Here is a 117,222-nt window from a genome sequence, read left to right on the forward strand (position 1 = left end):
TTCGCGAAAAGTTCGCGAAAAAATTGTTGTAGCACGTTTCGGTTTTATTTGGCAACTATTGTCTAACCATGAAGTAATTAGTCTCAAAAGATTCGTCTCGTCATTTACAACCAAACTGTGCAATTAGTTATATTTTTTAACTACATTTAATACTCTATGCATGTATCGTAAGATTCGATGTGATGTGCGTCAGTGAAAAATTTTGGGAACTTTTCGCGGAACTAAACACAGCCATGAGCCATGGTAGATACTACCGTACTCTATCCATTTATATTTTCATTGGAATTTTAAATACATATAGAGATGTTATCCTGATCGGTAAAGTTGATCAGAAAATTATGAGAGTTTGTATTTCTTACACACATATTCCTCAAATAAATCTCAAAACACACTTCACCTCTACAACAAATGCAAGATGTGTTTTCGAACTAAAATGCAGGTTGCAGCACAATTTGGTCCGAAATAAAATCACAGATTCAGACTCAAATGAACCAATAGAGGCCCAAAGACCTAAGCAAATCAGCTTAAAACAGGGCTTAGCACACGAGGTTAAGAAAAGAAAGCCCAAGACAGCCGAACCACCGAAGTTGGGGGCGGTTGGCACCCTGGGCAGGCCGGCCGGTGGTCGGCCAACCAGCCCATTGGCTCCCTCCTATAAATATGAGAGGGGTTAAGAATCAAGACACCCCGCAAGTTGAAGCTCAAGCTCACTCTCTTGTTTAGCTCTATATGTTAGTGGAGTTTAGATGAAATTTAGTAGTCATCGAGTCCTCAGAGTTGCTCGGGAGTTCTGGTATGAGTTTTTCTCTAGTTCTCTTGCGTAATTCTCGGTCATTTGTAATAGAATTAAACTATGGTTACCGATATCTACATGATTTATATTCAAAGTTATGAAACGTATGTTTCATGATCTAGTTGCGTTATAACCTTATGCTTGCGATGGTTAACATATTAGGTTTAGAACTCTGGCAATTGCTCGAGTATTCATATGTTTGCTCTAGTACGATGTCTGTCCATCCGAAAGGTTGGGGCTCTACGCGGGATACTAGAGTATCGCTTACTGATATAGACGTGGTGTCTAGATTAGTCAAGTGTTGTTGTATGTCTCCCTTTCCCACGGTTTGTAGAGGTAGCCGGCAGATGGTGATAGCCTTGTCGGTGCCCAGTAATCCTAAATGTTCGGATTGGGGGGATAGGAGGTCCATAAAGAGCCGTATGATTTGGTCGGGCTCCTCCCGTCATGCTAGTAGCGGTCTCCTTGTTGTACCAGTTTAATCTTCTGTTGATCTAACCATGAGATAACATAGATATAGCTAGCCTAGTACATATGACTCGAGCTGCTAACTTCTTTCTTGCTTCCTGCCTATAGAATATATAGAGTTGAGTGTAAACTTGTGTGTCACACTACCTCCTATTCTGCTATTTACTTACCTCTGTTTATGCAATGAAATATCCAATCTAGATCAGTTTATTAACTAACCTTAGCACTTTCAACCGCCGCTTTTCCTGCAAAAATATAAATGACACCCCAGTATACTCCTGTGTAAAATGCTACAGTGGTATTCTGTGCGCTTGCGGATTTATTTATGGTTCATGAAATACCTCCCACCCCCATTGGCGTCTGCGAGTGTCATCACTAGCGATCAGCGGTGGTATTGGTAGGAGCCAACAGTAATATGATAACACCTAGCCCACTGGTAACACTAGAGATGTTCTCTCTAGGGATGTTGATAAGGACACGCCTACGCTGTCCGTAATATGCCCCAATCTTTCATGGTACTATATTTATATCGGTGATTCAACATTCAGAATATCTGCTACCTCAAAACACTAGAATAATCCCAGCTTAAATTAATTAGTGTAATCGACGGCCAGCCACAATTACAAAAGCAGACAACTCTCACGGCCAACGATAATCAGCACCCTTGTGACCCAGCAATCACGAGAGGAGAACTAAATAGATTGATTTACCCAGCAGACCAGTGAAGACAAAAGCAGTAATCCTCACAGCAGCAATAAAAAACTCAAGTGAATGGGTTCAATCCGAACAAGATAATAACAGATTAGATAGGGAATCGCCTTACAGAAATTTGAGGCCAAACCCTCCGCACAAATCTTCACCCGTGTACCAGAGAAGGTCACGGTCAAAGATAGGGACTTCAACTGAAATCAGATGCGCACCCAGGAGAAATTAATCCCTGATCACACACCAGCACAAATTCTCACAGGGATCCGATGATAATTCTCTTCACGAGATGGAGGGGATCGCCCCCTAGGGTTCTGTCTTGAGACGAGAAAACTCACCCAAAATAAAATCTAAAACTCCCCCCTGACACATGGCCTACCCTGGCCTTTTTATGTGCTCGCAGGCACAACAACCTCACAACTCACGCTAGGACTCAAATAGGAAATAATATAAAATGCGGCAGCTTGCCTAATGCAGCACTTAGGCACCCGTTTATTAACTTGGTGTCTCCTCAATAATTTCAACCTGCATGGATTGAACCCATTCACTTGAGTTTTTTTATTGCTGCTGTGAGGATTACTGCTTTTGTCTTCACTGGTCTGCTGGGTAAATCAATCTATTTAGTTCTCCTCTCGTGATTGCTGGGTCACAAGCGTGCTGATTATCGTTGGCCGTGAGAGTTGTCTGCTTTTGTAATTGTGGCTGCCGTCGATTACACTAATTAATTTAAGCTGGGATTATTCTAGTTTTTTGGGCTAGCAGATATTCTGAATGTTGAATCACCGATATAAATATAGTACCGTGAAAGATTGGGGCATATTACGGACGGTGTAGGCGTGTCCTTATCATTTGGTAATCAGAGCTTCAGGTATACCGTCAGGTTTACATCTATCCATTAGTTTGAGTGTTTTCGGCTTCGTCCCATAGTCCACCGCCATATTTGTTTCCTACCTGAAACCATCCGCGCCATATCCTTTGCATAATTCAGTTTCAAAGTTCGTAGTGTTGAGTTTTTGTCCTAGGTCAAGGTCTTGTTGCTGGTTTAGATCGTGTTTCAATCTAATTTGTGTGTTCTCCCTTTGTTTTCCATCAACCCTTGCCATCACCATCCACTAGATCCAGATCTTTTGTCCATATAACATCCTGATTCGAATGCCTTCCATAAAACAGTCATAACTTTTGCGTCCGAACTCGAAAAAGTGCAAATTTTATATCTACGGAGATCTACAGAAAATTTTAGATCTATTTCATCCTAGCTCTGCTAGGTTCGCAAAAATTAGAATTGCGAAATCCAATCAGAAAAACTGAGTTTCAGTGCCCACAAGTTTGGCATGCATTTGAGAACACAATCCTGATTTTGCATAGACCACATCTTTTATCCAATTGAGCTCATATTTTCTGTGGTTAGTTCTTGTGTGATCCTTGCTGAAAAAAAAATATATCAAAAGTATAAGAGAAAAAAGGTTGAGAAAAAAAAGAAAAATAGTGAATGAAAAAAACAAAAAAAGGAGCACATAAGCAATAGCCAATAGCTCTATTTGTGGTGCCTTTTGCCTTGTCCTTGTTTCGTTGCTACCTTTCATACTTGTTTCCTCTCTTGTTTATCACAAATTGGTGCTAGGAACACGTATAGGACCAGCAACTAGGACAAATACTTTGGACATTTATTCAATATTGCTATCTGTGACTGACTTGTATGCCACATACATATATTTATTAATTTGTGTGCCTCCCAAGATCCACATATTACTTCAGATCAGCACACCCAGAGGATCTTGCAATCTTGGTTTCACACCCTCTTGGTAAGTATCATGAACCAGCCACCGGTTGTACCATCCACTGCTTTGCATTGGTAAGAACACTTGAAAGAGCTTGGTAAGACCTGGGAGATTGTGTTTCCACCATCCATATCCACATATAGTAGTTGATAGGGATAACCTTTTATGTTTTCTCTTGTCTACTTACTAACAATGTCAGGAAACACTGAGATTGCTCGACGAGTGCTAAGTTCTCAAATGGAGAAAGTGGAGCAAAATTAATTCAATAATTTGTTCCAGACTTTCTTTGTTGTGATGGAGCGACGTTGCCGAGTCATCATTGATGGTGAGACTTGCAACAACCTTGCAAGTTTAGAGCTGGTTGAGACGCTTGGTCTGACCACAAAGCCACATCCACATCCATACTACATGCAATGGGTAAATTCTTACGATAAGATTAAAGTAACTGAATTTGCACATATTGAATTTAGCATTGGTTTTTACAAGAGTAGTGCTGGTTTTGATATAGTACTCATGCAAGCATGTCATTTATTGCTAGGAATGCCATGGACTAATATAAATAATGTGGCACATAAAAAGGTTGGAAATAGATATTCTTTCAACTACAACGGTAGAAAAATTACACTTAAATCTATGACCGCTGCTGAAATTTTAAGAGAAGATTTTTTGAGACTGGAGAGAAGAAAGAATGAACCTTTTAGAAAAGAATGAGTTGTTTTAGATGGTACAACAAATTCATATAAATCTAAATTTTTACAAAATGATGATATTGTTTTGCCTATTGTTGGAACTAATATTTTGCAGCATGAATCTGAAAACGAGGACAAGGTGACTGAGAAAGAACAGGTAAATATATCATGTAAGAGCTCTCTTTATGTGCTGAATTGTCCCTCCAATGATGCAAATAATGCTATACTAGTACCTTCTCTTGAATTAACTTTGTCACAAGTAGAGAAGGAGCATGATAATTTTGATTTGGAGCAATGTACATGTGCTGAAAAAAAGATTATTATGCCTCTTACTTGTGCACATGATGAGCTGAAATTATTGTCTTTTTTAAATACTTTGGGATATGTTGAGTTTGATACTCTATGTGCTCTTAGTAGTTTGGAAGAAAAATTTTTATGTGCTGATTTGTCATGGTTATCTAGATGTATATATCATTTTATTGGCAAATATAATTGTAAAGGAGAGTATATGGTGCATCGTATTTACATTTGTTCAAATCTGAAATCTCCTTTAGTTGCGCAACAACATGATCAACTAGAGGGTTACAATCACAATAATCATGTCATGTCCAAATCTCCAATTTCTATTTTAAAGCAACAGGTTAAATTTCTAAAAGAGGAGCACCATTGGCTACTACCTACAACCTGTCCTCCAACTAAGCTCAAACCGAGGACGGTTTGCTGTTAAGAAGGGGAGGATGATGAGGACACGACACCTATAGATACGCCCATGAAAGTTAAAGATAAGATGGGCTCATTTACACATTTGCTTAGTGACTTTTGGTACAACTCACTTGGTTCCATATGTACATGTCCTTATTTGTTTGTAGGTACAAATGTGTTTCAAAGTGCAATCTCATCAAAGTCCAACATTCGGTTCGTCGGCAGCCCAATAGTGCTTCAATGGGAAGGTCGTAACACATCTATCCGATGTGTGATTGAGGTCAATGAGCACTTGATGGAAAGCTTATTTGATAGGCTTTCAAATGGATCTTGTTTGAACTCAATATCATATCGGCAAGACTTCCAATTCATCAAGACATTATGTTGTTGTTTCTACCGGGATCTACATCATCATCTTGGACTTGTTATTCACACATGGGACCCTGGACCAAGTTGGAGCACACCCCAAACATGTGAAGAGGAGTTAAAAGATGCAACCATGGAATTCAGACCCTTGCTTGAGCTCTCGCATGCAATAATTTCAGAACTTAATGCCACATTAGATGTGCTCATGGTGTGTCATCTAGATCACTAAACTTATTCTGATGTGTCGCCTAGGTCTCTAAATTTATTCCGACGTGTCACTAGGTCCCTAAACTCTTAAAATGCATTTTCAGATCCCCAAACTTATTTAAAGGTGCTAGTCAGGTCCCTAAACTCTCATGATGCATTTTAGATCCATAAACTTGTCCCACAATGTTGTTGGTATTTCTTAACTCTTACAAAGAAATCCGCAAGCACACGGAAATATCGTTGTACACTTCACCCGGAGTATTCAGGGTATTGTATTTTCCACGGGGAATGGAGGTGTCTCGGGCTTCTAACTAGTTTACCCAGAGGAAGAGAGAGAAGGGTGGCCTTTGGGTAGTGTGGTCGTCTAATAGAAGAGATACTTTAGAGAGATTAACTAGCTCCCACTTGCTTACTTCGGGCACTAGCTTACTCCTGGTCTGCCAAAAGTATCCGGCTATTACCTCTACATGCAAACCTCATGTGGGGAACTACAAGGGACGGACAGGGCTATCACCACCTGCCGCCTACCCCGACAGACCGTTGAGAAGATTTGCAAACAACGGTAACCTCTAGCCTAGACACCACGTCTACGCTATTGATTACTACTTTAGCCCCGACTCCATCCACGACTCGAGCCATCAGACTAGAGCACCCATCACGAGGACGAACGATGTTCCCACAAGCAAATGATAACAAAAGTTTAACTTAGATAAGAACTCAACAAGTAGACAAAGACTCGGATACTTACTCAAAAGAGGCTCATATCTGCTGAGGTACAAGCAGAGGGAAGCCGACAACTCCCGCCCTCCTCCCGAACTTTTCCTCGCACACTCCCTAGCCTAATCTTACAACTTTAGCCCCTCTACATCTCTCCTCTAGTGGTGTGTGGGCATGGATGAATGAGAGAATCGATGAGTGGTGGAATCAATGTGAATGTATGGTTTGCGGGAGTGAGGGAGGCTCCTTTTATAGCCTAAGGAGGTCGGTTCCCACCCAAACAAATATGGAAGCATATCCCCCCCTGCTTGAGGTTGAGTAGGCGCTACTCCTCGCAAAAATGCACCTGGACTAGAGCCCGTCTGGGTTCGGGCGACCCAGAGGGTCGGCCGGCCCCAGCTGGCACACCCCTAGGCCCTCCTTCCTCTGGCTGGCTGACAGGTGGATCCTGGCCTTATCCCTTTGGTGCATGTGCCTTGACACGCCCATTTCCAGTGGTTTGTGGGCCCTTATTGTAAGTAAACGTAAGACCGGATCATCTGTGCATTTTCTTCTGCGTTCACTTGTATTTTCCTTTGTATTTCTGCTGTGGGTGCCTGCAAAGCATGTTTCCACTAAAACTCGTGGAATTGATTAGCCATATGCGGCCCTATAACTAAGTTTGGTGATTTTTTATCATGGAAAGCTGCAGGTGTTGGTGGTTGATTTAATGACTTAAGGACCGTCAACAGGTGTCATACAGGTCCCTAAACTCTCACGATACTTTTTTAAAATTAATGTAAATATTGATTTGCTTATTTAAGTTAATAAAAATTTCTTTTGCTACTCTAAACTTAATAAAATTTCTGTTTTGATTTTCATTGAGAATGGAAACAAATTGTCTTAATAAATTTATACAAATCACATGCAAAATATAAATATTTAGTAGGAAATATTCAAGATTTGCATTGATATTTCCATGTGTTGATGCGAAAATTCCACTGGATGGATCTTCACGCTCCACGTACGCTAGGGCCAGGAAGATCTGCTTTGCTCCGTCGTACCGAACCCAATCGGTGCACGTACGATGCATTCGATGTGCCAGTCAATTTGCCCTGTAATTGACAAGGAAGGTAAACATTAAATTCCAGAAGCTATCAGCTAGCCAGCCGATATCAGCAGCACGCGCGGATCAACTATCGTCCAGCCGATTCGCGGGGGTAGGACACGCCATGCTTGTGATGACGTAACCTGCAGATAACACCTAGATTCGGGTCCGATCGGCTATGGTCTTGACGACAGGAAACAAGCAGATAGCGAGCAGATCTTGACTGGATAACTTGTGACAAAAACTTAAAGCAAACTAGATTAAATGACCCAACCTAGCAAGATCTAAGCATATGTCGATAACTCATGGTAAAAGCAACAACAAGCTAGGTTAACAAATCAATTAACCTAACAAATTGGAAGCCTCTACCGGTAACTTGGTGAGCAAACTAAACCCACCGGACATATCTAGAGAGCTCGATAACTGGTGAACAGTTAGACCCCGCCGGTTGGATCTAATGTGCTCGATAACTGGTGAACAGCTAAATCACACTGGACAGATCTAGCATGCTCGATAACTTTGAGCTGCCGGCGTTCTTCTTTCTCTTGCCGACGCTGATACTTGTTGATTAGCATCTGGGACGACAAATGTCGGTGAGGCTTCTTGGATCCTTCTCCATGTTAATATGGGCCCTGCCCCCGAGTTAACTGGCCGATACTCACGCCTTGGGGTCCACGGCTCCCAAACGCTTGGCTCGTTCAGAAGTCAGTAGCTTGGGCCCTGTCTTGGCATCATGGTCTATCACCTCTACCATGTTGGTAGGGAAGGGATGACCATCGATCTTCATCGGCTTCTCTGGTGCGTCGAACTTGATTCTTCCTGCTTCGATCACCGATTGGATCTCCTTGTAGAACACTCTGCACTCGTTAGTACTATGCGAAATGAAGTTGTTCCACTTGTAGTACTTGCGATTCTTTAACTCAGCGGCCCACAGAATAGTATAGTTTGCAGATAATTTGATCTGCCCTTCCTGAAGTAACAGATCAAAGATCCGGTCGGCCTTTGTGATGTCAAACCCATACTTCTCTTTTCCCTTTTTTGCAAACAGGTAGGAAACTGGCTCTCTTTTTTTGGTCCACTCAGTCAAGCCAATCTCCGCCTTGTTTTTGGAGTTAGAAGAATCTCTAGCAAAGTTTACCCTTTTTTGGAATCGTGGTACACGCTTGGACTGGGCTTGAACATGAACACATGCCAGCCTTTGAGTGAGATGGCTCAAACTCTCAAATTCATGAGATGAGAACCTCTCTCTGATACGAGACAGTAATCCCAGAAAAGCCAATTCAGCTAATTGGCTATCACTGAGAGACAAATTGAAGCATCTACTCCAGATGTCTCTGAACCTCTAGATGTAACTGATGGCAGGTTCATCATTCCTTTTCTTGATCGCCGTCATGTCGATAATCTTCATCACATGTACTCCTGCGAAGAAGTACTTGTGGAAAGATTTCTTTCAGATCGACCCATGTTTTTTATTACTATTCACTTATCATGAACCCATTGCTATTGATCTGCTTATATTATTCTGAGCATACGTCCATTTACCTATAATATTGTTATGCTACTCTGAGCATGTCTATTTGCCTATTGTTGGCCCCTACGAACGTCACCACTCAGTGAGCAGCAATGATGCTCGCAGATGCCAAGGGGGTGGCAGGTATTTCATAAACCATGAATAAATCCGCAAGCACACGGAATACCGCTATAACATTTTACTTGAGAGTATACCGGGGTGTCATTTATATTTCTGCAGTGAAGGCGGCGAATGGAAGTACATAGGCTAATTAATGAACTAATCTAGATTGGATATTCAATTGCATAAACAGGGGTAAGATATATAACATGGTAGGAGGTAGTGTGACACACACACAAACTACCCTCAGAGATAAATAAACAAAAGATGCTATAGGCAGGAAGAAAGGCAGAAGTTAGAGCTCAAGTCAGATGTGCTAGGCTAGCTATATCCAGGGTTCACCTTACCGGTGGAAACCGGTCCGGTCCGGTTCCGGTTTGGGCCGGTACCAAATCGGCCCAAATTCAAAATTCAAATTTGAATTCAAAAAAATGAAAAATTCTCAAAAAATTCATAAAAATACTTCAAGGTGCGACGAATCTAATGGTGTCAAATTTTCTCAAAAATTCGTTCATTTAACATACTTTTCGGGCATTTAAAGTTAAAACAAAAAAGAAAAGGAAAAAATGAGACGGCCCATTAAGGCCCACTTGGTAAACCGGTCAAACCGGCCGGTAAACCGGTCCAAACCGGTTACGCATGCGATTTTAAATTTGGATTTGAATTCAAACCGGTCAAACCGGCCGGTAAACCGGTCAAACCGACCGGTAAACCGGTCTAACCGGTCGGTATACCGGTACGAACCGGTTGAACTGAGTTTTTTGAATTCAAATTTGAATTTGATCGGTTTCTACCGGTAACCGGTCAAACCGGTCCGGTAAACCAGAACCGGTGGCCGGCGGTTTGGGTCAACCGGTCGGGAAAAAAACCCTGGCTATATCTATGCTATCTTATGGTTAGATTGTCAAATCTTAAACTAGTACAACAGAGAGACCACCCTATGGCTGACAGGAGGAGCCCAAACAACCATGCGGCTTTATGTACCTCCTACCCTCCCAATCGAATATGGAGGATTAGTAGGGCTCGGACAAGGCTGTCACCATCTGCTGGCTACCTCTCAATCCGTGGGAAAGGATGACATCCAGCAACACTTATCTAGTCTAGACACCAAGTCTATATTAGTAAGCGATACTCTAGCATCCCGCGCATAGCCCCCACCCTCCGGATGGACAAACATTACACTAGAGCAAACATACGAATACTGGAACAGTTGATAGAGTTCTAAGGCCAATATGTTAACCATCGCAAGCACAGAGCGATCATACAATGCAAGCATCGTATGATAACACAACCAGATCACGAAGCATATATCCGACAACTCAGAACATACTTCAAGCAGATATCGGTAACCATAGTCTAATTCTATTACAAACGACCGAATATTAAAAGAGAGAACTAGAAATGAATCCATACCAGAACTCTCGAGCAACTCTGGAGACTCGATGACTCCTAGACTTCTCCTAAACTCCACTAAGCCTATTGACTAAGCAAGAATGGCTTGAGGTTAGTGAGAGGTGAGGTGTGTGTGTGTGTGTGTGCATGCGCGCGTGTGTGTGCGTGTGTGTTTGTGTGTGTTCATTCCTTACCCCCTCCCCTTGTATTTATAGGAGGGAGCCACGACCGAGCAGCACTCCTTCCTCGGTGAACCGATATTGTGAGCAAATGCCAAGCCTCCACGTGCCCAGTTCAAGGCGGTGGGGCCCATTGGGCCGTCGGCCGACCAGGGTGGTCGGCCGGCCACCCTGGTCAAGTCGGCCGACGGTCCAGTGGCCCCAACCGCAACAACTGCTGGCTGATGGGGGTTGGGCTGTCCTGGGCCTCTCTTTGTCTTAACACCAGGGATTGGCTTGCCTTGACTGGTTTTGATTTGGTTCGTGGGCTACACTTGGTCCATTTGAGTCTAAATCTGTGCTCTAATATTTTCTGCAATTTTATGTCGGGCCAAAGTGTCCTTGCAATCTGCATATTAGCTCAAAAACACATTTTGCGTATTTCTAAAGGTAAAGTGTGGTTTAGGTATTTATTTGGATAAAGATGCGTGTAAGAAATACAAACTCTTATGATTTTTTAATCAAGTTGACGCCTGAAAATGGTCGTTAGTGAGCGTCAACACCTATGATTTTGTTATGCCATTCTGAGCATGTCCATTTGTCTATGATTTTGTCATACTATGATGAGCATATGGCATCTGCCAGTGATTTCTATCATGTAAAGTTGATATGATTGTAACCTGTTTAAATTTGATTCTACTTTAAATTCTAGTAGTAACTTAGAGCTATTACTTGCTGTTATGATTTGATGATAGTAGTCCATTGGATTCTCAATTCTTTTTATTGTAAATATTGCCGACTGAAAGTATTTGACATTTTGATAACGTGCTCTTTTTAGATTGAGGATCATATGCAAGGAACAAAGATAATCTTTTATTATTGTAAGATTTTTGGCAAGATTAAAACTTAAGTTAGACTATCGTTTCACGCTGAGTTTTACTTGTGCTATTGTATGTATATGCTGAGATGGATAAAATTTATTTCATGTAATGTAATGTTTAATATCTTGTGTTTGCATGGGCTGTTTTATATTTATGAGCTGAATGTGTATGGGATGAAATTTTGGGCCAAAAAGTGACTCACTTCTAAATTGGCCCAATTAATAAATGTGCCATGAATGAAAAGTCAACATCCAAGTGAGCAGACACGTCATCACGAGCGCCATGTCATCATCCACGTTGGCATCCACATCACCATCCATGTCAACTGACTATATTCAATCCATGTAAATTTTGTGACGTTTATTTTCGTCACAAACACTGGGTCTGAGCTGGGTTGCGCGGGCTCAATGCCAATCTATGACATTTTTCGGGCTTGGTAACGACGAAAAGCAGGTGTCACAAATTAGTGACACTATAATGATTGTCACAAAATTTGTGACAAAAAATATATTTCATAGTATACATTTTATGACCCACATTAGACCGTCCTCAATCCATGGTGTCTGTAGATGGTGTCTAAAGAAAAAAGAATAAGAAACTATCCATAGACACTACCTTCCCAATGCATAGTTTTTATGATAAATTAAGAAAATAAATCTCATCCAATCCTCTCTTTTCTCTCTCCTTGCCTTACCTATCACACTTTTCCATTTCTAGATTTTTGGGTAGACATGGTGTCTTGCATGAGAAATCATATTTATCTTTTCCCTCATTAACTAGCTTGTCATGTTACCAAATTACTTATGTGGCAGCCTCATTAATGTTATGGACATCATCCTAGTAGGAGAGTTGGGGATGGTTTTAGGCGACGAACGTATTTTCATCACCTGAACGTCACAAAATGCAAAACACAATGAAAACAACCATTTCTGTGACATAAATAGAACATCACCTAAAGTCAAATCTCTTGTTTTTTTTTGAGGGGTAAGTCAAATCTCTTGTGGTCACTGGATCAGGGAGGAGAAAGGCGAGCGGGCGGTGCTGGGCCGCAAGCTGGGCTGGGCCGGCTCGAGCGCCTAGCGGGCTGGTTGTGGGTGTGCAGTGCGGGATGGGCTGCAGTGGCTGGGTAACAGGCCAGCGAGGGGAAGCAGGCCTGTCGGCCAGCTAGGTTGATCTGGGTGCACTAGGCTGAGTTGGAGTTAGGGTAGGATTTGGGCCTATTTCAGATATGGTTTAGGGCTAGGCAATGGGTAGCGGTTTGACGGATTGGGTCGACTGTTGGGTTAGAGTTTAGGTGGGTCTCGTGGAATTGTTAGCATTTGAATTTAAGCAGAAGAGCACACTTCAATTTAAATTCCACACAATTCCAAACAAAAAAAAATCCTAATCGAATTCAAATAAACAAGTAGATCCAAATAAAACCGAATATCTCAAAATATAATCGCACTAACAATAATAGCCTTAATTCAATTCATAATTTTTAATTACTACTAGGAATTTAAAAGGGTAGAATTCACACTTAAGTGGGTCTAACTGCAACATTGCCAGAATTTTTTGTGAAATTCACATTTTTCAACTTACTGAGATTCTGAAAAAAAATCTGCAATGTTACAAAATTCCTCCTCATTAGACATTCTAGTTCATTCTTAAACCTGGTATCTCATTCGCTGTGTTTTTGAATGCCATAATTTCCCATGGATTTTCATGTATCATTTGGGCTCAAAATCAACCAGAGCACATATTGTTCTTCTCCCGCAAATGGCATTTCCAGTCATTACTGAGATCACATATCAGCTCGAGCAGATTCCATTAGAATGCGATATGAGCCCCCACAAACCCAATGATTGAATGCAATGGGCAGAGAAAGATCAAGAAAATGCATTGAGAAGAAAACACTATGAGGAAACAGAAATACAAATGCAAACAACGAGCGGATTCTGTAGGGAATAATATTTGAGGCGGCCCCAGATTACAAACCAAAATGAACGCAGATGAACTGGCGGCGCAATCAAGAGAAACAGCCCAAAGGGGTGACCTGAGAACACAAACCCCGCTGCGCTCTATCACGAGGCGGTAATATGTTTTGCGCGACGGTGCTGCACCTGTGTTCTCAGGGCACCCCTCCGGGTTCAGCTTCTCTTCACTCAAGTTGCATGAACATTGAACACACCGCAGCGGGGGTCTCCTAGGCTGCTACTGCTAGATGGCGCTGTTGGCCACATATGGAAGCAAACTAGGTGGTGGAGAAAAAAATGAGTATCAAGGTCACCTGGAGGATGAGGACGGAAGAAGAAGAAACAAGGGAAAGTAAGAAAGAGTGGAAGGAGTGGAAACAAAGAAGGAATGAAGCGAGACTGCGAGAGGAAGCAGGCTGCTTCATTTCCTGGAATTTATGATATGGGCATTTGAAGAGGACATGCATGCGTTTGCTCGAGGTAAGGGGCATTGCGTTGGCAGCGTTGCGTAACATCACATGGCGAACTGCCATCATGTGCCATCCTACTGTTAGATATCTAGTCAATTTTCGGTATATTTTAATTCCAAATATTAATATCAATTTCATAATATAGATGAGTGATAATATGCGTACAAGATATGTGTATGTGTTCATGTTATTCTCACTAATAAGCATGAACAAAGAATTAAACCAGAGTAGGTTTAGTAAGTACCCTAAGGCGGGACCAGTGCCGGAGGCACTGGTTGCGCCGTTACCAGCTGGAATAGACATGCTATTCGACTGGTCTTGCTCGAAGTAGCCGAACTATGTCGATGCAGGAAGATGTTCGCAGTGCAGTCCCACGAACGGTTACGCCGGGAAGTAGACGAAGTAGTCGTTCGCACGAGCGGTTACGCCGGGAAGTAGACGAAGGAGTCGTTCAAGGAGCGAGCAGTCGCGTCAAGACGCTTCCCAAAAACCTAATTGCCCGCGTCCCGTGCAGGACCTTCAGCGAGCAGAGGTTCCGGAGGCCCTGCTCTCGCTAGACCTGTGCGCGCAGTGCTAGCGGTGGGGAAGGCAGAAAGCAGCTGAGGGAGAAGGGAGAGGTCTCCTGAAGAGGAGTACCTGGATGAGTGCTTGAGATGAGTGAGGATGAGAGGAGAGGGTGCTGGTTTATATAGGCACGATATGCCTCAGGTTCAACGAACCTGGACATCATGAATGACTTTGATGAGCAGCAGTTAATGTGCCTCAGGTTCAACGAACCTGGACATCGTAAAGAGCCTTCAATGTCCGGTCATTAGTGACGACATTAACCCTCTGTTTTAATACTCTTTACGGCAAAACATCCTTCTCATCTCAGCACATCACGTCGCACCGCACCGCACCGGCACCTGCACGTCACGTCCGGCCGCGCACGCGCACCGCACCGCCCGTCCGGCCGGCCCGCCGCGCCGCGCCGCGCCTCGGCCTCGTCCACGGCCACGGCCCGGCCCGGCGAGGCGAGCGAGCGCGCGCGCGTGTGGTTCACCGTCCTCCTCTTACCAGCTTCACAAGTGGTGTACACGAAGTCCACCTTTTAAGTCGGTTGAGATCCTCCTCAATTCCCGGTACGGAATTAAGCATTGATTCCCTAGCATTAATAGTGGGCTTTAAATTCTTTTAATGCTTTAGAAGTAATGGGCCAAGCCCATTACTCCAACAATCCCCACCAAGAAATTCAAGCCACACTAGAAATACCCTCATTCCCTCATTGATATACCAGTATTCGACAGAGACTGTTAAGTTGAACTTCCATCTAGGACAAAGGCTACACTTATTCACAACTGTGCAATGGACTATGCCTTGAATTGCCAGTTTTGTGCAAACAAGTTTGACCAGAGCCCTACACTGGTACTAGGCTGCAAAAGCATCCCCGCGGTTTGGAGCTTATAAGTCATACTCCAGGCCCTTCATGAGTTTCTAGAGAATACCCAATTCTCATAGACCATGACCAGTGGTCAAACTCATATAGGTGTGTTCCTTTCAAATGTTCTGTAGGACAACATCTTTGTTTCAAGAAAACAACTCATTTGTTTAAAAGAAACCACCTGGCACACATTAAAGTATAGACCAACCTGGCATACAGATTAGAAGAGAAATGCACCTTATACACGGAATGAGCCCTTTTCACAAAGGTTCTCTTCTCACAGTTAGACTTTAGTTGGTTTCACCATCCTAATTCACGGGATCTCCGATCACATAGGACAGGTTTCCACTATAGAATGACTCACGTGGGTCTCAAGCCCAATTCCATAGATGCATTGTCTATCACATTTCGTGAAAGACCCTTTGTAAACTGATCTGCCAGATTTTTAGCCGTCTGAACATAGTCCAGGGCTATAACTCCGGAGTTTCTCAATTTTCTGACAGATTTCAACCGCCTTTTCACATGTCTAGATGACTTCATGTTATCCTTTGAACTATTCACCTTGATAATTACCGTTTGATTGTCACAGTTCATTAGGATTGCCGGTAACGGTTTTTCAACTATCGGCAAGTCCATAAGGAGCTCACAAAGCCACTCAGCCTCAACAGTGGCGGTATCTAATGCTGTGAGTTCTGCTTCCATAGTTAACCTCGTTAAGATGGTCTGCTTGCAAGACTTCCAGAAAACAACTCCACCACCAAGTGTAAACACATATCCACTTGTGGCCTTTATCTCATCAGCATCAGAAATCCAATTTGAATCACTATACCCTTCTAGTACCCTTGGGTACCCGGTGTAGTGAATTCCATAGTTCATTGTCCCCTTCAGATAGCGCATTACTCTTTCAAGAGCCTTCCAATGATCATCTCCCGGGTTTGAAACAAACCGGCTCAGTTTGCTTACAGCAAACGAGATGTCAGGTCTTGTAGCGCTCGCTAAATACATTAATGAACCAATGATCTGAGAATATCTCAGCTGATCTCGCATTATCCTTTTGTTCTTTCTAAGAATTAAACTGGCATCATATGGTGTTGAGACAGGTTTATAGTCGCTATAACCAAAGCGACTTAACACCTTCTCCACATAGTGAGACTGTGTAAGAATCACCCCACCATTGATCTCTTTTACCAGTTTTATATTAAGGATAACATCAGCTTCTCCCAGATCCTTCATCTCAAAATTTTGAGATAAAAACTCTTTGACTTTCTTAATCACATTAAGGCTAGTGCCAAAGATCAGTATGTCATCCACATACAAGCACAAAATCACTCCTTCAGCCCCACCATAGCGATAGTACACACATCTGTCAGCTTCGTTCACAACAAAGCCGACAGAGGTCAAAGTTCTATCAAACTTTTCATGCCACTGCTTAGGCGCTTGCTTGAGACCATATAAAGATTTTAACAACTTACAAACCATTCCTTCTTGACCCTTTGATACAAACCCATCCGGCTGATCCATATAGATCTCCTCTTCTAACTCTCCATTGAGGAAAGCCGTCTTAACGTCCATCTGATGAACGAGAAGACCATAAGAGGCTGCCAGGGAAAGTAACACTCGAATTGTGGTCAATCGGGCAACTGGTGAATAAGTGTCAAAGAAATCTTCTCCTTCTTTTTGGGTATAACCCTTGGCCACAAGCCTAGCCTTGTACTTTTCAATAGTATCATCTGGCCTAAGCTTTTTCTTGAACACCCACTTGCATCCAACCGGTTTACATCCATAAGGACGTTCAACGACCTCCCAGGTTCCATTAGACATAATAGAATCCATCTCACTCCTTACTGCTTCCTTCCAATAGTCAGCATCAGGAGATGAATATGCCTCTTTAATGGTTCTGGGTGTATCATCTATGAGGTATACAATGAAATCATCACCAAAAGACTTTACAGTCCATTGTCTCTTGCTCTTTCTCGGAGCATCATTGTTATCCTCCTCAGGATTTTCTACAAGTGTATGTTCATTGTGTTCTATCGGCTCAGCAGAGCCATCATCCTCGATGAACTCTTGCCTAGATGAACTTGTTTCATCTCTCATGGGAAAAATGTTTTCAAAAAATGTAGCATCTCTGGACTCCATTATAGTACCAACATGCATGTCAGGTACTCCAGATTTCACTATTAAAAATCTATATCCAACGCTGTGAATAGCATAACCTAGAAAGATACAATCCACAGTTTTAGGTCCAAGCTTACGTTTCTTGGTTATTGGCACACTCACTTTTGCCAAACAACCCCATGTACGTAAGTATGACAGTGTTGGCCTTTTCTTCTCCCATTCCTCGAATGGAGTTATCTCTTTATTCTTTGTAGGAACACGGTTTAGGACATGACATGCAGTCAATATAGCCTCACCCCACCATTCCTTGGAAAGTCCCGCTGTATCTAATATGGCGTTAACCAAATCCGTTAGAGTGCGGTTCTTTCTTTCGGCAACCCCATTTGACTGAGGTGAATAGGGAGGCGTCCTTTCATGAATAATACCATGTTCCTCGCAGAATAAAGTAAATAAATTTGAGAAATACTCGCCACCACGATCTGACCTAACTCTTTTGATCTTTCTCTCAAGTTGGTTTTCTACTTCAGCTTTATAGATTTTAAAGTAGTGTAAAGCTTCATTTTTTGACTTCAACAAATAGATGTAACAAAATCTAGTACTATCATCAATCAAAGTCATGAAATATTTTTTACCACCTTTTGTCAACACTCCATTCATTTCGCACAAATCGGAATGAATTAATTCTAAGTGTGCCAAGCTCCTTGCCTCCGCGGTCTTATGAGGCTTACGAGTTTGTTTTGATTCAACACATACATGACACTTAGAATTTTTGACAAAAGTGAACTTTGGAATTAAGCTCAAATTAGCTAAGCGCATCATACAACCAAAATTAACGTGACAAAGCCTCGAATGCCAAACATTTGTTTCATCAACGTTAATAACATTGTATGCAATTTTATTACAAACATCTGACAAAGAAAGACGGAACAAGCCTCCGCTTTCACAACCTTTCCAACAAAAGTACCAAACTTAGACAAGATACATTTATTGGACTCAAAGACTAATTTGAAACCATCTCTACACAGTAGAGAGCCGTTGACTAAATTCTTCTTGATGGTGGGGACATGCTGCACGTTCTTTAGCTGCACGGTCTTCCCCGAAGTAAACTTCAGATTTACCGTACCAACACCAAGAACACGCGCATGTGATCCATTCCCCATCAGCAAGGAGGAAGTCCCGCCGGTCTGGTAAGAAGAGAACAAAGAAGCATCAGCACAAACATGAATATTAGCACCAGTGTCAACCCACCACTCGGGTGAACCAAAGACTGAAAGAACAGTAGGTAATAAATTACCGTACCCCGAAGTTCCTCCAGGCTCGCTAATAACCATGTTGGCGGAGTCGTTGCCTTTGCGGTTCGGACACTGCAGCAAAGTGATCCGTACTAGCACACACATAGCAAGCTCCCGTCTTCTTCTTCTTCTTAAAAGTGGTTGTCTTCTTAGTCTTTGGTTGGTTTTGCGGTGGCTTTTTCTTGTTCTTGTGGGAGTTGTTCTTCTAAACAAGATTGGCACTTGAAGCACCAACAACTCCTTTCCCACGTATGTCCTTTGCTCTCGCCTTCTCCTCAACATCAAGAGTCCCTATGAGTCCATCTATTGTGAACTCCTGTCTCTTGTGTTTTAGAGAAGTAGCAAAGTCCCTCCAAGAAGGTGGCAGCTTAGAGATTATACCTCCGACCACAAACTTATTGGGTAACACACATGGGGACTCTTTGCTGCAATTTTTGAGATCTTTTGCCAGAGTATGTATTTCATGAGCCTGTTCCACTATAGAACGGTCTTCGACCATCCTGTACTCAAGGAACTGCTCCATGATATACAACTCACTCCCGGCGTCAGATACTCCATATTGAGCCTCAAGAGCATCCCACAATGCTTTGCCAGTTGGCAGCCGGATATAAGAATCCACCAGGTTTTCACCGAGAACACTAATGATCAAGTCTCGAAAGAGAATATCAGCCTCATCGAACGCACTCCCTTCCTCTGGAGAGAATTGTTCAGGCTTACCCTCTTTCACATGGATCACTCTCGATAGTGTTAACCACAGCATAAGCCGCTCTTGCCAACGTTTGTAATTTGAACCATCAAAAGGTGGTGGTTTGATTGATGCAGCAAAGCTAGATACCGAAAGCCTATTAACACAATTAGGTTTTTGGATTGTTAGATATCTAGGCAATTTTCAGTATATTTTAATTCCAAATATTAATATCAATTTCATGATATAGATGAGTGATAATGTGTGTACAAGATATGTGCATGTGTTCATGTTATTCTCACTAATAAGAATGAACAAAGAATTAAACCAGAGTAGGTTTAGTAAGTACCCCAAGGCGGGACCAGTGCCGGAGGCACCGATTGTGCCGTTACCAGCTGGAATAGACATGCTATTCGACTGGTCTTGCTCGAAGTAGCCGAACTATGTCGATGCAGGAAGATGTTCGCAGTGCAGTCCCACGAACGGTTACGCCGGGAAGTAGACGAAGTAGTCGTTCGCACGAGTGGTTATGCCGGGAAGTAGACGAAGGAGTCGTTCAGGGAGCGAGCAGTCGCGTCAAGACGATTCCCAAAAACCTAATTGCCCGCGTCCCGTGCAGGACCTTCAGCGAGCAGAGGTTCCGGAGGCCCTGCTCTCGCTAGACCTGTGCGCGCAGTGCTAGCGGTGGGGAAGGCAGAAAGCAGCTGAGGGAGAAGGGAGATGTCTCCTGAAGAGGAGTACCTGGATGAGTGCTTGAGATGAGTGAGGATGAGAAGAGAGGGTGCTGGTTTATATAGGCACGATATGCCTCAGGTTCAACGAACCTGAACATCATGAATGGCTTTGATGAGCGGCAGTTAATGTGCCTCAGGTTCAACAAACCTGGACGTCGTAAAGAGCCTTCAATGTCCGGTAATTAGTGACTACATTAACCCTCTGTTTTAATACTCTCAGCACATCACGTCGCACCGCACCGGCAGCTGCACGTCACGTCCGGCCGCGCACGCGCACGCGCATGCGCACGCGCACCGGCCGGCCGGCCACGCCTCGGCCCGGCCCGGCGAGGCGAGCGAGCGCGCGCGCGTGTGGTTCACCGTCCTCCTCTTACCGGCTTCACAAGTGGTGTACACGAAGTCCACCTTTTAAGTCGGTTGAGATCCTCCTCAATTCCCGGTACGGAATTAAGCATTGATTCCCTAGCATTAATAGTGGGCTTTAAATTCTTTTAATGCTTTAGAAGTAATGGGCCAAGCCCATTACTCCAACAGCTACCGTGGATTGTTTTTTTTTTTAAAAGTCTACCGTGGATTGCCATAGTGTTGACATCTTTGCAACATTGTTTGTCCGTTTGCCTGTTTGGTCGGTCCTACCACTACCAGAAAAATGGGCATTCATCCCGGTACTAACGTGTGAAATTAGTATCGGGTAGAAATTTTTGATCCTCAGAGACCATTTAGTACCGATTGGTGTTACCGACCGGTGCTAAAATGGCACGTCCATTTAGTACCGGTCGGTGTCTTGGCCCGGAACTAAATGGTCCCCCACGGATTGGTTCAAAAGGAAAGCATCTCCCACCCAGTCACATGTGATGCATAGGTGAGATGGTAAGAAAGCAACGTGCAAGGCCGGAGGTCATGGGTTCGAATCCTCGCTACCGGTAGGGCCCTCTCACTTTTTCACATTAAAGCTTGTGACCTAAATACACTCTGTGTTGTACTTGTGACCGTAGATGCACATTTTTGATAAGTTTATGCATCTATTCGTGCATTTTACAAATTGTTGGACTAAAGTGATACAACGGCACCACTTGATGTATGATGGGTGTAATTTACTCAAATAAAAATATAAAAACAAAAGTGGTTAGAGTGTTTTCCTGGTCATTCCTAATCATTTTCATCCCTAGTAATTTGAGGGGGGTTTCTGAAATACTATTTGTTCGACATGAAAAATATACTTCCACTTTAATTTCTAGTATAGGCTAGTTTTTATTTTCATTTTAGTTTTTAAGCTAAATGTTAGTACATATGTACTAGGGGCATTTATATTCTTGCCCCAACTTTGCACTGCAATTGTGATTTTATTCTTATTTTTTTAACTTCATATTTCACCCTTATTATTTAGAAGTCAACACGATAATTATAATTGTGTTGCAAAATAGGGGCAAGAACACTAATTACTCTATACACTATAGAATGAAGTGTGCTTTTATGAGACTGTGAAGTGTTAACAATCTAGTCTCGCCAACTTTTATCCATTTTATCCAGCCTGGGGCGTATGAATGTGAGTTGGAATGGGAAATGAAATGATATATGGGCTACATCAATTCCCAGGGATATATGTGTAATTTCTGAACTTTCTGAGCATACATGCGTAATAGGCTGAAGAGATAATTACGCACCAATCAGCATTTCACAGGCTTTCCTCGTGTAAAAAAGAAAAATCCGCTCGTGCGCTCGCCCTCGCCCCCTCCTTCGGTTGATCCTACCCAACTCTGGCGGCGGCCATGTCTTCCGGCGGCCATGTCTTCCGGCGGCCGCTACATGGCCTACTCGCCGTCGCCTTCCACAGGCCCACACTCCCCTCGCCTCCCGCTCGCCGACTATGAGAAGTACGCGAGACACCTGAGCCCCCACCTTTGGCCCCCCTGGTTCTATCCTTCTTTTGCTCGTTGCGACGATGACTTTGTTCTTGTACCGCGATGGAGGTTTAATTGGTGGTTCTGTGGTCGGATATCTTGAAAAGATTGGATCTTCGAGTCGATTGGTGGTGATCCATGCTGATTTAGGACTGGATTGGGTTGACTGTTCACTGTGTTGAAATTTCTGATGGTTCCGATTTGAGTGGTTTTAGATGATCAAGATGCAAGTGAATCTTTCTCTTTCTACTTAAGATGGAGCTATATGCGAGACGGTGGCTGAACTGTGGCCGTTGGGTTGAGTCTAGATGCAGGGGCGAATCTAGGAATAAAGTATAGGGGGGCTGAAGTTTTTTATAATAGGAACCATAGAACAATGTATCAATGTATTGGTCTAAAGATTCAAGCATTTTTCATAGAAACATAGAGAAGTACATCAAGAAAAGTTAAAAATACAACTCTGAATTTTTGTACATACCAAACCATGAAGCCAAAAGATAAAACGACGCTCCCACATAATCATGCATGTTCTTCCTGAGGAGAAATCTACACAAGGCAAAATAAATTAGTGACAAGGCAAATAATAGCTTAAAAACTGAAATTTGAAGCATCCTTTCACAGTCACGAATAATTGACAAACATTGAAGATGGTATACTCAGATCAATAACAATTGATGGACAAAAATCACAAAATAGGAGGATTTTCTCAATTTCTTATCTTTCTTCAAACAAATCAGAAGCTTGCTGGCTCGGCGCTTCGGCCCTTCGGTGCCTCAGCCTCCTCTGCTCCCACGTGGGCGCCTGGGCGGGGCGTGGGCGGCCTCACGGCCTGCAGCTGCAGCCCCTCCGACCCTCCGCCACTCGCCTGCTCGGTGCTCGCCGCTGGGTCCGGCCAGTCGGCTAGGCGGCTGCGAGCTGGACGGTGGTGCTGGCTGCTGGCGCCTGGCGCCGTGGCGCGGACGTGCCCACCCCGGGACCGCGGGACGCTGATGAGTGAGCGGCGAGCGGACCCCCGTCCCCCGGTGCCTTGCCCCCGCGGCCTTGACCCCGCTTGTCCGTGACCCCGCCGCCGGAGGCAGTACTCACTAGAAGCTAGGGATTCAAGGGCACATGCCATTTGGGGATTGGATGGATTGGGCTAATCAGCTAATGGGCTTTGTAAGTCATGGGCTACTGTAGGCTGCCGGCCCAACTCACACAGACAGCCGGACAGGTCGTCTTCTTCGTTGTGCTTTCTTCTTCCTCGAGCTCCTGAAGTCCTGAGCACCCCCTTCCTCCATTGATGGCGCAAAAAAAATCTTTGGGGGGGGGGGCTCCTGGGTGTCCCAGGCGGTAGGGGGGGCTAGAGCCCCCCTATCCCCCCCTTAGATCCGCCACTGTCTAGATGTGTTTATATACTGGGGAGTGAGGAACTTTCCTTGAATCTTGATTTTTTTATGAAAGATTATGCATTTCATTGCGAATTGTGGCTTTTGATGGCTTCAGATGAGTTTTGGATTGGAAGTTAAAACATGTACGTTATGTTTCTTTTGGCAAAATCGGTAAGCTGAGTTACTGAGTAAGTAGTGAACTGATCGTTATTTTTAGCTGATTTCTGGATGGGCTTAATCGATTCTAGTTGAGATCAACTATTGATATTTGATTGGTATCACAGTCGCGCAGTCCTGTTAAACTGAACAATTGAACGTGGGAGGCTGACCATCTAGACTCTACCTCACCACTTCGGTTCAGTTGGATATTGATTCATAAGTGCCCGGTTGCCAATCTACCAATCTACTTGTGGATTGAACAAATCTACTGAATTCCACTTAAACTGACTCTAATGGATCTAGTCTCATGATTCGACATAACAGATCAGTTGATGAGCATTCACTTTCTATTATTACATATATGTGTGCGCTCAATGTTGGGTGTTGTGTTTCCAGGTACATGGCGGAGTTGCTTGCGGAGAAGCAAAAGGTTACCCCTTTCATGCAAGTTCTTCCATGCACATCTCGGTTGTTGAATCAAGGTGAATAATTATTAACACATCCACTAAATTTAGTTTCTTGTCTTCCAACAAAAAGGCATGCTCCTCGGAAGGGGCGTATCCCGTGTCGGATACGTATCCGACATGGATACGCCTGGGATATGGCCGGGATACGTATCCACGGCGTGTCCGCGTATCCCTAAACAGTGATGCTAGAAACTCACGAACGGATACGTATCCAACGGCGACGAGCCGGCCGCGCGCGCCGCTTGGTCCGCCCGCGCTGCTCCGCTCGCCCGCGGCCGCGTGCTGCTCCGCTCCTCCCATGGCCGTCCGCGCTGAGCGGAGAGGAGGAGGAGGGTAGGCAGCCGGGGAGGGGGAGATCCGGCGGCGGCGGAGGCCGCGCCGAGTAGAGAGGAGGAGGGTAGGCAGCGGAGAGGAGGAGGATCGGCCATCCCCGCCCCCCTGCGCCTGGCCGCGCGCGGCGGCGCCGGCTCGCTGGGCCGCACCCGTGCCCATCCCTGCCAGCGCCCGGCAGCCGCTTGCCGGAGAGGCCGAATCGAGGCCGGCCGGCTGCGCCTGATCCGCCCTTGTGCCACCGCCCCACCGTGGTCCGCTGGTCCGCCCATGCACCACCGCCCCGCCTGTGCTGCTGCTGCTTGGCCTACCGCAGTGGAGAAGAAGGGGAGGCGGAGGAGCAGAGGAGAGAGGAGGTAGTGGAGGGAGAGAGAGAGAGACGAGGAGGGAGGGAGGGTGCTGGGACCGTGAGAGAGAGAGTGAGGAGGGAAGAGGAACAGATAAGGGTGAGAGAGATAAGGGTGAGTTATTTGTTGGGCTGTAGCTGCAGCTACTGCCGTCCAACAGCTCAGCTGGCTGCTTTTCAGTCCAGCCGAACGTGCTGTTTGATATGTATTATTCTTCATTATTTATTTAAAAAAATAGTAAAACGTATCCACGTATCGGGTTTTTTAGAAAATTGCCGTATCCGCGTATCCGTATCCTTCCGATACCGATACACGTATCCGTATCCGTGCTGCATAGATGCTCCTATCTTAGATTAACCAAATTGTGGGTAATTAAAAATAATTATGCAAAGACATTCCGTTCTTGTGCTGTACTCATATTTTTTAGCACCTCTGTGGACATATAAATATGTCCCTCGAATTCTCAAGTCAGACTTGTGGTAGAAGGAAAAGCTTTTGGAATTCCCAACAGTATGCACTGCAGGCAACTTTGCAAAAGAATAGCTACTTACTTTGGTACGCCATCTAGAAAGGCTCTTAATATCTTTCTATGCTTGCTATTTTTATTTAACTAGTTCCTCCTTTTTCTATTCCTTGCTTTTCTTTTGTCAAGGAATAGCATAGCTTTTAATTTCAGTTTAGATAAATTTTGAATTGTTGATTCGTGGACCCTTCAGTAAGTACTGGCAACTAACCCTGCTTTAGATTCCTGAGCCAATAGTGCTGTCATTTGATTGCTTCTGTGTAGCTAACGGTAATCCCGGCACTTACAGACAATGCTGCTTAGGAAATTTATGTGTGCTCATGATTACATTAGTTTAACTGAACTTAAAGTGTTGGATTTAAGTCGATGTGTTTGTCCGTCGACTTCTGACTTGTGTGTTTCAATGTGTCATGCTTGGTGTCCAAACTGTGAACAGAAATATTGCACGTATCTGCACTCTTGGGGATTCCTGTTTTAGATCAGCCTGGGTATCAGCACGGTAGCCCCCTTGTAAATGTAGGAGCAATACCAAATGGAAGGCCTGTTGAAATGAATGATTGGGCGCCAGCAATTCCATCTGAAGTATGATTACTGACTACTGACGGAACTATTGTTATTTGTTCTTATGGGCTGTGGTGAATGTGAAAGATCTAAATGAACTGATGGTTGGTCTCTTGTTTTTGACATTTGTCGGTAGTGAATACCCTGCATTTTTTTTTGGTTCAGGAGGCAATTAACAACAGTATGCAGTAGCCTTTAGGGATAAACTCTCATCCACCTCTGAAGTTGATGAATGGTTACGCATTAACTTTTCAAATAGCCACACAATTGTTTCAGACTTGTTGATTGCAAGAAAATGATTAATTTCGAGGACGAGTAGTATCTTATTGTCTGTTAACATCTTTTAGGCTTTTTAGAATGGCATGACTTAGGAGGCCACAGGTGAAATCTAGCAAGTTAAAATTGACCAGATGGAAATTACCATGGTCAATTATTTGAAATTATAATTTGCACTTTAGAATGGATTGGCTTTGTTCTTATTACAATATATATGCTTTGGTTCCTTAAATATTTGCCAAAAGCTGGATTTGGGCAGTTAAGTGCCAAGTTGCAGTATTGATATTTTGAGATCATTTTCTCTTAGGTTTGGCTGAATTTGCAATGAATTCAACATGAATTACTGTACCTTGTGAAATTACAGTGTGCACGTATTTCTGGCCAGTTCTCGAGTGGGGGATTCTGCATCAAGTTTAGTTAGAATGTTCTTGTTTCAGTTAGTTTAATTTTTGGGCCATATCTTGTTTCACGTTTCAGGGGGCAGGCATGTTCCATCCTCCATCTAGAAATTGGCTCAGTCCTCCATCCTCAGGTTTTATTGTGAAGAAAACAATGAGAATGGACATTCCTGTGGATAAATACCCTAATGTAAGATGTCGCTTCTCTCTCTTATAGTCTTATTTCCCTTATTTCACTTCAGATGAAATTTTCATGAAGGTGGCATTATTCTTTGCAGTTCAACTTTGTGGGTCGTCTACTTGGTCCGAGAGGAAATTCTCTTAAGCGAGTTGAGGCAAACACGGACTGCCGTGTCCTGATTAGAGGCCGTGGCAGCATAAAGGATGCTGCTAAGGTATATTTGATCTTGGTTATAAAACTTTCCTTGTGACAATTTGAATTTGTGTCACCATTAATATTCTCATTGTGAATTCATAGGTTACCATACATCTGTCTTGTTTCCTTGTCGCATATTCAAAATTTTATTCTCTTTGGAGCAAGATTTACCCTAATAAACCCTAATTAGCATAGGAACGTATGCTAGCTAGAGTGTTTCATCTATGTGTTGGTTTGCCTATACATGACTAAAAATCGATGGATTCAACCAAATTTGCATCGTTCTGTGAACTTCAACTATCACACTAATTGATGAGTTTCTATTTTTTGTGTATGGTCAGATTCAAAGTTTACCAACTGCAGCAAGCTATACTGCATTTGGCAGAAAACTTGAATTATATTCTATAGGAATTGTCTATATGGCTAGTCCAGTCCTTATATGTTATTTTGCATTTTTACATTATAATTTCTTGTTCAGCTTATTCTTCCGAAATGTCTACTATTTGGTATCTCGTCCAGCCACTGCTATACTTCCTTTTTTTTTGAAAGCTATACAGCGGGGCTTCCCTCACTGCTGTTATACTTTCTTTTATTTGATTGTTGAGGTCACCTGTTGCTATTGCCTTCAAAATTTGCAGGAAGAGCTGATGAGGGGAAAACCAGGATATGAACACCTTAATGAGGCTCTCCACCTTGTGATAGAAGCTGAGCTGCCAGCTGAAATCATTGATATCCGTCTTATGCAAGCTCGAGAAATTCTCGATGACATGTTGAAACCTGTGGTAGGATAGCTTTGCCTATTGGCTCAATGAATTTCTCATTAAGTTCCATATTCAGTTCACCATGTTGTAAACATTTTCTAGTCTTCGAATACCTTTTCCAAATGCTTATATGTTTAAACATTGCTAGGATGAATCAATGGACTTCTTCAAGAAGCAGCAGCTTGGCGAGCTTGCCATGCTAAATGGTACCCTTATAGAGATGACAGCTCGCAGAAGTCTGGGTCAGTCACCCCATTTCACAACAGCATGGGCATGAAGAGGGCCAAGACTCGTGGTTAAACCGCAAAGGTTTCCTTTTGACTCTCTCCAAGTTGAAGACATCTCTTATTATGTGAGATTAATTTGCTGCCTGATGTCTGAAGTATATGTTGCAGTTGTGGCGAGAGAAACATATCCCTGGTTGTGGTTGTGGTTGTGGCTGTGTAGTATGCTAGTGTTTACTCTAGGCTTCTAATCTAGTGGGGAGAATGTGCTATGCGATTTTGGTAGGCTTGTATAGCTCAACTTGTTGGTCACCTATAGAAACAACTGATTGTATGTAACCTAACTGGGTAGTGCTTTTGTGCCATCTTAGTGCATATGACCATTGTTGATCTGGAAAAGCTCGATGTCTCATTTCTGTAATTAGTGTATGGTGTAAGAATTAGCTTTATTGGATTGTTGTAGGACAGGTACTGTAACAGCCCTATGTTGATTAGCTAGTTAAACATGGCATCATGTGCATCATTAAGCTTTAAACATAATTAGCTCACCTCTTAAGGAGAGAGTTAAACCTTAGGTTAATACACTGTTTTTGGCAGTGGCGGACAGTCCGCCACTATACGGCGGACCGTCCGTGGTTCTGCCACGTGGCCGACCATGGTCAACCTCGAACGCATCGACTTTCCTGCCACGTCACCCACTCGTGGACAGTCCGCGCCACACTCGCGGACGGTCCGTTAGTGCATCTCCGTTGCGTGTCATGCGCGCAGAGTCTGGGCGCCACGTCTCACCCCGACCCCACGCGTCAGCCACGCCCCCTCTTCCACCAGAGCACCCCGTGCTCTCTCCCTCATCTCATTCACTCCCCTCACCTCTCTCAAGTTCCAAGCCATGGAGGAGCTCCCCCATCTTCCCCACCATTGAAGCCCCTCCACCTCGCCGGAGCACCACCGGAGGACGCTGGAGAACGACGCCGACCAGCTGCACCACCCCGATCTTCATCTTCTTCCTTGGGGAGGAGCATTCCCTAACGAGTTCTTCTTCCACTTCATCTTCTCATTCAAGCCTCAAGCAAGGAGGACGACCCCGAGCTACTCCAAGCCTTCCCCGACGACTTGAATCCCTTGCCGGTATCCTACTCGACGCCGGTGAGTGTTCCCCTCCCCGATCCATTCCCCATTGTCCTAGGATTGAAGCCAAGAAACTCACCTAGAGCCCAATCACCATTGATGACCTAGAGCTTCGAAACCCTATTGCATGTGCGATTCAGTTACCAAAGTGAACTCCCTTGACTCCCAGGCACCTCTAGGAACAAACCCCACCCCAAACCGTGGCCGGAATCGCCGGCGGCGAACTCGCCGGTGAGCCTCGGCCGTGTCGCGGACGGTCCGCCAGCTCCTGACCAAATCAACAGAGCCTCTGCACGATTCTTAGCCTTTCACAAATTGAGAGGCGGACGGTCCGCTTAACCCAACCGGACAGTCCGCGATTTAGTCAGAGAGCATGTTTTCCACCCAGCACGATCCGCGACTGACTGTGGACGATCCGCCACTCAGTCCGCCGTTTAGACCGGACAGTCCGCTTAACCTAACCCGGACAGTCCGCGATTTAGTCAGAGAGCATGTTTTCACCCAACACGGTCCGCACCTGACCTGCGGACGGTCCACCAAATGGTCCGCCGTTTATAGCCGGATGGTCCGCTTCTCCCAAGCCGGACGGTCCGCATTTAGTTGTTCTTTACCCTTACACTTAGCTATGATTATTCCACACATGTACTATATGTCTAGCCCCTTTTATCATAGTTTTGCAATGTTAAATCATACCTTCTCATACCAATTGCATACCATGTCAATCATTCATGGCATATTATTTATCATGCATCATTGCACTCGTGTAGAGACCGTGACGCCGGAGCAAGAGGAGCTCGAACCGGAGATCGTTGGAGACTCTACTCCCGTCGAGACTCAAGGCAGCCCCCTAAGCATTTTTTACACCCTATTTTGAATCAATGAAGTATATGTGTCTTGTTTGCGCATGAGTTACTATATATATCATTGATTGCATAGAACCTATTTGATGCATTATCAAACTTGATTAGAATATCATCTTTAGATGAGTATGCTTGAATAGGTGTCACGAACTATATGCTTAGCCATGCTTAGCTACGGTACAAGATGAGAGGTGGCAAGGTCACCACCACTCGCGAGCTATAGGATGTTTGATTAATTTACATGATTAATCAAGAATGGATAAAAGTTGAGCAAATATAAAAGATGATTCGGACTTGGACAAGTATGTTAGGGCCATGTTGGGATGGAGCTCACATGGTTAGTCTTGCTTGAGTTGATTAAGGACCGATGCGTAATCGCTTTGATATTTGAGCACCTTTCCGTACAAACCACATACTTCATAATGGGACGGTAAGCCAATTAGCATGAGTCACACCTTGCCTTGATCGGATTCGGTGCGAGTTGTGATGGAGTGTGATTGGTGTGTTCGGTGCACTTGTCCTTCTCGACCGTTCGCTCATAGTCGGTTGTGTTTGTGTGAAAGGTTGAGGCATGGATCAACACTTATCCTTGGCCGTGGGTATGGTCGTTGGTCTTGTTCTCGTGTGGGAAAAGTTGTACACCCCTGCATGGTTTTCGATCTATTGCAATAGCCGCGCTCTCGGACATTGAGCACACTCTTGTACTTTGACTTTAACGTAGAGTTACCGAGGAAGTTCATGGAAGATTGAGCTTATGATTTATGAACACTTTATTTATGTAATTGTTTGATGCATGCTCTAGAGATCATAGATGCTCGGTCTTTTGCTTATTACAACTTGATCAAAGTTAGATGCTTTTATGCAAAAGTTAAATACCATACCCTATCCTTGCTACTAACCAAATGCATTCTCCTTCTGGTCGGGATTTTATATACCCATATTGGGTAAGCCCTGCGAGTACCTTTTGTACTCACGGTGCTGCCGTTAAGTTGATGCAGGTGAGGCGCAGCCGGAGGCCATGTTCGGCTACTTCTACCCCGCGGACGGAGGTGCGGGTAAGGAGTAGATGGCCGGTGGCTATGTGAAGGGCACTATCGGCATATAGTGTTACATTCTTATTTTGCTTTATGTATGGAGTGCCAGTAGTAGAACTTCCCGCTGCAAAAACTCTGAAGACTTGTTGTATTAAATTTTGAACCGCTTTGTAATATGATCTCGTGTGTTGGACGTGCCTATATAATGGTGTTACTGTTGTGCTCGTGGAGTGTGTTTAAATCATGGGCGGTGCTCATGACACATTCCAAGGACTACCTGTTATCGCCATAAATTAACAGGGTTAATTTATAGGCCGAAAGCAAGTTGGGCTTTAAGCAGAAGATTAAGAAGGCTTGTAAATCGGCTCTTGCGTGAGCATTTGGGCCACATGGGCCATGTATCTTTAGATTTAGTTCAAGATTAGAGATAGAGTCCGATCGGGACAAGATAGGATTAGATTGTTTCCCAAGTCTCCGGACTATAAATATGTACCCTATGTTATTCATGAAGGGGAGAATGTCATCACGTCTCGTAAACAACAACTCTCGGCGCACCGCCACCCCTAATCTTAGGGTTTCATCCAAGTAAGCGCCATGCTGCCCTGATCGCTTCTTGCGATCAGGGCAGTGTTGTTCTTGCTTTTACCTTGGTATTACTCGTACTGAAGCGTTTTTGACGGCGAGTAATGCTAGTTATCCTGATGTTCGTAGCATGGCTTTTGGTAGATTTATCGTGCTTTCATTGCCTATCATCTACGGATATCATGTTGTTTCTGTGCAGTCACGTTTCAATCTTATGCTAATTCTTGTTGCGTAGAATTAGTTGCGCAGAGACAACACCCTGATTCTTTTCCATCTAGTAGATCTAATCTGTTATGGTTTGCTCTTGTATACAAGAGTTGGCGTAATATCTGCTAGGTTAGGCCTTGCAAACGGGTTGGATGATCCGGTGACGTATTAGATGCTTTGCCTTAGTCTTGATAGGGAATTGATCCGGGAATCGGCTTTAGCTTGTTCTTAGGCCTCTGTTCTGGTTAAGGTTTAGTTATTTATTGCGTTCATTAGGCCCAATCACGTGTAGGATGTTCCGATCTAGCAGTGAAGCTTTTACCGTCGTAGATTAGATTAGTTAGATTTAATTGAAGCAGCTTTGCAGTTATTTGCTTTATTTATCAATATTCAGATAGATGCAGATCCAATCTGACACAGGGCTCTTCGTGTTGCCTGTCGCTGCTCGCCGGTGGGTTTCGACCGACAACACATTCTGGCACGCCCGGTGGGACCTTCATCAACAACAACGCCCACTGCAGAGATGATAGGAGCTCAGGACCAAGCACCGGTTCCGCCGGTCATCAAACATGTCACGTATGAAGAGCTGACTCTGGAGCACAAGCAAAAATACGATGAGGTCAAAGCTCAGTTCGAAGCCGATCTCATCGGCTCTTTTGAGAGGACCCGCAAACACGGCATCAGATGGAAGGGGTTCTCACTAGAAGGCGCTCTTGACAATGTTGATCTGTCCGTGCCTTCAGAGGAGCGCACCAGGGCCCTACGCCTGGAGATGAACTATATGGTGGCTCGTGCGCTTCATCGGCACTCAGAAAGCCTTGTGAACGAGCTTGAGCGCGTAGCACATCGCGTTGTCCATGAGGTGATCAAGAACCAGTACTCCCCGTCAGGACCAATCTTGGGGAGTCACAGGGGAGAGGCTTCGCTCTAGTCTAGGCCGCCATTGCCATATTCACTCGCAGCAGCAGGACAGCAAGGCTCGCCGATCTACGTCGTATACAAGATCGGCGGTGACCCTGGAGAAGGACACTTCCTGAGCGAGCCGCCCAGAGAGATCCCGCACGGCTACACATGTGTGTACATACCTGACAACATCAGAGCAACACGCACGGGGCAGCTGGCGGGTACAGGAGCCTCAGGGGCAGACGCAGAGAAGCAGGCATGGCTGGCAAAGTACGCTACCGGGCCGAGTGCTGAGCCCTCGGCCCCAGGAGTTCTTAGTGTGGAGCAGGTCAGTGCAATATTAAGGGACCAATTTGGCATCCTGCCCAAGAGAAAGGCGAACGGCTATTCCAAGCCGTATCCAAGTGACTATGATTTGATCCCGTTGCCACCCAAGTATCGGCTTCCAGAGTTCACCAAGTTCAGCGGATCAGAAGGAGCCAGCTCCATCGAGCACGTGAGCCGATACCTGACGCAGCTGGGGATGATCTCAGTATCGGATCCTCTGAGGGTCCGTTTCTTCTCCCAGTCTCTCACGGGTTCAGCCTTCGGATGGTATACATCACTGCCCCCAGATTCGATCCGGACTTGGAGGCAGCTGGAAGATCAGTTTCACACCCAATATCATTCAGAGGCTGCTGAAGCTGGGATTGCCGACCTCGCCCAAGTCAGGCAGAAGAGAGGTGAAAGTGTCTCAGAGTACGTGCAGCGCTTCCGAGAAGTCAAGAACCGATGCTACTCATCACGCATCACAGAAAAGGAAGCGGTTGATCTGGCTGTTCTGGGACTTGCTAAGACGATCAAGGATCTGGCTTTTCAGTTAGAGTTTTCCTCTCTGGCAAACATGGTGCAGAAGCTTACGGCATATGAGCACTATCATCCGGACATGTACCAGGAGAAATTCAAGCGCCATGTAAACATGGCCCAAGCAGATGGTTCCGATGATTCTGGCGAGGAACAAGAAGTGGCTGTGGCAGAGTGGACCCGGGGGGCAAACCCCGTCCCGTGCAAGTGGGTCAAACAGAAGGGGCTTGTGAAGGGTTTTGACTTTGATGTGGCCAAGGCAGAGCAGATATTCGATCTACTGCTCAAGGAAAAGCAGTTGAGCCTCCCAGAAAATCACAAGCTGCCAACGGCACAAGAGCTGCAGGGGAGGCTGTATTGCAAGTGGCACCACTCGTTCACCCATGCCACAAATGACTGTAAAGAGCTACGTCGGCAAATCCAATCGGCTATCGAGCAAGGCCGATTAATCTTGGCCCAACACACGATGAAAGTGGACAGTCAACCGTTCCCACAAGCGAACGTGGTAGAACTGTCGGATCTTGGATCTGAGGGCCAGAATTTGGCATTCCAGATCAATATGGCGGGACCCATGCGCCGCCGTGTCGAGCGGAGGAAAGAGGCCATTTCTGGCAAACGGCCCCAGGACGAAGACAAGCCAGAGCAGCAACATGTCACCAAAAAACAAGTGCGTCACATCCGCAATCAGCTTCCAGCTTCCAATCGGCTTCTGGAAAAATACCAGTACCAGTACAAGTTGCGCCGCCGATATGAATCGGAAGAAGATGAGTATGAGCACCGCACAGGGAGAATGCTGGGGAGACGCCAGGCTATACGAGATCACTGGCATTGCCCGTTCTTCAGGTACTGTTGGAACTCCGGCATGAGCCGATTGCCTACTATAGATGATTGCTTGGAGTGCAGGCCTCAGGGACGCCAACAAGGCGAGACATCAGTGTTCCGGCGCTTAGGGCCCAGGACACGTCACGATGACCGTGTGAGGTGGCCATCCAGGGATGATCTCGAGCCAGAAGAGGAAGACAAGTATCATCGTCCACGATGGTGTCCTGACTGGCTCAGCCGATCACAGAAGCGCAGAGTGCAGCGCCTGCGCAATCTAGAAGATGCAGAAGCAAAGTACCTCGACGTGCTGAGGAAAGCGCGTCCGGATCTCGCGGAGCAAGTCAGGTGACCACGAAGGGAGGAGAGGCGTCCTCCAAGGAGGGAGTGGCGCCCCAAGCAGCCAAGATCCGATGAGAAGCCATCGGCTGATGTGAACATGGTGTTCGTGCTCCCGTCGGAGTTTCGGGCACCCCAACCGGAGGAATTGGCCAACGCGCAGCTGGATCTCGGCCCACAGCCGATCATCTTCGAAAAGCCCAAGGAGAAAAGCTACAAGCACCTGAAGGGATTGTATCTCAAGGGCTTCATAGATGGCAAACCTGTGAACAGAATGTTGGTCGACACTGGCGCCGCAGTCAACCTGATGCCGTATTCAGTGCTACGCCGGCTGGGTCGTTCCACTGCTGATCTTATCAAGACCAATGTGATGCTAAATGATTTCAACGGCCAGCCGTCGGAGGCACATGGTGTCCTAAATGTAGAGTTGACAGTTGGCCGTAAGACTGTTCCAACATCGTTCTTCATCGTCAACAGTAAGAGTACATACACAGTGCTGCTTGGGAGGGATTGTATTCACGCGAATTGTTGTGTTCCTTCCACGATGCAACAGTGTTTGTTCCAGTGGGATGGCGATGAAGTGGAGGTGGTCCGTGCAGATGACTCCAGTGAGGTTTCGCTTGCGGACATGAACGCCTGGGATGCGGAAGGGCAAGAGTCGATCTCAGGGATCGCGCTGGAAGATTGTGATCGGATCGAAGCGACAAAAAACGGACTGAGGTTGGTCTTATCCACTGGCCTCACAGAGTAGACACATCCTGGCAAGCTACAGAATCCAGCAAGGTTAAAGAGGCCGGTCTCAGCGACCGGCCCCAAAAAATGAGTAATATGTACTTGGGATTACAATTGTTACATTGTGTACAAACAATGGCCTTTGCTGAACATTCAGTTCTGGATAATAATAGAAATATGGGAACGGCCAGCCCGTGCGATTGGCCGGAAAATTTTCTTGTCATATCCCTGTGTTTGCTGTCGATGTCGATCTTTCAGACGGCGGCAAGTTAGGGTACGGGTTTACAACCGCTGATGATTTGGAGGAAGTCGATATCGGTCCCGGGGATAAGCCGCGACCGACATTTATCAGCAAAAAGTTAGATCCGATCTTGCGTGAACAAATGATAGCACTGTTGAAGGAGTACCGGGACTATTTTACATGGGATTATACCGAGATGCTGTTGGCGCTCCTTAAGTACCCCTTTTATCCCTTGTTTATCCTTGATAATGGCATGAATTTAATATCAAAATCACTAACCATCCTAACCCCGGCCTAATTATTGGACATTTTCACACTTGCACATATATTTTGGAGGAACTTCGTTTTTGCAGGTTTTTAGCCTATTTTGGAGCATGAAATGACGAGGCCCGTGATCGAGCGCTAACACGGAAAAGACAAAGGCCAAAGCCCAAAGAAAGGACCAAAGCCCATGTTGATTGGAAGCCCATTCATGCACATCCATCCTCCAAGAGAACCCAAAGGACCAAGCCTACGAAGATGAGATCAAGATACTTCGGGATTAAGCAAAGCAAATGAAGATTTAAGGAAGGATTCCCTATCCTATCCTTTCCTCGAAGATATCTCCAAGATAACGACGTCAAAAGGGGTGCAATCGTGAAGGACATAAACTCTAGAAGATGCGAGGGGTCTGCACGCGAAAGAAGGACACGAGACGGCGAAGGAATGAGCCAGGCCGGCCGGCCTAGGCCCATTGGGCCGGCCGGCCCACCCCTTTTTTAGGTCGGTTCGACCTCCCCTTCGACCGGTGGCTTCCTCGGCTTATAAATAGCTCGCACCTTATTCAACTCGAAGCATCCATCCACCCAGAACTCGACGAAAACCTAGGGTCAAGACCGGAGGGATACGATGGCCGCCGCAAGTCTTCGAAGTTGTCTAGGACATGGCTTAGGCCGACCCTAGCCACCGTGGCCTCCCTACGTGGTTGTGCCATGGCGGAGTTCAAGAGCTAGTTGGATTCATCGATGGTGTGCACATGGCGGTTATGATCCAAACGAATCTATTATGTGAGTAATGATAATCATGTCTTCCGAATCTATTAGCGATCATGTTCTCTCTTTCAATTTCGTTCTTCTCTTTGGGTTTGCTTCATCCTAGATCTATTATCGAGATAGATCGCTTAGCATGATCTTGTAGTCATGGTGGCTAGAGGTTCATGGCGGAACTACCAAAGGGGGTTCGACTTGCTTCAGGGTACTTTTGTCGAAAGGGGTGGCGTCGTGACAGGCCGTTGCCACTAAGTAGGTGGAGTATCGAGGGATCGGATTGGAAATTTTGGGTTTAAAGATGCTTTTGATTGAGATGCATGATTTATCCGCTCGTTAGCTTGAACTACAACTAGATGACGATAGGCCTAGTCATATCTTTGGTTTTGCTATGATTAAGCCTATGTTCATGGATGAGATCAACCTTTACATATCACTCATATCTATTAAAGGTTTACCCTTTATATGCAATCAATGCTTCATATTAGGATAGATCCATTAGATTAGATGGAAAACCTTAGGTAGTTCTTTGTCGATCCACGGATTGATAAACCTTGGGGGAATACTCTAAGGGAAAAGCTACACGAACCGTGCGCTTGCGGTATACAAATCGGGGCGCTAAGGAGCGTCAATAGATGCCCGGTCTGGATAGAAACATTGTCGAGCATCGGCTCCCGCTTAAGAAAGGATTTCGGCCGTTTCAGCAACCAGCACGGCAGATGAAGGCCGAAGTCCTAGAGGAGGTTAAGAAGGAGGTGGAAAAGATGCTGGATGCAGGATTCATCAGGCCATGTCGGTATGCGGAGTGGATCTCTAGCGTGGTCCCTGTACAAAAGAAGGATGGCCGATGGCGAGTCTGCGTGGATTTCAGGGACCTCAACAGAGCAACACCAAAAGATGAGTATCCGATGCTTGTTGCAGAAACATTGATCAACGCAGCTGCCGGCCACAAGATGATGAGTTTTATGGATGGTAATGCCGGCTACAATCAGATTTTTATGGCCCCAGAGGATGTACACAAGACCGCGTTCAGGGTACTAGGTGCAGTCGGGTTGTTCGAATACTTGATCATGACCTTTGGATTGAAAAATGCCGGTGCAACGTACCAACGTGCCATGAATTACATTTTTCATGATCTCATCAGCAAATTGGTAGAAATCTACATTGATGATGTCGTGGTCAAGTCCACATCGGCTGGTGGACACCTGGAAGATTTGCGTCAAGTCTTGGAGAGAACTCGGAAATTTGGGCTCAAAATGAATCCAAAGAAGTGCGCTTTTGGCGTATCGGCCGGTCAATTTTTGGGATTCCTGGTGCATGAACGGGGAATCGAGATCGGCTTGAAGAGTCAAGAAGCTGTGAAGACAATGAAGCCACCTACTACGAAGAAGGAACTGCAGAAACTCATCAGCAAAATCAACTTTGTCAGACGATTTATATCCAATCTGTCTGGGCGTATCGAGCCGTTCATGGGTCTGGTGAAGATCAAGTCCGATGATGAGTTTCGCTGGGGGGCAAAACAGTAGCAAGCTTTCGACGAAATCAAAGAATATTTATCAAAGCCTCCAGTGTTGGTTCCTCCTCAGCAAGATAGGCCGTTCTATGTGTACCTATCCGTGGGTGACACGTCCATTGCTTCGGTGTTAATCCAGAAGCACGACGGCCAGGAGAGGGGGGTTTTCTACCTCAGCAGGCGCATGTTAGACGCCGAGACCAGGTATCCTGAAATCGAGAAGCTTTGCCTTTGCTTATTCTTTACATGTACAAAGCTTCGTCATATTTTGCTCTTGGCGGAAACAATTGTCATATGCAAATCGGATGTCATAAAGCACATGCTGTCGGCTCCTGTTCTGAAAGGCCGGCTTGGAAAATAGATGTTTGCATTGTCAGAGTTCGATATTTGATATCAGCCTGCAAAAGCAGTCAAAGGACAGGCACTGGCGGATCTTGTTGCAGACAGGATCAGTACTGATATTGCTGCACTATTTATTCGTGCTTGGGCTATGTTTTTTGACGGATCGGCTTGTGATGATGGGTGCGGTGTCGGAATTCTGTTGGTGTCGCCTCGAGGGGCGACTTACTCTTTTTCCATCAGGATGATTGCCCCATACACCAATAATTTGGTGGAATATGAAGCCGTTCGTAAAGCGATGGAATTTCTCCTCGAAGCTGGTGCAGAAGCGGTGGAAATATTTGGAGATTCGAAGCTGGTGATTTCTCAGCTCACGGAAAAATATAGATGTGAGAGCGAGGCTCTTTTTCCGATATGGATGCAGTGCCGTGAGTTGATGTCACAATTCAGGTACATCAATTTCCATTGGATACGCAGGACTCTGAACAATGAAGCCAATGATTTGGCACAGATGGCTTCTGGGTACAAGGAAATGGCCGACGGGGTCGACGTAGAGGTTCAGTTTCTAGAACCTGGAGACTGGAGAGCCGATATCTTCAATTATTTGAAGGATTCGGCTCGGGGGGCACCCAGAAGGATAAGGCTTAAAGCTATGAAGTATGTTCTGATAGGAGACGACATGTTCTACAGAACTTTGGAAGGATTGCTGCTTAAATGTTTGGGGCCTTCGGAGTCGAATCGGCTCTTACATGAGGTTAATGAAGGAGCCTGTGGTACTCATCAATCGGCTCATAAGATGAAATGGCTGATTAGGTGATCAGGATATTACTGGCCTACCATGCTTGAGGATTGTTTTAAATATTACAAGGGATGTCAGGCATGTCAGAGATTCGGCAAGATTCAGATGGTGCCGGCTTCAGTAATGAATCCTATTATTAATCCATGGCCGTTCAGGGGTTGGGCCATGGATATGATTGGCCAGATTAACCCACCATCTAGCAAAGGTCACCAATGGGTGCTAGCTGTTACGGATTATTTCACAAAATGGGTGGAGGCAGTACCTATGAGGTCGGTGGCATCAAAAGATGTGATCAATTTCGTTAAAGAGCACATCATTCATAGGTTTGGGATCCCTCAGACCATTACGACCGATGGAGGATTGGTCTTTATACCGGAGGAATTCAGGAAGTTCGCCGATGACATGGGGTTCAAGCTGATCAGATCATCCCCATATTATGCCCAGGCTAATGGACAAGCTGAAGCATCCAACCAGAGCCTGATCAAGCTGATCAAGGGGAAGATCGATGAATATCCTAGGCGCTGGCACGAGGTGTTGTCAGAGGCTTTGTGGGCATATCGTATTTCGTGTCACGGATCCATCAAGACGTCACCATATCATTTGGTCTACGGCCAAGATGCTGTGTTACCATGGGAGATTACGGCCGGATCGAGACGTGTTGAGTTTCAGAATGATCTATCGGCTGAACAGTATGCAGCCTTGATGACCGATAATGTGGAGGATCTTACAGAGCTAAGACTTTGGTCGCTGGAGAAGATTAAGGAAAATAAGGCTAAAGTTGCTCGTGCATATAACAAAAAGGTCAGGCCGAAAGAATTCTAGGTTGGAGACCTAGTTTGGGAGGCAGTGTTACCATTGGGAACCAAAGATAGAAAATATGGCAAGTGGTCTCCAACTTGGCACGGGCCGTACAAGGTTGATCAGGTTTTGCCTGGAAATGCCTACATGCTTGAAGAGTTGGATGGTGTCAAGTTTCTCGTGGCGGTTAATGGCCAACATCTCAAGAAATATTTTCCAAGCATGTGGGAAGGCGATTGATAAGAGCCGATGAGATCTATCTGGCTGCAGTGTAATAGGCCAACACGTTGAGTTGGCCAGCAAAAGAAAAACCATCATGAGAGGCCAACACGTTGAGTTGGCCAGTAAAACAAAAGAAAAATCATGAGAGGCCAACACGTTGAGTTGGCCAGTAAAAAAAGATAATATATGAGAAGTGTGACAGCCGATGTACGACCATCGACTTAAGATGTTTTAAAACAGTTACAAGTTTCAGGTTAACAGGCAATACTAAAAGTTTCGTGAGCTTATCTATTGATTCAGGAATTCTTCTATGGCATGGATGGCTTCTGTGCGGACAGCGTCTGCTTGTGCTATGATTGCTTCGTCATCCTTGTCATCGCCTGTTACTATCTGCCGACTCAAGGTGCTTATCTCTGCAAACTCTGCTTGTATCTACTCGGCTATTTTTTGGGTTTCTTGCTTGGAGTTTGCAATAGAAGCTTCCTCGGGCTGGATGAGTTTCTTGGTGGCACGAACCTTTTCGTCGAGTTCTGTCATTTCTTTCTTCAGGAGGTCGAGTCGGTTCATGTTGGCAGACACGTCAGCTTTGATATCTAGAGTTGCCTTCTTCTGGTTGAGAGCCTTGCACTTTTGAGCAATGTCAACTTTCAGAGAAACTTGAGAGCGACGTGCTTCTATTCTTTGTTGTGCTCTATTCACTTCTACCCGGAAGAATGGAAGATTGCTGGCTGGCCAGAGCTTGATTTGCAATGGCTCCGGGAGTTAGGATTCTATTTGCTCGAAGATGTTTTTTATCTCACTGGAATCGCCAACTAGAGCAGTAATTGGAGCAGAGAGCAGGTCCTTGATTTTCTGAAGCTGATTTGTAATTGTAATCGGCTGCTGTTGTGACTGCACTTCTGCATTCGGTGAATTCAGACCCATTGATGCTGGATCAAAGGAGAGCAGGTCTGAAATATTGAAGCCCTGCCAATACGATGAAGATTAATTGGGAATGAAGTGCAGTAATGGGGAGAACAGCTGATTTAAATTGGCTCATAAAGTTACCTGTGCTGAACAAGAAGTGATGATCGGTTCAAGTGTAGCCGATCCAGTTGGATTGGAGGTGACAACAGGGGCATCGACTATGTCAGCATGTTCGTCATGCACATCCGTCAGAGTGTTGGAAGTTTCAGTTGCTCCAGTGTCAGCTTCATGAACGATAACTTCGTGTTGTACTGCGCTACTAGTTTCAGGGATGTCTTCAGTTGCGTCCTGGAAATAAAATTACAGTCAACCAGAGTACATGTGTACGCAATAAAGAAGAGGTTTCGGAAAAATAAGTTACCTGGTTGGTGTTAGACTCTGATGGACTCGTGGAAGCTTGTGCTGATTTCTTGATGACTCGCCTTGTGATCATCTTCCTTTTCTTAGTTGGCACTCGGGGGGCAGCACTTTCATAAGTTTGTCTTCGTTTGGAAGCCGACTGGAGTAAGTCTGGCTGAACAGCCATTATTACTTTCTTCATTGATGGTGATCCCTTGCAAAAAGGACATCAGGAGCAGTTGGAAGAAAGTGGAATGGTTCCCCGTTACTGGTCACAGGTGTTGGACCATCTTGTTGCTATAAGAGAGGTGAGCAAGGATTAGACAAGTAAAAGGATAGACGACTTAGAAGGGATAAAGTGCACAGATTCAGTACCTCTTCCTCGGGGATTGCATATTCAAGATCAATTTGCTGCAGTAGAGGGCCTAAAGCTTTTCTGAAAATGTGAGTTTTCCACATTTCCCACCAAGTGTTAAAGCCGATTGAAGAGGAAGTGAAGAAAAGATCGGCTGGTATTGGGATGTGGAGGTTGTCAAACATGCTGTAGCATCTTGAGCTGGTGAGACCATCAGGCAGATCGGCTCTGCTCTCCACCAAGTGGTTAATATGGAAGTGGGGAGGGACTTGTCCTAAACCAAATTGCCGAGCTGCTATGACTGGTTGATGGGTTTCATAGCCTAGTTTGATAATTCTATTGGAAGTGCTCATGCCAACAGAGAGGAAACCAGGTCGAATCATTAGGGAATATAGATGCCGAGTGCTGTCGTAATGGGCAAAACTATCTAGTCTAAAGGCAGTTGGGTTCTCAAAGGATTTAGATTCAGTGAATGGGAAATAAAGGGGATTCTCTAGACCTTTGTAGAAAACTCTAAACCAGTTTGCTGCATCTGTTGGGTTCAGTTTACTGCCAGGAAGACTAATTGGTTTGCCACTCTCATCAGGAAAGGAACTCTTGGTCAGGCCTTGGAAGTTTGGGATCTGGTGCTGAAAGTATAGTTGTGCCCACAACTGAATAAACCACCAAGGGCCTCCAATTCTCAGTTTCTTTTGGTTAAGCAAGTTAGATGTCATCAAATGGAGATATCTGTAGGTTTCTCCAAGAAAAAGTTTACCTAGACCAGATGATAGGCCAAGGGAAGATAAATCTTAGTTGGAGCTAGAGAAGGACCACAGAAGGTGAAATGTTCTAACCAAAGATTTAAGAAGGTTGTGTGTTCCTTTTCAGTCACTGGACCTTTTGTTTTCATATGTTGGTTCATGTAAGTGCCCCAGTTTGTGCAATTTGCTTTGGATGAAAGTTTAAAGGGGACTTCTGCCATTTTGTGGGCAGCTGGATTAGGAGATCCAATGTTTAGGCCAGTGATCATGGTGACATCTAGCAGATTAGGGGTCATGAGACTGTGGCCAAAGAAGAAACAGTTCAGGGCATCAGACCAAAAATAGCCGATGGTTTTCAGAAGATTTTCATCTTTGTCAAGAGGAGATAATGATAAGCTAAGTGCATCGGCTATGTTCAATTCCTGCCACAAGGGCATATAAGTTTTTGCTACTCTGCTATACCATGTAGTCCAGTTCTTAGGGGGGTTAGGCCAGGCTCTTAAGCAGTCGGCCCAGAGGTTTAAATCAATGTTTTGACTCACGAAAGGAATCCTATTTACTTCACAAGAGATTAAATCTGTGGGATTTTCGTAAGCTCGTGGGCCAAGACAGAAAGATTTTGAATTGGTAGGATGCGGCAGAAGGATGTCTGACACCTGAAGTTCAGAGATTCAAAAGTTTATATATGGTGTCATGTTTCAGAGTTTAATTTGTTCAGAGGCTTAATAAGCTGAAGAAAGGATTGGGCTGGATGTTACCTTCAGGCCGCAGATTGCCGCATCATCGATCGTAGAGTTTGTTGACTGAGCTGCAGAGTCTGCCATGGTTCAGATATGTTGAATTAGGGTTTGGTTGCTGTGGGCTCTGATTCGAATTCCGATGCTTGGAGAAGTTCTTGCTCGAATTTGTAGAGCTGGGTTTTTGAATTACGCTCGGATTTGAGAGTCTGTTTCGAGTTCAGTTCAAGGTGGGAGTCATACTCTACTCTTGTGCGGGTTGCTTCTAGTTTGAATTTCGTCGGCTCTTGGATATTTATAGAAGCCTGATGCGTTGCCATCGGTTTTTTGGAAAACAAATCAAACACGTAGAATTGAAGGAAATTGACTTCATTAAAAGGAAAGGTTTTTACAGAGGAAAGCCGATTTGACAAAGGAATTAATCCTTCGGCTTTACAATCCTACTCCTACAGTACTACGTCTACTGCTCGTAGGTACCTAGTACCTACGGCGTTTGGGGCTCCGGGCCGGTGCATCTCCGCCGCCGTCGCTGTCGTCGTCGTCGTCGTCATCGTCGCTGTCGAAGGCGCTGCTGCCGCCTTCAGACCCGAAGTCGCTGCTCTGACCGCCGCCGCCGCCGCTCCCTTCCTCGCTGTCCTCCTCGGAGGACCCGAGTAACCGAAAAGGCTTTCCGCCCATCGGTTCGTCGCTGGAGGAGGAGCCGATTTCCTCTTCCGAGGAAGAATCGGCTCCCTCCGAGGAGTTTTCTTCGTCGCTCCCCAACTCCTCCTGGAACAGAAGTTGGAGGTCTTCTCCCTCGGTCTTGGGCTCGTCCTCTTCGGAGATGGTCCCGAAGTCGAACTCCTCTGCATCCCAGTGCAGAGGAGCCAGCGCCTCGTACGCTGCTGTCGGGTCCGACTCCGGCGTCGGCTCCCGACTCTCTGGGATAGAGTAGATGGAAGAAGCGGAGAGGGAAGAAGAAGAAGGAGAAGAGGAGGAAGAAGAATCTCCGAAGGAGTTGGAGCCGGAGGAGGAAGAGATCGCCATGGCTACTGGTTACTGAAGGTGGGGTTTTCTGTGCTATTGGCTTTGGGAGGAAGAAGAGTTTGCCGTGAAGAGAGCCGATTCGGGGTGTGGTTAAATAGTAAAAGATGGAAGATGGATCGGCAGTTTCACATTCTACGAGGAGCCAATTGCAGAGACGTTGCGTCTTCCTTGGTGGTTGCAACAGTTTTTAATGAGCATTAACGGGAAGATGAATCAACGGAGTGGTTTTGGAATTTTCATTGACAAAACCAGGGGGCATGTGTTATCGCCATAAATTAACAGGGTTAATTTATAGGCCGAAAGCAAGTTGGGCTTTAAGCAGAAGATTAAGAAGGCTTGTAAATCGGCTCCTGCGTGAGCATTTGGGCCACATGGGCCATGTATCTTTAGATTTAGTTCAAGATTAGAGATAGAGTCCGATCGGGACAAGATAGGATTAGATTGTTTCCCAAGTCTCCGGACTATAAATATGTACCCTATGTTATTCATGAAGGGGAGAATGTCATCACGTCTCGCAAACAACAACTCTCGGCGCACCGCCACCCCTAATCTTAGGGTTTCATCCAAGTAAGCGTCATGCTGCCCTGATCGCTTCTTGCGATCAGGGCAGTGTTGTTCTTGCTTTTACCTTGGTATTACTCGTACTGAAGCATTTTTGATGGCGAGTAATGCTAGTTATCCTGATGTTCGTAGCATGGCTTTTGGTAGATTTATCGTGCTTTCATTGGCTATCATCTACGAATATCATGTTGTTTCTGTGCAGTCACGCTTCAATCTTATGCTAATTCTTGTTGCGTAGAATTAGTTGCACAGAGACAACACCCTGCTTCTTTTCCATCTAGTAGATCTAATCTGTTACGGTTTCCTCTTGTATACAAGAGTTGGCGTAATATCTGCTAGGTTAGGCCTTGCAAACGGGTTGGATGATCCGGTGATGTATTAGATGCTTTGCCTTAATCTTGATAGGGAATTGATCCGGGAATCGGCTTTAGCTTGTTCTTAGGCCTCTGTTCTGGTTAAGGTTTAGTTATTTATTGCGTTCATTAGGCCCAATCATGTGTAGGATGTTCCGATCTAGCAGTGAAGTTTTTACCGTCGTAGATTAGATTAGTTAGATTTAATTGAATCAGCTTTACAGTTATTTGCTTTATTTATCAATATTCGGATAGATGCAGATCCAATCTGACACCGGGACCCGATCGGCTCTTTGAAGCCGATGCAAGAGTCGTCCCGGGGAGCCGACTACGGCTCGGACTTACGTTTCCACGTGTTTGTGTATGCAGGCAAATCGTTGCAAGCACGTTCGCACCTTCCTGATCGGGTATAGGTCAGGTGGCACGCCCTGCGTCTTCACAAGCCGCGGCGTGTGCTGGAATTGCGGGCCGTTGACGAGGGAGCAGTGCCTGCCAGCGCCCCGGCGACCTCCCGGCTCTTCGTGTTGCCTGTCGCTGCTCGCCGGTGGGTTTCGACCGATAACACTACCGACGATGACTCAATTAGGCGGGATCAATTTGGGCTGGTTCCTCACAGGTACGGTTCAGAATAGCTGAGATTAGACTTCCCAAGTGTCTATTATCTGAGGTTAAGCTAACCAGCTACACTATGCTTAGCTTGCGAGTACCTTTGATATCAAATAGTAATAAAGTCGAGTAAGTACAACAAAAGAAATTAGATTCCACATTTAAATAACGCAGCCTGGTTAAAATCACGGATGCAGGTAAAATTCCTTGAAATTGTTTCATTGCCGAATTTTAGGATTCAACGAAGCTTTAAGGCAAACGACGATGATTTGGAACATTTGGGTACCACCATAGGATCGACGAAAGCAATCATTGTAGTAGCGGGCATATTCTGGAACAAGCGAAGGAACAGGCGGCAGCTTCTGGTTTCTCGGCGGCTCTCCACCGTCCAATTCCCTCAGCCCGTGTGCGTCGCTCACGACAAGGACGCCACCAAAATCTACGGCTCCGCAGGTGGTGGCGTGCCGCGTCTGTACCCACCTTTTGACATTTGTCGGTAGTGAATACCCTGCAAATTTTTTGGTTCAGGAGGCAATTAACAACAGTGTGCAGTAGCCTTTAGGGATAAACTATCATCCACCTCTGAAGTTGATGAATGGTTACGCATTAACTTTTCAAATAGCCACACAATTGTTTCTGACTTGTTGACTGCAAGAAAATGATTAATTTCGAGGAAGAGTAGTATCTTATTGTCTGTTAACATCTTTTAGGCTTTTTAGAATGGCATGACTTAGGAGGCCACAGGTGAAATCTAGCAAGTTAAAATTGACCAGATGGAAATTACCATGGTCAATTATTTGAAATTATAATTTGCACTTTAGAATGGATTGGCTTTGTTCTTATTACAATATATATGCTTTAGTTCCTTAAATATTTGCCAAAAGCTGGATTTGGGCAGTTAAGTGCCAAGTTGCAGTATTGATATTTTGAGATCATTTTCTCTTAGGTTTGGCTGAATTTGCAATGAATTCAACATGAATTACTGTACCTTGTGAAATTACAGTGTGCACGTATTTCTGGCCAGTTCTCGAGTGGGGGATTCTGCATCAAGTTTAGTTAGAATGTTCTTGTTTCAGTTAGTTTAATTTTTGGGCCATATCTTGTTTCACGTTTCAGGGGGCAGGCATGTTCCATCCTCCATCTAGAAATTGGCTCAGTCCTCCATCCTCAGGTTTTATTGTGAAGAAAACAATGAGAATGGACATTCCTGTGGATAAATACCCTAATGTAAGATGTCGCTTCTCTCTCTTATAGTCTTATTTCCCTTATTTCACTTCAGATGAAATTTTCATAAAGGTGGCATTATTCTTTGCAGTTCAACTTTGTGGGTCGTCTACTTGGTCCGAGAGGAAATTCTCTTAAGCGAGTTGAGGCAAACACGGACTGCCGTGTCCTGATTAGAGGCCGTGGCAGCATAAAGGATGCTGCTAAGGTATATTTGATCTTGGTTATAAAACTTTCCTTGTGACAATTTGAATTTGTGTCACCATTAATATTCTCATTGTGAATTCATAGGTTACCATACATCTGTCTTGTTTCCTTGTCGCATATTCAAAATTTTATTCTCTTTGGAGCAAGATTTACCCTAATAAACCCTAATTAGCATAGGAACGTATGCTAGCTAGAGTGTTTCATCTATGTGTTGGTTTGCCTATACATGACTAAAAATCGATGGATTCAACCAAATTTGCATCGCTCCGTGAACTTCAACTATCACACTAATTGATGAGTTTCTATTTTTTGTGTATGGTCAGATTCAAAGTTTACCAACTGCAGCAAGCTATACTGCATTTGGCAGAAAACTTGAATTATATTCTATAGGAATTGTCTATATGGCTAGTCCAGTCCTTATATGTTATTTTGCTTTTTTACATTATAATTTCTTGTTCAGCTTATTCTTCCGAAATGTCTACTATTTGGTATCTCGTCCAGCCACTGCTATACTTCCTTTTTTTTAAAGCTATACAGCGGGGCTTCCCTCACTGCTGTTATACTTCCTTTTATTTGATTGTTGAGGTCACCTGTTGCTATTGCCTTCAAAATTTGCAGGAAGAGCTGATGAGGGGAAAACCAGGATATGAACACCTTAATGAGGCTCTCCACCTTGTGATAGAAGCTGAGCTGCCAGCTGAAATCATTGATATCCGTCTTATGCAAGCTCGAGAAATTCTCGATGACATGTTGAAACCTGTGGTAGGATAGCTTTGCCTATTGGCTCAATGAATTTCTCATTAAGTTCCATATTCAGTTCACCATGTTGTAAACATTTTCTAGTCTTCGAATACCTTTTCCAAATGCTTATATGTTTAAACATTGCTAGGATGAATCAATGGACTTCTTCAAGAAGCAGCAGCTTGGCCAGCTTGCCATGCTAAATGGTACCCTTATAGAGATGACAGCTCGCAGAAGTCTGGGTCAGTCACCCCATTTCGCAACAGCATGGGCATGAAGAGGGCCAAGACTCGTGGTTAAACCGCAAAGGTTTCCTTTTGACTCTCTCCAAGTTGAAGACATCTCTTATTATGTGAGATTAATTTGCTGCCTGATGTCTGAAGTATATGTTGCAGTTGTGGCGAGAGAAACATATCCCTGGTTGTGGTTGTGGTTGTGGTTGTGGCTGTGTAGTATGCTAGTGTTTACTCTAGGCTTCTAATCTAGTGGGGAGAATGTGCTATGCGATTTTGGTAGGCTTGTATAGCTCAACTTGTTGGTCACCTATAGAAACAACTGATTGTATGTAACCTAACTGGGAAGTGCTTTTGTGCATCTTAGTGCATATGACCATTGTTGATCTGGAAAAGCTCGATGTTTCGTTTCTGTAATTAGTGTATGGTGTAAGAATTAGCTTTATTGGATTGTTGTAGGACAGGTACGGTTCAGAATAGCTGAGATTAGACTTCCCAAGTGTCTATTATCTGAGGCTAAGCTAACCAGCTACACTATGCTTAGCTTGCGAGTACCTTTGATATCAAATAATAATAAAGTCGAGTAAGTACAACAAAAGAAATTAGATGCCACATTTAAATAACGCAGCCTGGTTAAAATCACGGATGCAGGTAAAAGTCCTTGAAATTGTTTCATTGCCGAATTTTAGGATTCAACAAAGCTTTAAGGCAAACGACGATGATTTGGAACATTTGGGTGCCACCATAGGATCGACGAAAGCAATCATTGTAGTAGCGGGCATTTGTAGTAGCGGGCATATTCTGGAACAAGCGAAGGAACAGGCGGCAGCTTCTGGTTTCTCGGCGGCTCTCCACCGTCCAATTCCCTCAGCCCGTGTGCGTCGCTCACGACAAGGACGCCACCAAAATCTACGGCTCCGCAGGTGGTAGCGTGCCACGTCTGTACCCCCCTTTTGACACGTAAGCCGGGCAAATACAAGAGCCCCACATGCTCGCTTTCTGCTTGTTCGTTAGCTCCCATCGAATCCACCAAAAAGTATAAAAAAAATCCACTAAACAGCGAAAATGGTAGGCGCCCCCCGGTCTCGCACACAGTCTATCAAAAGGTGGAGGCTGATGATGGGAAGTTGGCGTGTACACATTGTATGAGTATGACTCTCTAAATTAAGACGTAGTTGAATATGTGTTGATAAAAAGCTTGATTTGATCTACTACTGTTGTCTGAATAAAGATTAATTCCTAGGAAGGGACATGGAGACCCTACAAACCTGTTTAAAAATTTGTTTTTAAAATCATGCTCTAAGATGACAAGATGATTTGTACATCATTCTTATACGAGGAGTTAAGTAAGTATTACATAATATATTAGATCCTAATATATATCTTAGACAGGTAACTTTGAGCATAGTATGTTCAGTGAAAAGCCACCAACCCTTTTGCTTGCATTTACCTTTCATCAAGTTTGCTAAGAGCACTACACATGGAGAAAAACGCAACAAGGTTTACAATTAAGAGATACAAAAGAAATTATTTTCTACAACTTCAATTGCATCACACGATCAGCTTGATATGTCATGATTTTAATACTCTATCTTTTTTCATTTTCGTAGTTCAATACCGCCCAAGGGTTTGTTATGACCTCACGTGGAAATCCAAAGCTACTTTAGATTGCATAGAAGAATGGAGAAAGTGTCAAGCCTACCAAAAAAAGCATTTTTAGAGCATATTTTCTTAACAGCAATCATGCATTGATTATCTTAATATTGGACATACCTTCTACACATCACAACATACTTACAACCTATACTTACTTTTATCGTGGAGTGCACTACTAAGACCTCATGCTTTGGGGCAGCAATACGACATTTCCCAATGTCGTATTCTATGCTAGAACAAACTCTACAACTATAACTTGTACGCATGCTAAACTTTTCAAAGCAAACTTGTTTCTTCACGTTAAGAAAAATGACAGTGTTAAATAAAAACCACAAAGGTTTCACGCTTCGCAACCCATAGTATGTGTCTTTCTCCAAAACTTGATAGTGTATAAGAACAAATCATACAGCTGTTACACTTTCTATCAACAAACTTCTTTCGTCAAGTAAAGAAATGGCATCTTTTATGTATGGACCCATAAGTTATTATGGCCTATAAATTAGAGAATACGGCTCAATGAATACACAAAGACACACCTACAAATTCCATTATCATATTTCCTCTATCTTTCTGCTTAAGTTGCACCGATGGATGTGGCATTGGCATCTAAAGCCTTCCCTTCACCCTCAAATGCTACAACTGAGCAACCAATTTCCAAGCGTGACAAAGCTGTTGCAAATGATTCCACATCCAAGCATACAAACCTCAATCCTAACGCAAATGATGTAAGTTATCTTCTATTTATCTTTATATTACAAAAAATACTGGTAAACTAGTGCCCCTCCACAATAAATTATTTTATCGAATGTTGAGATATGTTATATGCAAATACGTTATCACAATACGGTAAACTAGTGCCCCTCCAGCTTTTTTTTGTGGCACTTTTGGAAGATCTTAATATATATACTCAGTTTGTGCACAATTATTTCTTATATTTCTAAGTTTCAGCAGCAGCGAGTACATGTTTTTCAACTTTTTCTTACGCATGCCAAATTAAACCCTTTGTCATCCAGTGTCAACCAAGATCATTTGCCACAATTAGGCATAAAGATTCAAGGCCGTTCCAGAAGTTGTCATATGCACAGTCTCTCTCTTTCTCTGAAAAATAAAAAGAGATTTAAAAAGATCCAGTAGTACTGAGCTAAAATCGCACAGCCACACGAGCAGTCTGACACTCTCACCACCACTCCCTATCAGACCATCTGTCAGTGTGTGGCCTCACTCCCCGATCCTTCGCCAGGCCACAGGCTCCCCGTGAGCTCCGCCGCTCGGCGCCTGCCTCCCCAGTCCTTCCTCACTGCAGGAGCAATGGCGATGGCCGCCATGGCCTCCCCGTCGTCCATGACCATGATCCCCGCGCGCCACCACGGCGCCGCGCCATCCCTGGCCACCTCCGGCGACTCCTCGGTCCGCCGCCTCCGCGCGCAGCCGCGCCACGGCCGGCGCGGCCGCGGGACGTCCGTCTCGACGGTCGCGTCGCGGCGGCGGCCGTTCGTCTTCACCCCGCGCGCCGTGTCCGACTCCAAGAGCTCGCAGACCTGCCTCGACCCCGACGCCAGCACGGTACGCCCCACTTCTTGCACGGGGAATGCGGCGTCTCTGTTGGCGCGCCTTGCCGTCCCTCTCGCCTCTCTCTGATCCGTCAGTCGCAGGTTGGAGGCGCATTTGCGTTCCTGATGGGAAATTGGGACGCGTGCGCAAAAGATTGCTTTTTTATTGCTTATAACACGTTGCTCATTTAGATGCGCAAATCAGCGGCTGGGATTGTCGTCTTCTGTTCTCATATCATGTGCACGTTTTCACAGTTGCCGATTTTTTATTTTGTATGTTCTAGGTACAGATGAATGAGGCAATTTTAGGATGCTAGTTAGTTGTTGCGAGGTTCGTGCGGTTGATTACGGATTCCTTGTAGCCAATAAGAAAGGTATCAAGATGTTGTCATGGCCGGTGGTTGTGGCTATTGGATCATTCTCTTTACTATAAAATCGTATTATTTTTGTTCTCACATGGTATTAGTTTTGGGTCTGATGGAGAGATTTTAATGGTCCATTTGTCATGATCCGCAAGTGGTCTCTGTTTTTTTAAACATGAAATGTTCTCTTATGTTATTAGTTTCTGAAGAGTGATAACAAAATAGAGTTTCAGTGCTCTATCGCCTTCTGTTAGTACTCATAAATTTAATGCACTTTTTGTTCAATTGATTTGTCTGGATGCAAATAACACATAATTGTTGGCTCAGAGTGTTCTTGGAATCATTCTTGGAGGTGGTGCGGGGACTAGATTGTACCCCCTGACAAAGAAGCGTGCCAAGCCTGCAGTGCCATTGGGTGCCAACTACAGGCTCATTGATATCCCTGTCAGCAATTGTCTCAACAGCAACATCTCAAAGATCTATGTGCTGACACAGTTCAACTCCGCTTCCCTCAATCGTCACCTCTCAAGAGCCTACGGAAGCAACATTGGAGGTTACAAGAATGAAGGTTTTGTTGAAGTGTTGGCTGCCCAGCAGAGTCCAGATAATCCAAACTGGTTCCAGGTACACCTACTAATATTGTGCGTTATCTGATTTTCTCTAATGTGAAATGTGCCATTTCAGTAGCACGCACGTCAAGATGTTCTGCTTTATTCTGAGACTGAACGTAGACAGAAACAAAAGGATACTGCTCTGTTCAGTCTGCATGAATTTCATAGGGTATATGAAATAAAGGGTTATATTTGATATGATTATCCACTGCATGAAAATATATTGTTTCAACTTTATATGCCTCACTTTGCTGGACAATTGTGTCACATAGTTAGGGCCAACATTCTATCTTTACAGTATCTATTGTACAGGTGTACAACGATCGATCTTCACTAAAATAAGTAGCACATTTAACACCATATTCTCTTTTTTCTACATTTCATATTCTCCCTATGCATTACATTAAATTTGTAACCAGCAGAAAACAAAGATCATTCCAATGCTGTTACTGAACATGGGTTTGAAGTGTGTGATCATGTCTCAAGCAAATGCATGCTTATTTACAGGATATTCTTTTTTTTTTTGAACCTGTGTTTACAGGATATTCTGTTAAGAGTCCTTCACTAGCTTACCTCGAGTACTGATTTTCTTTAATATATTTGTCTCAGGGTACCGCAGATGCTGTAAGGCAGTACTTGTGGCTATTTGAGGAGCATAATGTGATGGAATTTCTAATTCTTGCTGGTGATCACCTGTACCGGATGGACTATGAAAAGTTCATTCAAGCACACAGAGAAACAGATGCTGATATTACTGTTGCTGCCCTACCGATGGATGAGAAACGTGCAACTGCATTTGGTCTTATGAAAATCGACGAAGAAGGGAGGATCATTGAATTCGCCGAAAAGCCCAAAGGAGATCAGTTGAAAGCCATGATGGTACACATAATCTGCCTTTCCTTTCTAGCTAACCTAAGATATACATTTTTGGACAATCATTTAGTGCACTGAAAATGTTCTTCTTTGAAATGCCTTCACATCCTATTGATGCCTAATTGATGTAGGTTGATACCACTATACTTGGCCTTGATGATGTGAGGGCAAAGGAAATGCCTTATATTGCTAGCATGGGTATCTATGTTTTTAGCAAAGATGTAATGCTCCAGCTCCTCCGTGAACAATTCCCTGGAGCCAATGACTTTGGAAGTGAGGTTATTCCAGGTGCAACAAGTATTGGAAAGAGGGTATGGAAAGATCGTTGCATCTTTAGCTGTTTGTTTGCTACTGATATTTTTTAAATTACCACAATAGCATTTGATGGCCTTGTTCACAGAAATGCCATCATACCCTGATATTTCGTTTTATAGAGCAGCATGCTATTATTAGCTACTTACATTGGAATACATATTTGTAGTTCATGTGCATTAAGTTCAGCTAAGAGCATTGTGCTAGATGCTAGTCAGGTGGGGTTGGTGCCTGACACTCGGTCATCAACTATGGGAGCTATGAAGCAATTATTTTCTAGGCAATAGGGTCTAAGGTGGTATCTCCACCTTTCAGAATAATGCTTTAAGATATGCTATTGTTGTCTGCAGGTGCAAGCTTATCTGTATGATGGTTACTGGGAAGACATTGGTACCATTGAGGCATTTTATAATGCAAATTTGGGAATTACCAAGAAGCCAGTACCAGATTTCAGGTATGCTTTGTCTTCTCACTGTGCTGCAGTCTAAGATACAAAGCTGAATACATGTCAAGTCTTAGAATTTCAGTTAGCCTTTATGATGTTTTGTTTGCCTTCAATCTGAATGCAGCTTCTATGACCGTTCTGCTCCAATTTATACACAACCTCGACATCTGCCACCTTCGAAGGTTCTTGATGCTGATGTTACAGACAGTGTTATTGGTGAAGGATGTGTTATTAAAGTAAGTAGTGTCTTGTTTTACTTCAGCATATTTCAATACCTTTAAATATTGTGCTCATTATATTTCCTCCAAATTAATTTCTCATACTTCTTTTGCTAAATCCTTTGTCTGCATGTAGAACTGCAAGATACACCATTCTGTAGTTGGACTCCGATCTTGCATATCTGAGGGTGCTATCATAGAGGACACTTTACTAATGGGTGCTGACTATTATGAGGTAAAATACATACAGGTGTATATGCTTCTGTCAGAGCAATTATAGACCTCAAACCTTGGTGTTCTTTTTCTCCAGACTGAAGCTGACAAGAAACTCCTTGCTGAAAAAGGTGGCATTCCCATTGGTATTGGGAAGAATTCACACATCAGAAGAGCTATTATTGACAAGAATGCTCGAATTGGAGACAATGTGAAGGTATTCCAAACTGACAGTCTTACATTGAATAATCTATTGGTCTCTATTTTCTTTTTTCCTTGGCATACATAATATGTACTTGATATGTTGTTTTCTCCTGACAATATCTGCATTTACTTTTAAAAAAATGTTAATTTAAAATATGAACACATGTCCTTTCGTCATTTTGCATGGAAGATAGCTTATATAATATCAATGTGTACACTTATCTTTGCCTGCATAATTGTTCATTTAATCCTTCAGCTGTATTTAATTGAGGTAATCAAGCTGAAGTTTTGTGTTCCAAAAGATAAAGCCGTCAACAAGTCATATATCAGCTTCTTGTTGTAAAAAAGTTACAAAATAAAAAATCTAAAATGCAGAAATATAATTCAACTTTGCAGTACTATTCATGCATATCCATTCAGTTCCATCCAGAAACACCTGGCATATCCTGACCCAGTTGTTTCATTGCTCTGTTATCTATGTTTTTAAAGCGGTAAGGCGAGGCGAGGCGATCCACCACTGCCTTGTCGCCTAGGTGACGCCTAGGCGGGCTAAGGCAGTGAGGGACCGAAGCCGGCGACCAGAGGGGAGGGTGAATGGGAGCCGATCAAAATTTCTTCCGAAATCGATCCGTCGGCCTATATCTCAAAAATCACCCAAGCCCTCAAGCGTTCTGACCAAAGTTTGGAGTAGCTATGGAAAAGCTAAAACAACACAAAAGGCCTCGAACGTGCGAGCGAAACCACGAAGCAAATCGGAAGTGAATCGAGAGAAACCGCAGAACTGATCTGCCAGGACTGGTCTGACCGGTGCACTGGACCGGTCGCGGCTGTTCAAAACTAGCAGACCGGTCTTGCCTACCAGTCTGACCGGTGGCACCCAGAAAACCCCCGAAAACTTGGATTTAAACGATGAATCTCAACCAAACGACCACGAAAATCGATGAAAATTGGGGGATAGCTTCGCCCCTACCCCGTGAACATATCCCTAAGAGATCTCGTCCTAAAGATCAACAAAACTTGAGAATTCGAGGAGAGATCAAGAAGAATTGGGGTTTTCTCAAAAACTCAAGAACTCCAATTCTGAAGAGCTAGCGATTCCAGAAGGTTTGGCACGAGGCTAAAAGCAGAGGAACCACTACAAAGAGCTCATGGAACCGTCGCAATCATGTGCACCAAAAACGAAACCAAAATCCATCACAAAAACGACGAGATTGGATCGATTCAAAAGCCCAGAGGGCACAAGGAGGATGGGGCCTCCTTTCCCATTCAAATCCAATACAAAGTCTCACAAAACCATAATCAAATCCTACTCTAAAGAGAAGAACAGAGGGAGGGAGACACAGGGGCGGCGGCCTGGAGAACAGAAGAGTTCACGAACTGATTACAAAAGCCGCTATAACCAAATACAAGTGAAAGTGTATTTATACCCGCGGGACCGGTCAGACCGGTACGCTGGACCGGTTAGACCGGTGCCAGGGACTGGTCAGACCGGTTGGCCTGCAACACCCCCTGTACACGATCTCATCCGACGACCGAGGTTCTTTCTTCGAAACGAAGTCTTCTCCGCGATGCCGCCATCTTGATGAAGATCAGGTCCGCGGTTTTGGAGGGTCCGCGAAACCCGGGTAGGTGGCCGGTTTTGAGAAAACCGCCAAAACCTCACGCGCGGGAAGATTCCCGCCTCCACGCCGTGGCCCTAGACGCCGTTCCCGCCTCGGCCTTCTGACGGCCCTAGACGCCGCCCGACGCCCGTCACCTCCTCGCCCGCAGCGAGGCCCTAGACGCCGTCGACACCCGTCGCCTCCGTCAGTCCCGAGACCGACGCCGGTGCCTCCACGACTTGGCGTCTTCAACCGCCGTCCGCCTCCTTGGTTTTGTGGCGTAAACCAAGAAATCCGCCTTCCGTCGCCGCTTGTGCCCTCGATCCAGGAGTGGACACCACAGCTGCCGCCAGGTCCGAGCTCCGGTCCCGGCTGCCCTTCACCGCCGTCCACCGCACGGTCCATCGGCCACAGCACCTCCACGGCAGCTCCCCGTCGACACTCGACGCCCGTGTATCTGCAATCCAAAGACCAAGCGCACGATCACACCGCACGGTTGACAATTCACTCATCACAGCCAGGATAGAGTACTCACATTCCTCAGGCGGGCTAAGGCGAAACCTTAAGCAAGGCGAGCCGCCACCGCCTTGTCGCCTAGACGACGCCTTGAAAACAGAGTCTGTTATCACCATCGTTTGACAGACCTTTGTTGCATTTGATTGTTCTTAACTTGTGAGCAAAGTGTCTGATCATCTGAATAGTTCTGAACTTGTGATTCACATTGCATTACTACACTTTTTCTTTGGCAGAGATTGTTCTCACATGACTTGTTGATTTTGTAGATAATCAATGTTGACAATGTTCAAGAAGCTGCAAGGGAGACAGATGGGTACTTCATCAAAGGTGGAATCGTTACTGTGATCAAGGATGCTTTGCTCCCAACCGGAACAGTTATATGAAGTAAGTTACCCTTCCCAACCACAGTGCTCTCAGTAAAGCCTCCCCTGCAAAAACATGGAACCTTAGTAAACCAAATAGGCAAATGCAACATCTTTGCTTGTATGTGCAAGCCTGCCTGTTCATAAAACTAGTGTCTGCACTGTGCTGCAGGTAGATGTGCAACATCCACCGAGGGTCATCGACAATCATCAGCACCCAGTTGCTTGATCTGCTGACCATGTCTTGGAGACCATGGAAACAATAAACGAACTGCCATTCAAGGCACTGTTTCTTTGTTTTTTTTCTCATTGTTCTTTTGTCATCTTTAATATTCTAGGATATAATGTTGTAGCGGCACATGTTCTGCATATGTTGTTGGAATCGAAATTGCATGCCTGGATTTGGGATACCTCTTTGATGTTGTGTAATTATTAGTTTAATTATCATGCTTTGCTGCCATTGATCTGAGCTGAGCTATTCACCATGCATGATGATCCGTCTGGACATGTTTTGAATACCCACTTCCCCTGTCCTTTTTTGAGCGTTACCCACTTCCCATGTCACCTTGTCAATTACTCAATTTCCCATATGCACTCCGTAGCCTCGACAATTTCCCTTGTTACCTTGTCAATTACTCAATTACCTCCTGTTCGGATGCCGTGTTTCGGCTGGGCGGGAAGCTGGGCTGGTCGGATCTACTGGTCCCACCGGCGAGCCGCTCAAGCCGCAGCCAGCGCTGGTTGGAGCCAGCCAGCCAAGCAATTACTCTGTTCTGCTGGCAACCAGCAGCAGTATTTTTCTTTCACACCAAATCAGCACTAGTTATCAGTCAGTAATATTCTTCTCTCACAGCAAATCAGCACCGGCGAACAGAACAAGGGCAAAGGCTCGACGCAATCGATCAAAAGCCAAAACATGACTCCTCAAAGACAGAGGTAACGCTCGACGCAGTCATGCAAGAACCAGAGGAAAAACGAGGAAAACCAGGAGCCAAAAACAAAACAGAAACTCCCCAAGCAAAGCTTTTCCCTCTCACAAGTGCGACTCTCCCAAAATGATGCACTCTCAAAGCCTTGTGCACAACAAGTTTTTCAAAAATCAAACATGTCTCCCCCTTTTCGATCACTTCTCCCAAAATTCTTCCCTTTGTTGGCACATGCACACATCAAGCCTAAAAAGACCTAAAACTCCCCATGAAGCTGAGACTCTCCCTGAACATATGCTATGCAATGAATGCAATGCAGGAGGTGTAAGTGAAAACATTCAGGGATACAAGGATATGAGCAACATCTAGTCACAAGCACGTGTGCATCCATAAACAGGACTTGCATCTAGAGCTAGGCAAGTTCAGTTTTAGAAGAAATAAAAGCATCACCCATGATCTAGCACCAACAAGTAGGGAATGGAAAGCAGTGCTAATCAAACTCATACGGGTGAGCCAAACCAGCCAAAATAAGTTGCCAATATTCTTTTTCAATCAAATTTATAGCAATCAATTCTTAATGCCAGGGGTTGAAAGGTTGCCATGCTTTACTTAGCAAAAAGGCCAAGGCTATACCAAAAGACAATCAGAAGCTTAAAGCACTCATCTCAGTCATGCACAGTCTTGCCCGGGTTCTCACAAGTGCAAAGTGAGCCGTCCCGAAAGCTCGATCAGTGCGACAAGCAATCCCACCTGGATCTTTTCAATCCATTTCTAGAACAGTTCAAGCAATTTTATCAGATTTAGATCATTTCAAGTATGAATTGCTGAACGAAAGGCTATACTAGCATGAATAAGATAGCAAATCATATCATCACGCCCTAACATGCTAGTAGCCAAGACAGGGTGATTATGTTTTCAGATTTTCAAATCAAAATAGCTTAACTCAGATGATGTCATATACCCAGTGGAGCAAGCTATACATGATCAAATTTATCAACTCACACTAGCCGGCACTAGAAGATCATAGCAATATATACAAGAATGCTAGTGCAAGTGAGACAATGCAAAATGCAAACATGTACAATGCATATGCACAATGCAACTAACCAAGCTAAAACTTAAGAGAAAGACAAAGAAAGACCAAAAGCTAAGCAACTGAAGAATTCAGCAAATACAACGGCTCAAAGACACACAAGACTAGACCAAATGGATCCAACTGAGTACCATGGAAAGGGCAACAATCAGAAAACCACAAGTCCATCCTGAGAGGAAAACGTACAAGCCGAACGCTCACATACCTCGATGAAGATCCCGCTGGACCTAGAGCATAGCAAGCTCGAGGTCACCTCCCCTGCGTCCTCAGCGGGTCCACCTTCTACTCGAACAAGTTCTTGTAGAGGTGAACGATCGAAGTGGAAGTAGTGGTACTGGATCGTCCTCCTGAGCTGAGGTAGTCGAAGCAGAAGGGGCCAGAGCCTGCAGCCGGCGCAGTAACTCCGGATCACGGTCATCAACTTGGGGTAGAGCTCCCCCTCAACAGGTGATACCTAGCACAAGAGAAGCTAGGACACAAGGAAATAGCAAACACCAAAGATCCAGAGCAAGACTCAAGCAAACGGTTAGGTGTTAGTCAAGCTACATGCAAAAGTATACCAAAAGACATTATAGAACATATCAAGACAGAAGATATTCCTAGAAAAGTCTAAAGGCACTCAATAGCAAGAACCAATGTAGCTAGACGATACGAAGGAGATACTTGAGCTAGCAACCAGAACTAAGAAGCAAAAGCTACACAAGCATAGGAAACTGGACAAAGCACACACCCTGAGCTAGCAAGAATCATGACAATATGAAAATCACAAAAACTAACATACAGAGTGGCTAGTCCTCCATAGCACAAGCACAGACCTAGCAAGCAAAACAAGTAGAGATGTAGAATCTACAACATGTCACACGCAGACAATGTACAAAGAACTCAAAAGACAAACTCAAATGTACAGAGAATACAACAGCCATCATGGGCTATCCATCAGCCTTGGAGAACCATCAAGTCTTGATCAAACCTGCATAAGACCAAGATCCATGGAGCACTTGTTCTCCAGGCCTCCAACCTGCATCACCATCGAAACAAAGGAGGAGCAAACGTCTCGACACTGGGGTTAGCAAAGTGAGAAGCAAACCAGTGACGAGCCATTTGCTCTACAGAAGGGTAACTAAAGTCAGGTAAAGCGTATCCCCTGTCCCGTCTACTGCGAGGCTGATGATCACCACCGCGAGGAAAGCGTGGAGCATCAAAACCTCCTCCTAAGCCTTGGTCCCGTGGTCCATAGCCGTACTGAAAACGACCAGGAGCACGACCGGCAAAGCGACCACCCGCTGGAGCACGGTAACCACCACCGTCTCCCTGACCTCCACCTACACGGCGCGCCCTAGCATCTTGCCTACCACCACGCCGAGAAGGACAATGCACCCGAGCAGAATACATGTTAGCGTTTCGTCTCTCCTGCTCTCGCCTCACAGCCCGCTTCCTCCTGAAGCAAAACTCCTCCAGGTGACCTTCCCTGTCGCAGAACTCGCAGTGGTACCTCACCTCGCACTTGGGAGGTGGAGGCCTAGCCTGCGGACGGGGAGGAGCAGCCCCCTTCTTCTGGGCAACCTGGGCTGCGGCAGTAGGGAGCGCATCGAGGGGATTCCTCAGCTCATTGGGCTTTGGAACCCAAACCTGCTTTTGCGGAGGTGCTTTCGGTGGTTCTTTAAGCACACCATCCGCGGGGTCAATAAGCGAAGGCTGCGTGCTCGTGCTAGCAGTGTTTCCAGCAGCCTTGCCAATCTTACCATACAACCTGTCAAAGTCTGACTTCGTGTATGTATAACCGACCCCAAACCCATCACTACGCTTGAACTGCTTAATCATCATGCCCAACTGCAGCTCACTGCTAGAAACCCAACTCAGAATAGCCCTAAGATAGGTATTGTCATTCTCCAAGTTGGCTTTCTCTACCGTAAGAATATCCAGATCAGCAATCAAACCAGGGCAAACAGAGCAGTCACTAGGTGGGCTAGACTCTACGAACTTAGTCTTCCCAAAAGACTTGATCAAAGCGTTCTTCTCATCTAGCTCCGACCTAAGCGTGGGACAAAGCTTACAAGCACCAAGCAAAACTGGCCTAGACTTCATCTCCTCTAGCTCGCACACAACAATAGCAAACTTGGACTGCAACGAAGCTAGATCAGACTTAAAGATAGGACACTCATCGCATTCAAGCACATCGCTAACAATTGGAGCGTCCTTAACCAGTTCTAGTTCATGCTTGGCCTTAGCGAGCTCATGAGACACGTCAGCAAGCGAAGTCTTAGCAACATCTAAGTTCGCGACGTTCTCATCATGCTTGGCACAGAGAGCAACAAGATCATTCATGTGAGATATGCAGCCAGCGCACTCATCCTCACTACATTTCTCCCTAGCACAAGCCAGCTCAGCCCTAAGCTTTCTACGCTCTCTAGCTGCTTCCTTTAGTAGCCTCTTCTGGTTGTCGAGAGCGGCGTACAACTCCCTAACCTCAGCGTCAAGCAGGTCGATCGTGGAGTTTACCTCTGAATCACTCTCGGATCTAGGAGAAGGGCTGGAGTGCGTCGGTGTAGTATGTCCACCTGAAGACGCACGAGCACTATCGGCTTCGCCCGCCATGGTGCAGAATCTCTTTCGCCGTCCGGCCGCCAAGCAAAGGCCGATGAAGCCGGTGGCTTCCTTGTCCCGCTTCTTCTTCTTCTTCTTCTTGTCGTCGTCGTCGGAGGTCGATGAAGAAGAGCAGTCGGTGTCGGAGCTCTTGTCGAGGTCGCTGAGCTGCGCCAGGAAGGCCTTCTCCCGCTTCTTGGCCTTGTACTGGAAGCGCTTCTTGAGCGACTCCTTGTCGAAGCGTCCTCCCCGGTCACGACTGCGGTGGTTGTGGCGCCGACGCTCCTTGTTGGAGCCTCCCTCGTCGCGGTTGCGGTGGCGGTAGTAGTCGAAGGAGTTATTCTGGCCACCACCGGACTTCTTGGGGCAATCGGCGATGAAGTGGTTCAGATCGCCGCAGTTGTAGCACCCAGGGTTCTTCTTCCTCTGCCTGTTGTGGTAGACGCGCTGGAACTTGCTGATGAGGAGGCACAAGTCGTCGTCGTCCAGCGTCTCCAGCTGCTCATCTGAAACAGAAGGCAAAGAGGCAAGAGAAAAGCCAAGAGCAGAGTTAGCGTTAGAGCTCGTTCCACCTGGGCCAGTCACAAGAGCGATGCTCTTGGAAGGAGGGGGCACCATTGAGCTTGGCTCGTGTCTGGTTATCCACCTCCGTGGCCTTGAGCTTGCTGAAAAGCTCGTTCACGGTCAGAGTCTCATAGCCTGCAGACTCAATGATCGTGTTCACCTTGAGATCCCACACAGAGTGGTCAAGTGCGTAGAGCAACTTGAGAGCCTTCTCGTGCTCTGTGTACTCAAGGGCACCAGCAGATCTGTTCGCATTGACTTTGTTCATAATCGATTGAAAACGACTGAACATTAAGTCAATGCTCTCACCCAGCTCCTGTGCGAAGTTCTTGTATTCACGCCGGTGAGTTTCGAACAGTCTGGCTTTCACCTGAGGTGTACCCTCGTGGTAGTTCTCAAGGCACGTCCAAATTTTGTGGGCTTCCTGAAAACCCTGGACACGTGAGAACTCCGCACGAGAAACGCCAGAGAACAAGGCATTGACGGCCTTGGCGTTAGCCTCGTGCTGGGTCACCTGGAGAGGTGTGGTCCGAACAGCAAGCACCTCGTAAAGCTGGTTCGTGGTAATTACCCAGACATCGGCTCCCATGCTTTGCAAGAAGGCTCTCATGCGAACCTTCCAGTAGGCATAATCCTCGCCGAAAAACACCGGGATCTTACCAAGACTCGCCATAGTCGCCGAGTGGTTTTCGAACCGGTTAAGGTACTGAAATCCTCAACCGAGCTCAATTACCAATTGAGGGACCGAAGCCGGCGACCAAAGGGGGGTGAATGGGAGCCGATCAAAATTTCTTCCGAAATCGATCCGTCGGCCTATATCCCAAAAATCACCCAAGCCCTCAAACGTTCTGACCAAAGTTTGGAGTAGCTATGGAAAAGCTAAACCAACACAAAAGGCCTCGAACGTGCGAGCGAAGCCACGAAGCAAATCGGAAGCGAATCGAGAGAAACCGCAGAACTGATCTGCCAGGACCGGTCTGACCGGTGCATTGGACCGGTCTGACCGGTCGCGGTTGTTCAAAAACTAGCAGACCGGTCTGACCGGTCTTGCCTACCGGTCTGACCGGTGGCACCCAGAAAACCCCCGAAAACTTGGATTCAAACGATGAATCTCAAGCAAACGACCACGAAAATCGATGAAAATTGGTGGATAGCTTCGCCCTACCCCGTGAACATATCCCTAAGAGATCTCGTCCTAAAGATCAACAAAACTTGAGAATTCGAGGAGAGATCAAGAAGGATTGGGGTTTTCTCAAAAACTCAAGAACTCCAATTCTGAAGAGCTAGCGATTCCAGAAGGTTTGGCATGAGGCTAGAAGCAGAGGAACCACTACAAAGAGCTCATGGAACCGTCGCAATTGTGTGCACCAAAAATGAAACCAAAATCCATCACAAACGAGCACAAAAACGACGAGATTGGATCGATTCAAAAGCCCAGAGGGCACAAGGAGGATGGGGCCTCCTTTCCCAATCAAATCCAATACAAAGTCTCACAAAACCATAATCAAATTCTACTCTAAAGAGAATAACAGAGGGAGGGAGACACAGGGGCGGCGGCCTGGAGAACAGAAGAGTTCACGAACTGATTACAAAAGCCGCTATAACCTAATACAAGTGAAAGCGTATTTATACCCGCGGGACCGGTCAGACCGGTTGGTTAGACCGGTCAGACCGGTGCCAGGGACCGGTCAGACCGGTGCCAGGGACCGGTCAGACCGGTTGGCCTGCAGCACCCCCTGTACACGATCTCATCCGACGGCCGAGGTTCTTTCTTCGAAACGAAGTCTTCTCCGCGATGCCGCCATCTTGATGAAGATCAGGTCCGCGGTTTTGGAGGGTCCGCGAAACCCGGGTAGGTGGCCGGTTTTGAGAAAACCGCCAAAACCTCACGCGCGGGAAGATTCCCGCCTCCACGCCGTGGCCCTAGACGCCGTTCCTGTCTCGGCCTTCTGACGGCCCTAGACGCCGCCCTACGCCCGTCACCTCCTCGCCCGCAGCGAGGCCCTAGACGCCGTCGACGCCCGTCGCCTCCGTCAGTCCCGAGACCGACGCCCGTGCCTCCATGACTTGGCGTCTTCAACCGCCGTCCGCCTCCTTGGTTTTGTGGCCCAAACCAAGAAACCCGCCTTCCGTCGCCGCTTGTGCCAACGATCCAGGAGTGGACGCCACAACTGCCGCCCGGTCCGAGCTCCGGTCCCGGCTGCCCTTCACCGCCGTCCACCGCACGATCCATCGGCCACAGCACCTCCACGGCAGCTCCCCGTCGACACTCGACGCCCGTGTACCTGCAATCCAAAGACCAAGCGCACGATCACTCCGCACGGTTGACAATTCACTCATCACAGCCAGAATAGAGTACTCACATTCCTCAGGCGGGCTAAGGCGAGACCTTAAGCAAGGCGAGCCGCCACCGCCTTGTCGCCTAGACGACGCCTTGAAAACAGAGTCTGTTATCACCATCGTTTGACAGACCTTTGTTGCATTTGATTGTTCTTAACTTGTGAGCAAAGTGTCTGATCATCTGAATAGTTCTGAACTTGTGATTCACATTGCATTACTTCATTTTGTAGATAATCAATGTTGACAATGTTCAAGAAGCTGCAAGGGAGACAGATGGGTACTTCATCAAAGGTGGAATCGTTACTGTGATCAAGGATGCTTTGCTCCCAAGCGGAACAGTTATATGAAGTAAGTTACCCTTCCCAACCACAGTGCTCTCAGTAAAGCCTCCCCTGCAAAAACATGGAACCTTAGTAAACCAAATAGGCAAATGCAACATCTTTGCTTGTATGTGCAAGCCTGCCTGTTCATAAAACTAGTGTCTGCACTGTGCTGCAGGTAGATGTGCAACATCCACCCGAGGGTCATCGACAATCATCAGCACCCAGTTGCTTGATCTGCTGACCATGTCTTGGAGACCATGGAAACAATAAACGAACTGCCATTCAAGGCACTGTTTCTTTGTTTTTTTTCTCATTGTTCTTTTGTCATCTTTAATATTCTAGGATATAATGTTGTAGCCGCACATGTTCTGCATATGTTGGGATCGAAATTGCATGCCTGGATTTGGGATACCTCTTTGATGTTGTGTAATTATTAGTTTAATTATCATGCTTTGCTGCCATTGATCTGAGCTGAGCTATTCACCATGCATGATGATCCGTCTGGACATGTTCTGAATACCCACTTCCCCTGTCCTTTTTTGAGCGTTACCCACTTCCCTTGTCGCCTTGTCAATTACTCAATTTCCCATATGGCACTCCGTAGCCTCGACAATTTCCCTTGTTACCTTGTCAATTACTCAATTACCTCCTGTTCGGATGCCGTGTTTCGGCTGGGCTGGAAGCTGGGCTGGTCGGATCTACTGGTCCGGCGAGCCGCTCAAGCCGCAACCAGCGCTGGTTGGAGCCAGCCAGCCAAACAATTACTCTGTTCTGCTGGCAACCAACAACAGTATTTTTCTTTCACACCAAATCAGCACTAGTTATCAGTCAGTAATATTCTTCTCTCACAGCAAATCAGCATCTGTCACCGGCGAACAGAGCGATATAGAAAGAAGCCACCGTCCGAACTCATGAGATTTTCTCGAGTAAGGGCAATATAAGAACATGTTGAGAATGTAATTTAGCGCTATAGCCTGCTATTTCGGACCTTGGAATGTAATTAATTCCATTGAAATTTTACGGGGAATGGTTTACCTTTCTTTGTGAAAAAAAAGAATAAATTTAGTTCATTCGTACTGGAAACGAGATAAATTCCCGCGTCTCAAAGGAAAAGAGTCTGTTTTTCCTTCGAATGTTATTAGGTTTGTTTTGTTCTCTAACTCTGCTTGGACTTCACTGAAACATGTACAAATTGGACAGTATAAAATCAACTTATAGCAAAAGTTCTATATGAGGAGACTAACAGTTCTAGAATCTCTAATCGCCTTTCAACTCGATATATTCAACGACCATGGGGCTCTTACTATTTTTTTTCCTTTTCCTGAGATAGCTACTGGCTATCTCTAGAAGTCACTCGAACCGATAAATCTGAAAGCTGCATCTTTCCAATCCAGCAGTAACTACAGTGTCGTATCAAGTGCTGTTCCAGTGTTTATTGGGCTATTGGCATGAACCCCAGTGCTTCTCACTCAGAAAAGGAAAACAGAACAAAAAACCTACCGAATACCGGCAGCTCAAGAACCAGAATTTGCTGCTGTTACAAACTGGAATCACTCTACAACAACCCAGACGCAGGCAGGCTGACACCCACGCTCACTTGAAATGGTAGAGAGGCAGCTCAGCGTTGAGGGGGTGGGACATCACTGTCAGCACGTCCGTCAACGACAACATGGAACTAATTGCCGCCTTGAGGATCTCCCGGGAGCACCCCGGCTTCACCATGGCCCTCACCTGGGAACACATCAGTGGACATATCAATGTTAGAAACCTGCTCGTTAACTAGAAAGGTTTTTATCTGAAACTCAAGGCAGACGAAAGGGTTTTGAGGTCTCAACCTTGCTGAGACACTCTTTCAGTATCTCAATATCACCCATGTAATCCTGGTTCTCAATGGTAAGTGTGATGGGTTTTGCATCTGAACCAGGCCCTTCGAACTGAATGCCTCCAGGGGTCCGGTAGAAGTCATCCAGGAGGAAGCTTGAAGCCTTCTCTCGCAGCAACCTGAATTATGCAAGAAATATAATAGTAAATCAGTTCACCATAGTTTTTTTTTCTTGAACATGCAGGAGAGCTGCGTATCTTTACATCAAGAGAGGAAAAATAGTCCAATTACAAGAACTATCACCTCAACTTGGACTAGAGTGGGGGATGTGAGTGTTATGAGAACAATGACATGCAAAAAAACAAAACCAGGGACCTGAACACAACAAGACCACTTCTAACCAGGCACTACAGTTCACCATAGTAACCGCAAGAGCAGGAATGGGTATTCAGTTCTGAGTTCTGACCAGTGCGGACTTACTCATAAGCCTTCCCTTTCAGGTCAATTGGAGAAGGATGGATGGAAGGCCTTCCTATAGGGATTGCTCCAGGGCCACGTAAATGCCTCTTGACGCTCATCATCGCCTGGTAGTTACACAAATTGTGTTACTAGGTCAGTAACGACTAACGAGCATGAAGTTAATCTTTCAGCATAGGATGTAAATGCATCATCAGTGCCAATCTTACAGTTAAAGGAGCAGCAGCACATCTCCATTTGTCTACAGGGTCCTTTAGATTAGCCACAGTTGCCATGTACCCAGTCAGTCCAGCTGCAATCATATGCAGGGAGATACGTCCAAGAGCCTAAATTGTTCAATGTTATAAGGATATTACCATAAGGATCAGCCGATCAGGACATTCAATTTTCTAAAATACAGAGATATAGTACTCACATAAGCATAGTCGCAGTCAAAATTTGATGGTATAGATCCTCGAGCCTGATATCCGAAGAAATGACAGACCGAACTGAACTTCCGTCCCTTGTATCTTCCTTCTTTCTGAAAAATCAAACGTCCCCAATCAGTATGGACAGATTCAGAGATGAAAAACATAGAACAGTGGTAGCAATGGAACTTACTGTTCTCTTTATCATCTCTGTTTCCACTAAGTGAGCTAATAGTTGCTCTGTGTCAATCTGAAAACAAAAGGACATTATGACACTAATAATTTGATTGAATAAGTTTCAATGAATAGTTAATGGAGTATTCAGTATCACAAACCTGGGACAACTGTGCGGAGTTATCTGATTCTTGGTGAAGGAGCAGCTGAGTGAAATGTTACAAATAGTTAGTCCTTAGTTTATCTTAATGTCATTAAACAAAATCTAACTTTGCTAGCAATGCAAGACCTCTCTTCTGATGAAGGGTGGCAGGAACTGGAACAGGGCAGCTGCCCATGGAGACAATTGCGATGACATCTCAGCCACAGGAACATTATTGTTGTGAAGGATATTGATTTCCTGGAATATTTGAACAAAAAACAATAAGATGGAGCCGAAGCAATGTTATATATTATCGCTTATTTTCCTGAAGGTAGACCCCATATACCTGAATAAGAGCATACATTTCTGGAATGCTTTCTATTAGTCCTTCTGGAATAACTAGAACACCATGGTATTTCCCTGAAGAAGGATAACCACTATTTCAATTTATGATTTATCACAGTATCATAATACCTTGGTTGACTAAAATATCTACACAACTGATCAACTAAAGAAGATGTACAAACCTAATTCTGCTCTTGCCTGCACTCCATCACATATCTTGTTTATAATCTCCATCAGAGTGAGTTTTGACAATGCCACCTCCTCTCCTAAGATGAGCTGCCATGAGTAATTGAACAAAAGGATGCTGATGCTCTTTCTTCACTTCTTACAGTAAAGTAATAGAGATGAATTTGACCGAATCATACCATGTTTGGGTGTGACTGAAGTGCACATTCGAAGGCAACATGGGATGCTTTTCGTCCCATCAGACGAACGAAATAATAGTACTGATAGGAAGAAAACACATCAGCCAGTAGTTCTTATTGGTAATAACGATTGCAGGCTGCTCAGTCACTAAAGAAAATGGATGACAGAATAATAACCTTTCCAGCTGAGATTGCATCGAGGCAAACATTGCTTACAAGCTGTGAATTTACCTGAAAAGCAATCATACAAAATGATATTGGCTACATACTGACACTCTCAGGGTTGACATATTATGCAAAATCTCAACTAGGATATGTCTTTTTCTATACCTTGCAAACTGTATCAAATCCAACGGTTGTTTCAACAAACTGGTTCTTGAGATCACCATTCAATGAAACCGGCACACCAACAACCTGTTTAATGGAGGCTTTGCCTTCTTAAATTTCTGATTTACTTAAGAATTTGAGCATTTAAAATTGCAATTTAGACTAGTACATGACTGTACCTTGGTCTTACAGTTATTTTGGATAAGGATCTCTGAAAGCTGTGCAGCATCTGAATTGGAGGTCACACCTAGAGACCAAGGAAGCGCAATGTAGAAAGAATTAAATGTTTACTTGTACTATGAGAAAATATATGTTTTTTTGACTTTTGACAACAAGTTACAGCATAACAGAGCTACAATACGCAGAATGGATTGCGCACACTAGACTGATGACCAGTAACAGTGTCGGTACCCCAGGACTGGGGTACCCCCTCTTGCTGTGTCTAGGCAAGTCACGTAGTTATCCTTAACTACGCCCTGACGGCCGAGCAACCGGACCCCTATAGTCCGGATCCCTACTCTCCCGGCAAACGGCCCCGGACCCGCTCCCCGCTTGGGGAGGGTCCGGTGACGCCACGTGTCCCGGAGGAGGTAGCCCTCAGCCAAAACAGCTGGGGGCCCCGGACCTCCCAGGGAGTACCGTACCCCCGCCCGGTCCCGGACCCCCGTATACTATCCGGACCCCTCGGCAGGGAGGAACCGATACCCTGCCGAGGGCTGGTCCGGAGCCGCCACGTATCCATAGGTACGGACACACGCGCGGGTCGCGTGGCTTCCACTGGAAGACTCGACTACCTACCGCATTCAATGCAGTAGGCGGAAGAGCGCTCTGCCACAGCAGAGCCCGAGGCGGCTTTTGCCAGGTTGCACTATTGGTCGCGTGTTACCAAGGCGCGCAGAGCAGTCGTTGGCGCCGCCCACGCCACGCGCGTTAGTCTGTTACGCCAGTTAGACACGACAGCTCGGCAACGGAGTATCATAACGCCTACGCAGTAGACCCAACAGTCTACGCCGCAACCTACACTGCCTCAACGGACGCCTCGCCGATGGGACAAGAGAAGACTCCCTTTGGTCAGAGTCTACAGTGCAATGAAGCGTATCCGGGAAGAGATTCTCGACCACTGTAACACCATTAGTGTCTTTTTGATAGTAATATATGCATCCTTGTTGGGCCCATCTGTCGGGGTCCAACACCTGTGTACGCGTCCTCCTTGCACTATAAAAGGGGGACGCCCGTTAGAGAATGACTCAAGCCGGGCTGGGCAGAGGATAGACTCATTCATACTAAGTACACCACACAGTGGATGTAGGGTATTACGCCCCGGCGGCCCGAACCACTCTAAATCTATGTGTTCTTGCGTTCTTGCCCCTGAGCTAGATCAGCCTAATAGCTTAGCACTTTCCCGAGCACTCCCCCTCGGGGAATAGGCGGGTGCGTTCCGCCACCCGGCTGAGGGTACCCCAAAAGCCCACGACAAACAACATGCTCAAATGTCCGTAGGTTTCGGAAATGAACAATCACCACTCTTGGTGAGGAATTTAATGAGCTTCTTTTAATTCGTACCTCCAATGATGACCAGCCCATCCAAGTTCAGACTGCGGCATGTTGCCATTGCAGAGTTCACTTGCTTAGTTGTGCGGATCTGATCGATACTCCTGCCGAGCAAATCGAAACCACCTTCACAGAAGGAAACAGACCATGTGTCAGAATTGATAATGACAGACACATACACAGAATCAGGGGACAGCAAGTGTACCAACCCTGGTTCTTGTAGGAAGTAAGAACATCGTCAGTGATCTCCAATGCCTTGTTTGCAAACAACCCCTCAGTGCCACCTTTAAGAAGCACAAAAATCTCAGAAAGGGCTCTGAAGGAAAAAGTAGTTACTTGTACAAGTAGCAAAAAAGTGTAGCCTGAATATGGCCAATTCAGCCTGAATCGAGCATTTTAAGGAACTGGGTGTTTTTGGTTACCAACAAATCCGTAGAGCACGCTCTGAGGATTGTAGGCTTTGAGAGCGTCATGCAGGCCCCACACGACGTTGTGCCCACCCGGCGACTGCCTCCCGGAGAACACCACGCCCACCCTGCACACGAAGTAAATTCAGGCAAAGCCTCGAGCGATCTCGTCACACACTCACATGCACGATCAAATCGGGCGCCCTGAGGCCTACCTGATCGAGGGCCGCTCCTCCGCCGCGGCGGCGGCGGCGTCGGCCGGCGCGACGAAGCTGACGAGCGGCTGACCGAAGGTGTTCGGGAAGGCCTGCGCGACGACGTTGGCGCAGCTGGGGTCGATGGTGGTGGTCGCGTCGCCGTACTCCGCCCGCACCGTCGGGCCCTGGGGGGAGAAGGGATTGATACAGTCCGGTCCGGTCAGAACCGATTCTCAGTCTCCGGCCATGGATGCAGAAACCAAGAAAACCCCCCCATAAACCCCAAACTTTTTTTCCAGGATAAATTCAGGACCGGCCGCGGCCGATCGGATGGCGATCAGATCACGGCAGCTGCCGAATGCGGCCGGTCGTAATCAACCCTCGCTCTATTCAATCCGTGGACAGGGGAGAAGCAGAGACGGGGCGAGATGGGCATCAGCATCAGGGTTCGACGGAAATCACCTGGAGGCACGGCGGGAGGCGGGGCTGGTAGAGGGCCCTGCGCTGCTGCAGGCCCCCCGCGAGCTCCTTGGGCGCGCCGAAGTCGACGTTCATCTCCTCCTCCTCCTCCTCCTGCTTGAACTCTGCTCAGGGATCGAAGCTTCCCGTCGGCACTCAATCACTCGCCAGTTGACTCTTGGTGGTGGTGCAGCGCGGTGGTGGTCGCTTTCTTGTAGAGCGAGCGAGGCGGGTGGGTGGGGATAAGAGCGAGAGGAACAGGGGGGGGGGGGGGGGGGGGGGGGGGGGCAGCAAAGGCCGCGGCGCCGGCGGTTTGGCGAGACACTCGCTGTTGGTTTCCCCTGTCGGCAGCGAGAGTGACCCGCTACTGTGAGCCCACTTCCACAGTTCCACTCTCGACTGCGCCGCGGTCACGGTGCCCGCCCACCGCCGCCGCCCGCCGGTGCGGCGCGCGCTTCTTGTTTTCGCCGTGCTTCCTTTCCTGTGGGTTGGTTGGTTGGTTGGTTGGTGTGCCCGCCTCTTTCTTAACATGTGGACTGTCTCCTTTCATTTTCTCAGTTTATTTGATGTTCATCATGCCACTTTTCTATTTTTTCCCCATTTTATTCGATGCTAGGCACGAATTTTGCACCTATCGTTTCAGATAGCAGGACGGCTTGATAGCGAAGGAATCTGTTGCATTATTTTTTCCCCTTGTCGTTTATAGAAAATATCCTAAACCTTTTAAAAGAGTATCATTGGCTACAAAATTCTTATTATTTTTTGCAAATATTGAAATAAATGTAACCTAACATATATATGAATCCTGGAAAATTCATAGCGATTTTATTTGAGGATCTTTTACACTACTTTCACACACAAAATAAAATTTTTGGTTGCCTGTGCTTAATAAACCAAAAGTAGGTGCTCAATTTGCATATATAGAAGAGGACTTAAACTTGGAACCTTTGGCTTAAATTGACGCCATAACTCCAGTTTTTTTTTATCTAACTACACTAGAAGATTTATTAAGAAAAATTTGCTCTCACCGGTCGTCATGGTGCTTTATTAGGCTCCGGACAATGCATCTTTTTACAAACACATGACTAGGGGTTGGGAGAACGTGATGGTGACATCAGTTGATTTTTCACTTGTTTTGGGTAACATTTTCGTTATTATCCAAACAAGATTACATTAAATGCACTTTGTGTGCAAACATTGGAAAACCATAGAACTTTTTAAGGATTACGTCGGTGTTTCGATCACCGGTAATTAGCACTGCACTTCTCGGTGCCTTAAATGTCAGTGCGAGGCGTGAGGTTCCCGTGCACGTGCAGTGACTGCCATTGACACGTGGGCCCCGCGGTACATGGGCCCACACGTCAGCGGCAGTCACTGCACGTGCAGTGATTGCACGGGAACTTCGTCCCAGTGCGAGATTGTTAATGTCAGTGCAGTCAATGCCGCTCCGCGCCTTCCCCAGGTCCCCTTGGTGTTGATTCTACCTTCCGGAATCAGCTCGGGCCTCCCGTCGCCCCGAGCCCGGACGACTGCTAGGCCTCCGGGGCTTCTTTTGTTGGTGTACATGCTGTGGCTGCGCGTTTTCTTAACATACGTAGATATTTTTATCAACTTATTAGTACTATTGTTTATGTAGAGAGAAAGGTGTTGCATATCCCCGCTCCTCCTTATGTGCATAATACCGTAACAGTGTGAATTAATTCAAGGTGTTACAGTTTGGCTCTTTTTGTTTTTTAGGAGACAGGTGGGGCGGGGCGCTCCCCTAATGGTTATGTAATAAATAATAGGAAAGGCTCACATATGCAGAAAAGTCTCACAAAACAAAGAAAATAACAAAGATCAAAATAATTATAAAAGGTTGTCTATCCATTCTTCCATCAAATCTACAGGAGAACTCTTTGCTCATAGCTGAGACAAGGCAATTTTTTTTCTGGAGGTAAACTAAAAAGCTGATAGAGAGGGCTGCAGATTCTTGATGATTAGATCACTATGCGCCATCCAGATACCCAACATCCTAAAATTACGATTTCCTTGAAGAAAGGCGCATTCAGTTGCCTTCGGAAAGATGTGACCACCTCCAGGGGGTTAGAACTATGTGGAATGAAAAGGCTAATCGACTGCCAGAATGCTACTATGGAGGGCAGCCCAAAAACAGATGATGAAGGGATTCTTCAGTGTTGTGATTGCATAAGACACATCTGTAGGATTGGAGCACCATGCCTTTTCTATGCAGTAGCTCTCTAGTGCTGAGTTGATCTTTCAATGGCAGATAAAAGAAGACTTTATGTTTGTGTTGACAGGAATTTTTCCAGAGCCAATTGAAGGATGGGAGTACAGTAGCATATCCGTCCAATGCATTGTCTATAAGCTTTTGAGGACCAAAAAAAATGGTGAGGCCCAGATATAAGTCCAGCATGATCATGCCAAGATTGAGATCACCCAGCTTATCACATAAAACCAGCAGTTGTAAGTAAGCTTCTGACGACAGGGGCAAGTGAAGAAGCTTCTCAATGGAAGGGGTGGACAAGGTTTTGTGAACTGACAAACTATTGTTCTTAGCAAAGGAGAATATCTTAAAGGCTTAAGCACACGCATGTCCTCCCTAGAGATCCCATCAGAGGCAGGTCTTACCATATCCCTTAGAGCAACTCCAAGAGACTCTATCTTTGGTATTCAAAATAGCACGAAGTCGCCAATTGCTCGCTGTGATGTGCGGTGTAATAAGCGCGTCAATTATCAAGAATTGTACAATAAGGTACTTATCCTTTACTCTAACCACCTCGAGTACTAGATATGCCATTTATTCTATCTTAATTTTGATCAAACTTAGGCATTTGAATAGTTCAACAAAGCAAAGAAAAGGGATATTCTTCAAAGTCCAACACAAGTGCCCCTAACAGGTCGTTGCAAGAATCATTTGGCCTCATGGAATGAGATTCTGTTCATTTGAGCATACTAGAGTGCATGACCGCTAATGGCATTCCGTTCAATATATTCCGCAGTCCTTTCTTTACAAAAATGGTTACAGCTATCAACAATGCACCAAAAGGATATAAGGCCCCTTCAAGGGAGAAGGTAAGAACAAGGTAAGAACAACTCTGCTGGATGTAGGGCTGGAAAAAAAGCTCGAGGCTCGCGAGCCGGCTCGGGCTCGAGGTGGCTCGGCTCGGCTCGAGCCAGCTCGCGAGCCTCATGCGAGCCGAGCCGAGCCTATTTCTCTGGCTCGTAAAAACTCTGAGCCGAGCCGAGCCAGCTCGGTCAGGCTCGCGAGCCGGCTCGCGAGCTCGGCCCAACATGGCTCAAGCCGGCCCAGAAGGCAAATCCTACCTTATTCCTTACCTCCTACAATCGGCACGGAGTCATGGTCTCGCGAGCCTCATACGAGCCGAGCCGAGCCTCATCGGCCAGCTCGTTCGAAGGCCGAGCCGAGCCTGGCTCGGCTCGCTCATGTGCCGAGCCGCACCGAGCTGAGCCGAGCCGGGCTCGGCTCGGCTCGTTTCCAGCCCTAGCTGGATGCATGCAAGAGAAAAGTTGAGAACGGTCTATCAGGAGTGAGAGATACTTGGTACGTTTTGTTAATTATTTCTTGGCTTTTCTTTTCTATTGCATTGCAAATTTGCAGTACCAATAACTCCATTATTTTTTATTAACTAGGTTGACCCAAGGTGTCTCCAACGTTTCTGATGGGTGGACTAATAATAAAAAATAGACACTTCTCAATGTGATTGCGTCAAATACCAGACTAGGAGTGGCTCATGCTTGTACACAGAAGATTATTCGGAGGGTGGAGAAAACTGGTGAAATTGTTCAGTTTTTGCTGAAAGCGATTGATGATATAGGACCTACGAATGTCCTTCAAATAGTGACCAACAATGCATCTAATTGCAAAGCGGCTGGCAAGGAAATTGAAAACGTAAGTTAGGGCTTTACTTGCTAGTGATTATACCTTGATTTGTTCATCCTACATCACTAAGATACTCACCTATCAGAGAATGGATAATTTGAGTATCTTACTATGGTAGGTTAAGCAAATCATGGTAAAGTAATCAGTAGCCATTAAAGCTTGAACTTACTTTTTCAATTTCCTTGCCAGCGCTTTACAATTAGACGCATTGCCTGTCACTATCTGAAGAACATTCGCAGTTCCTATATCATCAATTGCTTTCAGTAAAAAGTGAGCAATTGCATCACTAGTTTTCTCGACCCCAGAATAATCTTCTACGTACAGGAAGCATGAGCCATAGCTAGTATGCTATTTGACGCAATCACATTGAGAAATGTTGGAGATGCCTTGCGTCCACTTAGTTAAAATATAATGGAGTTATTGATATTGCAAAATTGCAATGCAATGCAAAAAAAGCCAAAAAATAATTAACAAATTAAAACGTATCAAATATCTCTTACTCCTGATATATTGTTCTGAACTTCTCTTTTGCATGCATCCAAAAGAGTTGTTCTTGCCTTCTCACTTGAAGGGGCTTTATATCCTTTTGGTGCATTGTTGATAGCTTTAACCATTTTTGTAAAGAAAAGACTGCAGAATATATTGAACGGAATGCCATTAGCGGCCATGCACTCTAGTATGCTCAAATCAACATCTCGTTCCATAAGGCCAAATGCTTCTTATTACAACGGCCTATTAGGGGCACTTGTGTTGGACTTAGAAGAATCTCCGTTTTCTTTTGCTTTGTTGATTGTTGAACTATTAAAATGTGCAAGTTTGATCAAAATTCAGATATAATAAATAAAATATCTAGTACTCAAGGTGGTTAGAGTAAAGGATATGTACCTTATCGTACAATTATTGATACTTGATGCGATTATTACTCAGCACATCACAGCGAGTAATTGGCGGCTTTGTGCCATTTTTTAGTACCAATGAAATAGTTGAGCTACTTTTATGTGAATGCTTGCAATGGTTGCATTGCCAATGTCTTGATCCACTATCATTCTTTCCTTACGGTTTGTTAAGGAAGTTAATCGACCTCAGCAAAGATAGACTTTTAGTACCGTTTTGGGCATCATCTTCCTTGCGGCCATCATATCGCCGCCGGCAGCGCCATCAGCGTCTTTTGCGACCTCCCTGACTACTTCAACGGCATCGTCATCAACGGGGCGCTTGCGTTTTGTTGATCCAAACGCCATTGCAGACCTGCAGTCCTTCAGTGTTAAGCGGGTTGAAATCATAGAGACTATATTAGTTAAAACTGAACTAGAAAGATGACGAAAAGTATATACCAGATGATCTGACAACTTAACCGAGCGCTGACTGAATCTGATCTGAAGTTCTGTGCTTTTTATACTGAAGTCTGAAAGCTTCACGGGACGCGTCAAATATCCCCATTTATTCTGAGGGCGAGAATCGAGAGCTAACGTTTTGTTTCCACCATCAATATGGTGACTTCGAGGTGAGGTGACGCTTCGAGTAATGGACATGCCATCAAAGTCTTAGGGGGTGTTTAGAAACAGGGACTTTAAAAAAGTCCTAAGGACTTTTTAATATTTAGAAGTATTAAATAAATATTAATTATAAAACTAACTGCAGAACTCTGGGGCTAAACTGCGAGACGAATCTAATGAGGTACCTTAATCTATGATTAGCGAATGGTTACTGTAGCATCACTGTAGCAAATTATGAATTAATTAGGCTCATTAGATTTTTCTCGCGAAAAAACACTCAGCTGTCAAAAAACATTTATAAACAGATTTTATTTAATACTATAAAATAGTAAGATTCCTTTTGATATGATAGGGACTTCTGAAAAAAGTCCTGGAGCCAAACAAGGCCTTAGAGTAACATTGCACACGCTATAGTCTAGACTACAAAACATTGCACTGTGGTTTGAGGAAAAAAAACACGTATGCAACTGTGTACGTGAAGATGATGCAACTGTGTACGTGAATATATATTAAAAATAGTCGATAGTGTAAACCTGATATTTTCGTTTATGAGTGACTACGAATATTTCAATCTCTTTAGTGTGAAATTTGGGATAAAAGATGGGTTTTTATTATTCGTGGGGTCTCCGGGCGGGCGCAGCTGTGCATCGCTTCAGATGATGGTTGCGGCAACCATCACCTGAAAAGCATGTCATTAATTTTCTTTAGATCCAAACGGCTTGTTGGGCTCTATCTTGAATTGTTAGTATCTTTTTTTTCCGCGAGTTAATTCTTCTATTGACTGTTTCAGTGCGTAAGTTGTCAGCTAAGTAGAAAAAGAATCTGCCATGCATGTAGATATATACAAAATGCTGACATCATTCATGTGTATGCAAATTCAAAACTAAAAAAAATTATAACTATAAAACCAAGCAGACAAATTAAATTTAGATTACACCATTATCTTTCTTATGATAAGATCTGTAAAATAAGACCACACTTGCCTATGTTTGCTCGACATTTATAAAAAATATTTTATTAACACTAAAAAATTAATTTTAAAATAGTGCGAACAAATATTTTGACACCACGAACAAATAATTATTTTTACGAACAAAAAATTAAACATCGCGAACAAATAATAATGTACAATGAACAAAAAATAGTAACAATCCGAACATTTGATTTTATAGGATAACTACTGGAAAATAAATATCGCGAACAAATGAATCAACATCGGCGAATAATTTAATCTAAAAAAGAACAAATAATGTAGCGTTACGAACAAATTAGTTATACACAGACACTAAGAACAATCTATCTACATTTAAAAAAATATTTTTATAAGCATATATACAGGTATTAAACAAGTTAATATATAAAAAGTAAATTATAAAAGAACTCTATAGGACGTCCACGTTCTACAACTTATATAGATTCATACTCCCTCTGTTCAAAAAAAATATGATCCTACCATTTAAATCTTGTCCCAAAATTGGAAACCTGAGTACAAATCAGCTTTTAGGTGGGGCCTCAAATAAAAAACAATTGGCAGGCTCTATCCATCCGTACGTCCAGCCTCACCCACGAGAAAAAAAAATGACAGAAGAATCGCGAGAGGCGAGAGGCACTCGCACCACTGCTCCTATTCCTCCCATCCAGATATAGATCGAAGCATCCAGTGGCCGGTAATTTCACGTCTCTGTTTTTTTTTCTACAAAAAGGCAGGGGTACATGCGTAATTTCACATCTCTGCTAATTTCACCTTAAAACTTGAGAATTTCATTTTTTTTAACGGAGAGAGCAGTTAATAAGTTAGTTAACAAAAATATGAAAGAAAAATAATAAAAAATAAAAAAATAACTTACAGCAATGTTGAGGAGAGAGAGCCGTGCGCTGCACCTGCTGTGCCCTCGCTGTCCTGCATGCGTCCGCATGGGCCCCAGCTATGCTAGTGGTGCAGTGCCGCACACGTGCGCATGGGCCCTCGCCCAGCTTGCTGCGCGCCCCTGCGTGGGGCTCAGGCCCTGTTTGGTTGTGGCTAGCACAAGTAGTATAAAAATTTTGACCAATAATTAAGGGTACTAAATAAAGTCAATTTATAAAACTAACTCTACAACTTTACTCTACTTCACGAGACGAACCTAATGAGACCTTTAACCGCACGATTTGACGATGGTACTATAGCATCACTGTAGTCAATCATCGATTAATTACTATCATTAGATTCGTCGTGAAAAGTTACACCCATCCGTGAAAAGGTTTTGCAAATAAACTTCGTTTAGTACTCCATGCATGTGAGATTTTTTTCTCGGGAATTGTGTGCTATGCTATGATAGGGGGTAACAAACAGGGCCTCAGACGCATGTCAGCCCACCTGGCCGCTGGCGTTGATTGAATTCTTCAGGCGATGGATCACAAATTTGTAGCCCGCGCGATATATAGTCCTGGCGTCTCCGGGCTAGCGTGGCATGCTGAAATTGGCATGCTTTTCGGGCCAGGCCGGCACAAACATGGGCTCATGCTTGGGTCGAGGCCGCAACATGATGGGCAGCACGGCCCAGCCTGATAGCTAGTTGTGTCGGGCCAGGCCCGACCAATTCGTGCTCGGGCCAGCCCTGGTCCATGCCAGGTAGAGCCAAGGTTAACCTAACCGGTGGGAACCGGTCCGGTTTGACCGGTTACGGTCCGGTTCCGGTTCCGGCCGGTACCCAACCGGCCAAAATTCAAATTTTAAATTTGAATTCAAAAAATGAAAAATTCCCAAAAAATTCCTAAAAATACTTCGAGGTGTGATGAATTTAATGGTGTCAAATTTTCTCAAAAATTCATTCATTTAGTATAGTTTGTGGGAATTTAAAGTTAAATCAAAAAAGAAAAAGAAAAAAAATGGGCCGGCCCATGAAGGCCCACCGATCAAACCGGTCAAACCGGCCGGTAAACCGGTCAAACCGGTCGGTAAACCGGTAAAACCGGCCGGTAAACCGGTTGCACGGGAGCGTTTGAATTCCAAACCGGTCAAACCGACCGGTAAACCGGTAAAACCGGCCGGTAAACCGGTCAAACCGGCCGGTAAACCGGTCGGAACCGGTTGCACGGGAAAATTTGAATTTATTTGAATTTGGATTTGAATTCAACCGGTTTCCACCGGTTACCGGCCTAACCGGTCCGGTAAACCGGTACCGGAGGGCGGCGGTAACCGGTTTCCGGTTGGGAAATAAAACCCTGGGTAGAGCCGGGCAGTCCTAACGGCCATATATACTTTCCGCGTAGCAGCCGCACAAGAGCGAGGTCATCACCCTTGACGAGTAACCGGTTGATCAAGCCACCTGTTTAGTATTTTAGCGTCACGAATAAATTTGCAAGCGCAAGGATACCACAAGGTATTCCACCTCAGAGTATTCCAAGAGTTATCGAATCCACAGGGAACGTGTGTGCACTCTCTTCTATTCTAGTCAGTCCAAGGATACACCAAGATAGATAGAAGGGTAGAGAGAGTCCCTAAGACACTATTATAGCTGAGTTAAAGGCCGATCTCTCATGCACAATACTCACTTCGGGCACTGGCTTACAATTGGTCTGCCAGTCGACTCCGGCCAACAACTCTATGCTCTATGCGAACGTGGAGGATTACGAAGGACTAATAGGGTTGTCACCACCTATGGCCTACCTCTAACAAACTGTGGGATATAAGTGTTGACACTATTTTTTGACACGTGTCAAGATAAACAATTAAGAAGAAAGAGAATTGCCGATTTGGAGATGCGTCAGCACGTACGGCATGGAGATCGACCGATAATGTTGCTGTCGATGGACTAGGAAATATTCCAGATTTGGTTCCACCGACCCGGAGTGGATTCGATTTGTTTTATTTAGGAAATATTTTGCTTTTGGCCAATATATGTATTTGCCGTGATCGGCTAGGACTTGTTAGCTTAGGCTATAAATAGCAGTTGTACGGGGCCGGAAGAGGTTGATACACATCCAATAAACAAAACTTTATAATATTTAGAAAGTCTTTTCTTTTAGGTCAAGTAATGTGTTTGCCGTAATCGGTTAGGACTTGTTAGTGTACACTATAAATATCAGTTGTACGGGACTGGAAAAAGTTGATACACATCCAATACAACAATCACTTTACAATTCTTTTACACTTTTTTGGCGACTTCGCCTTTCTTCTTTTCTTTTCGATGAGTTCTTTAAAGTTGATCAAGGACGCCTCACATTCGAGCGGCTTGATTTGCTGGTGAGTTTTCGTTTTACCGAGTATATTTGAGCTTTAGCTACTGGACGTATCACTGTGGCTTCGTTGAAATCTATTCAAAAGTTATCGAATTTATCTAGGCTTTGATTTAGGGCGCATCGCTGTTTTCTCGTCTAGATTTATTCACAATTTATCGATATCGGCTAGATTTGTGGGTTTTTCCTATGTTTTTGGCTATTATCACATCTATCCACTTAGAAGCATATTAGATCGGCTTTAGGTCTTGTAATAACACTTTGTCATCTTAAAAGCCGGTTTAGATCTATTTCAAGCTTGCATCATCTGAGTTACACATTCGTAGCTTAGATCTTGTTATACATGTGCAATCGGCTATTCAAAGCTGATCTTGTCGTTTTCCGCATCGGCTGATCATGCCGACGCGCTCGTTTACTATGCACCTACATTTAATATTATTTTGTTGTGTTCTGTATCGGTTGAACCTGCCGATACGTCTGTGTGAGAGATATTCGGAATCCCAGCCGATACGTCCTTGAATTTGATATTATTTTATCTCTTGTCAATTACAGGTCAAATTGACTGGCACGATTGGTTGACTTTTCGGAGCTTGGCGAACACTTGCCCTCGGATTCCAATGTGTTGATTTTTGCGCCAACACATCTTTTGGCATGCTCAGTGGGACCAGAAGCTTTAATATGGTGGATATTACTAATAAATCTGAAGTCAATGAAGACAATTACGTCTCTGTTGATGAAAACAAGCTCAAAGAAGATCAAAAGAAGGAGTACCTTGAGCTCGTGGAATGATTTAAACATGAATGCCTCAAGTCGTATAGCGTCACCAGATCTGGTGTTGTAATCAAGAAGTTTAATCTTCCATCCTTCCAGCCATTGACAGAAGCGCAACGTGACAACAAGATGATAGATGCGGTGTCTCAAGCTGTGGCACAAGCATTTGTCAAGAGTGCAACAGTCATGGGCAACACGGTGCACAACGCAGTAGTCAAGACTTTTGCAGAAGGCACGTTTCCGGGTTGCATCGGTCCTTGTTACATACGGCCATATCAAATGCAATATATCCCCATGGAATTGTCTATGGCAACAGCTTTGTCGGCTCAAAATAGCCAGACAGAAGTAAGTAACAGTCAAGCATCAAAGCAAGAGGCTGCTGCAACATCCAAAGTTACAACAGCTCCTGTCTATATGACTACTCCGCCTATTACTACAGCTATGCAAGGTGTATATGCATCTGGGTTCCCAAAAGGATGGAATCCTACTACTGGATATGGTATGCCACCTGAGTTATTTACCCCACCACCCAAGACACAGTTTAATGCATCGGTTACTCAGCCGATGACTCCTCAAAATGATCCATCGGCTGAGGCCGATGGGCTCCCAGCAAGACGCTTCGGCAGTCTAGCAGAATGCATACAATGCATGGAATCCGCAGATGTCTACAAAGTTCAATGCATCGGCGCCACCGCCGATGACCCCACAGCAGCATCTCGCAATCCTGCTCCAACCCAAGTCTCCTATAGAAATTCTACTTTCACAGTTTCCTCACAAGAATGTAGTCAATTAGGTTTTTCATGATCAGGCGACTGGATTGTTGCGATATGTTAACATGCCATACATGGATTCTACTGGTCAGCAGTCTGCTAGTCCATCGATCCAACCGCCAGCGACTCAGCAGACACCCAATCGGGTGGCTCAGCAAGCGCATCAGATGCCATCGGCTGGACAGCCGATGACCCATATGTCACCACAGCCTGCAATGATGATGAACTCGTCAAACATGGTTTCTTCTCAACAGATGCCAGCAGTTGATCAGCAGGTTGATTGGAACACTAAGATAGCTGAAGTGATGCGGGAGCAGTTTGGCTTAAGGCCAAAACAGTAGTTTGTTATGTACAAGACTCCTTATCCTTTGGCTTATAATCAGATTCCTCTTCCACACAAGTACAAGATGCCTGACTTTACCAAGTTTTCAGGGCAGGGAGAAGTTTCTACAATGGAGCATGCTAACAAATTCCTTCTACAGTTGGGAGAAGCAGGCAACCAAGACGCACTCAGAGTTCGGTTGTTCTCTTTGTCTTTATCTGGATCGGCCTTTGCATGGTTTACCACTTTACCAGCAAACTTCATATTATATTGGGCCGATCTGGAGAGACAATTCCATCAGTTCTTCTTCTCTGGAGTTACTGAATTAAAATTGACTAATTTAACTAGATTGAGACAAAGTAATTATGAATCGGTTGTTGCTTTCATCCAAAGGTTCATAGATGTCAAGAACCAGTGCTATAGTTTAGTACTGTCCGATCAGTAGTTGGCCAATGCGGCATTTACTGGACTCTTGCCACACATCAAGGACAGGTATGCATCGCAAGAGTTTGAGAGCATTAGTCAGATTGCAAGCCGGATGAATGGAGAGACTCGACCATACGAGCCTAAGAAGTCTTTTCAGAAGAAAATAAACTATGTAGAATATTCTGCTGATCATGATTCTGATGAGGAGCAAGAAACGGTCGCATCGGCTGAATGGATCCAAAGCAACAAGAAGCTGATGACGTGTCCGTTTGGGAAGAAAGAGCCAGAGTCGTACGGGTTTGACATCACCAAAGCCGACAAGATCTATGACTTGTTGTCGGAAGGATATGATATCCCGAGTGCAATGGTCAAGGCTGCCGATCATATAAAAGGCCATGACATGTTGATGAATCTTATCGACGTGAGCGCACTCCTATGCATGATCGGCTAGGAAAAAAGATATCGGTGCATGATCGGCTGGGGGGTAGGACCATGCTACGTGATCCTGCTGGGAGAAGAGTGCCCGCACATGATCAGCTGGAACAGATGGCCGATGATAGGGTGCAAGACGGTCAGCCGATGCGCAGAGATCCAGAATGCGAACCTGATACAGATAGCATAAATAAGCCTCAATGGTGTCCACGAGGTTTGAGCAGATCGCAGAAGACGCGTGTTCAGAGGCTATGCCAACTGGAGATCATAAAGGAAGAACAAGAGCAGACTCTGAACAAGAAGGGAGTCAAGGCACAAGTTTGGCGTGTCAAAGCGGATTTCTCCTTTTGCTCCTCAGCCTACGGGGTATTAGCAACCGTTTCCAGTTGTTGTTCCCCTCCCAAGGGCAGGTTCTTACGCGTTACTCACCCGTTCGCCACTGGAAACACCACTTCCCGTTCGACTTGCATGTGTTAAGCATGCCGCCAGCGTTCATCCTGAGCCAGGATCGAACTCTCCATGAGATTCATAGTTGCATTACTTATAGCTTCCTTATTCGTAGACAAAGCAGATTCGGAATTGTCTTTCCTTCCAAGGATAACTTGTATCCATGCGCTTCAGATTATTAGACTGGAGTTCGCCACCAGCAGTATAAAGCCGATGATGAATTGGCTAGTAATAGTTCTACACCGATCCAAGCAGTCGGTTCTTCAGAAAGTTCCTAATGGATGGGTTCCTAGAAGAAGGAAAGTTGGGACACGGATTTACGTCGGCCGATTTGCTTGAAGAAATTGATATTGGAGATGGTGATATACCAAGGCCGACGTTTGTTAGTGCTAATTTAGATCCCGAATACAAGCAAGAACTGAAGAATTTATTAAAAGAATACAAGGATTGCTTTGCTTGGGAATACTACGAGATGCCTGATTTGGATAGATCCATTGTTGAGCATTGTTTACCTATAAAACCAGGATATCGGCCATATCAGCAAGGGGCAAGGCAGTGCAATCCTACGATTTTACCAGATATAAAGCCCGAGATCACATGGTTAATTGAAGACAATTTTATTCGATAGTGTCTATGCCGAGTGGATCTCTAATGTGGTTCATGTCTACAAGAAGAATGGAAAGTTGCGAGTATGCATTGATTTCAGGAATCTCAAGAAAACCACGCTGATGGATGGTTATCCTATGCCGATAGCGGATATGTTGGTAGATCCTGCTGCTAGGCACAAAGTGATCAATTTTATGAATGTCAATGCTGGATATAATCAGATCTTCATGGTAGAAGAGGACATTCACAATACTGCATTTAGGTGTCCGGGACATCTCGGTTGGTTCGAATGGGTAGTTATGACCTTCGGACTAAAGAATGCCGGTGCCACGTATCAGAGAGCCATGAATTATATTTTTCATGAGCTCATCGGCAAGGTTGTGGAAATATACATTGATGATGTAGTTGTGAAGTCGAAGGGGTACCAAGAGCATTTGGCCGATTTGCGGAGAGCTTTGGAGTGCACGAGAAGGCATGGTTTGAAAATGAATCCAAATAAGTGTGCCTTTGGTGTGTCAGCTGGCCAATTCTTGGGTTTCATGGTGCATGAACGAGGGATTGAGATTAGTCAAAAGACTATATCAACCATTGACAAAGTTGAGGTCCCTACGATGAAAGTTGAACTTCAGTCATTGATCGGCAAGATCAATTTTATTCGGAGGTTTATATCTAATCTGTCCGGGAAAATTCAGCCATTCAGTTCGTTACTGAAGTTGAAGGCCGATCAAGAGTTTATATGGGGAGAAGAACATCAGAAGACATTGGATGAAATCAAGCATTATTTGGTGAGTCCTCCCGTATTGGTTCCTCCCCAGAAGCACAAGCCGTTTAAATTATATTTATCAGCTGATGAGCATGCTATCGGATCGGCCCTTATTTAAAAGTTTGAAGGAAAAGAAAGGGCTATATATTTTGTGAGTAGATGATTGCTGGATGCTGAAACCAGGTGCTCTCCAATTGAAAGGCTATGCCTTTGCTTATATTTTTCCTGCACTAAGCTTAGGCATTATTTATTATCGGCTGAGTGTGTTGTCGTGAGCAAGGATGATGTGATTAGATATATGCTTTCGCTGCCGATTTTAAATGGGAGAATAGGAAAGTGGATTTTGGCTTTGTTACAATTTGATTTGAGATATGAATCGGTTAAAGCGGTTAAGGGTCAAGCCGTAGCCGATTTTATTGTGCAACATTGTGGGCCGGACTTAACCATGGTAGATCTTGTTCCTTGGACTTTGTTCTTTGATGGATCTTTATGTGGGAATGGTTCTGGGATTGGTGTGGTGCTGATTTCCCCTCGGGTGGCAAACTTTGAGTTCTCGTTTCCAATTGAAGCATCTGTGACAAATAATCAAGGTAAGTATCATGCTATTCTCAAAGGAATTCAATTGCTTCGAGAAATCAAAGCCAATGCAGCTGAAATTTTTGGAGATTCTATGCTGGTGATTAATCAGTTAATTGGGGAGTACGAATGCAAAGATGATATTCTACGTTTGTATCATGAAGAATGTCTCCGATTGCTGGAGGAATTTAAGAAAGTAACCATCGAGCATGTTCCAAAGTTTCATAATAGTGATGCAAATCGGCTGGCTCAGCATGCTTCGGGATATCAGCTGATGGAAGGGGTAATGGCCTTGGAATTAATATCCGATGATTGGTGGAAGGAAATTGTTGATTATTTAAAAGATCCCTCCAAGAAAGTGGATAGAAAAATCAGATTCCAAGCAATCAAATACGAGTTGTTGGAAGGAGAATTGTATTATCGGACGATTGATGGGGTTTTGCTCAAATGCATTGACAAAGAAGAGGCAAAAGTGCTGATGGGTGAAATTCATGAAGGTGTCTCTGGGTCCCATCAATCGGCGTACAAAATGAAGTGGGTGATCACGAAAAATGGTTATTTTTGGCCAACGATGCTGGAAGATTGTTTCACGTATTATAAAGGTTGCTAAGAATGCCAGAAGTTTGGGAGTGTGCAGAGAGCTCCTGCATCTGCTATGAATCCAATAATTAAACCGTGGCCGTTCAGAGGTTGGGGAATAGATTTGATTGGTCAGATATATCCACCATCTAGCAAGAATCATAAGTTCATTTTGGTGGCCACAGATTATTTCACCAAATGGGTTGAAGCAGTTCCTTTGAAAAATGTCACGTTGAAAGAGATGATCGAGTTTGTCAAGGAGCATATTATCTATCGGTTTGGCATTCCACAAACCATTACAACCGATCAAGGTACTATGTTCACATCGGAAGAATTTGAAGAATTTGCCACTGGAATGGGAATTAAATTGCTGTGTTCTTCTCCATATTATGCCCAAGCTAATGGCCAAGCAGAAGCATCTAATAAAGGAGTCATCAAGCTGATTAAGAGGAAGATTGATGAGTATCCTAGGAAGTGGCATATTGTGCTTAATGAGGCTTTGTGGGCATATATGATGGCATGTCATGTTGCTACTAAAGTATCCCCATATCAGTTAGTATATGGACATGAAGCTGTTCTCCCGTGGGAATTGAAGCTTGATTCGCGGCGTATCATGTTTCAAGATCAGTTAACAGCCGATGAGTATTCAGCTTTGATGAAAGATGAATTGGAAGATTTGGCTGGGCATCGGCTGAAGGCACTTGCAAATGTTGAAGCGAACAAAGCTAGAGTTGGCCAATGGTACGACAAAAAGGTTTGGAAGTTGATTTTGCCGATAGGAACAAAGAATTCGAAATTCGGCAAATGGTCGCCAACATGGGAAGGACCATTCAGAATAAGCAGGTGTGTTCCTGGTAATTCCTATATTTTGGAAACGATTGAAAGAGAGGAATATTCTAGAGCCCTTAATGGAAAATATCTGAAGAAATACTATCCTAGCGTTTGGGTGGATGCATAGCCGATTGACCTGAGTTGTCGGTTGAGTTGTTATGGCCGATATGACATGTATTGCCCTTAGTGCAAAAAATTTACACACTCCAAATCGTTTGGATTCAGGTTAGTATTGATTTTTGCATTATTCAGTTGATGCGATAAGAAAATTTGGAGAATTACAAATGAGAATTGACAAAAAAAGGAAAATAATTCATTGATAATATTTTTTACAAAAGATCGATCAGATGATCTGGCCGATACATCAGAGGCTACTCCTAGAAGATGCTACTCCTAGAAATCTAGTCATCGGCAAAGACATTGCCGATGATCGCCTCTATACTAATATCTTCGGAGATGGCGGTGGCTGCCATCTCCATGTCGTCGGCGAGCTCCTCGAACGCCCACCAGTCCTCGCCGCCTAGCGGGAGGTGGGCCGGCTCGACATGCAGGAAGTCGTGGCTGGACTGATACTGGGCTATGGCAAGGGCCACAACGGCACCTCGGCGGACCCCATGTCTGGCAACCTCCCGGACACGGCGGAAGATGTCCCGCAGATGGGCGGCGATGGTGTTGACGCGAGCGTTCGCCGATTTGGTGGCGGTGGCCGCTGCGGCGTGGAGGGTCTGGATCTGCGACTCCAGGACTAGTAAAGCAAAGAATCAGAGATAAAGATTTGAAGAAAGAAGGAAGCGTTGCATGAGAAGAGTAACTTATAGGCAACCCTGGAGTCGGCAGCGGTGAGTTGAGCCCGGACGACAGCCCGATCGGATTGCGCCACCTCCAGTTCGGCGGCAAGGCGTTGAGACCTGATGGTCTCCTAGGAGTAATTCTGCCGAGCTTTGTCCTTCTCGCGGAGAAGTTAGCAAATGTACTCCTTGGTGTCTTCAGGGACACCAGGAAAAGGAGGACCCTCCAAATCGGAGGAGTCCGAGGAAGGAGGAGCATCGTCACTGCGCAGAGGTTAAAAAATGGGAGATAAGAATCAAATAATGTTGGGATGATCGAACAAAAGAAGAGAAATCTTACTTCCAGCAGTGGCGGATTGCCGGAGGATCATTGGAGGAACCTTCGCCAGAGCGCTTGAAGCCCGCCATTGCTACAGGAGAAGCTAGGGTTTTTGGGCTGAAGGAAGAAGAAGGGAGGAGATGCTGTAGCTAATGGAGGCTTGCTGCCGATGCCAAGCCAAAGGGTGATATTTATGGGCTAAATCGAAGAGTTGGATCGGGTGAAAGGACAGAAAATTAATCATCGCATTAGATTTGTGCGGACGAGAGGCAAGGGGCCAGGGGCAAAAAAGAATTTTACATGGCTGTATTAAGCGTGCCGCGTGCACAGAGTACGAGGAATTGCTCTAAATGCTGATTGGAGAGTTGGTACAAAAGAGCAATCAAGAATCAAAGTAATTTCGAAGCAACAATTACTCTGAAACTGGGGGGCATGTGTTGACACCGTTTTTTGACACGTGTCAAGAAAGGTGATTTTGTGAAGGGAAGGTTGCCGATTTGAAAGAAACCAAAAGATGTACAGGATCGGAATCGACCGATGGGGTGCAGTTGATGGGCCAGGAGGAATATTCCATGAAGATGTTGATCCGCGCGGTTTGGTGATCGGCCGATGAAGAGTTGCCGATGAATCAGGAGAAGAAAAGGAAACCCGAAATCTACGAGGATTCTAGTGATTCAGTTGTAATCTTTAATTAGTTTATTTTTAGAAAGTCTTTTCTTTTAGGTCAAGTAATGTGCTTGCTGTAATCGGTTAGGACTTGTTAGCGTACACTATAAATATTAGTTGTACGGGACCGGAAAAAGTTGATACACATCCAATACAACAAACACTTTTCTATTCCTTTGCACTTTTTCGACGACTTCGCCTTTCTTCTTTTATTTTCGACGAGTTCTTTCAAGTTGATCATGGACGCCTCACATTCGAGCGGTTTGATTTGCTGGTGAATTTTTGTTTTACCGAGTATATTTGAGCTTTAGCTACTGGGCGTATCACTGTGGGTTCATTCAAATCTATTCAAAAGTTATTGAATTTACCTAGGCTTTGATCTCGGGCGCATCGCTATTTTCTCATTTAGATTTATTCACAATTTATCGATATCGGCTAGATTTGTAGGTTTTTCCTATGTTTTTGGCCATTATCACATCTATCCGCTTAGAAGCATATTAGATCGGCTTTAGGTCTTGTAATAACACTTTGTCATCTTAAAAGCCGGTTTAGATCTGTTTCAAGCTTGCATCATCTGAGTTACACATTCATAGCTTGGATTTTGTTATACATGTGCAATCGGCTATCCTAAGCTAATATTGTCGTTTTCCTCATCGGCTGATCCTACCGACGTGCTCGTTTACTACGCACCTGCATTTAATATTCTTTTGTCATGTTCTGTATCGGCTGAACATGCCAATACGCCTGTGTGAGAGATATTCGGAATCCCAACCGATACGTTCTCGAATTTGACTTTGTTTTATCCCTTGTCAATTACAGGTGAAACTGACTGGCACGCTTGGTTGACTTTTCGGTTCTTGGCAAACACTTGCCCTCGGATTCCAGTGTGTTGATTTTTGTGTCAACACGAGCAAGATGAAGGCATGCGACGACGCCTCCACCATGGCGATCGGTGAATAGCGGCTGCAAGAACCGAGTGAAATCATCCATCAAACTATTAAAGTGAGAGCTAGCAAGCGCCCGTCTTTTGATATGCCACATGCTAATTCACATCTAGAGTGATGAGGATATGACACCCGCATATGACCATGATTGGTGCATGGCCTAGAAAAGGAGTCCAGCAAGGGTGTCCAAGTTATAAAGGAGTTCCAAGGCCAATTCAGTTTGACTCGCCAAGGTGGAAGCCCAAAGCAATTTAAGTTCAACCTCAGAGTTCAGGAGCAGCTCGCTCCAAAAACGACGTCTAGGTCGCATACAGAGTCCAAATTCGACATTCTACATATGTATGGAAAGCTAAGGAGATAAGCTTTCCAATGGCACTAGTCGCACCTTAATATCAGGTTAAGTCATAAGGAAACAAGTGCACGTCTAGAATTTGTCATGGTGCAACGCCACCGTCCTTTGGGTCGTTGGATCAAACATATATTGCAAAATCAAACATTAGATCTATGGAGACGACAAATCATGCAAGTTGATCAAGATTGTGCACATGTGTGGAAGGTGGATGGTGGAAATAGAATATTTCTTTTATGGATCTCTCTCCCTTTTATTTCGATAACAAGAGGACATGTCTATATTATTGTATATATTTTTTTTTCTTGGACCTTCATGTGTCTAATTTTTTTTCAACACTGGGACCTTCATGTGTCCCTATTTTTTGGGGTCATGGTTCTTGGGCATGCCATCTTTTTTTTCCTTTTTAGATAGCTCATGCCTCATTTGAGAGATACTAGAGAGAGAGATCATTAAATCTGGAGTTTATTTTGTGGATGGATGGAATGGCATACCTAACTTCCAGTGTAGAAATTTAGCTAGTGGAGTTCACATGATCTTGATTAAATAAGTACAAAAGACATCGCACTAGGCACATGTGTATAAGGTTTTGTCACGAATATCGACATATGGCTTTTGGTAGGACAAACACGTGGAGTTGTAAACCTATGGAGGTTTTCCTTTTGATAAAAATTTTCCAGACACATAAGCAGAGAAAGCAAGGATTCTTCCATCAAATTATATCTCACTAGTCAACAACTTAACAATTATGGGTTCTCTAAAATATGATTCACAAGCTCAGGCTTAGCAAGGAATAAAAAGTATGCAAGCCAGCTGTGGCAAAACTGCCCAAATTAATCCAGCTCAAGTGCGCTGACCATCACCTTAAAGGCCATATGATTTAACACGCACTTCAAACGGAGTAATCCGGTAGTTCAGTCGGGTAAAGTCCCGATAAAACCACCTACGCTTTGATCGAACCCAAAGCTTGCAGAACACTCACACGAAGGTGAGTCCAGAGATTACAACATTCCAAAATTTATTACATCACAGAGTGCATCAAAATTTTAGTACAAACTGATTTTAAATTCTAGATATCTTCATAGTTCTTTATTGCAGCGAAAATAAAACCATAGTCTATCGTCGAAACAAAACATCATGATAAGCATCTGAGTATAATAATACTCAGCAAGGCTTACCCGTCAACGGATATAATTTAGTCCACTTAACTAGACTTGCCAGGCTTTTTGGCTAGAGGGGTTTGTTTTGCCGGAAAAGCAACTAAGAGTAGGTCCTTAATTTCAGATTTTAGCTTTTCCATATTCTAGTTCAATTAACCATTCTGGATAAGCATCTATTTCTAAACAAGCATGGTAGTGAAAAACATTAATCATACAACAGTATTATCATCATCAATATATTCCACTTGTTACTCTATGTAGCAGAAGTGTTAAGCAGTCTCATTGTCCATGAGCGGCGGAATGATTCGAATCAAGTTTATTAACCTTGCAAGGCAAACCTAACACACACGCCCGGAGCACCGATGGGTCACCCCAAGCAACCTTTCCCCTTTCTTCCCGGGTCGTGGATCAGAACCACCACCCTCAAGTACATGGCCCCACGGACTACGGATGACGTCGGGTCGTGCCAGCATGTGTACTTGCTAGGGAACGAATTTAAGAGGGTGGGAGAAGTCCACTTGTTGGTCCAATCAGGTACCGAGCTTACTGATTACCATATTCTCGGCATGTGGCTAGTACGTTTAGGTGCTTAACAACCATTACCACACACTATGGCCATAGTACATTTTCACTAAATTGATGGGGTCTCAACCATAAATACCATCCCATGACCCCGCCCGTAAACCTTATGATTTCATTATGTGGCCACTCGACTTTTGCCGATCCTAGTTAGCAGAGCATCTAGTCTAACTTAACCTCTAGTATTCAAAACATGGGTACCTAGGATCATGCATCTATGGTTTCAATCAACTCCTGAAAACTTAAATGCACATATAAATAAATTACAATATAGATTGCATATAATTGAAAATAATAGGCATTTAGATGCACCGGGGCTTGCCTTCCTAGGAAAAAATTAGCCTTGGGCTCTTCCGAACATTGGTCCAGGTCTTCATCAACTTAGTTAGATTAGCTTGAGCTTCATGTAGTTCATTCTCGGACTCCGGCACCAACTCGTTTGTTCCATCAACGAGAGTTGTAGCGTCTATATGAATGCAAAATGTTCATGTTATAACATGATACAAAATTATATTTCTTTCCTTCATGATAAAGTTGTAGCACCATTTTTATTTTGAAATTTCTTAATTAAATTTTCTTGGGCAATTGTTTATAAAGTAGTAATTAACTTGACTTCAACTCATTAAGCAAGTTGGGTTTGTCATATTTGTTTTTTGTCATTTTTTTCCCATAGAAACTTAGTTTATTTACTATCATTACTAGGAAGCATTTTTGGTTTTGAAATTTTTATGAAGAGAACAAAAGTGAAAGTCAAACTTACTGTAAAAGTTTCAGCCATTTTTATTAAGCAGATTAAATATGGAAAATACGACAACCAGCTACTGCTATAAACAAAGATTTATTTATACAGAACTAAATATGACAGTAATGGTGCTCATAATTTTATAGAGTGTTCCAGGTATGTTAATAAGCCTACTGTAAAAGTTTCAGTAAATTTTAGTGAGAAAATTAATCATGAAAAATAAAACAAACAGACACCACTAGAAACAAGACCTATTTATACAGAACAAAGTATACAAGTTAAGTTGTTCAAACTTTTACTGTGTTTCTGATATGGTGTAAAGCATGCTGTGAATTTTTCATATTTTTCCAGGTACCAGAACTATTTATCATGAGTTAGTACTATTACATATGGATTAAATCAAATATATATAGCTAGACAGATCTAAAAAAATTACTAAACTTGGGCCGTGGTGTTCATTTAGTACTCTAAAAACGTGGACAAAGTTTCATGCAAAGATCTTTAACAGAACATCAAAAAATAAAATCATGAATTGGGCGTGGGAAGAACCTTCCCCGTTCAGTATTTGGTAGTGGTACTACCAAATCTCCGGGCGTGGTAAGCCACGTATGTCCCGGCAGAAGGTCACCAAATAAATTTTCTTGAATCAATGCTTATGCCGCAGAAAGTACGAATATCTCGAATGCCTGTAAACAAAATATAAATATGAATGAATGCTTGCAAAATTAAATATCGTCGTCTGTTTGTCATCTGTTTGAATAAAACTGGAGCCGTCCTCCCATAAAGGAGCTGTATCCATCCAAGGAAGCGCATTCCAAGCCTGAAGTCGTATCCGTCCAAGGAAGTACGAGCCAGGCGTTTCCACAACTCCGTGGTAGGCGAGGCAATCAAGCCCATGCCTACGGGGATTAGGACAACACTGCTAGAAGCACTCCCGGCCACGTCTATAAAAGACTGCGCTCTGCTGCATGCACAAAGACATCGGAGAAAGGCATCGCAAAGGCATCGTGCACAAGCCACAACGAGAGTAGCTAGCAGGAAGAGAGTTCCAGTTCCTGTTCTCCACTGTATAATACATAGCCCAGAGAGTGTGTCCACTGTAACATACCGAGTTGAGGTGCTCGTGTCTTAATGGAGTAGCTCCCTTCTGTTACCCCTGTCTGCCGGCCATGTCCGTGCGTGGTGTGAGCGCCTGCGCTAGGGACCCTATAGGAGAAAACTCCATGTTTGATGGCTCTTTTGTGTGCCAGTGTGCGGCTAGTTTGAGAGCTGGTGTCCGCGGAGAAGTGTTCCCTTCCGGTGGAACTGCCTGGGGAGACGGCAAGATCCCGCGCCGTGTCGGCTGTGTCCGTAGATGTCCAGGGAGCGGAGAGGTGCTGAGCCTTTATGGCCCAGGACCGCGCGAGAAGTGCGGTGAGTACCGAGTAGGACTTTTACAAACAGAGAGACAAGCAGCCCGGCAGCCGTGTTGGCCTTGCCAGCCCGAGAAGAAGATCCTGATATAAGAACGAATTCATATAGAGTTGAATTCATACGCGTTGAATATTATATCTGCCGCTGGATACTTTACATATCCCCTAATCGCACCGAATACAATACTCTCCTTAATCAAGCCGAATAAAGAATCCATCCGAATATAATATTTGTACTCCCGAATATAATATAGATCACTCTTTGTTAGCGCTAATCAGATCCCATAGTATCCGAATGTCAATGAGTTCACTCTATATTTTGTACTAATTCTATTGGTTAATCTTCCTATGAACTCTATGGTTACCAGCAGATTTGTACCTTTAAAGTCTTTGTATCCCTTTGTCTGGAAACCAAGACTCATCGTGTCTATGAATTCTTTTATTGGCATCATGAGATCTGGAGCTATATATATGATTAGATTATTCTCATTCATATCACCTTCAACAAAACCTAGTGCTGCTTTGATCATTGTGTCCCATCTTTTATCTAATAAAGTAACAAGTACCTTTGTTCCTAGCTTCTTCCTGGTCATTCCTTTTATTCCTATAATATAACATACCTTGATGAATATATTTGTAACCTTAATATTTTAACTGAGTCTCAATATTTGTACTTAATATTCTCAATTCAATAGGATGTGTTAAGACACTTAATTCAATTTCTCTGGATATTCTGTATAAACCATTTCTGCTTTCAAATATTCCCATATGATATAGCTATTGTGGTTTTTAAACTTCTCAGTGTATTCTTTTGATATATTTCTAAATCTCTGTCTACATCTATTACTTCTTCAAGATCATTTGTATCATCAGTCTTGCATTTTATTCTATTGAATAAAGTCAAAGATTTTGAATCCTGCCTTATTAATTGGATACTTCTATCTCTTCTCGTGAAACTTTTAGATAGCTCCATTTTTCTGAATTGATTGCTTTGCTAGATGAGATTATACCTGAAGGGGTTAACAATAATTCTTTATTTTCTTGGCAAACTTCAAGCTTTTCTATTATTTGGATAAGCAGTTGGAGGATAGTATTATTTTGCCTTATGATATTATTAGAGTCTTATTTTGGAGTCTCGTAGTTTGAAACCAAAAGGTGGATTTAAATATTTTGTTGTTTCTTTAATGCTTGACTGTATTTATTCACTTCACTATTCACTTCAATATTCAAATATTTCAGCCCTTCAATTATTCGACAGTATGAAACCTAAACCTGATACCAGATATACAAAAAATACCACTGCTGACTGCAAACCTATATGCACAATTATAAAAACCGATAAGATAGAGAATATTGATCATATAGAAAGAAAAAAAAGAAAAGATTAGTGAAGAAGAACTGTTGACGCAAAAATCAACACACTGGAATCCGAGGGCAAGTGTTCGCCAAGCACGGAAAAGTCAACCAAGCGTGTCATTCAATTTGACCTGAAATTGACAAGGGAGAAAACAAAGTCAAATTCGAGAGCGTATCGGCTGGGATTCCGAATATCTCTCAGATGGGCGTATCGGCAAGCTTTGCCGATACTATAGATGACAGAAAGATATTAAATGCAAACGCGTAATAAGCGAGCGTATCGGCAGGATCAACCAATACACTAAACGACAAAACCGGCTTTGAACAGCCGATCGTGTATGTATGACAAGATCTAAAATACGAATGTGTAGCTCAGATGATGTAAAGCTAAAAACAGATCTAAAACGGCTCTTGAGATAACAAAAGTGTCACTCCAAGACCTAAAGCCGATCTAGTATGCTTTTAGATGTGATAATGGCCAAAAAGCATAGGAAAACCTACAAATCTAGCTGATATCGATAATTGGTGAATAAATCTAGACGAGACGACAACGATTGGCCCGGAAGTCAAAGCCTAGATAAACTCGATAACTTTTGAATAGATTTGAACGAAGCCCCAGCGATGCGCACGGTAGCTAAAGCTCAAATATACTCGGTAAAATGAAAACTCACTAGCAAATCAAGTCGCTCGAATGTGAGGCGTCCTTGATCAACTTGAAAGAACTCGTGGAAAAAAGAAGAGAAAAGACGAAGTCGCCGAAAAAAGTGCAAAGGAATTGTAAATTTTGTTGTATTGGATGTGTATCAAGTTTTTGCGGTTCCTTACAACTGGTATATATAACCTAGCGCTATCAAGTCCTAGCCGATTACGGCAAACATTACTTGACCCTAAAGAAAAGACTATCTAAAAGATAAACTAATTAAAATATTACAACCATATCATCAAGATTTTCGTAGAGTCCGGATCCTCTTCTCCTTCCTTGACTTCATCGGCAACTCTCCATCGGCCGAGTACCAGAGTGGACTAATCAGCATCATCGAAGAATATTCTTCTGGTCCATCGGACGGACTCTCATCGACCGATTCCAACTCTGTGCATCTTTTGGTTTATTTTGAATCGGCCACCTTTCTTTCACCGAAATCACCTTACTTGACACGTGTCAAAAAACAGTGTCAACACATGCCCCCAGTTTCGGAGTAATTTGTTTTGCTCCGAAATTAACTCCAGTCATGATTGCCAACGTTTAAACGAATCTCTGTTTTCCAAACAAACAGAGTATCAAATTCTCATTCTGTCCTTGGGCACGAGTTATACATATTTCTATCTTCCTCTCCGCTAGCACATTCCCTGTAGCACCTCCACCTTCTCTCTTGCTCAAGAACACATCTGTTCCGCCGCCGCCATCGCAGCTCTCTAGGGTTTCGAAGATTCAAGTCCAAGGACCATCCCCTCCAGCAATGGCATCCATCTCCGAGATTCCAGAGGTACGTCTCCCTTCTTCATCCATAGCATTTGTTTTCACCCCCTTCCGATCCCTTCAGTCGTGTTCCTTATTTCCGCCTTCATTTTTAGAATCTGAGGGGTAACATGATTATTCTACTAGAAAATCAATCTAGCATGGTCTGCTTAGGTCCCATGGGAAATCCAGACCCAACTAGTATAATCAATTTGGAAACCAGCCGGATACCCCTTAAGTCCTCCAATACGAACGTGGATTGGACTCAGGCCTTCAGATCTTGGCCGAGCACTACTCCTGGATGGAGAAATTGGTTCCGCAGAATAGCTAGTTCCCAGAGAACCAATTGGGAACAGTATGATATCAGCCAATTTTTGAACTTATCTTTATCGGAGATGATTAGAAACGAACCGATGCTCATATCGGCCTCTTACTTTTGGTCTAACGCCGTCAATGCGTTTATGTTTAACCATGGGCCAATGACACCTACCCTGATGGATGTTGTTATGCTCACTGGCCTGAATATCGATGCTTCTGATAGACCTTTCCGTTTGCTAGAAAAAGCATCTTTCAAGATTGAAACAAAAAGCATCGGTCGATGGAAAGGATATATCGGCAAGAATATGAAGACCGGGTCAGTATCTGACAGAGAGCACACCGCCTTTCTCAATATGTGGCTCGAAAAATTCTTCTTCTGCGGCAAAACAGTTGGCCCAACAAATACTAATCTTAAGTTGGCAGAAACTCTGGCCACTGGCAATCATGTCCCTCTCGGCAAACATCTTCTGGGGTCAGTTTACCATCTGCTTCATCAAGTATCATCCAGACTCAGAAAGAGCCAACCGATCACCAACTTGGGAGGCCCCTGGTGGTTCATTCAGTTGTGGCTGCATATGTACATGCACAAAACCATGACAGTTGAATTGTCAGAGATAGAATTTCTGTCAGAAAATTTCTCTTAAAAAGAAGAAACTGTCACTCGCCGATGCACATCATTTGGTGAAGTAGCTATCATGATTGCCAATGACCATAAGACCCTTGGCATTACTGACTTTTTCAAATCCTTCTACAATGGGAACCCAGAAATCTCCACTATCTGGTTTGCATATCAGGGCAAAAAAGTTATGTATGAAAATCCATTCAAGTTCCAGCTGGACTCATGGAAAACTGATGAAGAAGCCACCAAAATCATGAAGGAAATAATCTCCCCAAGGGTACTGCTAGTTAATTTCACAACTGGTAAAGATATTTACAGTTACGAATTCTATAATCCATCAGTGGCAGCCAGACAATTGGGATTTGGCCAAGTGCCACCCTCTATTTTCTTTGTCGACAAAGTCCAATTCAGAGGAGCCCTTGACAACGCCCTCTCTTATGGTCGGCTGAAAGACCTGAAGCCTGATGTGGACATGACACCTCTAGCCGATTGGCAGACTACACCTTTTGCCATCACCCCTTTCATCAAATGGTGGTCTGAATGGCAAGAGCATATTTTCTGCAAATCGGCCAACTTATACTGCATCGATCTAGACAACAATTATCAATCAGGCGAGAACGAGGTACAAGCAAAATCAACCCCCACAATGTTTCTTAGCACTTCTTGCTTGCGGCCTTTAACTTCTACTCTTTGCAGAATGATGATCGGAATCCTCCAACAATCAGTAGGAGTGGGTAGCCGATCAACTACGCCCTGCCAGCAGATAAACCAAATATCGGCTATGGTGCTCCAACTCTGATAGATGTGGCCACTGGGGGAAAATGTAAGGTATCTTATACCAAGGTGACAACCCGTAAGAAAAAGAAATCTCCAGGCCAATCTTCAGCAGTAGCAGCACCCCAAACAGACACTCCGGTCGACCTTCCCTCCTCTTCTTCAGCAGGTAAAAGTCTAAACCCCATGTCTTCACTTTATTTGAATGCTGATCACATCCTTGCTTTATAATTAAGATGTCCCTGAACACCAATCCGAAGAAGAAGAAAATCCTCAGAAAACACCTCCTCCTCCATCACCCAGGAAATCCAGGGCGGATTCTCCATTGATACAGGTACGATTTCAGAACTCGCTCATGAACATATTCTGTATATTTCTGACAATCATCCTTCAGCTTGCCGACCATGTACTATCTGAATTACTTGGCCATCCAAACACTGCAATCCCGAGCTCTTCATCGCAACCCCTCGTCCCTGCTGGCTCTAATCTAGAAGAAATATGCCTGAAGCAGGTAAACAACCTTCCCCTTGGCCAATTTCATCATCCCTTTGCCTCCATCGGCCATCCTAATCACATCTCCCTGTCAGGCACAAGAATCTCCAGACAATAGTCTGTTTTCTTTTTAAATTGGAGCCACTTCCCAGGAAGAAGGAGAAGAAGCAACATCGGCTGATCCAGTTGTATTGTCGGATGAAATCAAAGTTAAACTCCAAGAATCCCTCCAATTCCTAAACCAAGACATCGGCCAACTGATCAAGAATGCACAGCCGATCCGCACTATTTTAGAAGAACTAGAGGACAAGCTTCCAAAATCAATTGAAGAAGCATTAACTCCTGCAGCCTTCATCGAGAGTCATCGCACACAATTCAACAAGGCCCAGAAACAACTTGCTGATCGTCTTTAGCAGGAAGAAATTATCAAACAGAGGGACAACTTCAAAGCTTTAGTAGAATTGGCCGTTGGTGAAATCAAGTCCCTGAATGTCACCCAGACTAGCATCTTGAGGAACAAAGCTAAATTGGAAGCTGAACGTGATTGTCTTCTGCAAGAACTTAATCGGGTAAACCAAGCAATAGATATCGTAGATCTCGATCTTTCTCAGATTCCACCGGCCATCACCAAACTCCAAGAAGACAAGCAGAAATACGCTCGTCAAGCATATTAACTCCATAAGAGTCCGCAGCCGATTTCTAGCTCATTGGCGGATAATAATCAAGTGATCGTAAATATTGATCAAATTCGCCTGCGTGCGATAAAAGTAATCCAAGAAGCTCTAGGATTATTGTAAAGGCACTCCATGTATTGTAATCTCCAGGAATTGCAAACACATGATCCATTTCCAGAAACTTTGTCTTTGTGATTTATTGCTCTAAGGGCGACTCATATCGTGTCGGCCATATTACAACCGATGCATCCAACTTGCGAATCGGCTTTTACATATTTTTTGCACTAAAGGCGATACTTCCTAGTATTGGCTATAACTTACAAAATCCGGCCGATACTACAATCGACCATACCCCTCTTTGATCAAGACTCATTCAAAGAATCTCCTGACTTCACAGATGTGACTTCATAATCAGCCATCCGAAAGAAATCCTTCTCCCATGCTTGACCAGAAAAACAATTCATCCGATCATAACTCACTATATGGGCTTCAGCCGATGCCACGCTGAATGACGAATCGGCCGATACTATTTCAACAATATCGTCAACCCACTGAATCAAACATTGATGCATAGTAGATGGAATGCAACAATTGGCATGTATCCAATCCCGACCCAACAGCAAACTGTATGAACCTTTGCCATTAATAACGAAGAAAGTAATGGAAAGGGTCTTACTGCCAATTGTGAGATCGGCACATAATGCCCCCAAAGTAGGAGACACGACTCCTTCGAAATCCTTTAGCATCATATCAGTCTTCGTCAGATCATCTTGATTCTTCCCATGCTTGCGTAGCATAACATAGGGCATTATATTCACGGCTGCACCTCCATCAACCAACATCTTCGTAACAGGCTTGCCATCAAAGAATCCCTTCAGGAACAGTGCCTAAAGATGCTGCCTCTTATCATCTTCTGGCTTCTCAAATGTTGCTGGCAATGGTTCCAAATTTAACTGTGCCATGGCTTCCTCTAATTCTGGTTCATGATCTTCATCATCTGGCGCCATAAACTGTTTTGGCATTATGAAAACCATATTAATTGGCGCAGCTGATGATCCAGAATCTTGATCACTATCGGCCCTGGGCTTAGCACGCCAAACTTGTGACCAGATCCCTTTCTTGCGCAGAATCTGTTCTTGTTCTTCTTCAATGATTTCCAGCTGGCGTAACCTCTGAACACGTCACTTCTGAGACCTGGTCAAATCTCTTGGACACCATTGAGATTGATCTGTGCGATCAGGCTCATGTTCTGGATCCCTTCGCATCGGCTGATCATCTTGCACTCTGTCATCGGCCACCTGTTCTAGCCAATCGTGTACAGGCACTCTTCTCCCAGCAGGATCACGTAGCATTGTCCTGCCCCCCAGTCGATCATGCAATGATGCCCTTTTTCCTAGCCGATCATGCACAGGAGTGCGCTCACGCCGATAGGGCTCATGACGTGACCTTTCATATGATCAGCTGCCTTGACCATTGCATTCGGGACAATCATATGCCGATGGCAATGTCAACCCTTCTTCCTAGCAGTAGACAAAGAAAGGACACCTCCAATGATCTTGCTCGCGTCGCTCCTCTTCTTCTCTACGCTACCGCCTTTCACGATCACGCTGAAACTTGTTCAACAGCATTTGAGATGTTACACGTCTACGTGGTGCCGATGAACATTCAGCATCCCTCATCGGACCTTTTCCTTTGATCTCATCGGCCGCTATCTGCGCTTTAGGATCAACAGCTCCAGATTTCTTGGCCGATGATGATGTTAGAATCTTAGCTTGAGAAGAACCTTCATCTCTGACCGCATCAACCATGTTCGTGGCGAAAGGATGTCCGTCGATCTTCATCGTCTTCTTGGGAGCCTCAAACTTCAATCTCCCTTGTTCGAAAGCCATCTGAATCTGCTGTCGGAAGACCTTGCACTCATTTGTATCATGCGATGTGGCATTGTGCCACTTGCAGTACTTTATATTCTTGAGCTCGTCCTCCGATGGAATCTTGTGATATGGCTTCAACTTGATCAATCCTTCCGACAATAACAAGTCAAAGATCTTGTCGGCTTTGGTGATGTCAAACCCATACGACTCAGGCTCTTTCTTTCCAAATAGACATGTCACCAGCTTCTGGTTGTTCTGTATCCACTCAGCCGATGCGACCATTTCTTGCTCCTCTTCAGACTCATCATTAGCAGAATATTCCACATAGTTGATCTTCTTTTGAAAAGGCTTCTTGGACTCGTAGGATCGAGTCTCTCCTGTCATCCGACTTACAATCTGGCTAATACTTTCAAACTCTTGCGATGCATATTTATTTTTAATGTGCGGCAAGAGTCCATTAAATGCTGGATCAGCCAACTGCTGATCGGACAGAACCAAACTGTAACATCGGTTCTTGACATCTCTGAATCTTTGGATAAAGCATCAACCGATTCATCGTTTCTTTGTCTCAAGCCGATCAAATCGGTCAACTTTAACTCAGTAATCCCAGAGAAGAAGAACTGATGAAATTGTCTCTCTAGATCGGTCCAATATAATATGGAGTTTGCTGGCAAAGTGGTGAACCAAGCAAAGACCGATCCAGACAAATACAAGGAGAACAAACGGACTCTGAGTGCATCCTGGTTGCCCACTTCTCCCAACTGTAGAAGGAACCTATTAACATGTTCCATCGTAGAAACTTCTTCCTGCCCTGAGAACTTCGTGAAGTCAGGCATCTTGTACTTGTGTGGGAGAGGAATCTGATCATAAGCCAGAGGATAGGGAGTTTTGTACATAACAGACTATCGTTTTGGCGTCAAACCAAACTGCTCCCTCATCACTTCAGCTATCTTTGTGCTCCAATCAACTTGCGGCTCAACTATTGGCATTTGTTGAGGGGAAATCGTGTTCGCTACATTGGTCATCATCGCAAGTTGCTGAGCTACATGACTCATCAGCTGTCCAGCCGATTGCATCTGTTGGGCTTTCTGAGCTATCCGATTAGGTGTATGCTGAGTCATCGTTGGCTGTGTAGCTGATGGGTTAGCCGATTGTTGACCAGTAATATCCATGTATGGCACATTGACATACCGTATTTGTCTAGTTAGTTGGTTGTGGAATACCCAGTTGATTCCCTTCTGATGTGGAGATTGCGATAACAACACTTCTGAAGGAGACTGGGGTTGGAGCAGGATGGCAAGATGCTGTTGTGGGGTCATCGGCGGTGGCGCTGATGCATTAGCTTGTGCCATCTGATGTGGAGTCCATGCACCTTGTGCATTCAGCTGTATTGCCGGTGCATCCTGTTGTGCACCCATCGAGTGAACGGCCGATGGATCAGGCTGAGAGGCTATCGGCTGAGAAGCCGACGCATTAAACTGCATCTTGGGTGGCGTAGAAAAGAAATCCGGATGCATACCATACCCAGTAGCAGGATTCCATCCTTTAGGAAATACGGACGCAGATCCACCTTGCACAGTTGTAGCAATCGGCGGCGTGGTTGAGTAGATAGGATCTGTCGTACCCGCCGATGTTGCAGTAGTCATCTAGGGTGGAGTTTGACAGTTGCTTGTTCCTGCCTGTCTATCTTGAGCCGACAGGGCTGCTGCCATAGACACCTCCAAGGGAGTATATTGCATCTGATCTGGTTGTATATAGCAAGGACCCATGCACCCTGGCAATATGCCTTCAGCAAAAGTCTTGACCACTGCATTGTGCACTGTGTTGCCCATGACTGTTGCACTCTTGATGAAGGCTTGTGCCACAGCCTGGACAACTACATCTATCATCTTGTTTTCAAGTTGAGTCTCTATCAATGGCTGGAAAGATGGAAGATTAAACTTCTTGATCACCTCACCAGATCTGTTAACGTTGTACGACTTGAGGCATTCACGTTTGAATTTCTCCAACAGCTCTTCATATTCCTTCTTTTGTTCTTCTTTGAGCTTATCTTCAGGAACAGGAATCTGGTTTTCTTCACTAACTACAGATTTATCTGTGAGTTCCACCATGTTGAAGCTTTCGTGTCCCACCGAGCGTGCCAAAAGATGTGTTGACGCAAAAACCAACACACTGGAATCCGAGGGCAAGTGTTCGCCAAGCACGGAAAATTCAACCAAGCGTGCTAGTCAATTTGACCTGAAATTGACAAGGGAGAAAACAAAGTCAAATTCGAGAGCATATCGGCTGGGATTCCGAATATCTCTCAAATAGACGTATCGGCAAGCTTTGCCGATACTATAGACGACAAAAAGATATTAAATGCAAGCGCATAATAAACGAGCGTTTCGGCAGGATCAGCCGATACACTAAATGACAAAATAGGCTTTGAACAGCCGACCGTGTATGTATGACAAGATCTAAAATACGAATGTGTAGCTCAGATGATGTAAAGCTAAAAATAGATCTAAAACGGCTCTTGAGATAACAAAAGTGTCACTCCAAGACCTAAAGCCGATCTAGTATTTTTTTTAGATGTGATAATGGCCAAAAAGCATAGGAAAACCTACAAATCTAGCCGATATCGATAATTGGTGAATAAATCTAGACGAGACGACAGCGATGCGCCCGGAAGTCAAAGCCTAGATAAACTCGATAACTTTTGGATAGATTTGAACGAAGCCACAGCGATGCGCCCGGTAGCTAAAGCTCAAATATACTCGATAAAACGAAAACTCACCAGCAAATCAAGTCGCTCGAATGTGAGGCGTCCTTGATCAACTTGAAAGAACTCATCGAAAAAAGAAGAGAAAAGGCGAAGTCGCCGAAAAAAGTGCAAAAGAATTGTAAATTTTGTTGTATTGGATGTGTATCAAGTTTTTCCAGTCCCTTACAACTGGTATATATAGCCTAGCGCTATCAAGTCCTAGCCGATTACGGCAAACATTACTTGACCCTAAAGAAAAGACTATCTAAAAGATTAACTACTTAAAATATTACAACCGAATCATCAAGATTTTTGTAGAGTCCGGATCCTCTTCTCCTTCCTTGACTTCATCGGCAACTCTCCATCGGCCGAGTACCAGAGTGGACTAATCAGCATCTTCGCAGAATATTCTCCTAGTCCAACGGACAGACTCTCATCGGCCGATTCCAACTCTGTGCATCTTTTGGTTTATTTTGAATCGGTCACCTTTCTTTCACCGAAATCACCTTCCTTGACACGTGTCAAAAAACGGTGTCAACAAGAACAGTGGGATATTAATAATGAACTTCTTTTAAAAAGTTTTGAAGAGGAAGAAGAAGATAAAAAAAACATATAATACAAGTTCTGATCAAAATATGGAATTAGATGAAGAGAGTTTACATAATTTAGATAATGTTATAGAAGCAATGGATATAGCACGAAGAAAAAGAGACAAATTTTCCTTTGGAGAAACTTCATTAAAAATGAAGGTGAAAGTGAAAAACCCCACAGATCAGTAGGAAAATGGCCTCCAGAAAAGGAAGATCATACTTATAATTATATCCTAGGACAATATAGATATATGGGGTCCAAATGTAGAGGGTTTGAAAGGGTAGTAAAATTTCATAATCAAAAGAGTGATGGTGCAGTATTAAATCTTGCTGCACATGATCCTATAGATTGGCCTAATATAACAAGTGTTTGGAAAGGTCTAATAGTACAAAAATATATACAAAACCAATTTAATATAGAAAATAAGGTAGAAGATATGATCATTTATTTAGAGACTTTCTTAGGAGAAGCAGTAAAAGTTCTATGGGAACAATGGGTAGAAAACTATCCTACTTTATATGCAGAATTAAAAAGGGCAGGAAATAATCCTAATAATTTTGCAAACTTAATCTCCAATATAATTATAGCTGAAGATCCAGAATTAGGTTTTGCAAGTTTGCAAAATGAAAGACTTAGAGAAATAGAAAACTTAATTTTATCAAGTTGGAAAGGTATAAAGGAATTTTCTCAACACTAATTTATGCTAGATCTAGTAAGAGCTAGGTTTTCATCTAGTTAGGGGTGTCCAAAGGTGCTCAGATTTTTACATAGGGATACAAATTGCAGGTAGTAACATCTAGTCAAAAATCAGCTATAGCTACTGAGTACAACTCCTAGAACATTTATACCTTATTTATTATAATCTTTATCCTAGATTAAAATGTAAGCAAAATATGAGTACGTGCATGTAACAAAACTTGTAGATTTTGTTGCAAAGATTCCAAAACAGATGAGTTTATATTTTTAAGATTTTTCTACGATTTTTTATTGATTTTACAAGTTCACTGATTCATAGTTCATGCACCTTTTCCGTTCTAGACCCTGAAATCAAGTTTTAAAATTACAAATGGGTCCCTGGCCGGACATGGGTGGGGAACAGAGGAATCCCGGCCCGATTCTGGCGATCTTCCTCCCCAGCGGTGAGGGATAGGTTGGGTAAAAGGGAGAGGAGGCCGAGGGCTACCTGTTTGTGCCTTTGGTTGGGGTCGGAGATGGCCGGCAGTGGTTCGACGGCGTGAGCAGAAGCTCCGGCGAGGTATGGGTGGCGGGCGGTGGTTGTACGGCGAGCTAAGGAGGGGTCTGTTGGGCTTGGGAGCTTCAGGGAACGGAGGGACATCCGTTCCGGTGGCTAGCTCGTACCGGGGATGGGCGGAGGTAGGGGCTAAGCGTGGAGCTCGTTGGGCGGCGTCAATGGTGGTCGGCGGTCTTCCTGGGCACGAGAGCAAGGTCTCTGGTGCCCTTTATAGGCATCGTGGAGGAGAGGAGGAGGGTCTGGAGTGAGCTACCTGGAGGAGGCGCGGCCTGGGCGAAGGATAGGGGCTCGGCGCGTGGCTCGGCCATCGTCGGCGTCGTGGCGAGCAGAGGACGACGGGGGCGCGTGTCGCGCGTGGGAGGCGCCAGAGAGGGTGGTTTGGGGGAAATCCAGGGGCGAGGAGGTGGTGCCGGCATCGGCGTACGGCGCTGCCGTAGGCCGAGCATAGGGAGGAGGAGAGGTGAGAGAGATGAGGTCGAGGGCATTTTTGTAAATAAAGAGAAGTACAAGAGGCTTTGATGTAAACTAAAGTTTTCTTTTTGATATCGTGGTCAAATGAAAAACTTTTGAATACCAATTTTGTTCAGTTTTTCGAGATCTACAACTTTTGTCTCAGACACTTTTTCATTTGAGCAATGGTTTGAAAGTTATAAATTTACTTCTAAATGAACACACATACCTATGCATATCCATATATACAATTGCTTGCAAAAATGAATTTTGATACTTTTATTAAATTTTTCTTGATCCTTTGTGCATAACATTGTTGCTAATCTATGTTTAGCCAAATTAAAAACTTGGGATGTCACACCAATCATAAAGAAGCACACGACCAGAGGATACCCCTTGAGTTTAATTTTAATGATTAATCAAAGATGTCATTTAAACTCATAGGTTGGGGAGAGAATGAGGGGTAGAGTGCAAAAACCGTCGTGATGAAGAACGAACGGGGCTAGCGCTAGTCAGCCAAACCTAGAGTTACACTGCCCAATACTAGCTCTGATTCATCTTAGCCTTTTGCATTCTGGTTTGTTCGATGTTGTGCACGTGTTGTGGCAAATCTCGAGTGTATATGCTTGAAAGCTCCAAGAGATCTCCCCCATGCTTGTTCTTGAACCTAGTGCTTATTGAAAAACAAAAATATGGAAACAAAATTAATGGCTCTACCGGTTTTTAAGAAACGGGGAGCTCCAAAATTTATTGAAACTAAAATTTAATCTCACCAGAATACTTACTCAAGCAAGGCTAAATTAAGATTGCATCAACATGAGTATGTTGTGCAACATTAATCCAAAATTTTGGCTTACCTTTTCATTTGAATTCATCTCAATGACTCATCCAATTGGAGTTGAAGATTTCTGCAAGGGTTAGTCCACATATGCAACCAATATCTATGCAAGTGTTAACTCCAAGAATGTCAATCAAACTTGACACAAGGTCTAGTTTTACTGAAGAGGACACTTTAACCCAAACACCATGCTTGATTTAAAAAGGCCTATGAATGTGTTATGCATCACAAATTCAAACCAGAGCATACAAGAACAGATAAAGGAAACATGATTGTGCTTTATTCAAAGGGAGATAAGCATGAGTACGAACCTGGTGATTCTCGGACGACCTCCGGGCAGAGCTTTGTTTAATGTCAAAAGTAGGACATTGAGAGTACTTACCACGATGGTTTCGTCACCATGGCAATTCCACTCATTATTTTTTTCTCTTTTTTTTACTTGGAACAAGAAGCAAGAACTAACACCATTTTCAAACCAAGATAATGAGAAGAACTTTTACTTGGGGTACTCACATACCTCCCCTACACTTGGAATTTGGGCAACAGAACTTCAAGTGTGTGGAGTTCAAGTCTCCTTCCATAGTCATTCCCTTGATAAAATGTACCAAGGCGTTGTAGTCGGTGTAGCTCTCATATTCGTAGGAATTGCATGTCCGTCGTTCTCTTTGATCCCCACCTAAAATGGTACGCGACCAAAAATACCCGAAGAAAAACTATATCCTAGAACATGCTCTTGCTTTTATTGAAGGGAAATAAATGAATAAATGATAATCCGGGCTATCTTCCAGCAATGCTATAATTTTTATGGTAATAAGCTCGACCCTGATAACTCTTGCAGCTATCATTGCTGATGCGTCATTGTTTAACCACCAATTGTTGCAGCTAGCTACAAGGTTAGTGCCACGGTGCACCCACAAAATCTACAAATTTTATGATAAACAAATGCATCTACAACCACCCTCCCGAAGATTTTGCAGGAAAAGGTCTTGGAGTGATTGCAATTCTCGTGTACGCATGGGGCACTAAGCGTGTCTGACTTTGGAGTTGCATTGAATGAGCATAATTATTGTTGCATCTCAAGAGTGAAGTTGCCATGCTCATTTGAGGAATCCTTTTCATTGGACTCCATAGTCGGCGCCACAAAATTCCATGGCCCATTGATTCTCCATCTCAGAAGATGCCATCGTGAAAGATCATAGTTGTATCTCGAGCAAGGTCGAGAACAACATATTCTGGGCCAGTGGGAGGAGGCCCAAACTCATTCGAGGGCGATGATGATCGTTCATCTTCACAGTAGTGAAGGCGATCTTCCGAGTCATATTCTTCGGAAGTGGCAGATTTTGCAACTTCCAAGAGAACTGGCTCGGATGGTACGAACGGAGATGTATGCATCATCTCCTCGAGCGAGTTCTCCTCAGGGAAACATTTTTCCATAGAATTTTCTAAACAAGGGGTGCCAGTGGCAAAAGCATTTCAATTAGATATCACAGACATACAATGTTGAAAATCATTACATGGATTTATTTAATACATAACCCAGAGGATTGTGGTATGAAAATTAGAGTACAAGCCCCTTGGGCTAAAGGAAAGCAAACAGAAATCTGAAGCGGTAGTTATTCTTTTGGGCATCCTTCATTTTGATGCCCTCCCTCCACAGGCAAAACTCGAGCGTAGCACGAACCGTCCTTAGCTTCATCCTTCGTCTTCGGGCTTGATCCGCGTGTCAAATCATGCATCTACCAGACTATCCCCAAGGACGGGATAGGTTCACGTCATCATCCGTATGCAAGCTTTAAGTGGATGCATTAAGTATAAAAGTAGCCAATGGATAGGCTTGGGTCTCCTATGCAAGCATATATTTATATGTCATCCATAAATCCTCGACACGGGCCATACCGACACCGGTCAACTTCCATCTACAAAAGCCCAGGTCATTGCAGGAACTCCCTCTCCCTGCACCTCAGCTACTATCCAAGCAAGAAAAGTGGTACTAGAGAGAGGTAGGCATACTAAACTAGATGAAGTAACAGAAGAGTAGGAATGTACATGACCATGTATGCGGATATACGTATAGCTTTCACCCTATAGGGGTTGCGCACCTATACCCACTCGGGTTGCAAGTCGGGGATCAACCGACTGAGATACAATCCACAACCATGACTCCCTAGCTACGACGGTACCATCCTGCTTTCCCGGGGTGGGATACATTTGCCGCAACAAATGTCCCGGGACTGTGAATTTCTAACCTGGCCAACTGGCTTCAAGAGTCTCGGAGACTAGGGTCGGAGAGCCCGACCGGGCCCAACGCACCCTAGATTCCCTGGGGCGTGCGCGGCATACCCTCTCCTGACACACATCTCCTATAGTCTGGGTACCGCATAGCTAGGAATGGCTGGAACCCCCGCCTAGACAGGGGTAAGTGGCGTGCACATTTGACAAAGTCCCACAAATCCTAGTTACTGCATATATCCATAAGAGACGGGGCAAGCATCTTCTCGCGTAGTCCTCCGAAGTGGTCCGCCAAAGGCACCCATAATAGGTATCGCCTCTCCTTGGGCAACCATAATAGGTATGCCCCTCCTTGTCCTGCACCCGCCACAGATACTCCTTAGGATGTGCCCACTACACATCCCCGGCCAGTCGCTTGACCCTGCTGAAAAGCCCTAATCACCGACTCCTCATATGGTGGATCTTCATGCATGCCAAGACTATCATATCATGGATTCCCATACCCATTCACTCTCATAGTAGCCAAAGCATTTAAGAATCAATCAAGGTAACATAGGTATGCAAGGAATATGGTGAACAAATAGGCCATGCAGGTTCATCTCACACACAAAGTAAAGCAATAGAAATTCTAGCAAGCAATGCCTAATAGGAATTCAAGTCATAGATGGGCGTGACCCTGGTAACTCTTCGTAGTACTCCTGAGTCTCCTGGGGCTTTTGGTCTCCGGGTATGTCCTTCTGGATCCTCTAGTCATCCGGGACGTCGATCAACTCCTCTTCATAAGGACCTAGTCATAATTACATATAAACATACATACCAAAGTGCAAGAATGCACAAAACTGCTCAAATAAGATCCAATCACACAACAAAACCTACTCTATCGGGTAGATCATGATTTTAGAAGAATTATGAAACTGATTTCATAAATTTCGGAGGTCCGGTTAATTTACTAAGAATTTTCGACGATTAAACTATTTTCTAAAATTAGTAAATGATTATCAGAAAGAGGAAAAGCACACAGTTAGCCATGTGTCGGCCACTGGCATGCCACGTGTCATGCTAACATCAGCACGGGGTCAGCCGTATGCTGACGTCATCGTAGCTGTCGATGATGGCAGTGTTGACTTGGTCAACATTGACTAGGCCAATAGGGGTCCACGGCCAGGGGTCAGCTGGGCCCACATGTCGGTCACTCAGTGTCGCTAACAGGCGGGACCCACACGTCAGGTCTGGTTAAGAGAGAAAAAGAAAAAGGAAAATGGTTAACGGGCTTCGTGGGCTCAAAGTGGTGTTGGGCCGGATTGTGCAGCCCAACTTCGGCTCGACTCGGGCTCGAGTTTGGTCTGAGCATGGGAATGTGTCGACGAAGCGACGGCTCTGTGGGCAGCGATGGAACACGACAGCAAGGTTAAGGCAGTGGCGGCAGGTGCGAGGCACGGCCTTTGGGCGGCGCCGGGTTCGCTCACGCCCACGGGTGCTCGGCTTTGGCCGAGGCCGCGGCGCGGAGTATTGCTCGGGTCGGTTCTGTGCAGGATGGTGGCGAGCATTGCACACGCTGGAGCGACATGGCGGGGTCGCAGTGTGGCTCAGGAAGGGGCAAAGGCTCGGCCACAGTTCCAGGGCGACGGCGAGACCCGGGGTGCACGCGGTGCGTACGCGGCGACGACATGGCCGACAACACTCGCGAATGCACGGCGGCTCGTCATTGACCACGATTCGGTGGCAAGCGCGGTCACCGTGCCGCGGCAAGGTCATGGCGCGGCGATGGCATCGAACTTGGGCAAAGGACCTTACTCGACACCAGGGCTTGGTGAACATAGGCGAGCGAAGGGCTCGTGCTCATCGGGTGTTAGGTGAGAGGAATAAAGGCCCGGGAACGTCGCGAACATGACGTCGCAGCGACCTTCACGGTCACCAGGCGGTGCGTTCAAGCACAACCATGGCGCAACGGTCAAGTCGTTGTCCAGGTGCGTCTTCAGTGCGCGTTCACGAGCGGAACACGGGCGTTCCCGATCCATGGTGGCGCGAAGGGTGCACGCTGGTACGGTATAGAGGCTGCTCGCAAGGTGCTCGGCAGAAAGCCATAGTGACACTCGCGGGTGCCTGGCCGCGATAATGGCGACGTGATGGCGTGCAACGGGACCGGGCGGCATTCTAGGTGATGTTGTAAAGCAAGGTGAGGTTGCTTGCATGTGTGTGAGACACGGCTACGCATTCCCGCGTGGATCCCGAGCGTTCCCGGTCTGCGGCGACACAACAGGTCTACGGTGGCGCTATGCAAGGGCTAGAATAGGGTAGAGGCATAGAGGCAGAGGTGGAATGCGACGGCAATGCAGCAAACAAGCCAGTGGCGTCGCGTCGTGTGCGTGTGAGCGTGGGCTGGTGGCTGCCTGCGAGGTGTTCTATGAAATGCCAAACACTCGATTCAGTAAAAGGCAGAAAAAAATATTTGCAACTGAATAAGCATCCGTCGAGGTACAAGCGGAAAAGAGTGCCGACAAATCCGGCACTTCCCCCGACTCCTCACTCTCCTCCTAATCTCCTACACTCCTAGCTTGCCTAAAGCTTCAAACCGACATTCTCCACCAATGAGGAAGGGCCATGTTGAAGCTTGATGCTGTGGGGCCCACAGGGCTGTCGGCCGACCATGGTGGTCGGCCAACCAGGCCCAGCTGCCAACTGCCTTCAGCTTTGGTCTAGGGGTTGACACATGGGTCCTTTGGTCTTTGGCACGTGGTATTGATTCTGATAAGTCGGTTTAGCTGTTGCATTTGGGTCCATGTATCCTCACGCTTGCATCTGATTGGTCGAGAGGAGATCACCTCGAATCGCTGATGTGTCTCGCGCATGAGCTGCGTCTGCTTCTCATGTGCAGCTTTACCAAGTGGGCCCTTTTGGTCCTTGGGCTTGCCTATGAGTGATTGGGCATTAGTATCTTGGATCATACTTGCTAGTTTTCTATATTTTTGGTCCAAATTTAACTGCACACATTCTCAGACCAGCATCTGTGAAATTTATCAATAAATAACCCTATGCTAACATTTATTCCTTTAGATGCTCAACTTTTGCACGAAAGTTGATGCTTGAAATGAGTCGTTAGCAAGCATCAACAATGTTAAGTTGCTCAAAATCGATGGCATCCACGGACGGTTCTTAAATGATTTGAGCAGACTATGCCTTAGAGACTCCTTTCAATAGGTCCTACCATTCCACCCGAACCATGAAACTACTCTTCCGAAAAAAACAAAGCCATACAAGTGCGATCAAGGATAACTAAGTAAGTGCAGTGAGTAATATATTCTTTCCTTATTTCCTTTCAAGTTTTAACATGTCTCCAAGCATGGCTAAGCAACTAGTCAAGTTATTTAGTTGACTAACTACACGTGACAAGGATAAGGAATAACAATCCAAGGAAGGGAAAATGCATGAAAAGTAGGTATAATAATGCAATACATAGGTATAATATTTAAACACACATACCCAATAACTAAACTAAATAAAATTAAATAGGTAAAAGGAATCATGGTTACCTGCTTGCCTTGGTTTTCTTCCGGCTTAACAATGAACTCGACACCGGGTACGGGTTCAATGTTTTTGGTGGGCTCAATGGGCTCGCTCTCCGGCGTTTCGGTCACTAAAATGCATGAATGGATGCATATGTTAGCATGATGCCATGATTTGCGGATGCGAGAACATGAATGAAAAGTGGATGGCACAAACATGCAATGACACGCAAGCAAGAGTTCTATTAAACACAACCAAGCATCACTAGCACTTAGCAGAACACCGTTACTGTAATAGAAACATGCAAAATAATATTTTTAGGCCTAGTTTGGGAGCAGGTGCTAATTAGCCCAGGGAAGCAAGTCCCTCGCGGGGAAACACCGTTACTGTAATAGAAACATGCAAAACAATATTTTTAGGCCTAGTTTGGCAGCAGGTGCTAATTAGCCCAGGGAAGCAAGTCCCTCGCGGGGAATTTTCTGGGATCACCGGTTCCCCGTTCCACCCTAGGGGAGATATCCCCAAATGGCAGAATTTCCCAGCTGCTGGTTGGAACGTTTTTCCCCGCGGGGAGGGGGGGTTAACCACGAACTGTCTTCCTGCTGTTTTCAATTACCCAAGGGAGATATGATAGGTATGTTTTGAAAAAAAAAATCACAAAATGGATGTAACTTAAAAATAACAGGATCAACACATCAACATCACAGGTCATCTCCATTCTCACATTCAACAGATAATAAAAATAAAATAAAATGGATCACTATGAACTTTGACACTAGAACAAATTGTGACTTTAGCTCTTTTCACAAGATTCACATTGCCTTGCCGCTTCACTTTCCTTTTTACGTTCCCAGCATAAAGAAAGTACCATAGAACAAGCGAGCTGGGCTTTTCAAGTTGCTTCCACCAAGTGCTCTGCATGTAACACAAAGAAATTTGCCCTCCAAAGTTAAGCTTCATAATCGCCAATCTGGACTACTCCCAATCTGAACTTGAACAACCAAACAATGTTAAGATATAACTATATTGACAGAACAACTTTTATAAGAAAGCTCATGACATACCTATCTTGCCTTGGGTTTGGCTAAAAAAATCACAACCAGATAGTACAAATAACTCAAAAAATAGCAAGCTAAAATAAGGCTAATAGAGCAGACATCAAAAAAGGCTACTGGGTACGAGATGCCACCATGGTTCCTATGCGTATATTACAGTTCAGCTTCTGTTTGTGCATAGCTAAGTACTGAGTTACCATGATTCCCATATTTTCAAGTACTGAGCAGACCATTCTGATAGGTAAGTAGATGTGATTTACCACAGTTGCGATAACTCTGAAATAGTTGCATCCACGGCTCATTATTCAAGCTGTAGCTACAAAAAGAAGCAGAGAAAAAAAAACAAGGAGACGACTGATTTTCCACTTGAGCCCCAACGTGAATTCAAGATAAAATCTATTGCAACTTGAGGTAAATTTTATCCATGCAGTTCAAACTTCAAGCCAAACATGAACCTAAAACAGATGTTGCAATTTTTTTTAGAAAAATGTCAATATATAGATAGATCTAAAACAGCACACAAGTAACTGAAGGCCAGAGAGACAGAGTGTGTGGCAAAGCAGGAAGTGCTAAACAACCTTGGATGAGTGTGAACGACAGCTAGTGAGCAGAGGGAGATGGGGCAGAAGGCAGTTTCTTCACCACTGGAATGGGAATGGAGCTGCAGTTGTTCTGCTCATCAGAGAGGGTGGATGGTTCAACAAAGCAAGTGTAAATATTCAGCACAAATTAATTTTATCGAGACGACATCATAGGTGAATTTACAAATACGAATACATGCTTCTTAATGTAAAGACTACACACTATATCTGAAAATAATGAGCTCCTATCATTACTTTTTAGCTTAGTCAGGTTCAGTTAGCTGGCCGGGTCAGTCAAGGTCGGTTGGATGTCGTGGTCTTTAGAATTTGAATCAATTGCTCTCCAACAGACATGTCTAGGGTGTTATGGCCAGTAGTTTACCATTGAGGCCGTGCATGTAATCAGTTCTACAAATTAGAAACCAATGCAATAAGTGTTTTCTGTGTTCCTGATAGTTGAGAGCTAACAATTTGGCTTGGAACTGACAAGCAAGGAATCCACATGAGCATTATTATAAATTAAATTTGTAACTCATGTGTGCAAATGTTATATATTCGTTTCACAGACATGGCAAAAAAAAAGAACATGTACAGCATAGTTAGTATATTGTCAGGGAGAGCAATCGTCTCTAGATCGGTGAAAATATATTGTGATGAGTTTAATTCCAAAGTCCCAAAATTTGACCTTCCTAATCTATCTAAGGCTAAGAAATCAGCAGGAATTCCTCTAACTCTCATGATAAATTGCACACACTGCAAACACAACCCTGATCACTACCTTCCAACATTTGGGACAACATATATCAAACCAGTTCCCATGGCAGGGCAGTCAGTTCCAGGCCACACCTATTGCAAACACAAACCATTCAGACATTCAGATAATCATGCGGTGCAAAGATGGGAGGCTTACCTAGGCCAAGAATAACCGGTCAACACATGAACAAGGAGTGGTTCTTGGAGAATGGAGTGATGGCCGAGATCTGCGAGCACTACAGATGAAATCAGGATAGGAGTAGAAACCCTAGGAGGCTAGGAAACTGAACAACCATATCTGCACAAGGGGGGAGGGGTAGAACTCACACACGCCAAGGAAAACGAGGTAGAAACTGCCGTGCTAGAGGTGCGGCTGCAGATCAGGATCTCCAAGGGGGTGGTGGTGTTGCAGCCGATGGGGAAGCGGAGCAGTGCGGTGGCGGAGCGAGCGACGAGGAAGTAGAGGAGGAGGAGGAGGAGGAGGAGGAGGGGCGGACGCGGTTGGACGTGGAGGTAGAGGGGCACGGCCGCGCATGACGCAAAGGTGGAGGGGCGACGGCCGACGGTGCAGGTTGCGGAGGTGGAGGGGCGAGCGAGGGAGGGGAAGCGCGCCCGGCCTGGTGAGTCGTGGTTTTCTCCCCGTGGAAAACGAAGGGATTGGGGTCGTGGATCCCCATCATGTGTGCTTCCAAATGTCGCAGCATTCTTCCACGGGTGAGCAAG

The 117,222-nt window shown here is 44.6% G+C and overlaps 4 protein-coding genes and 1 long non-coding RNA gene across 10 annotated transcripts; 4 read left to right on the top strand and 1 right to left on the bottom strand.

Moving 5' to 3' along the window:
* Positions 1 to 21,927: 21,927 nt before the first annotated feature.
* LOC120712116 (KH domain-containing protein At4g26480-like) lies at positions 21,928 to 47,237 on the top strand. Of its 4 annotated transcripts, none has more exons than XM_039997839.1 (8): positions 21,928 to 22,121; positions 24,074 to 24,159; positions 25,781 to 25,926; positions 26,659 to 26,769; positions 26,858 to 26,974; positions 27,594 to 27,737; positions 27,865 to 28,025; positions 47,127 to 47,237. In XM_039997839.1, exons 1-7 carry the CDS (start codon positions 22,033 to 22,035, stop codon positions 27,991 to 27,993), a joined length of 822 nt encoding a protein of 273 aa, XP_039853773.1. In that variant the 5' UTR covers positions 21,928 to 22,032; the 3' UTR covers positions 27,994 to 28,025; positions 47,127 to 47,237. The 4 variants fall into 4 exon arrangements, with proteins under 4 accessions (XP_039853773.1, XP_039853774.1, XP_039853772.1 ...); XM_039997840.1 differs by lacking the exon at positions 47,127 to 47,237 and adding an exon at positions 29,836 to 29,964; XM_039997838.1 differs by lacking the exon at positions 47,127 to 47,237 and adding an exon at positions 28,112 to 28,383.
* LOC120712117 (KH domain-containing protein At4g26480-like) lies at positions 46,501 to 48,775 on the top strand. Of its 2 annotated transcripts, XM_039997842.1 has the most exons (5): positions 46,501 to 47,237; positions 47,326 to 47,442; positions 48,060 to 48,203; positions 48,331 to 48,491; positions 48,578 to 48,775. In XM_039997842.1, exons 1-4 carry the CDS (start codon positions 47,136 to 47,138, stop codon positions 48,457 to 48,459), a joined length of 492 nt encoding a protein of 163 aa, XP_039853776.1. In that variant the 5' UTR covers positions 46,501 to 47,135; the 3' UTR covers positions 48,460 to 48,491; positions 48,578 to 48,775. The 2 variants fall into 2 exon arrangements, with proteins under 2 accessions (XP_039853776.1, XP_039853775.1); XM_039997841.1 differs by having other exon boundaries at positions 46,503 to 47,237; positions 48,331 to 48,775.
* A 2,451-nt stretch (positions 48,776 to 51,226) lies between these two features.
* LOC120712119 (glucose-1-phosphate adenylyltransferase small subunit, chloroplastic/amyloplastic) lies at positions 51,227 to 57,807 on the top strand. Of its 2 annotated transcripts, none has more exons than XM_039997844.1 (10): positions 51,227 to 51,634; positions 52,311 to 52,607; positions 53,204 to 53,473; positions 53,599 to 53,778; positions 54,130 to 54,233; positions 54,349 to 54,460; positions 54,579 to 54,677; positions 54,753 to 54,872; positions 57,243 to 57,360; positions 57,511 to 57,807. In XM_039997844.1, the coding sequence occupies exons 1-9, from the start codon at positions 51,380 to 51,382 to the stop codon at positions 57,357 to 57,359; spliced, it is 1,554 nt and encodes a 517-aa protein (XP_039853778.1). In that variant the 5' UTR covers positions 51,227 to 51,379; the 3' UTR covers position 57,360; positions 57,511 to 57,807. The 2 variants fall into 2 exon arrangements, with proteins under 2 accessions (XP_039853778.1, XP_039853779.1); XM_039997845.1 differs by having other exon boundaries at positions 51,290 to 51,634; positions 57,492 to 57,807.
* A 7,254-nt stretch (positions 57,808 to 65,061) lies between these two features.
* On the top strand, positions 65,062 to 65,628 carry LOC120712121. Its single transcript, XR_005690696.1, has 2 exons — positions 65,062 to 65,192; positions 65,343 to 65,628. It is a non-coding gene; the product is annotated as an uncharacterized LOC120712121 (long non-coding RNA).
* An 820-nt stretch (positions 65,629 to 66,448) lies between these two features.
* Positions 66,449 to 72,091, bottom strand: LOC120712118 (pyrophosphate--fructose 6-phosphate 1-phosphotransferase subunit alpha-like). Its single transcript, XM_039997843.1, has 19 exons — positions 71,844 to 72,091; positions 71,400 to 71,566; positions 71,200 to 71,312; positions 70,987 to 71,061; positions 70,790 to 70,903; positions 69,406 to 69,473; positions 69,230 to 69,313; positions 69,077 to 69,130; positions 68,900 to 68,980; positions 68,717 to 68,810; positions 68,536 to 68,609; positions 68,337 to 68,447; positions 68,209 to 68,253; positions 68,067 to 68,123; positions 67,882 to 67,986; positions 67,676 to 67,792; positions 67,470 to 67,573; positions 67,003 to 67,168; positions 66,449 to 66,898 (listed from the first exon to the last, which is right to left on the bottom strand). The coding sequence occupies exons 1-19, from the start codon at positions 71,934 to 71,936 to the stop codon at positions 66,761 to 66,763; spliced, it is 1,860 nt and encodes a 619-aa protein (XP_039853777.1). The 5' UTR covers positions 71,937 to 72,091; the 3' UTR covers positions 66,449 to 66,760.
* Positions 72,092 to 117,222: the final 45,131 nt, after the last annotated feature.

Source organism: Panicum virgatum, chromosome 6K, assembly GCF_016808335.1.
Source record: "Panicum virgatum strain AP13 chromosome 6K, P.virgatum_v5, whole genome shotgun sequence".
In the NCBI taxonomy this organism is placed as follows: Eukaryota; Viridiplantae; Streptophyta; class Magnoliopsida; order Poales; family Poaceae; genus Panicum; species Panicum virgatum.

Excerpts from the sequence above, each read along its gene's own strand:
- LOC120712116 (XM_039997839.1), top strand. The coding sequence starts at position 22,033 with ATGTCTTCCGGCGGCCGCTACATGGCCTACTCGCCGTCGCCTTCCACA. Across the intron at positions 25,927-26,658 it reads CGCCAGCAATTCCATCTGAA|GGGGCAGGCATGTTCCATCC; the intron begins GTATGATTACTG and ends TTCACGTTTCAG. Across the intron at positions 26,975-27,593 it reads GCATAAAGGATGCTGCTAAG|GAAGAGCTGATGAGGGGAAA; the intron begins GTATATTTGATC and ends CAAAATTTGCAG.
- LOC120712118 (XM_039997843.1), bottom strand. The coding sequence starts at position 71,936 with ATGAACGTCGACTTCGGCGCGCCCAAGGAGCTCGCGGGGGGCCTGCAG. Across the intron at positions 71,567-71,843 it reads GCCTCCCGCCGTGCCTCCAG|GGCCCGACGGTGCGGGCGGA; the intron begins GTGATTTCCGTC and ends TTCTCCCCCCAG. Across the intron at positions 67,793-67,881 it reads TTGACTGCGACTATGCTTAT|GCTCTTGGACGTATCTCCCT; the intron begins GTGAGTACTATA and ends TGAACAATTTAG.
- LOC120712117 (XM_039997842.1), top strand. The coding sequence starts at position 47,136 with ATGTTCCATCCTCCATCTAGAAATTGGCTCAGTCCTCCATCCTCAGGT. Across the intron at positions 47,238-47,325 it reads CTGTGGATAAATACCCTAAT|TTCAACTTTGTGGGTCGTCT; the intron begins GTAAGATGTCGC and ends TATTCTTTGCAG. Across the intron at positions 48,204-48,330 it reads ATGACATGTTGAAACCTGTG|GATGAATCAATGGACTTCTT; the intron begins GTAGGATAGCTT and ends AAACATTGCTAG.
- LOC120712119 (XM_039997844.1), top strand. The coding sequence starts at position 51,380 with ATGGCGATGGCCGCCATGGCCTCCCCGTCGTCCATGACCATGATCCCC. Across the intron at positions 52,608-53,203 it reads ATAATCCAAACTGGTTCCAG|GGTACCGCAGATGCTGTAAG; the intron begins GTACACCTACTA and ends TATTTGTCTCAG. Across the intron at positions 54,461-54,578 it reads GTGAAGGATGTGTTATTAAA|AACTGCAAGATACACCATTC; the intron begins GTAAGTAGTGTC and ends GTCTGCATGTAG.